This window comes from Populus alba, chromosome 5 (genome assembly GCF_005239225.2).
Source record: "Populus alba chromosome 5, ASM523922v2, whole genome shotgun sequence".
NCBI classification, from domain to species: Eukaryota; Viridiplantae; Streptophyta; class Magnoliopsida; order Malpighiales; family Salicaceae; genus Populus; species Populus alba.
In genome coordinates this window covers 17,714,186-17,858,364 of record NC_133288.1, presented here as the reverse complement: position 1 = coordinate 17,858,364, position 144,179 = coordinate 17,714,186, and the positions used below count along the sequence as shown (strand labels likewise).

The 144,179-nt window shown below is 32.0% G+C and overlaps 8 protein-coding genes and 1 non-coding gene across 14 annotated transcripts; 3 read left to right on the top strand and 6 right to left on the bottom strand.

The window, feature by feature from the left end:
• Window positions 1-3,708: 3,708 nt before the first annotated feature.
• Window positions 3,709-10,606, bottom strand: LOC118029199 (ACT domain-containing protein ACR3). Of its 5 annotated transcripts, none has more exons than XM_035033013.2 (10): window positions 10,284-10,606; window positions 10,010-10,076; window positions 8,501-8,646; window positions 8,098-8,213; window positions 7,924-7,969; window positions 7,311-7,425; window positions 6,974-7,041; window positions 6,222-6,833; window positions 5,394-5,498; window positions 3,709-4,243 (listed from the first exon to the last, which is right to left on the bottom strand). In XM_035033013.2, the coding sequence occupies exons 4-10, from the start codon at window positions 8,166-8,168 to the stop codon at window positions 3,923-3,925; spliced, it is 1,338 nt and encodes a 445-aa protein (XP_034888904.1). In that variant the 5' UTR covers window positions 8,169-8,213; window positions 8,501-8,646; window positions 10,010-10,076; window positions 10,284-10,606; the 3' UTR covers window positions 3,709-3,922. The 5 variants fall into 5 exon arrangements, with proteins under 5 accessions (XP_034888904.1, XP_034888905.1, XP_034888906.1 ...); XM_035033014.2 differs by having other exon boundaries at window positions 8,501-8,621; XM_035033015.2 differs by lacking the exon at window positions 8,501-8,646 and having other exon boundaries at window positions 10,000-10,076.
• A 7,718-nt stretch (window positions 10,607-18,324) lies between these two features.
• LOC118029186 (uncharacterized) lies at window positions 18,325-25,931 on the bottom strand. Its single transcript, XR_012169940.1, has 7 exons — window positions 25,884-25,931; window positions 25,523-25,736; window positions 25,087-25,249; window positions 24,672-24,775; window positions 23,986-24,098; window positions 19,477-19,558; window positions 18,325-18,433 (listed from the first exon to the last, which is right to left on the bottom strand). It is a non-coding gene; the product is annotated as an uncharacterized protein (transcript).
• Window positions 25,932-26,782: 851 nt separating this feature from the next.
• Window positions 26,783-31,313, bottom strand: LOC118029198 (2-oxoisovalerate dehydrogenase subunit alpha 1, mitochondrial). The gene is made up of 9 exons (XM_035033010.2): window positions 30,783-31,313; window positions 28,918-29,055; window positions 28,625-28,807; window positions 28,361-28,518; window positions 28,145-28,244; window positions 27,939-28,050; window positions 27,551-27,690; window positions 27,239-27,424; window positions 26,783-27,146 (listed from the first exon to the last, which is right to left on the bottom strand). The coding sequence occupies exons 1-9, from the start codon at window positions 31,077-31,079 to the stop codon at window positions 26,979-26,981; spliced, it is 1,482 nt and encodes a 493-aa protein (XP_034888901.1). The 5' UTR covers window positions 31,080-31,313; the 3' UTR covers window positions 26,783-26,978.
• A 9,094-nt stretch (window positions 31,314-40,407) lies between these two features.
• On the bottom strand, window positions 40,408-45,217 carry LOC118029197 (pentatricopeptide repeat-containing protein At1g43980, mitochondrial). Its single transcript, XM_073409250.1, has 2 exons — window positions 42,894-45,217; window positions 40,408-41,877 (listed from the first exon to the last, which is right to left on the bottom strand). The coding sequence occupies exon 1, from the start codon at window positions 44,924-44,926 to the stop codon at window positions 43,016-43,018; it is 1,911 nt and encodes a 636-aa protein (XP_073265351.1). The 5' UTR covers window positions 44,927-45,217; the 3' UTR covers window positions 40,408-41,877; window positions 42,894-43,015.
• A 7,298-nt stretch (window positions 45,218-52,515) lies between these two features.
• Window positions 52,516-54,521, top strand: LOC118029195 (uncharacterized). The gene is made up of 2 exons (XM_035033008.2): window positions 52,516-53,514; window positions 54,207-54,521. The coding sequence occupies exons 1-2, from the start codon at window positions 52,673-52,675 to the stop codon at window positions 54,265-54,267; spliced, it is 903 nt and encodes a 300-aa protein (XP_034888899.1). The 5' UTR covers window positions 52,516-52,672; the 3' UTR covers window positions 54,268-54,521.
• Window positions 54,522-62,409: 7,888 nt separating this feature from the next.
• On the bottom strand, window positions 62,410-65,603 carry LOC118029194 (2-oxoglutarate-dependent dioxygenase 19). Its single transcript, XM_035033007.2, has 4 exons — window positions 65,321-65,603; window positions 64,816-65,039; window positions 64,349-64,679; window positions 62,410-62,876 (listed from the first exon to the last, which is right to left on the bottom strand). The coding sequence occupies exons 1-4, from the start codon at window positions 65,540-65,542 to the stop codon at window positions 62,631-62,633; spliced, it is 1,023 nt and encodes a 340-aa protein (XP_034888898.1). The 5' UTR covers window positions 65,543-65,603; the 3' UTR covers window positions 62,410-62,630.
• Window positions 65,604-89,441: 23,838 nt separating this feature from the next.
• LOC118029227 (TOM1-like protein 3) lies at window positions 89,442-95,048 on the top strand. Of its 2 annotated transcripts, none has more exons than XM_035033058.2 (10): window positions 89,442-89,597; window positions 90,119-90,284; window positions 90,595-90,673; window positions 90,882-90,980; window positions 91,065-91,178; window positions 91,612-91,757; window positions 92,298-92,379; window positions 93,293-93,378; window positions 93,453-93,644; window positions 94,150-95,048. In XM_035033058.2, the coding sequence occupies exons 2-10, from the start codon at window positions 90,175-90,177 to the stop codon at window positions 94,793-94,795; spliced, it is 1,554 nt and encodes a 517-aa protein (XP_034888949.1). In that variant the 5' UTR covers window positions 89,442-89,597; window positions 90,119-90,174; the 3' UTR covers window positions 94,796-95,048. The 2 variants fall into 2 exon arrangements, with proteins under 2 accessions (XP_034888949.1, XP_034888950.1); XM_035033059.2 differs by lacking the exon at window positions 89,442-89,597 and adding an exon at window positions 89,664-89,683.
• A 15,641-nt stretch (window positions 95,049-110,689) lies between these two features.
• LOC118029299 (magnesium dechelatase SGRL, chloroplastic) lies at window positions 110,690-112,927 on the bottom strand. Its single transcript, XM_035033158.2, has 5 exons — window positions 112,617-112,927; window positions 111,950-112,126; window positions 111,662-111,820; window positions 111,396-111,542; window positions 110,690-111,097 (listed from the first exon to the last, which is right to left on the bottom strand). The coding sequence occupies exons 1-5, from the start codon at window positions 112,785-112,787 to the stop codon at window positions 110,999-111,001; spliced, it is 753 nt and encodes a 250-aa protein (XP_034889049.1). The 5' UTR covers window positions 112,788-112,927; the 3' UTR covers window positions 110,690-110,998.
• Window positions 112,928-124,770: 11,843 nt separating this feature from the next.
• On the top strand, window positions 124,771-129,879 carry LOC118029297 (probable methyltransferase PMT25). The gene is made up of 10 exons (XM_035033156.2): window positions 124,771-124,884; window positions 124,992-125,064; window positions 126,017-127,131; window positions 127,212-127,361; window positions 127,534-127,804; window positions 127,890-128,000; window positions 128,086-128,260; window positions 128,443-128,712; window positions 129,080-129,274; window positions 129,363-129,879. Exons 3-10 carry the CDS (start codon window positions 126,052-126,054, stop codon window positions 129,589-129,591), a joined length of 2,481 nt encoding a protein of 826 aa, XP_034889047.1. The 5' UTR covers window positions 124,771-124,884; window positions 124,992-125,064; window positions 126,017-126,051; the 3' UTR covers window positions 129,592-129,879.
• Window positions 129,880-144,179: the final 14,300 nt, after the last annotated feature.

Sequence of the window (144,179 nt, the reverse complement as noted above, 5' to 3'; positions counted from 1 at the left end):
GTTTTATTATATTTCTCTGCACAAAATACTATTTATTAGAATAGTATTTTGCTTTGTCTTTTTTTTTTTTAATTAATTTTTTTGTTTAATTTTATTCTTTAATATTAATTTTTTTTATTTAATTATTACACTCTTATAACACAAATTTCAAGTTTGACAGGTTAACTTTATTTGACGGGTTAACCCAGTTGACTCAGATTTTTTTTTAATTAGTTTTTTTATATATAATTTCATTCTTTAATATTTATTTGGTTGAGAATTAAACTTCATAATTTGTTTATTTTTTATTTTTTATTAGATTATTCTAATCTTGTGACATGAGAGTAATGTTTAATGGATTAACTCGAGTTAACTCGGGTTGTTTTTTATGTCTTTTATTTATTTAATTATTTTTAAATTTTATCATTTGACATTGAATTGGTTGAGAATTTAGTTTTATAATCTATTTTAATTTGCTTTTTAAGAGAATATCTTAGTTTTAAGATCAAGGTCGCGAGTTTTGACATTTTAACCCTAGTTAAATCATGTCGGTTTTTTTTTTTCTTTCTAGGAGGCTATATTTGTATCATTACCTAGGTCACGAGTCTTTTAACATTGAACTTGTTTTTTATTGGGTTGTCCCTGTCTCATTGCCCGGGTTGTGGATTAACCTAATTGACTTATTTTTTCTCTTTTTTTAATGGATTTTTTTTCCAATTTCATCAATTAATATTATATTTAATTGAGAATTAGGCTTCATAATTTGTTTTGGTTTGTTTTTCATTAGGCTATCATGGTCCCATGACTCGGTAATAGTGATTAACAATTTTAAATTGACTTATTTTTTTATGTCATTTTTTAATTAAGATTTTTACAATTTTTATTGTTCAACGTTAGGTTTGACAGGGACGATTAAGAATCAAGTTTTATAATTTATTTTGACTTTTACTTTTTAGAGTTATCTCAGTCTCAAGACCAAGGTCATGAATTTGACAGGTTAATCTAGGTTAAATCAGGTTATTTTTTTTATTTTTTTTCTATAAGGATATCTCAGTTTAATAACTCGAATAATGAGTTTGGTGGATTGACTTAGGTTGTTTTTTATGTTCTTTTTTTTAATTGATTTCTATTTTTTTTTAACCTTATCTTTCAATATTAGGTTTGTTAGGGATTAAAATTTGTAATTTGTTTTGATTTGTTTTTCATGGGGTTATCACGGTCTTATAACTTGGATTACAAGTTTGACATGTTAGCTCGAGTTGATTTTTAGATTATTTTTTAATTGATTTTTTTTTTAATTTCACCATTAAATATTGGGTTGATTGAAAATTAGGCTTAATAATTTATTTTGATTTTCTTTTTATAAGGTTGTCATAATTTTATAACTTGAATCATGAATTTGATACGTTAACCCGGGTTGTTCAAAATCAATCCAATATGTTGTTATTTTAATATTAACAAAAGATATCACTTTTAAATTTTCTTTGGTCAAAATTTGTTTTCACAGGTTGTATGAGTTGTTTTTAAACTAATAAAGTCAACTGAATTACATTAAATAAATTCTCATACATTTTAATTTTTTTCTCATTAGAAAAAAAACATTAATAATATTTGAATATTTTTTTGTATTAAAAAATATTTGACTTACAGTGTAACGTGTGTCGATCATCTAGTGACTTCCTAAATAATTTTGGCTCCCCAATTGCAGTCTTCAAACATGGGTTCTTTACTGTCACGACTTGAGGACACTTCTATTTTGATGGCCAATCCTTCATCAATCAAAAAGGAAAGAAAAGAAAGTTACATGGAGAACTATTCTCCGATTAATATCTCTTATATAGTGCTGACCGGCAACGGTGGCGCCGATGATGTTCTGCGAGCACCGACAGCTTGACAAAAGCCAGTTCATATTGAAGAGTTGCTTATGAAATGAGCACAGATCAATTTGAAGGTCATCTTGAACACGTCAATGCTTAGGCACTGTGACTTCCTTCATAGGCTTTACTTGCGTTCTACATCGATACTCAGAGAAATGTGTTTATTAACTTCCATTCCTGTTGGATCACATGTTTTTTAACCAAGAAAACACGCCAGAACCCTCTTCACTTGTTCTTCCTTTATCCTCTTACACGCCTCTTGTTTATTATGCATATTTTAAAAAAATAAAAAACAAAACGGAGACTCATGATGATTTCAATGTGCATCTACACATAAGGACTAATTTACCCTAAAAAAACAAGATTATTATTAATTATCATTTTATCATTTCAGAAAAATCAATGAACTTTTTGCTAGTATATTTTTAGGGTCTATTAGTAATTATGAAATTAATTAAGGATAATTTAATCTTTTTATTTTTTAAATATATAGTGTAATGACTAATTTACCTTAAAAAACAAGATTTTTTTAGAAGTTTAAATAGAAGCAATTCGATCTTTTTATGTTTTCAAAATATAATATGAAAACTATATTACTTTTTTTTAAATTTTTTATTAAAAAAATAAATGCTAGCATGTGCATCATTTTTTTACATTGGTGTTGTGAGTGTACATGACATGGTGGTTGAGTTTCGATGAATTTTTTTACTCTCGTCTATCTTCTCTATTTTTTCTTTGTCAAAATATAAAGGTGTTATTCTTTTGATTGTTGTTGTTTTTTTTTCTTTTATTATTTTTCTTATTGAATTTTGTTTCGTCCATCATCATTTGATTTCAAATTATTTTTATATCAAATTTATTTTTTATTTTTTTAATTGTTATTTTTGTTTTGTTTTGGATCCTTTTATTTTTAATTTTTTTAATAATTTCATCCCTTAATATTTTAATGGTTTAGAATTTTGTTTTGTTATTTTTTAGGATTTTTATTTTATGGGATTAGTTCCAAACTCATAACCAAGGTCAGAGGTTTTGAAGTTTAACATATATTGACTTTTTATATATATATATATATATATATAAAATTGATTTTTTTTTAATTTTATCATTTAACATTTGATTTATTGAAAATTTGTTTTCATGCCTTTTTTTTTTTTAATTCTCTTTCTATGAAGCTATTCCAATCCTATGTCCATGATTCAAGGTTAGCATGTTATTGTGAGTTGACTCAAATCTTTTTTGTTGTTTTTTTAATTATTTTTTTAATTTTGCCCTTCAATATTAAATTTTTTGATAATTGAGTTTTATAATTTTATTCCGTATGCTTTCAACCGAGTTACCCTGATGTTACAACCATGTTTCAGAATTCAGCATGCTAACTCAAATAGACTCGAGTTTTGTTTTTTAAAATTTTTATATTATCATTTTTTTGTCAATTTATTTATTTATTTATTATGATTACATTTTTTATTTATATTATTTAAAATTATCTAAGCTTATTAAATAAAATCAAAAGTGTCAAGTTTTTTTTAATTTTTTTTAGAAGCATTTGCATCGCTTTAATATCTTTATTTTAATCCAAATGTAATGCGGCCTCCTAATTAATACTGGGCTAAGCAACTAACTTGGTGGGTTAACCCTGTTTATTTTTGCATTTCAAAAGTGTTTTTTAAAAAATTAAATTTTTTTTAATTTTTTATTTACATCAAATTAATATGTTTTTAATGTTTTCAAATCATTTTGATATGTTGATATCAAAAATAATTTTTTAAAAATAAAAAAAACATCATTAACATGTATTTTAACACGAATAATTATTTAAAAAGCAACCATAACCATACTGTCAAACAAAAAATAAGATAGTAAACCACCATCAGATTCCGAAAGTCGCAGAAATAAGAAAAAGGAAAGGAGAAATAGAGTAGTGTTCATAAGTTCAAACTTCATGAACTTCCAAGATTTATTCCATGGACAAAAAGTATATTTCAAGCCCTGTCCATACTTTGTACTGAACAGGTTTATTGTCCTGTACAGTTCATTGTTTCTGTCACTGCAATACAGAAATGTTCTCATGCCAAGAACCTTTCCAGCAAGTTCCCAAAGAAGAAACTTGTTTTGGCCCATCCTCTAGCTTCGGGTTCTCTGGAACTAACCGGTGGTTTCTTCACATTAAGCATCATGGTGTGCCCGATTTCTCTACGAAGGGCTTCAATGATCTTCATATCCACTGGGTTCCCAGAAGCATCTCTGACATAGAAAACATTCATCGCCTGCTCTCCTATTGTCATGACACCTGCTCTTGAAACGGATAATCCATTCTCTCGCAGAATTCTTGTAACTTCAGAAAGCAAGCCTACTCTATCCTTTGCACAGAGCTCAAGGCTCAAACCCTGATATCATGGTGAAAAAACTAAGTGGCAGCAAGTTGCGGGAAAATAAATATATGTAATCTGAGCAAGGAATGCGCTCTGATAGAAAAAATTACATGAAATGCGTCACTGCAGGCACTATCATCTGTTTGGCTTAAATGAAATGAGATGAATCCTAACTAGCGTAAAAAGAGAAAGAGGAAGGAGAAAATGCTATGCCCTTCTTAGCCATTGCAAAAATTTGTTAACTTTACAAAGTGATTCAGAAAATATGTTCTCTTCATTTGAATTAACCCCTCATGCTTTTAAAAGCAAAGAACTTGTCAAATTCCATAATAATATCAAACAGACCTAAGGTCTTATGATGCCCGCTATACATTTCTGCATATTGAATATAATTCCAATCCCTTTTATTCTCTTACTTCCACCTTAAGAGTGGACCTAATATCCATAGCAATTCGCATCTCTCAACTCTTGCATGTTTCTTCGTTGATTAGCAAAGCTGATCTCTGATTCATCAAAGAGAAGAAAGAAAGAAAACGAAAATAAAAGGCTGACAAGACTTTGGCAAGCTGCAAGTACTTTGTGTAGTGATAGAGGTCAGGTTGCAAAAGATTACAAACGAGGTTGACATCTATTATTGATGCTATACTGTTGCTACGAATTATTAGATGCCATCTTCATGCTGTTTTCATTCCCAACTAAGTGAGCCTAATTGACATGGTTAGGAAGCAAAAGTGATCTCAGAAATGGTTATAGACGAATGTTTAAATTAACCATGAAGTAAAGTATCATGTGAGAATCCCAGTTATAGACTTTCATAAGCTTTGAGCATAAACTATTGCTATATCTTCTTGCTGTTGTCTCTGTTCCATTGAATTCTGCTACTAGCCCGTAGCTGAAACATGTTTTTTGTTTTATGTTATCATAAAGGATTCTGTCATGAAACTTTTTCAAGGACAACAACTCAAAGATTCTGTTATTTTAGCTTAGCGTTAAAGACAGAGTACAGCATCACCTGGAATATACAAGATTTTTTCTAGACTATCCAAGGGGGGAAAAAAGAAGAAAAATTATAAATCACTGATTTTAGCTGAACTATGAAAGACAAACCACAATGTTAGACCGCAAAGCACAGAGAAGTTTACTACAAGGTAGAAGGTTTACTCACCTCGCTCACTCTTCTTCTAATCGCAGCTTCAAGGCATTTGATAACCCTGTCCTTCTCCCCTTCAGTATCAAGCACGCAGCCATCCATATGACGAATATAGTACTCCTACAAGTTCGTATAAAGGCCAGATGCTTCAATAAAATCCAACAGAGGCAATGAGATTTACCATAACTGTTGATAAGGTAGTCATTTCAATTATTTGAGTCAACAAATGAGCTAACAAGAGAATAATATAAATAATATCTTGTATCTCACCAAACACCTTCATTTTTGGGGTTGAGATAGTTTTTTATCATGGTATCAACTTTGTTGACCAAGCAGTCACGAGTTCAAATTTCATCATCCCATTCTATTTAATAAAATTAAGAAGAGAACAGAGGTTTTTACTTGAGGAGATATGTTAAATAATAATATAAATTATATCTTGAAACCTTATTTAACAACTTTAACTCAGAGTTAAGATGATTTATTTAACAAGAAGCAAATGAAGTGAATTTTTTTTATTTCATTATTTAAAAATCTGCAAAACACAAGCATAACGTTGCTTTTAATAAGATAAAAAGAAGATGAATGAAGTAAAAAGCTGTATAAGCTAGATAGATAGCTCTAATGATCAAAGCAGTCCAGTAAGACATCATCGAAAGATTCATGAGCTTCCTAATCTTAAATGTGAGCCTACACACGCAAACAGACTCTCTAGAGTCATAATGCATGCCTCACATGATCATAGCTAGAAGATGATGCCTTTCAGGAAAGGAGAAACGTTTCTTTATTTTTCTTTAAGTTGTTAGTTAACATGTCGTGTTCCTTCTGTGGGGAAAAAGGTACCTGTGATGCATTGGGGGCATCGGATGAGATTGTAGCATGAAAAACTACATATTGCATATCTGTGAGAGTGCACACTATGTCAAACATCAACTTGGCACGGTCTTTGCATCTAACAGTGACGACGGAGTATCCTTTTTCCTCACAATGCTCAACTGTGATCTTTGGCTTGAAGGAAGGAGGATCATGAATCTCAGTTGCCACTATTCCACCTTCATAATCCCTATCAGCAAACAGCATTTGGTGCAGCCTCCGGTCAACATGAGTGAACCCCATGGAGAAACTAGTACGACCCACCTTCTCATCATCATCACACCCACGTAGAATGTTCTTGAGCTGGTCCTCCATTGCAGACAATCTAGTTGGGTCATCTACAGCGCGGGATGTGGTGTCATCATTGACATAGACAACACATGCTATCCGCCTATTGTGGGTCCAAACTTCAGCAGCAACCACGTTGAAGTGAAGGTTGGCAAGGACAGCTGAGATTTCAGATAAGAGACCAGGGCGATCCCTGCCAGTGAGTTCGATGGCGGTGTGATCACCAACAGAGTGCACTCCAACCGGTTTGCCTGACCAAGTAGTCACTTCTTCTTGGCCCTTAGGTCCTAGAGCCTATTGTATTGAAAATACTATCAGTTAACACAGGCGCCAATATGGTTCAACTCTTTTCCAATCAGTACTGAACATCCTATATTGATTATTTAAAGCACGGCAAAGCTCTTAAGAGGAAAACAAATTTAGGAATTGCATACCTTCTCTATGTAGTCAATGGTTTTAAGATCTGTAATCTTCTTTCCTTGTTGGTCAGTGACATGAAATACTGTGGATCAGAAATACCAACTTGTTCAGCGTGACCAAGGGAGAGATAATTCAGCAGAAGGCTATAGTATTATGGTGCCTTGTTTTGACCACTTGTTTTAGAGCCTATTATTTAGACTTTTAAAATCAAAATATGGGATATAGTAAATTCGGAATTAGGTGAAACATGAACTGATTACAGAAAGGATCTTAGTAAGCATATGAAGACTGGCCTTGCATAGTCATTAAGCATGAAGCCAACAAGGGAAGTCAATAGGAGCATACACATACCGTCCATGAACCAACCACCATCTGAGGAGATATAAGCTTTGGTGATAATGAGGTCAAGATCGGTTAGGATTTGCACAACTTCCAGGAGAATTCCAGGTTTGTTCATGCTGTCAACCTAATACATCACATTCCATGCATTTTAGTTTACCATTGCTGTGTGATTATCCAAGAGAAAGTTATAGCAAGCATAATAATTTTTTTTGTAATTAATAAATTAGAGCACATGTAAGGAATTAGAGCACACAAGCATGGAGGGAAATTTGAGAGCAAAAATCATTTCAGTAGAGGCCCCTCAAGCATTAAAATACTAGAGAAGAGGGGACACATTCTTATAGTTGGATAATCAGCAATTTGACATGCTCACCCCCACCATTCATGCATCAAAATGACTCCCGCAAACCTATGGTGAAATTTTACCCACCCATACATTATAGGTTCCGTTTTAATTTCTATCAAAGATTTATGCCTACAACACCTGAAGCTCCAATTAGTATTCAAACTTCAACCGGCATTGTTATTGGACTGAACAACTAAAAAAAGACTAAGTAGGACTTGGCTCTAAGCAGAGTATTACTGACCTTGATGACCATGCAATAACAGCAAAAAAGATTACCTTAATAAGAGTACTGTCACTGCAACTAGTGTTGTCCACAGATACCCTGACCAAAACAAAAAAAGAAAGGAAGAAAAGAAAAGACAAAAGGGAGTTAAATAATGTGGGAATGTACAAAGAAAAAAACGAAGCCGAATCTTGGATTGATTTTATTTAATTAATTCTGTTAAGTACCTTGGAGGATTAATCCTAGTGCTCAAGTTCTCATACTCAGGATCAAAGTATGGCCAACAAACTTTAGCCATTTAAGCAGTAATTACTTTCTCCAATCAATGAGAAAGCCTCGCCTCCTGTCACAGCAGGATTAACTATTAACATTTGATAAGTTAAATGGCACACATCCTCTTACCAGTAGCCATGCCATGTCTTTTTCAACAGACAGCACTAATTTCATTAACAGTTAATACTGTCATACAGTGTCTGTAGGTAGGACTTTGCGAATTGAATAGCATGGAACAATAATGATTTCAAGTTTATAGTGTAATTGAATTGCAAGACAAGCCACTTGCAGGCTGATGGAGCTAAATACCAAGGACTTTTCACCAAATCATTACAAGGAAATATTTAAGAGCAATACCCTGTCTGAGGCTGGCAAGAAAAGGTTTCTTGATGATTTCGCAAGCTAAGCCCTCGAGTCAGTGCAGTTCACCAATCCCTTTTCTTGTTGACAAAACATGCTTACATGGTAGCACTAATATCTACGAAGAAGTGAACGATCCAACACTATGAACACGTAGTAGCACAAACCATTTAGCAGAACTCTCAGGCAAATCTACAAAGAAACCCCATGTCTAAATGATAGTTCACATCACAAGAACGCCTTATTTTCATTGATTAGTCAACCTCACGCTTGTAAGGCTTGAATCCCACGAGATTTTAGTTTTTGGCAAGGGAATTTAGTTTTCTGGTTACAATTTACAAATCAACAAATATTATAACATGCCTTACAAGTAGGATTTGAATCTTGACCTCTAAATCTTAAGTCACCATTTGAGATTTGAGAAGCCGTCTTCCACCGAATCAAGGCATGGCATGTTGCTAAGGTTGCTATTATTTAACTATTAAAGGTTAACATGTAAGAATGTGGAAAACCCTACCGACAGCTAATTTCTGAATGCCTAGTTGGTTTGGTTTTATTCTCTACTTTATCTTTCATCTTTTTTTGTTTGCTCTCCTTTTGAGATTTTATTATTATTTCTTTTTTGTTTCATAGCTGAGAATTTTCATTCAGACAAGCCTAGAACACCCAGTCCCATCCAATAAGTTTTCAATTACATTACCCCAGTGAAATCTTTTTATTTTATTTTTGCTACAAGAGTTAAGCTCTATCATTACTCTCTTGAAACCTAAACTTTAAAGTGCTAATTTGATCTAAAATATCCTGTATTAGTAAAGCTTAAACAATTTTTTTCTTTTTTTCAAGGTGCGCATGATGATAATTCAAGCAGCCCCAGTTCCCAAACTGTTGTGTGTGTGAAAAGAATATAGTAGAAATCAAGATTTAAGTTTTAAGAATACAAGGATTGATGTTTAGCTGAACAAAACAAGAGGGACCAGAGAAATATCATAAAACTAAAGAAGTCGGACCCACGGCAGTGGTTGCCATTGCAATCGAAGCTGAGCTTGGGCAACAAAACAAAAGGTTTGTTACCAAGATTAACTCCATTGGTTCGTGAACCAGCCAAGCAGATTCAGCAGAACAAAAATCTATTTCTTTGACACAAAATAAAAGGGAAAGAATTAGATTCGCCAACTTTAGCTACCATCATCGGTACCCTTATTCTCCATTTGACCACCCAAAGCTCCCTCCACTTTATGTATTAGTTTGATGCATAAATCTTATTGTCAAAATGAACAATATCTTACCAACTGCTGAAGCAGAAATTAGCATCTTTTTTATCTTTTTTTTTTTTGTGAAATTAATTCCCGTTAAAACAGAAATTTGCTGCCGTTGATGCAGTGAAAAGTTTCCACACTTTCAGTTGGTCTCAATTACGACTCTGCCGCCATGAACTATTGGTCTAAAGACTCATTAAAATTCTATAGAACTAGAAGAGAAGATTTATGTATACATACAAGAACGTACCAAAGAGGAGCAGATTTGTTGAAACTTGATGAGTGGTGTCCAGATGAGAGAAATTTGGAACTGGAACCTGCCAATTTCCAGGTGGAGCCCACTTAGCACAGAAAGTGCATAACATATCGAGAGTTTTCTTTGAATGAAGAAACGTATTCTTTCAAGAAAACTTAAAAATTCTGGAGCTTTGGGGGATTTCGAAGTCGAAACAGAGAACTAATTTCTATATCAAAGACCCGAAAATAGAACTGAAAGAATTTCCAGGTTGTCGGTTACCACTAACCTTTGAGGTTCCTTCCTTCCAAAATTCCAACGCTAGAAAAAAGAAAAAAAGAAAAAGCAGAGAGCCACTTCACATCCTCAAAACCCAGAAAAGGAAGAGGAAGAGAGAGGGGATATTAAAGAAACAGAGGAAGTGACTAAAAAGCGTTGTTTTGTAGTGTTCTTAACTCTCTGCTTTCGATGTTGGAATAGCACTTGCACACTAATTTTGAGCTATTCCTCTCCTCTCCCTCCAATGAATGGTGGAAGTGGGAAGTGAAATTCTTTCTTTCTGAGGAGGAGGAGGAGGAGGAACTGAATCAGACAGCCACTTAGATATAGCGTGGCATTAAAGGTCTTAACCCTTTAAATATTAATTAATTACAATTAACAATTCATTTGCTATTCAGACATGACGCGGCGACCGAACACCTTTCCTCGAATTTGGATTTTTCGTAGGTAGGACCAAATATTTGTCACATCCTTCTCTAGGAGCGTTAATATAAGATCCAGTTAGTTTTGCAATCATGCCCCAGTTTGTTTTTCTTTTCAAGGAAAACTCAACTGAATTTAAGGGTTTTTTTTTTTTTAATGGATTACGAGAACCTTCAATATTTAAGTTAACATTATAATAGAGAGAGAGAGAAAAAAAAGCTTACAGGCTATGTTGTGGTTTCTACGAAGGTGTAATGAAAGAGAAGATTAGGAATTGAAGAATAGAATGTGTGGTGAGAGATAAAAAAAATTCCATAGGACAAACACCTTATTTAGTGCTTTATAGGGGCTTTTATACTCATGAAATATATTAACTTGCATGTAGAGATGGTAGAGATGGTAAGACACTATTTTAACTAACTTGGAAATAATTATTTAGGATAATAGCTTTTAATGTCCGATAATAATATTGTTGATTGAGAAAGAGACATGATATGTGGGTCATGTTTTGTTATAGATACGCCTTAAAGCTGTTCTATGGACCTCACAATGGTTAAAAAAGTTATATTAGTGTCGGTTAGCATTTAATATGAAATACTTATTGTTTAAAGAAGTAGGCAAGGAATGGACCCAAGCATTATATACCTGGGGAAGATATCTTGTGGACTTGAGATCTTTCATTTGGCAAAACCCTCAACCATCACTTAAGCTTCTTGGGCTTATAGGTTTCTTTAAGGGTCATATAAGTTATGCTACTTAATCTACTTTGAAGGTTGTGCTAATTAGGCTAATTAGGCCAATTAGGCTTTACAATGCTCAATTTAAAAGGTAGGTAACTCTATCCGTGTATAAGATGCCTGCATATAACAATGGATCTACCAGGTCATGGGCTATTGTTTTCATATCCTTGTATCGTATCTTGTGATAAAACAAAGTAACACAGCTAAGAGAGAGGCATAACAAGGTTTGTTACAGGTAAAAACTTTTAAAGACTAAGAATAACATAATTATGAAAAGATGTTTAAAATATTTAAACTTTATTCATTCAAGTTTACACTTGCTGAAAGGTTATTACAATCTTTTATATAGAAAAGATTAGATAGCTATAATAAAACTAAATAAGAGAAATAAACTCCATAAACTATTTCTTTCAAAAAGAAAAAGAAAAAAGTAATAATATAGAATAGGGAAACAAAAATAGAAAAAAAAATTAACTAAGAAAAATATCTATTTCCCTAAAAAAGCTTCCACATTAATGTCCCATATTGAAAGGATCTTGTTCTCGAGTTCAAACTTCATTAAAAAATCACAATCCTCCACAAATATTCTTTTATATGTGGTCCATCCCATCATGAATCTCCAACACTTTTATGTGGGCTACCTCATTATGGATCCTTAACACAACACTTTTATGTGGGCTACCTCATTATGGATCTCTAATACAATATCTTTGTGCAAATTGCTCTATCATAGATCCTACTATTAGGAATAAAATTGATATAAATAGAAAAACCACACTAATTTTGAGATAATTTTTTAGGAAGAACCTCTTTATCCTATTCGATATAAGCACGTCTAATTCTACAACCTCTTTTGACCATGGTTATTCAACATAACATAATAACTAATCACCAAGAATTATTGAGTTCTGATACACGTTCTTAATGTCCTCCAACCAAAACCACAAGGAATTGTTGGGCTATGATACCATCTAATACAGCCGGGAGTAAAACATAACAGAGTTTGTTATATGTCAAAATCCTCAAAGACAAAGAACAACATAACTATAAAAAGATAACTAAAATATTCAATTTTTATTCATCCATGTCTCCACTTGTCAAAGGAAAAAATAAACTAGGAAAAATATTCCTTTTAAATAGAAAAAAAAAACAAGAAAAGCATAATAATATAGAATAGAAAAATAACAATAGGAAAACATAAGATCTTTCTAGAAAAATATCTATTTTCTCAAAAAAGCTCATACATCATTAAGTGACAAGGAAAGACTTTAACTTGTATCTAGGTGTGAACCCCTAACCCCAAACACAAACATGTTATTTCATCTTTTGCGAAGTCATTATGACATGATCATATAGGTGAATCCCTAAGGTCAACATATATATGTGTAGAGATAGACAAAAAGATTGATGATTTTTAAATTTTGAAACTAGATAGGGTATCACCACATGTCTTAATGATAAGTCTACTACTACCCTCATTCCTGTTATTTTTTAAAATATTAAATTACCATTTTTTTCTTTTTCTAAAATAAAAAGATTTCAAGAGAGAGTTAGAGAGTGATCACTATAAGGGGATAAAAAAACCCATTGAACCACCATGAATACCACCAAATCATGCCAAGATAGTCACGTGAATTTACCTTGTTATGTTATTGACCTTCCTAAAAGAGTTTTAGTTATGTTTTATTAGAATTCAATGTTTGTTAAGGTTAGTCCAATTTTTCTTTACTTCTGTTTAAACGTAGTTGATTTATTTTAAGTAAAATATAGGTTAGAAGCTACCCAAAGTGGGGAGACCTTTAAACCATCTGGATCTAGGGCTAAGGAACCTTTAGAAAGGGATATAAGACCCTCAATAAAGACATAGGCTCTTTTTAAGATTATCAAATGACCTAAATACTAGTTAGAGGATATCTACCCTAGCATTACCACTTAGAACAAATAGGAGACATTACTAGGGTGCATAACTAGGATATCTTTATATAAAAAGAGGACAAGTAGATAGCCTAAAAGGCTTGTTTAGGGAAAATAAAGTTCATTATACTCTTTTATAAGTTTAGATATGGGTATGTGTTCCTCTTATTCAAGTTTTCTTAGAACGTGTTTTTTTTTATTATAACTTTTATATAAGCTAGTTGCACTTAAATGAATGGGTCATCATGGTTATCTTTGATGTGTACATGAGGCAGCTTAGTGAGGAGCCATTACAAATAGTGTTTAGACACTGCTATTTGTTATTAAGATCCATTAATAGAAGGTGTGAACTAACCTAGTTCCATATTTCTTCTTTCTAAGCTAAGGGTCCTATGTTTAGGATGTTCTAAAGAAAAATACATTATATAAAAGAATATAAAGGAGAATGATATATTATGAAGTATAGAGAAAAAGTCTTTACATGAGGGACCTAAGAGGCGTGAGGGCGCCCCATATTTTGAAGATCCTATAAGATCTCTATAATTTGAAATTAGGCCTATCAAAGATAGAGAGGCTTTTATATGAAAATTTATTCTAATTTATGTTTGAATATAAGTCAATCTCTTGGTGATGGGATTGTCACTAGAGAACAATTTAGTTAGTAAATGTGTCATTAGAAAACCCATTATCTATTTTATTTTCCACTAATTTCTCATGTATTATCTCTTTATTGGTGTAGATGGACCCAAACATAGAGGTTAACCAAAAAGACAGACAATTGACACTTTAAAGAAGGAAAAGAAGGATATGAAAAAAAAGAAAAAAAGAATTAAGCTTTTGGTCCACCTAAAAGGTGATAATAGAATTTAAGGCCTATATGACCTAAAACCAACCTTATAGGATAGTTGAGAGAATATAAGCAAGATTAGGAAGCAAGATAACTTTTAGAGGTGTAGTAAAGAGGTTAGCAATAAAAAGCACAAGAGGGTAAATAAAGATGTTCCTTCTTACTCTTCAACTATAAAGCATAAGATTTCTCCTACTCTAACTATATTATCTAACACTCATCTTGAGAGCAGAATCATGACACTCTCTCCTCCTTAACCTACCCTTGCTATGGTGACTCAGCCTAAACCCATCACCTCAATCGGGAGGTTATGAGTGGAGTTAATTTCTCTAAAACCAAAAATATTAACTAAAGAGGGCTTATGTCACTCTTTTTGAGCAAAATCCTTCTCTTTAAAGGGTTTTTTTTTTTTAGTTACCTAACATCCACGTAATTATTTGTTTGCTTTAATTCCTTGGGGACACTTTTAAATGGATGAACATTAAGCTTACTAGTTATATACACCTCTCTACTCTGCTTATGTTTAATGCAAGTCCTAAAACTTTTTGAGTTATGGTTCCTTTTTTAATTCTTCTATATTTGCATTTAAGACTCTTTGTTTTTCAAGCCTTTTAAATATAAGTATATAATACCCACTGCTAGGAAGCTCGGGGTGATCATATGTTCACACCATATTATTGTACTTAAATAGAAATGAGACTCTGAAATAAAATGAAAAAAATATATTGAAAATTAGAGTCACCACTTAGTAATTACAGAGAATATATATTTGGACATGAAGAATGGTAGGGTAAGAAAAGAAGACAATGTTATATAAGGTTTAAAAATCATATATAATATTGGAATCATTATGTAATAAATTAAATTTTATATTCAATATGATTAAAACAATAGTGTTAAATTTTCTTAATATTTTTCTCCATGTCACATTCCAAAGAAATTAATTCTCAAGTGGGTCCTATAAATTTAATGGTTGATTTTTTTCATCAATAAGAATTACTCTACTTAAAAAAAAAAAAAAAAACCTTTCATATAAACTAAAACAAAGTTTTCTAACTTCAAAATAGTGTTAGTAATAACTAAACTAAAAAAAAGGATAGCACTAAAAGTTTTATATAAATACATATAAAATAGGAGATTCTAATGTACCATAACATTGTTTAATTTTAATTAAAAAGATAAATGTTAAAAAAATATAAATGAAATAAGATAGTGAGAAATACTCATATTTGAGTTAATATAAGTAATTCTAAAAAATATAGAAAAAACATTATAGCAATTCACAGTAAAAGAACTTTTTTGCCCTTATAAAAAAATCAAATAATTAGCTATTAGGGGTAATATGATCTTTTACATGTAGGTTCATCAGTCAATACCATATTGATGGGGATAGATCAATCTTTTCACATTTATTATGCATAGTTTTAAAAAATTGATTCCCAGGGGTATTTTTGTATTTTTAATATTTTAAGTATAGTAAAATAACATAAATACCTTTAAATTATTATTTTTTAACTTATATGCATGAGTATTTTTATCATTTTATTTTTATATTATCATATTGATAGAAGGATAGTTTTGTAATTTTAAAAATAAATGTTATTACAAAAAGAGTCGTTAACGCATGCAGTGCAAGCGTTAATGCACGAATAACATCTACAGAGTCGTCTAGTGACTAAACACCATCTTCCACAGCGACATTGAAATTGTCTTGGTGTACCCTTTATGATGAAGCATAAAATACCTCGGGAAAGAGACCATTCGAGCAACTTCTATAGAGAAGAAGATGAACAGACAACCTTAAAACAATGCTGTTTTGGCAAAGTTCATTTTAGTGCTTTGATTCTTGATTTCTCTCAATTATACCTCTGACTAGTTTTAAATTTTTAATTTCTTTCATGTTTTCCCCTGAAAAACTTTAATTTGAGCCCTAGATTTCAACACCTTTTTCATTTTGATTTTTGGTTTTGGATTTTTTCAATTTAACCCCTAATTAACCATTAAACTTTCAAATCTCTTTAATTTCACCCTTGATTTTAGCCAATTGGATCCCAAGAGTTTGATGCCCTTTCTAAAATAGTCATTGGCTGCAACTTTCTTCAATTTAGCTTTTAATTGACGCAAAAAACTTTGATTTTCTTGCAATTTTATCCCTGATTTCAAATAATTGATTTGGTAAAAATTAAATTTGCTCTCCTAAAATTTCAATCTTCTTAATTAAGACCAAATTGGGCTTCCAAACTTAATTTCTAACCAATTGGCCATATTTGTTTTTGCGTTTAAAAAAGGCTTTTAAAAAAATTTGAAAATTTTTATTTTTTTTATTGCTTCAAATTAATTTTTTTTGGTGTTTTTAGATTATTTTGATGCGCTGACATCATAAATAATTTTTAAAAAATAAAAAAAATACTATTTTAATACTTTTTTGAGTGGAAAGCACTTTGAAAAACAACCGCAACCATACTCCCAAACTAGCTTGTTAATAAAATTAATTTGACCAATTTAAAGTATAATAAAGTTCTTGCACCTAATTAAATCCTTCAATTGGACCCAAATTAATTCTCAAACATAATTAAACTTTAATTTGGCTCGTGATTAAATCAAATTGGCATATTAAAAATCTAATTATATTCATAGGCTTAAGTTTTATGCAGATTCATCTAATAATCATATAACTTGACCTTAAATTTGTATTGTCTCTCCAATTTTAGGTAAAATAAGGTACAATTAGATTTTTGATTCAATCCAAAATTACAACTTTATTTTTTCTACATATGAAATCATCAGTTTATTTTTGCTATATTGCTAGTCTTTAAATTTATTTTTTTTTTGAAAAAAAGGGATGAATTTGGAAAATAACTCAGAAATGAGTTATGACAATTAATATTGTCCATACAAGGATTTGAACAAGAACATTTGGATTTTTTAGAGTAAAATCACAAACTATCCAGTTTTACACTATTATGCATGAGTCTTAACCCAACCGTTGGATCATGCTAATATTTTATTAGAATGTTTCTAATACATTTTTTTTTTCATGTTAACGTTTAGAGTAATTAGAGTTCAAGAATGTCATACAAGATTGTCAACAGTCAGATAAAAAATAGAATTTTAGACTTATTAATGGCATTTTTATAATAAGTGGATAAAATAGAAATTTCCATCTCCTTCCTTCCCTTATAATAGATGGTTCTTCTAAAAAGAAATATGCAAAATTAGACATAAAATCTACTAATACCACTATCAATGACAAACGGATAAGTTCCTTCTGTATTCACCCTAAATTAACATTTTACATGAAGTGTTTTTTTGTATTTCTCTATTTGCATGGCATCCATATGCTCGATAAACAAGTCATGAAAACTCATATTTGGAGGAAAACGACAAGAACTACAAACATAGATAATAGGATGTGGCATAAAATGTCCCCATTGGAACAAATTCATGTGTGAGAAGTAGTAAGTTTATGTTTAGATCAGTATTGTGAAGAAGAAAAGTCATTCGAAGAACTAATAAAGATTGAAATAAACGATTTAATTTGGGCTTTTAGGGTAAATAATGACTCACCAAATAAATGCCAATATAAGGACTTGTTGCAAATATACTCGTAAACCAAAATGTTAAGGTTCTCCTTGCAGCAAAAACCCAATAGCATTATAATGTTCTTGTGACAGGCGAAATTTAACACATATACCTCAGATTGAAATTCTGTAAATCCTTGCGTGCTTGCTTCTTTGCGTACCTTCGTTGCAATTTGCTGGCCATCCTGTAGTTTACCTTTATATATATGGCCATATCCTCGTTCTCCTAACAAGTTATCCTTCGAAAAATCATCTGTTGCCAACTGAATCTCAGAAAAATTGAATCTCATTGAATCCTTGATATACAGTTCAGTCCTTGCTCCACAGCCAAAACAAAGAACCGGCGCTTTTGAGGCTTTATATCGTGAGACATTTTTCAGGTGCTTTGGGATAGTTATATTAGAAGCAGATGGAGCTGAAAGGCATTATAACAAGATTCATTATATATTTTTCTGGAGAACTAACTATGAATTAAAGCACACTTGTGTCAATAGGCAGCCCTAACCACCAATACTTCCTTGGGAATGGGGAAAAGTAAACTATCCATCAAGCATCACAAATATTTTCCCGATCGCTGCCTATACTTCTCACCTCTCCAGATGCATGAGCTATGACCGAGTGAACACAGACATCATACAAATCGTTGCTGCAATAGCTGCGTGGATATAAACTTTTTTGGAATAACATAAGTCAGTTCCACTCCAGTAACTAACATATTAAACTTAACACAGCCCCTTCAAATGCAACTGAATGATTTTTCTGTTTGTTGCAAGGAGTTTGGTTTGATCTGGTATTTCTAGTCTACCCAAATAATTATGGTTCCATACATTTGTCTCATATTTTCAAACTAGTGACCATATGTTGTTACTTATTCACCATTAGAATCATATCCAAGCGCCATTCTTGTTTGTTTCTAGTGAACATGTTTGATTTTCAAGATGTTTCAGAAAGCACACTGCCTGGCTGTCCAGTACATTTGGGGAGGCAGAAACAATGAAGGATCTATTAAAAACAGATCACAGCCTTCAGCATGCTACACATATTAAACATAATACAAAAAAAAAATACCTCTAAAGATTTCGCTCTCTATCAGTTTTCTGAGATATCGGGGAGCTTCTATGTCACTCCAGTGATATTTTAATTGCTATCACCTTTGTTTCAAATGAGATTAATGCAATGATAAATTAGTATAAAAATATACTAGAGATAAGTATGTTAAAGAAGCAATCTAACTCAATAACTTAAAAAAACCTAGTTAATGAAATCCATTCACAAATAGTTACTATATGAAAGATCTAAATCTAACACCAAGTAGAAATAATGAAAAGTCCAAAATGTATGCATTAACATTCCTGTAGCCTAGACGAAGAATAATAGAAAACTACTGTACAAAAGAAGAGTTATGGAGCATATCAGATTTCAAAGATGGGGACAGCATTGCATGGCATAAAAAATGGTTGCATTGCACATTGAAGGCACAGGTGCAAACATGGATTCAAAATGTTTAGTCATGTATGAGAGTGAAAGTTTAATTGGCGTGCTAAACTGAATTTTCTTGGTTAGCAGAAGAGCCAAAAATCAAGAGAATTTTTGTGCTCATGTGATTTATATGAAGAAGAAGGTAGCAAGCTGGCCGGCAAATCGGAGCTTTCAAGTGAATTGAAAAATAATGGAAAGCTTCTGCTAGAGATTACTGACTGCTTGTAGCTTTCGTTGGTTGGAGAATTCAAAACTGGAACGGGTTTGGACATGGAATAGAACAACTTTTGCTCTAAAGCATCTGTTTCAGTTGTATGTAGGGAATTCCGACCGGTGATGTACTGATCTTTGCTCTCGGGAGGGCAAGCACACTGACACAATATTTAACGTGGTTCGGCAAACCGCCTACATCCACGGGAGAAGCCATTTGATTATATAGGGAGAGAACAAGATTTACAACAATAGAGAAGCAGGAATTATTTCCTCTTTAGCAACTCTCAACCTCACTCTATTTCTCTCTTCTTAGTGCTGCAATGGCAGCTACTGCTGGCTGCCTTGGCAGCCCACTCTCTCTTACATTTCTCTCATATTTGGCTCTACTTTCACTCAACTCTCTCATTTTGCTCTCTAAGGTCATGCCTCTTTTATAGGCATCAATGACAGCTCCTCTTGCTCCTTTGTCATTAATGGTGGCTGCCAAACTCATCTTTTCTTCAACAAAGGCTGCTGCCAACTTCTTCTCTTCTTCAACAATGGTGGCTACTAAAGTCAATGGTTGTAGCCACCATTTGTTGCACATGTAATGACAACATACCTAACAATCACCCCCTTTGCCATTCATGTGGGGCAATTGTCCTCTTGCTTCAGCACGTGCTTGCATCTTGCAGCTCTTCCAAGCTTACCATTCTGAGAGCGTCTGTGGCCAAGTTTACAGGTACTTGCCAAACCTTTCAATCACCAGAGTTAAATAAGCACCCCTTTGCTCACTCCAAAGGATCACTTCAACCAGATGGTTTGTCATATCTCATCTGAAGAGTGTTTAACGTTTGTCTCTGGAACAACATTCCCCTTCAAGCATATCAACCATGCTTGGCCCGGAATGATTTATCAAGCCTTACATCAAGGCTTACAACACCCCCTCAAACTGATATTCCCAAGTGCGACAGTCATTGAGTATTTTAATGTGATCACGAGCTCACCACTCTTTCAAGAGTCTACTCATCCAGGAGTTGCGTCTGCCCTCTGTTCCACCTTAGGAACCACGCCTTACTTCTCCATGAGTCTCTCACTCTTAGTCTCAAGAGTTCGGGTAGCTATCCACCTTTACTTATGGGGGCAGCCCATTACAGGTTGATCCATATCAATCTTCATACTCTGAGTATTACAATGTCATCTCCGAGCTCACCACCTTGACAAAAGTCAACTTGTTCCCGGAACCTGCGCATGCCCTCTGCTCATTCATAGCAGTCGCGTCTTAATGCTCCACAAGTTACCCACTTATTGTTCAAGGCAAATGTCTTCTAGCTCATTGATCTTTAGCATGGGGGCAATATCCATGAAAGTCAATCCTGCATTTGTCTTCATACTCATCGTAGCCACTTCATTGGCTATACACTTGTCCACTCATATCTAGCCATCACATCGGCTCTGGGGTGTTCTGAATTGGGGCTTCTATCCTGGCCCTCACACCTTCTCCTCAGGTGTCTCCGCTCGTTGTCATGTGGCGGTCTAAATCTGGGGCTCCTATTATGGCCCACACACCTTCTTCTGAGGTGTCTCCGCTCGTCGTCATGCGGCAGTTTGAATTTGGGCTCACATCGTGGCCCACACCTTCCTCTGAGGTGTCTCCGCCCGTTGTTATGCGGCGGTCTGAAATGGGCTCACATTATGGCCCTCACACCATTTTATCCGAGGTGTTTCTGCTCGTCATGAGACGGCCTGAACATGGACTCATATCAAGTTCCTCACACCTTTCATCTGAGGTGTCTCCACCTGTCATCATGAGACGACCTGATCTTGGACTCATATCATGGTCCTCACACCTTCTGTCTAAGATGTCTTCACCTGTTGTCATGAGACGATCTGAACATGGACTCATATCATGGTCCTCACACCTTTCATCTGAGGTGTCTCTGCCTGTCATCATGAGACGACCTGATCTTGGACTCATATCATGGTCCTCACACCTTTTGTCTAAGGTGTCTCCGCCTGTCGTCATGAAACGACCTGAACATGGACTTATACCATGATCCTCACACCTTCCGTCTGAGGTGTCTCTGCCTGTCGTCATGGGGCAGTCTGAACCAAGTCTCTAATCTTGGCTCACACACCTTCCATCTGAGGTGTCTATACTTGTCATTATGAGACGGCCACATCCTCCTTCATAGGGATGTCTCTAGTGGCTCCAAGATTCTCTACCACCATGTGGACTTGGGAGAGATCACTACCACTGATCACATAGAAAGAGAAAGTTGTGGTGCACTCTTCACAGTTTTCCATCTCATTTTCTATGTTTGGAGCTTCTATCCCTTTCTGCTTGATAGCTCCACCCACACCAACTCTCTTTGGTGTCTTCGCCTTTCATCATAGGCGGTCGCACCCCCTTAATTCGGTGCTTCTGCAACAGCTCATTTTTCCATCCTTGCATGCATTGGAAAGGTCCTCACTTGTTGCCTTTATCAAGAGCACAAGAGACTTTTTGTTGTACAACTTTTTCACACAGTCTCTGCTCTGAGGTTCATCTGGAAACTCTTATTCTCCTTGCACCTATTGTCTCATTACAATACCTCGTTGGATCCTACGGGTACTCCTGCACAATCTTCGTGTGCTCTCGTGCAATTCCGGTTCTCCAGATTTCTCCCTATTCTTTGCTTTTATGTTTGACAGCAGCTCATCCTGTCACAACATTTATCCAAGTCAAAATAGGGTGCCAATCTTTATCCCCTTGCTATATTTCTTTTCCATTATCAGGGTCTTCATCAATTCTCCCTTCGAGAAATCACAGTCACCAAATCTAACTTCTTTGGAGAAATCACCACTCCATCAGATCCTTGAACATATGGAACCCAATTGTTCCTTTAAGCTGTCATCTTGCTAGTCTTCAACAGTTTCATTACAAACTGTTACATATACAAAAATAGTACTGTGTGGATGATCCTTCAACTAAGCAAGTTCCCAGGGAAGATTTGGAGGGGTCACACTGGTCCCGCTTAAAACTCAATCTCCTAGACAGAACTTCTTAAAACGTATCTATCCATCGTACTGCCTTTTTGTATATACAACCATTTGCTAGCTTTGTTGCGGCTTTCCTTTACAAGTGATCTGGGGTATCCCGGTTTTATACCTGATTTCTCAACATCTGGCGAGACTACCATGCTTAGATTCGCTAAGATTGGTCTTCATCAATTTCCACTTTCCACCTCAACTTGTCCACATAACCGGGTGTCCAGAGTGTCCCAATTTTGCCTTCCTTCGAGGCATTAAATTCTTCACTTAACAGTTCAGCACATGTAATTGGGTAAACATGTGCACCTTCTTCTTCTTCATCTCCATCGACCTCAATCCAGACCCTCAGATGCCTCTTGATCGGGCAATCTCTCTTTAATAATTCACCACTGCCATTTTCGGTCTCGAATCTCAATGATCGGACCATACCATTGCATCCGGAATGATCAAATTAGTTGGAAACATGTCTTGAATCGTCCAAATCGCACATCAGACGGCTACGATTTAATCAAAACAATTCTGGCCTGATCAACGGCTCAGATTCAATCTCAGATCCGATTGCACATAGACTCTGCTGCACAGAATCCTATCCCTCGGCTCGCGGCTCGGCTTCAACTCGACTCAGCTCGGCTCGCGGCTGATGACATGGCAGGTGGGTCCCACTATGCTGACATATCTGTTGAGTAGTCAATGGCTTGCCTGTTCATGATACCGTCACTGTTCATGTCTACTGTTCACATGGGTCGGGTCAATTGGTATTCGGTTCGGGTCAACTCATCCGGGTGAAGAAGACGCGTGGCGCACGTCTATGCGCGTGGGCAGACGCTTTGCCGGAGAGTGATGGAGAGTGCGGCCATGTCCGACGTTCGATTTTGACGCCGTTTTCACCAGTGGCTTCGTCTCGTCCTCCTCTACACAGTGGGATGGTCAAAACATCATTTTGACAACTTTCATTTTTAAGAAAAAAATCAAACACCACTTAAACCATATGCTCTGATACCAATTGTAGGGAATTCCGACCGGTGATGTACTGATCTTTGCTCTCGGGAGGGCAAGTATACCGACACAATATTTAACGTGGTTCGGCAAACCGCCTACATCTACGGGAGAAGCCATTTGATTATATAGGGAGAGAACAAGATTTACAACAATAGAGAAAGAGGAATTATTCCCTCTTTAGCAACTCTCAACCTCACTTTATTTCTCTCTTCTTAGTGTTGCAATGGCAGCTACTGCTGGCTGCCTTGGTAGCCCGCTCTCTCCTATATTTCTCTCATATTTGGCTCTACTTTCACTCAACTCTCTCATTTTGCTCTCTAAGGTCATGCCTCTTTTATAGGCATCAATGACAGCTCCTCTTGCTCCTTTGTCATCAATGGTGGCTGCCAAACTCATCTTTTCTTCAACAAAAGCTGCTGTCAACTTCTTCTCTTCTTCAACAATGGTGGCTACCAAAGTCAATGGTTGTAGCCACCATTTGTTGCACATGTAATGGCAACATACCTAACACTGTAGTACTGTGAGGTTTCTCAATTACCACCGATAAGTTATCTTGAATCAGTGCAACCTTGCAGGGAATCTGTTTAAGGTAGAACCTCAACTCTTTTCTAAGATGCCTGTACTCCAGGTATGCAATTTACTACTGAAGTTAATGAGGAAAAAGAAAAACAAAAAATTGAATAATTCAAGCAACTGATAATAGCATACATCTACTGTGTGAAAATTATACATAAACATCGAGGGATTTATTAGAAGATGATGAAGAAATAAAAAGTGAAGTAAATTCCTTAGAACATGAGTTCAAGGAACTCCTTGATGATTAGTTCTGCAGTTTTCATGAAAGTAAATTATCATGAGTTGGAAAAAAAAACACAAAAAAATGAGTAGAAATGAAAGTGAATTATCATTGATCGGATTAATCTTTGGTTATTTAGAGGATATTATAAAATATCTGTTGATGTCATTTATTGCTTCTATCTGAAATGTTTCTGACTAAAGTTGAAGTGATTATTGTAAGTTACAATATAACAACTGAGTTTGGTATAAGAATTTTATATATATATATATACATATATATAACTTTCAATTCCTTTATCATTAATTGCAAGGCAAAGCACGAGGGAATTAAAACAGGAAAACACTGGAGAAGGCATTAAGAGCTGAACGCAACAGTAAAAGAGAATAACTACCTGTCAAGCACAACCCATGTTGCATTACACGCTACAGTTCTTGCACAACAACCTGCTTTCTGGGAGTCCCAGCAGAAATTTTAACTTCGATGCTGACCTGTTTGAGGAGGGAAAACAAGTATTCATCCCTAGAAATGAGGAAAATAAGAATTGAAACTGAGTGCCTCTCCATAAGGAAATCAGTCCCATATCAGGAACGCTTACAAATACATACATAAGAATAACTGAGTGAAGCCCTAATAGGTCCTCCGAATAGTAAAGTTGCAGTTTATGTAACTTTATGGTTGATAACGATGCAATAAGCGAGAAACTCAAGATTTAGAAGATTTGTTGAAAGCATTAATTGGTAGCGCTCTTACGAGGAGAATCACTCAGATCGCTCCTTTATAAATTAACATCATATCTATGCTAAAGATATATAAAAGTACATGTATTAATTACCCCTTCATCTTCACAAACTTCAGCACTTTGCAGGAGCATGTTGACATACGCATCAAGTTTCCTTTTGATTTCCTCTTCTATGTGCCGTTTGCTTGCTCCAGCAAAAGAATCAGGACATACTTTGAGTTGATAACCCACTATGCCAACACAAAATGGAAAACAAAAATGGAAGGTAAATCAAAACAAAATCCGTTCTCCCTTCTCATAATAGCAAAAGATTTTGCAAACAACAGCAGCATTCTGCCAGGCATTTTTCTATTATGAGTAACGCAATACCAGAGAAAGGAACTGCTAGCTATATGAAAACCTTTCCCAATTCAGTAAAGTAAACCTCATTTACAAACAGTGAAAGGAATTGAAAAGCCAATGAGTAATATAACACCAACCGAGACAGAAAATCAAACACTTACATGGATGAAGCACTCTATGAAGAACTCCAAGAACAACAAGGGTATCACCTCCACGAAGAATGTCACCTCTCATTCTCACTGCATCAATAGTGAGCTTAAGCTCGTGGACTCCACGATCCTTAGTAGCATCATATGCTATAATCACAACATGAGAGGGCGAAAGAGGACTCTCCATGTATAGAAAAAGCCAGGTTAAACTCCCAAGTTGAATTTTCTTTTAAACCTCACCCAGTATTTAAGGCACTTGGTGATGTGTATGGCCTTGAAAGACTGGTATAATAAAAGGGTTCGTCAAAAAAATGTCAAAACACATGGTTTTGACATGGAGATTAAGATTGGTGAGCCAATGATGTTTTGTTACGTTTCTGAGAGTTTGTGATCTGTGCGAAACTGTTTGTGTTTGATTCATCGGAGAATCGAAAAGATTCCTGGGAATATTCCACAAAAATGCTTCGGATATCCAAAAATGCGCGGGAGATGTGTAATTTTGCCGTCGAAGACAGTTACAAAGAGAAGATTGCGAGGCAGTGAAAGACAAAAACTTGTTTCGTTTGCTTTGTCACCACTCGGTCTTTCTACTTGGTTTCTCCGAACTCTCTGTTTTGTTTTTATTTTTTGAATTCTGACTGCTAGACATGGTCTTCTTATGGGATTTTATTTTTCTTCTTTTTTCTTCTTTAAATTTCATTTCGAGGCCATTAGAGCTTGGAGGACCTCCGGGTACAAATTTAAGGAGAGAATGCTGATTTGCACTTAGCATATTTTAGGGCTGACATGTGAACATTTTAGTAGAGGAGTTAAAAAGATCATAATTGAAAATTTGGAGGATCACCCAATGTTATTGGCCCTTGATTTAGATAAACCTGGTCCATGAAAAATCATCATTCTATGACTCAATTGAGATTTAATTACTAATCTATAATCTTTCTATATTATTATTTGCTTGATTGTGATTTTCTTCAGCGTGGTTTTTGGTTATTTTTGTTTGCAATTTCATTAGAAGTGGCTTTCTCTTCATAAAAATGATCAGGTCGCACTCCTTCGTTTGTTTTCACGTATTATTTCATTAGTTTTCCCAATTGAGATTGACAGAAGCACTTAATTGAAGTTCTTTCAGATGTTTGGTTTTTGTTTGATAAACTATCTTAGCTGCTGGCTGCATTAAGCTTAACTGTTATTAAGCAGCCCATCAGGCTTCGTTTCTTGTAATGTGATAGATTCTTCTTTCTTTCTTTATTGTGATTAACAAAGCAAAAACACTAGTTAAAATGGAGAAATTACTTATATTATCATGAACATTACAGTTCGAAACCTTACAGCTGCATCACCCTCTCTTTATTTTCTTATTTTCTGTTTACGTGAGATGTTGATTAGATGTTGCTTGTTACAGACTTACTATTTCATTGCTGTGAATATTGACGAAACTCTCTTATCTTCTTAGCATGTCTCAGATGTTCTACAGTGGGACATCAGAGGGATAGTCCTGAGGATGTGCATAGATGGTTTCTCTGAGTTGTTTCTCTTGCTCGCAAAGATTTGGTGGTGGAATATCATAGACATCAGAGAACAAGTACTTGAGTGGAGGTTTCTCTGTTTTCTCTGCCACTTGAATCACTTGCAGAAGCTGCGGGAAGGTTAAGGAAAACTTGAACTGTGACCTACTAAAATATGTTGAACAATGAAGATGCTTATATGGAAAATTCTGTCAACTTTCACCTGCTTCTTGATGCTGCTTCTGAGCTCTGATTCTTTCTCCTCACTCCACCAGCCATTTCTTTCCACCCATTTTCTGAATCTATTTACAGGATTCCGTTCCTTTTTCCAGTAGTCGATTTCATCAACAGGCCGATACTTCGTGGAATCATCAGATGTGGAGTGGTGTCCTGCTCTGTATGAAAGGGCCTGAAGGTTTACGTGCTTGTTAATTTTCAGGATGATATAAAAAGGTATTTTGGAAATTGTGAGTTTCAGAAGGGATCAATGTCTCGGATGCTGGCAAGAAAATCCTACAATGAAGTTCAATCTCACCTCAACTAATACAGGCCTTTGCATACTTATGGCCATTTCGCGAGCTGCATGAATTGCACTGTAGACAGCTAGAGCATCGTTTCCGTCCACCCGGATGCTTCGGATTCCATAAGCTCGACCCCTAACAACAATGCCATCGCCTGCAAAACATAGGCTATATAAGCAAACATGAGAGGTAAACTACTTAAACAAAGAAGAAACTGGTATGCACACTCAGTTTACATAGACAAATAAAAAAAAAAGGAATGGTTCGTGTACTCAGGTCCAGATAATGTGATCGGTTTGGTCTACATGGACCTGTAGAAGTTACTTGTAAGCTGTAACAAAGGAGATCTTGTACTTGAAAATAAAACTGGAAGCGGAAGAAGAGAAGTGATCAAAATAGTACTTCGAAATTGTTCTGATATATGGGTACTAATGGCCCAGCCATTGTTGCGACAGATGAAGACCACAGGAGCTTCTGTCACTGCTGCAAAGTTCAAAGCAGCATGAAAATCTCCCTGACAAATTAGTTACCGATTAGAAATTGGTCTGCAAAATCACAAAATCCTAGAGGAAGAAGTAAAAAGGCTAAAGAACTTGTTGTGTTATTACCTCGCTGGTACCACCATCTCCAGTGTATGTGACAACACATGAATCCTTTTTGTCCATTTTAAGAGAATAAGCAATACCTACAGCTTGAGGAAGTTGAGTTCTGACAAGCAGCAGAAATAGTAATCAAGAACATTTGATTATATTACGAGCGTCATTTGACATTAAGAGATCATATGAGAAAGTCATTTGCAATTGCTTATGGGATGGATTTATTACGCTATAGGTGACGAAACTGTGACGAAATTGTGCTTCTTAGACCCATAATGTATGGGCATCTGCCTCCCTTTCCCATAATCATCCTTGTTTCCAAAGCATTGGTTGGCAAATTCTTGAATTGTGAAACCACGCCATAATAGAATCCCAGGCTCTCGGTACTGACAGTGCATCAGATGGATCAATGCCTTGCTTAATACTATATATTGACGTGACAATTTGGTCTGAAACTGGGAATTTAAGCATCTAATGTAACAAATGCTGTACCTGAGGCAAGATAATATCATCTGTACTTAGTGCAGCTGCTGATGCAATGTTTATTGCTTCTTCACCAGTTGAGGTCAGGTAGAAGGAAATTCTCCCTTGGCGCTGTGCCTCATAGAACACGGTATCCATCATTTGAAGGCTGACCATGTTACTATAAATCTTGACGGCAAATTCCTCGCTCAACTAATAAAACGTCATACACAAGCAGCAAACATCAAACAACTCGTGTTGCTGTGTACTTGTTGCTAGATTTAACGGTCGTGGATTATTTCTCTTAAATGGAAAAATTATACCTGTTCATAATCACTGCCTCTGATTATTTCTCCATTGTCATCAAGAACACGATAACAGGGTACTCTCTTCCCGTTGGACTCCGATAAGAATCTCATTTCAGGTATGTACGTGACCTTCCCGCCAGGAAAATCCAAGGCCTGAACCAGAAAGATATCTTTTCAATTTTGAAGTCATTGGAACATCATGAGTTGAATTTTCAAAATCCATAAAGGTCTCACATGAACTAATAGGAGAGACAAGGAAATACTTGATTAAATAACCATCCATTTGGCACACACTCTAAAAACTAAAAAGAGAAGAAAGTTGTGAGTTTACAATAAGGTATGTGTCTGCACAAGAAGTTCATTTAAATCCATAAAATATGCTAAAAAACCAAATTAATCAACTCAAGCGGCTCCTCAATCTAGTTTTAGCGAGAGTACTAATAGGGCACAGCGTTTTGGACCAAGATGAGCTTAAACTGTACGAAACTTGAGTCAGAGAGTCATAGGCCAGGACCAATAAGATGAACTTCAATTAGGGGTATCCATACGACAGACTAAAGCCCAGGCCTAAATTAGCTGGAAGTCGGGAACTCTATTACAACTAATATTTTGCTTTTGCCTTTGCTGGTCCAAGCTCCAAATAAATAGGTGTAAAAATACAAAAGGGTCTCTTTTTCTGACAGTGATGCGAGTTTGTGATCTTAGATATGTGCTCAGCCAGTCAATTATTTCTTAAGAGATCGAGTCCCAATTGGTCAACGTCAATGGAAACAGAGAGTTTGGATAACGATATGAGAGTGAGGCTATGCCGTATAGTTTTTGTACAACGTACCAAGATGTTTTTGGTAAGAGATCACTAACAGCTCGAACTATGTCTTTTAGAAGAAGACATTAACATGATTGTTCTTCAATTAAAAAACAGAAAAAAACGACGAGGACAATAAATCATGTCTTGCTGGCACTGATAACAATGTTAATCTACATTGAAGAGAGAAAAACAAGAACGTCTAGTCTTCACCTTATCATCTCTCTGTCTTTTTTTCTTTTTTTTTTTAAATTTTCGAGTGCTAAATATTTTATTTCAAAAGTAGAACGCCGAAATATAGGATTGGAACCTATATTTGGATAAGGATTAGGTATAGATAGGAGTGGATGATTATACAAAGAGAGAAGGAACCTCTATCTTCGTATCCATATCCTGCAGCTTTATTAAGAAAAAAGGTTCTTTTCATGATTTCTGTATCAGGATTAATTTATTTTAATTAAGAAGAGAGGAGGGAGGATTGGTTTTTGTCTTTTTAGATAATCGGAGATGGGATTCTTTTTTCTTTTTTTGATAATATAAAAATATTGAAAAACATGCTAAGCTCGCTCGTCCGAGCATCTCTCTCTCTCTCTCTCTCTAGAAGACTAAAAATGATATTTTCGCAAATCTTACATTATATTGATTTAGTTCATCTTAAAAATTAACATCGATCTTTGTTCTTAGAGTAAATTAATATGTGGCAGTATAAAATTTGCAGAACATTTTAAAACTCCAAAGATGGTGTGACAATCCGTAAAGCAACGTAAGAATTTCGTCAACAATTTCTGGATTTGAAATGATACTAGATTCTTAACTTCAAATTTGCACATAATATATATCTATATATATAGCTCTCCCTCTCTCTCCTTTTATCAAAGGTAAGATATTAGGTGAGAAGTTTTTCCCAATATTGCACATAATCACATGCTAGCGGGCCATGATGTTTGTGAACCAAAATTGTCTTATATGCTCAACACTCGATAATCGGGTAAAATGAAGCAATTCATGATCAAAAGAAGAGAAGAACATAAATAAACAGGCCCACTAGAGAATACGGGTTGGATATTAGATTTACCTGGCTAGTATCATGATCGTCATCATCCGTAGAGTAGAGCTGTTCAAGTTGGCTTGCAGCTTTGGTGGATTTGAATCGCCGGAGGGAGAAACGGGTGGTGATTGATGAGTTGAATGGAAATACATGTGGAGTTGGATGATCCTCATGAATCCCTGCCGGGATAACTATTGATGATAAAGAACTTGGGTGCCTGGAACAAGAAGAAGTCCAAAACTTGTGGTGGAGAATTCCCATGAAACCCACCTTTCTGTTCAAGTGATGGGAAATGGCTCTAGATTTTGCGAACCAGACAGGCATGGTAACAGAAGGGATGAAACATATATGTTCTTGGGTTTTCTTTTTTCTTTTTTCTTTTTTCTTCGGTGAACAAAAATGCTGAAGATCACAAAAACAGAAGAGAGAAGGGAATGCAATGAGTGATGATTTGCAGACAGATATCCATCGATCCTTGCTGAGATGGAGAAGTGCTTGTCTGTGCCTGTCTCAGTCTCACATTAACATGGCCAGAAATTGTCAGTCCCCTTAGGATAGGAAGATATGAACTCTACGTCTTTACTCTGCTGGATGTGACAGATCACCAGTCCCAATCCTCCGGGTCATAGCAGCCTACCATCTCTCTCTTTTCTTTTCTTATCCTAAAAACCATCTTCAGTTGTAAATGCAATATATCATATGATTCATTACATTTTTATGTTTAATTATGTAATTTTTTTCAAACTATGACTCATTACATTGAAAATATATGTAATGGACCGTTACATAACTAAGAATAATCACTTGGACTTAATTGTAAAATTTTTATCATAAAACTAAATTGTAAAAATTTAAAAATATATGAGCCGAATATTTTTAAAATAAAGATTAAATTGTAAATAAAAATAAAACATAGGGACTAAAATAATTTTTTTAAAAAATCTAAGAATTAAATAAAACTTTATAAAAAGCCTTGGCTACTTTACTGGTATTTGTAACCGAAAAAAAAAATTGTAATATATCAACATATTCCATTACATTACCTTTTTATTGTATTTTATAATTGATTACATTTCATAATATTATACGAAATATATCATTAAATCTTAGCTTCCGATAACACTAGTTTTTGTTTTTATTTTTGTAGAGAGAGACTAGATGACTGCCGCAGGACGCTGGGTTGCAATCTATGTAACTATAGCTTTAATAAAAAGGAAAGTTGAAGTTACCAAAATAAAAACATTTTGATAGTGTTATTAAATATGCTATAGAAGTTAATTTTGAAAATTGTTTTTATTCAATTTCATGTTTTTCATGTGCTTTAAATTAAATAATTTATGAGTTTCTTCAATGTAACTAAAATAACTTGGATGATAGGTATAAAGATAATTAAAAATTTTAAATGATATTTTTAAAAAGTATTGAAACAACTACTCATTGGACCACCTGAATTTCATGGTTTATCCCACCAAACTTACAACTCAAGTCATGAATTATACTGGGTTTTATAATTTTTTTTGTAAATTATTTTTTTCATTTAATTCTATAATTAAAAAAATAAATGTTTTCAAAATTAATTATTAATCCAATATTGGGATGGTTGTTTAAGATCATGATAAATTTACATAAATAAATTAAAATAAATTATCAAACTCAATTAAAAATCAATAATAAATAATAAAATTAAAAAAAAACCAATAAAAAAAAAAGCATAAAAACTCCTATGGACAAAAAACTCACGCATCTGACCTTAATATAAAAGCCTAGGCTCGTGCTTGGTTTTTATTTTTTTTTGTCTCTTGAGCAGACGACACAATGTTCGCTCCTATTTTTCTTTTAAGTATTTACCTTATGAGCAAATGACACATTGAGTTTTTTCTGTTTTATAAATGAACGACAAGTCCTGTGGGTTCTCTTTCTTTTTTAAAGGGTTCTCTTAGTCCTCTTGGTTCTTGGCTTTGCTCAAATGCTTTTTGTGTTTCATTTATTGCTGCAATAATGGGTGCTTTATTTGGTTGGAGCTGCCGTGAGGGACTGAAAAATACATTTCCCTACCATCGGACCCAAGTTATAATTGACCTGGAATTCATGAAAGCAATTGTTTATTCCACGATCGTTAGAGCATAATTTTCAGATCGAGTTCGTGGCCAGTTCGGATCAAAACTCATCTTCCGGATTTTAATCAGGTTATCAAGTTATGACCGAATTGTCCGAGTCAATTTTTTTTTTTTTAAATGATGTCGTTTTAGTAAAAATAAAATAAAAATCAACAGGTTGCAACCGTGTTTATGACCAGATCTTGCCAGGTCAACTAGATCGCACTGGATTTTTTCTTGTCCTATTTTTCCTTCAACCTGGCTCGATTCTAGCCTTGGGTCAGCCGGCTTCTAGATCAAACCCCCGAGTCGAACCAGATTTCAAAACTATAAGTTATAGTGCTATAATCAACCAACCCAACAAATAATAGAAAATTAGTCTCTTCTTTATATAGGTGGCAACTTGGAATTCATGAACATTTTAAACAAAAGATATCATAAGCATTGAACGAGTAATTGAATGATGATTTTGATTTCATAATTAATCACGATTTATTTTTATATTTTAAAAGTATTTTATTTTAAATTCATTTTTTTTATTTTTTTGTACTTTAAATTAATATGCTTTTTATATTTTTCAATCATTTTAATACGCTGATATCAAAAATAATTTTTTTTTTAAAAAAAATCATTATAATATATTTCTAAATAAAAATTAATTTAAAAAGCAATGATATAGAACTGTCGAACACACTCTTTAAGAGTGTGTTTGTTTTAGCTTTTGTGGTTGAGATTGTGGTTAAGTACAATCCATTTATACTTAAAACTCAACTATAAAAAGCTAATTTTTCTTTATTTTTATAATTTTTTTAGTGATTCTTACACCCAAAACCTCAATCTTCCCCTCTAATACAAACACACACTTCATCTCTTATATATTCTCTGCAAACACATGCAACACAACCTCAAAATCTTCCCTCTTGTATTTATGCGTATTTAAGTATTGGAGGGTACTTCAAACTGAAGAAAACTTATTTTCCAACCACTATGGAGCGCTATTCTAGCAGTTTCAATCTCCTAATCCCTCATCAGCCTTGTAAAAACTGTGGTCTTTTGAGGTTTTCTTCAAGCCTTGACAGAGAAACTGCTGCATCCGATTTCTTGGTATCAATTATGCTTTTTAGTATTCATACTAATTTTAAACGATTGAAGAATCATAGTAGGATATATGTTTTTTTTAACTAATTTTCAACTTTACATTTTCTTAAGAACTTCGAAGACACACATAAGAAGAGAACAAATCAAAATATGGGACAAGATAAAGAGGAAGAACACAGAATATAGAAACTAGAGTTTTCGAAGGGAAGATATGAAAAGGACAAGAGTGACGAAACAACCACTTGTACTGGTTAGAACACGGCACATGATCCTGCAAGACCTTTTCTCCATCACTTAAAACTCTCCACATATCAACTACCACCCATCCTCCTGTTAATGCTGATTCGGGTTGTCCCACCATATACCATCATGAACATGAAGTGTTTGCAAATGGCAAAATGGGTTGGATATTGGTGGTCCAAAAATGAAAGCATGCTTGTGGATCTTGGTGTATAACAAGCTATGGTTAATCTCTTTGCATGGGTGGCAACTTGAAAGTCGTTATAGCATTAGTTGGACTGTGATTTACAAATGACATGGACTTTGCTTTATTTCGTTACAACATCTAGCTAGTAAGGTTTGAGCGAATGATCCATAGCTAGCCAAGTGGCACTGGTCCATGAATAGTTCATCGTCTGTTACTGTATATTGACACGTTATGTTGGTATAATTTATAGTTCCAATAGAAAAGGTAATTTATAAGAAAGTGGAAATAAATCCGAAAATACATTCACAAATAAAACAAGAAAAAAAGCCTTGGAGGAAAAATAAATAAATTAGGTGGGACTGGTATCTTCCAGTCACATAAAAGAGAGGAGTTCAACAGGCTATTTTGGCTGGAGATGAACTTTTTGGCATCCAAAAATTAAATTTTTAATCAGTGCAATATTAAAAAAATTAAATTGACAAAGACAATTTTAGAAGAAAAAAAACACCCAATAAAAAGAGAAAACAAATCATGTTGGAAATATTGTAGCAATTTATAGTGTTTTATGATTTAGTGTTATTTGTAATAACTTGTAATTGTAATTCTCAACAATGTTTTGTGAGGAAAGATACAGTGCTTTCCCCACATTATTAAGCTTTATTACAAAGTTAAATTCTAACCAACTTACTACTAAAAAAAATCAAAAAAGATAATTTTGGGAAAAAATATTACAAAAAAAGAAAACACAAAAGAAACTGGAAAAAAACCATATGAGAAAAAACTATATCAATCCATAGTGTTTTGCGAGGAAAAACTTGTATTTACTTATAATTGTAATTCTTAACCAGCTTAATATTTAAAAAATAAAATTGAGAAAGAAAATTTTAGAGAAAAACATAACAAAATAGAAAAAAATCATGTGAGAAAAAACACTATAGTAATCCACAGTAATTTGCGAGGAAAGTTACAGTGCTTTCCTCATATAGTATAACTGTAATTTTTAACCAGCTCAATATTAAAAAATAAAATAATAAAAAAGGTAATTCAAAGAAAATCATAAAAAAAAAAAAACCATGCGGAGAAACACTATAGCAATCAACAATGTTTTAAAAAAGATTACAAAATAAAATTCTCAATCAGCTCAATATAAAAAAAAATTGACAAATATAATTTTAAAAAATAAAAAAATATATAGAATAGAAAACTATGTGGAAAAACACCATAGCAATCCACAGTATTTTAAAAGAAAAAAATTACAAAGCAAAATTTTTAATCAGCTCAATTTTAAAAAAGTAAAATCAACAAAGAAAATTTTGATAAAGAAAAGAACAACAAAAAGGAAAAAGAGGAAATTTGGAAAAAACATGAAAAAAAGAAGGAAAAAAGAGAAAGTTGGCAAAAGAAGAAGAAGAAGAAGAGAGGAATACACTATGGATTACTGTTGTATTCCATAGTGCATTTAGGTGTGGGGAAATAGTGATTTCCCCACACCTTTTTAGTTTTATGTATAATTGGAAAAGATGGTTATTGTTAAATTTCAAAAACAATATATTTATGGATGATCTAGAAATTTGTGTGTATGTGCGGATTTATCTTCTATACAGAAATGAACTATGTTTTCATTCTAGCCCTAAAATTGTATAATTAAGTATGATTAAATTAATTATGTGTTTTTATTTTTTTTAGAATTTTTTTGGGAGCATTAAAAGGCCCATATACAGCTATAACAACACTGAACAATGATAAATCTAAATATAGAACAAGGAGAGGCCATCTTGCCACTCATATATTAGGAGTTTCACAACTAGAAAATTGATAAATATAAAACGAAATATCGAGGGAATGTTTTCGTCGGTACATTTCTCATGGATTTTACTGACGGATATATTCTCTCGGTATATAAAGGTTGTTTATTTTCATTGTAAAGCACTTTCAATTTGCATAATAAACTTTCTCTTATAGAACTTTATTCTCTGGCTCGTGGAATCGAGTGTTTCTTGTGTTTGCAGATTCGAACAATTATTGTTTTTCGAAGCAGACGGTGACCTGCTTTTTCAAGAGCTTTTCGTTACACCTGAGGGAAACCTGAGGGAAAATTTATGGTTGTGTACTTTAACTATATATTAATTTATAGCCAAACCAAATCTGACCATGTTGCACACCTGAGGGAAGTACTTAAAATCTTGCAGCAAAATAAGTTGTACGTTAATCTGAAGAAGTGCAGCTTTATGACTAGTAGCTTTTGTTTTTTTGGGATTCATAATAAGTGCAGATGGAATCAAGGTGGATGAAGAAAAAATTTGTGCCATTAGAGAGTGGCCAACTCCAAAAACTGTAAGTGAGGTCCACAGTTTTCATGGCCTGGCAACGTTTTACAGGCGATTCGTGAGGGAATTTAATCGGATTATCGTACCCATTACTAAATGCATGAAGAAAAAGAAATTCCATTGGGGAAAAGAAGTAGAATAGAGTTTCACGCTGATTAAGGTTAAACTATCCTCCACCCTAGTCTTGGTACTACCAGATTTTGATAAACTGTTCCAGGTAGAGTGCGATGCTTCTATTGTTAGCATTGACGATGTGCTATCTCAAGACAGCATGCCAATCGTATTTTACAATGAAAAACTTAGTGAACTCGCTGAAAATGGTCTACCTGCGAGCTGGAATTATATGTTGTGTTTCACACCTTGAAGGTCTGGGAACAACATCTAATGCAATGGGAATTTGTATTATTCAGCGACCATCAAGCATTGAAATTTCTCAACAGCCAGAACAATGTCAACTGGATGCATGCTCGCTGGATTTCCTTTATACAACGCTTTAGCTTCTCCTATAAACATAAGGCAGATCGCTTGAATCGGGCAGCTGATGCCCTAAGCTAGAGAGCATTACTGCTTGTCACACTGCAAACTAAAGTAACAGGATTTGACTGCCTCAAAAAATTATATGCAGCCGATGAAGACTTTCAGGATATTTAGGCAAAGTGTCAAGTAGGGTTCTCTATAGATAGGTTACATATTCAGGAGGGATATCTCTTTCATGGCAACCAATTGTACATCCCAAGGAGCTCATTACGAGCTCAGATAATCCACGAGTTACATGGTGCAGGCTTAAGTGGACACTTGGGATGTGATAAAACCATAACTCTTGTTGAGGAAATGTATTATTGGCCACAATTGAAACGTGATATTGGCAGTCATGTTAAAAGATGCCCCATTTGTCAAGCTGCCAAAGGCCAGTCTCAAAATACCAGTTTATGCATTCCTCTTCCCATTCCAGCAGCACCGTGGGAGGATCTTTCCAAGGACTTTGTCTTAGGCCTCCCGCATACCCAACTCGGATTTGATTCTGTATTCATGGTAGTTGATTAGTATTCTAAAATGGCCCACTTTATTGCTTGCAAAAAGACTGCGGATGCAATTTATGTTGCAAATTTGTTTTTCAAAGAGATTGTTCATTTACATGGGGTTCCCAAATCCATCATTCCGACAGGGACACCAAATTCTTAAGCCATTTTTGCCAAACTTTATGGTGATTTGAAACATCCCTAAACTTCAGCAACACTAGTCATCCTCAATTCGATGGCCAAACAGAAGTAGTAAACTGCACTATTAGGAATTTAATTCGCTGTCTTTCTGGTACAAAACCAAAATAGTGGGATATTACTCTTGCACAAGCTGAATTTGCCTATATTAACATGCTCAACCGGTCTATAGGGAAGACACCATTCCATATAGTTTATTGTTGTCCATCACGCCATGCTTTAGACTTGGTTCTTCTGCCTAAACTACCTAGTTTAAGTATTGCAACAGATAATATGGCATAGCGAATAACAATTATTCAAGACCAAGTGCAGCAAAATCTAGAGACATCCAACGCCAAATATAAAGCTAAAGTTGATAAGAAGAGAAGGGTTCATATATTTCAAGCTGATGATCGCGTAATGGTTTACTTGCACAAGGGACGACTGCCTGTAGATATATACAACAAGTTGAAAGACAAGAAATATAGACCTTTCTAGATTCTATGAAAAATCAATAACAATGCATATATCATCAACCTTCCTACCGATGTGGCCATTTCTCCTACTTTCACTGTCACACATTTGTATGAATATCATCCCCTTGATGTGGCGTCTTCAAATATAACTCACTTGAGGTCGAGTTCTTTTCACGCAAGGGAGACTGATGTAGAACCAGTTGCAAGGAGAATAACAGATTGCATAAGGAAGAGCTAACTGCAGAAGAACGAGCAAACAACTTATTATAGAGACAATCTCAAAGAGACAAATCAGGAGTTGCAGTTGGCTTTCTCCAATCTATTTTAGGACGTTTTGATTTATGCTTTAATATCAGAATTTATTTACCTTCAGGACTCTAGTATTATTTTCCTATTTCAGTTATTTCTTTCCTAAAAAATTTAGTCCTGGTTGAACTAGGATGTGCAACTTATATAAAGGCTGTTTATTTTCATTGCAAGGCACTTTTAATTTGCATAATAAACTTTCTCTTAGAGAACTTTATTCTCTGGCTCATGAAATTGAGCATTTCTTGTGTTCGCAGATTCAAACAATTATTGTTTTTCAAAGCAGACGGTGACCTGCTTCTTCAACAGCTTTCCGTTACGTCACAATATATGTGCACTTAGAAATCATGAAGAGTACTTCAATCAAGCTTGAAATGTTATTAAAAGATGCTTTTTCCTTTTCAAAAGTGATGGGGTATCTTAAGAAGTCGATTATTTTATCTAATTAAAATATAGGGTTAGGTGATAATGGTTTGTTGTTTACTTCACAACTTTATTAGAATATACATGCCTGTAGACCCACAGAAATTCATTCTAATGTCACTTGAGCATATGCCCATAAAAAAACATCAACATGGTGATAATATTTCAACTATGGAGTCATGTAAAGAATGGACAAAATGAAGAGATAGCTTAGCTAAACAAACGTTTGATCAATGTAGAGCTTGCCAAAGATTATTCGATTATAAAGCTAGGCTTAGAATGTCTGCTTTTGTTATGATCTCTACTAGTGTTTTATTAGTTCATAAGAGAACCAATTTTGTGTTGTGTTGTTAGTAAAGTTATAATTAACTATAGATGTTTTGGTTCTCGTTAAATGTTATTTTTCCTATTCCTTTCTGTCATACAATCTATGTCTAAGTTATAATCAATTTCTCAAAGAATTTTTCTTTTCTTAATAAGCATAATTAAAATTTTTGGATGTTGCTAGCAGTGGCAGGACACCTTTAACCATAAACATAGCTTGTATGTATTGAACAATATAATAAACAATCTAACGAGTTAGAGAAGTTTACATAAAATATTAGGAGTAAAAACATAAATCAAATATAAATCAAACATAAAATTCAAGTCATACATTTAGCTCACATATTATATAAGATAAAAAGTCATTAATGACCCCAATATATAGATACTTTCATTCCTTCAGTATTTGAACTATTACTATAAATTATCTGAAATGTGTTGGGTTTCTTCAATTAGCAGTTTGTTGATGATTAAAACAATATAGACCATGGAGAATTGAATTCTCTAGATGAGTTCTAATAATATATCTTCTAGAAAAAACTGAAGACATTTTCAAAGATTACTGGGTGTTATTTGGCAAAGCAAGATAACACCCAGTTATCATCAAAAGTTACTTGAGATTTTTTGATGTTTTTAGAATATAGGTAAAGTTCTCATGATTTTAATAAACTTGTTATTAAATCTAGTATACACGCAAAATAAAATAAAAACTATTTTTTTGTGATTTTTTAGTATTCTAAATTATGGAAATATTATTTATTTTTGAGATACTTTGCTATATGCAAATTAATATATATATATATATATATATATATATATTAAAGAAATATTTTTATTGTTTTTATGAAAGGAAACTAATTTATTTAATACTAAAAATACCTCACGCAGGTCATAATTTTAAATATTAAATATAAGATGGTAAAATATAAGAAACAAAAAAATTGCAAATAAGTCATTTAAGAGCATAAAAATTAATTAATTAAAAAATAAGAATTGTATTTGGCAAACACTAAAAAAAAATACAAACCTTGAAATTTTTCTAAAAGCACTTTTACCAAACAAATCTTAAAAACTCAAACAAATGCATTTTTCTTAGATAGATTTTAACTTTGTCAAATACAGTCTTAGGCCTTAAAAAGCTTAGCCTAATCACGTGGACTAAAAATCAAATCCACCTAAAGCAAACCTAAGCCCACGATGAACGCAGGCTTTGTTCAGCGTTGATGTTGCTCTGCTGCTGGAAGTCCATCAACGCAGAGAAGCTATGTGCTGGTGCAAAGGATAGCTAAAGATGCTGGAAAGGGAAACTTCTACTGTTGCTTTCGGTTGACACAAGACTGCTACTGTGGGCTGAAGAAGTTGCTACCGGTTGACTGGTTGAAGCTTTGTTGGTATTGAAGCTCTGTGGATGAAGAAAATCTTCTACTTCTGCTCACGGTGGAATCAGCTGTTGGTAATTGCTGATGAAGCAAATCCTCTGCTGCTAGTTTTTTGCTACTCACGGTGGCCTTGGACAGCGGAGGAACTGCAGGTCTACTACTACTCATGTTGCTGACCTTGGACAGCAGAGGATCTACTGAAGTTTGCTGCTGCTCACGGTGACTTTGGACAGCGGAGGAACTACTGCTCACGATGCAGATAGCTTGCAACTTAATTCATTCTTTCATTTTTTTTGCCTAATTGACTTTCAAACTTAATTTTTGCTTCAATTAAATTCTTAAATAAGTCAATTAAATTAGTTAGAAATTTAAATAAGTTCTTAAACTTGATCAAATCTTCTAGTTTTGGTCATGTTTAGATCTCAACCTCAATTTTCTTTCTTTCTTCATCTCATTTTGTTGAATAATAAAAAAAATATATATAAATAATTTTAGAACATTATTCAAAACTAGGTTATGACATAACTTATAGTTGTACATTTGAGACCATCATACTGTTATATTTTCTACTCCCAAAACCACTTGGAAAGAACAAAACAAAAAACCAAGTACTCCGCTAATATCAATAACTCATGGTCAAATATGAATTATGGAATATTTTAAGAAATCCAATTAGTTATTTAGATAAATATAATAATTATATACATTTTAATATAAGTAGAATGTTGTGGGAGTAGAGAACTTTTAAATTTAGAAGATGAGGATTTCTAAGCATCAAAAGGTAAAACAATAAAGCCAAGGAAATGTTGAAATTAAAAGTCCAGAACCTCCCTAATAATGAGTTCAAATAAAAAATAAGGAGAACTTAAAAATATTAAAAAGTTCAGAGTTTCCTAGTATCATAGTTGATACAACAATGATAAAAATAAAAATAAAAAACTATGAAATTAAACCTAGAGAATACACCTTGTTACGGATGCATAAGACTATAGAAAAGCTAAAGCAAATTGAGTTTATAAAAAATAACCACACACACCACCTGCTCTTACAAAAGACGTTTCAAAATAATCCTGCAAGGAGTAACATAACTGGTTAGGCATCAAGTTTGCTCCCTAAAAGTCGCCCGTTTGAGTCTCACAAATTTCAAGGCCACTAAAAGCTTACATGATCATTAACTTCAAGATTTGTGGAATTAGTCGAGGTATATGCAAGCTGACCCGAACACCCATATTATTAATAATAAAAAAATATCACAACAATGAGAAAAGATCAATCATTTAGAATGAGGGAAGCCCTTAAATTTAATCAGAAAAAATAAGTTAAAACATCATGACACCATAAAGACTTATTTTTCCTTTTCATATTCGAACACCAAAAGGGCATTACAAAACACACAATCAAAGCGAAAAAATAAAGCCAAATTGAAGTTCAAATGTAGCGAGAAGGAAAATACCTTATTAAAAAGTAGTAAAAAAAAACTACAATAAAAAAACTCGAACAGAGTATCCAAAGCAATTGAAAGAGAACAAAATACAACAATTTGCATATTCCAAACAAATAAGTGAAAACAAAGTTAAAGGGTAAAACAAAAGATAACTTGATAACTAAAATGTAAACAACCTACCTAAATGCCTGGCAATGCCTTGTGAAAGTGATAAAAATCAGAGTGTCAAATCTCTCATGTCACGCCCATTGAAAAGTAAAGGAAGATAGTGAAGTTTTCACCAAAACCCCTATAATTGTTTAATCTAATATTTAGAAAAACAAAAAACATAAATTGGAAGAAATTTGATTGATGTAGAAAAAATGATGAAAAGCTGTTATTTTAACTTCATTCGTTAAAGTTTTGGTCGCTCAGAACAAGCTAATTCATGGAAATAAATGGCAGTATCTGTGTGTTGACGAAATAGTGTAACCAGTTGAGAAGATACATGGTTAGTTGATCCCATTACATCAGGTAAGCTACATTTGAGACCAGGAGTTCAATAGCCCTTCAGGGAACGCATTTTTTCCATGTAGTTGTTTTACTTTCTTCAAAGAAAAAGAGCACTTGATAAGTACACTTTTAGTACGAAGTTAACCATACCAGAATCTTGACGAATCGGTGTCAGGTGAGCATATATGGGTTTAAGACAGAGACATCCACAAGTATAACCGTACTTGAGAATCTCAGAATTCTAACGTGGTGTCTCCGTGGAAGAGAGCTCCTCATCTCATCTTATCATGGTACTGCAAATAACATTTAGCTTCCATCTCCCAATTCAGTAATCTCAGTACCAAGTAAATCTCTTTGCCTCTATGATGCTGTAATTGGTCTGCCGTAAAAGTACATACTTGGTTTTTTACTCCAATCCAACTGCATCCAATCACCTTCTCCACCTTTCCCCTTTTCATGGCTTTCTTAACTCGAACCACACCTTCCCATTGACCCCTTATTTCAAATATCCGAGCCAGTACCAAATAAGGTAGAGATGACTGCGGTTCCAGTTCCATCAACCTCTCGGCTACTCTTTCAGAGAGTTTTAGGTCTCCATGAATCAAACAGGCATGAAGTATTGATTCCCAGATTAAAGAAACAGGCTCATAAGGCATTGATTCTGCAACATATAATGCTTCATCAAGCCTACCAGCTTGACACAACAAGTCCACAAAGCAAGCATAATGCTCATTGCTAGGTTTAACCCCGTACCTTTCCTCCATGGATGAAAATATGGTCATTCCTTCACTGATAAAACCCCCAAAGCTGCAGGCTAACAGAACTCCAGCTAGTGTTATTCGATCTGGTGGCAGACCTCTCCTAAGTAGTTCCTTGAAGGTTTGCAGGGCCTCGAACGCCCTACCATTGTGAGTCAAACCCATAATCATGGTATTCCAGGCTATCAAATCTCTCACAATCATCTCATTAAAGATTTTTATAGAACAGTCAATGAAACCAAATTTGCTGTACATCTCCACCAGCGAGCTGGCAACAATAGCATCCAACTCCAAACCTGATTTCACAGCCAAGGAATGGAACTGAGTTCCTTGCTCCAACTTAAGAATGGAAGTGGAGTGTAGAACACTGCTTAGTGTGAACTCAGTAGGCCTAATATCCTTCTTCAAGGTTAGCACAAAAAGTCGGAGACCATCCTCCCGAAACCCACACCGTGCATAGCTTGAAATCATGGAATTGCAAACTGCAGAATCCCATTGATCTTGCTCTTCAAAAAGCCGAACTGAATCCTTCAATCTGTTGCATTTGGAAAACAGGTCAATTGTGGCACTTGATATAATGGTATTACAAAGAAATCCCACTTTGACACACAGAGCAAAAATCTGCTTACCCTTCTCCAAATTTCGCAAATTCAAACAGGAAGTGATCACTACAGAAACTGAAAACTCATCAGGTGCATACCCTAAGGATCTCATTATACAAAACTTATCCAATGCCAGCTCTGGATATCCTGATTTACAACATACCGAAATCAACGAATTCCAAGAGATAACATCTAACTCTTCCATTGTCAAAAACACACCAAGAGCATAATCTAAAGAACTAAACTTCCCATACATGTCAATTAAAGAATTTCCGAGCACCACATTCAATGCACCCAAACCACTCCGAACAATGCTAGCATGAATTTCCTTTCCATGTCGAACCCCAAACACCACAGACATTAGAATTGAGTACGTGAACTCACTTGGTCTCACACCCAACTTTTGCATTTCCGAAAAAGTTTCCAATGCACAATCAAAATACCCACGTGAAGCATAGCCTGAAATCATAGAATTCCAACTAACAACATCTCGTTCAGGCATATCATCGAACACGGAACATGCCAAACTCAAATGATCAAACTTCAACAACCCCTTCAAGCAAATATTCCAGGATACAATATTCTTGCTACTTATATCATCAAGCACTTTCAAAGCATCATTAACATTGCCAAACTGAGAGTACAAATCAAGGCACCGATTACCTAGAAAAGTATGTCTATTCAACCCAACTTTTATCAACTGGGCATGAGTAATTCTTGCAAAACTCAAAGACTTCAATGAGAAACAGTGGTCTATGAGGTAGGAGTAATAAGAAAGTGAGGTTCTTGAAACTCTATGACATTGCTTTATTAAAGGGTACATACAAATGCTGGGTGTGGTGAAACATCAAGTGTGTAATTTCTTGCTCCTATTATATAATTTAAAGATAAAATATAATAATTAAATTATAAATAAGGTTTTGTGACTGCTTCTCTTCTCTTCTCTCATCTTCGCTGTCTTCTCTTCTCCTCTCCTTCTTGTACTAATTACAAAACTTCTAAAAAATGCAGCAAAAATATTGTACATCCAAACACAAAAAATATTCATTGCCGCAATGAAATTATTTTTTTTCCCTGCAAAGAAAAAATATCTTACCTAGGGTAATTTGATCTTTTGTTATGGTTTATTTATAATTAAAAGATTGTTAGGGATATATATATTTCAAAATTTTAAAATAATAAAATCACAAAATTACTCTTCAATATAAAAAATTAAAGTTGTAACTTAGACTATTTTTATCTTTTTTTTTTCTTTTAAAATTACAATAAACAAGCTTTTTTACTCCTAGATTCAATAAAAAAATAAGATATGCATCAAGTGGTAGTTTTGTTGTCATTTCATATTTGTTTTTTGTTCATTCTAAAACACATGAAGGACAATTTGGTCTTTTTCACTTAATTAACTAATATTTAAATTTAAAAAATTATTGACATGTGTTGTATACGTGTCAGTGCGTGGGAGACACACACACTCTTTAGATGGTACGTTCGATGTCTCCAAGTAACAAAACATGCTTATTAGCCATATTGTTGGAAGTGTCATTGTGTTCTCGTATTGCAACGCAAGTCAATGATAGTAAGACAGTTTGTCATCAGACAACTTTTATTTTTTTTCCTTCTTTTATCTCTCCTCCCTAGAAAATTATAGATTAACCCTCTTTATTTTTAATATTTTAATTTCAATTATTATTCTTTTTATTTTTAATTTTGATTTTTGGTCTTTTTATAAAATTTTTATTATTTTCAATTTAGTCCTCCAATTCTTCTTTTTTTTTTTTTTTTAATTTATTCCTTATTCTTTTTATTTCTTTTTTGTCCCTACATCTTTTATAAAAAAAATTATTGGTTTTCAATTTTATCCTTCAATCCAAGTTTTTGGTGTATTACTTTATCTGATTTGGTCCTCGTTCTTTTGATTTTTTTTTTATTAAAGTTATTTTTATTTTCAATTTAATCCTCCAATTGAAAATTTGTTGTTTCCATTTAATTTTTTTTTTATTTTCACCCTCATTCTTTTAATTATCATTTTCTATTTCAGATCCTTTTTGTAAATGATTATTTTTCTTGATTTTTTCCTTCAACGTTTTATTTGCTAGGAATTTGGCTTTTTGGTTTTTTTCATGTATGGTGTTTCTCATCTAATAATCCAGGTTACAAGTTTGAAATGTTAATGCGAGGTGACATTTTTTTTTTGGATTTTTTTTTTCAATTTCATTATTTAACATATATTTTTTTTAAGATTGGCTTTATGGTTTTCTTCGACAAAAAATTAGGTTATTCCAATCTCATCACCTAGGCGATGGGTTCTTTGGGTTAAACCGGGTTGGCCAACCCCTTATTATCTAGGTTATGTGTTTATCATGTTATCTCAAGTTGACTTGAGCCGATTCTTTTCGTCATTTTTTTAATCCAGTTTTATAATTTTTAAGGTTTATTTTCCAAGTTATCATTATTATATATATATATATATATATATATATATATATATATATATTATTTCATTAAAATAAAATCAATTTATTAAACTTGATTGATGCTATAACCCAAGTCACTTGTTTTTTATTTCTTCAAAACTTATAGCACCTAGACTATTGTTGCCTTTTTTTTTCTTGTTTTTCTTATTCTAGTTTTAGTTTTTATTTTAGTTTATACCTTCTTTTAATATCTTCTTTTAAATATTTTTTATTTATATTTTAATTAATATCCCTCTTCTATTATTTTTTATTTTTTTATTTAGCTTTTTTTAATATATATATTTTTTAATATTTTATATGTTTTTAATTTTTAAAGATATTATTTTGATTCATTTATAAATTCTTTTAATGTTTTATATAGATGAACTTTATTCTTAAAAATAAAAATATTTATTTTTAAATAAAAGTTTCTAATATATGTAGGCTTGCTTAATATTTTTTTTTTCTTTTATTTTATTCAATTAATTTCATGTATGTGTTTATTTTTATTATTATTTGATTGAATGGAAATTTAATTTTAATAAATAAATTTATTAAACACAACTAGATAAATAATTTATGTTGTGAGATCAAATATCAATTTTTCTAGTTTTGTTTTTAGTTATAGTCAATGAACTTTTTTTATTCAGATAAATAATTTTAATTTATTTAATTAGATGTATATATAAACCTTTTAATTTACATTTAGAATTTTTTTATACTAAAAAAGCTTATATATTTAATTTTTTATTAAAAAAAATATATTAAACGTAACGAAAAAGGGGTCAAATAGCTATCTCTTAAACCCAGCGAGCAAGGATGAGAGGGGCAGAGGTGTGGGGTTCAACGCGGAGACCATGAGCGTTTTAAGCGATAATTTCCCTCCACTGCAAGCAAAGCATGCTTTTGTTGTCTTAGGTGTAACTTGTAAGGGTAAATTAACCAATATATTTTCACCACGTCAATCTCAGAAGTGTATTGTTAATAATTACTCCTTATATTAATATTAGCTTTTGGTGTTAACAAAAGCCTAGAATAACTCACAATATGAATACCATGGATTGTAACATGTAATAATATTCTTACTTTTCTCAACAAAAATCAATGAATTTGATATTGACAGTAATATTTTTTATTGGTTACATGTAGAACAAGGCAGGATGTCCTTATTAAAAATTTCATTCGCAACTAGCTATAACTCTGAAGAACCATTCAGAAAGTCAAATTAATGACTAAATTTTCCTTTTAAAAACTGGAGCTAGGGATATTTTTTATATTTTCATATTGGTATTTTAGTTATAATGGGGAAATTTAGCATTTTAATAAATATAAAATATAATTTAAAAAACAAAAGGGATTGGCATATGCAATATAAGTTTTTTTTCCCAGTTGTTTGGGCAAAGCTCAAATAATTGAAATTCTCACCCAAAACTTTATCTAGACCCGGTGGTGATCTAGTCTAGCAAGTCCTACATGACATGCTCTTCTATGCATTTCTTGGTTTTTCCCGAGTCACTCACACAAACGTTTCTTACATGCAACTTTTCTATGCACACACAAAGTTTTTTTTTAGAAAAGCATATATCATTTTCTATATTAATAATATTGCTCACCACCAATATTTTCACTAATAGCGTGCATGACACAACACCCATCAAATAACACATAAACCAACGAGCAACAATGGCTAGCTAACGGATGACCAACTTAAGTGCCAATTTCTCCACTCATGATACAATGGCAAACAAGCTAGAACACGACTACACCTAAAAGCTAATAAGAAATTTCTAGCAAGACATGTAAATCATAAAATCCAATAAATGCCTTAAAAGCAAGCCAAAGATCATGAAAACTAGAGCAAACAATTGAAAGTCTAGCCAAACCAGGGCCAACCATGTAATTTTTAGGCCAGATATGCATTTCTTAACCTTTAATTTATTTTTTTTCTTATTGTATTTTTTTTCCTCTTTATACACATACTAACTTAAACATGGAACTTATTTTCTTCATGTGAATCACACAGCCATCAAATAAGCTTATCAGCCTAGCCATGAAAACCTTGATTTGTGTGTAAAGTTTTTTCATGACTTTATCAAACGTTATTATATTTGATAATTTTTTTTTTTTTTAATGAGTAAAAGTAGCATTACTTTGATATTATATAAACATATTTGTTGCATTTATTCTTGTTCTTATATGCTCCGATATGGTAATGAAGATCTCATCATAATTTATTAGCATGTAATAATAACATGTACTAATAGTTCTCCTCACTACTAGTAAGTATTAGATTTGTGAGTGTCAAGAAGATTGAGAATTGATTGGTATAGGGATGTTTAAGAGAGAAATAAATAAATTATGTTTTTTTTTCCTTTTGTAAGTACTATTCTACATTATTATATTATAGAATACACTAAAAGATGTGGATAAATTATTGTAGATTAACAATGGTCATACACTCACAAAAAGTTGTGGACTTACTATTTATTTTCAAATAATTCATTTTATTTCTTAATTTTTTTATGATTTGATCTTAATTTAAGTCCAATTGCTTTTGATTTCTTAGGAAATAATGAAATTGGAAGATGAGGGACCAAGATGAAAAAAGGCGAGAAACATCAGTGGCGTGCTAAAGATTTTGCAAAAAATACACCTAGGTCCTCAATTTTAAAAAATAACATAATTTATACAATTTAGGTTCCTTTAAACTTGCAAAATTCACTTTTGGTATATAAGTTCATTTGTATTATTTTTCAATCATTAGTTAGAAAAAAGAGAAAGATGGTTGCTAGATTCCAGTGATGTGAGAGAAAATTACCATTCACACTATTTTCCAACAATGAGAGGAGATTGCTGGTAGTGTTTTAAAGCCTCAATGTTACCTAAAAAAGTAGATATAAGCCGAGGAAGCCAAAACTAACCCGGTTTGATTTTGGATTTGTTGACTTTTTTTTTTGTTTGGTATTTTAGGTTGATGATTTTGTTGTAGGTGTTTTAAAGGTGTTGGTGATGTTATTATTATTATTATTATTATTATTATTTGAAATGACTTAAAATTGGGTTTTATAAGCAAAATAAACATTGGTTTGATTTTCCAGCCATCATAGTGGTGGCTAGAATTTGAGCCTGTAGATAACACATTATTTGTCTTTGCAAGTGATGTGTCACTTTCCTTTTTTAAAAAATATAAGGGTTGTCCACCTCTTTAAAAAGTACAACCAAGCTTAAGGCTAAGGCCCAGGTTTAGAGTTCTACCCACCCATGTGTACTCTTTATTATAGTGGTCAAACCAAGCTTTGGGCTCTTTTTTTAGTCTTTTTAAAAATAAAATATAAATTTAAGTTAAATAAAATTTTTAACTCAATTGAGTTTATACCCTGAATCATTAGTTTAACGAGTTAAGCCACAACATTCGGGCTATTGTTTTTTTTCTTCTAATATTTATTTTTTTAATTTGATATTTTTTAAATTTATTTTTAAATAATTTTTAAATTTATATTTCAATTAGTATCCCTCCTTTATCATTTTTTCTTCTTATTTGATCTTTTTTGGATCCATATCTCTCTCTCAATATTTTCAATAATGTATTTATTTACCGTTAATGATTTTTTATTATTTATTTACACAAATAATTATTGATTTATTTAATTAGATACATGCATAATTTTTTATATATATTTAGAAAATATTCTTTTTAAAAAAAATACGTTGACAAGATATTCATGTTCAATATTTTTATTAAAAAAAATAAAATAAAACGCAAATCAAATGACTAGTTTTAACGTGAAAAAAAAAAAAAAAAAGTGTATTGAGTATAGCAGAAGATTTGAAGTGTATCTATTACCTAACAACCCTGGAACGGTAACAAGTGATGGATTTTGCGTGTTTGAGCACCAGTAATTGATTAGGCTCCCTTTACACTAGAGTGAAGAGAAAGGCATGACAGGAAGAAGCCGGTTTTTTCCTTAAAAAGAATACACACAGAGAATTAAAAAAACCGGACATGATCAACCTTTGCTTCATCTTATCACATGATCAGTTCTTGTTAATGTCTGCAAACGACACAGAAAGATGTCGGGTTGGTAAGGAGCTGCCTGAAGGAAACCATGAGGGTGCATGGGAGCCTAAGACTACAAATTCTATACATGTCTAATTCAAATATATTTCTTGGCTCAGAATTGCTTGGCTGTAATGACAGAGTCATCCATCGAACTCAGCTACGAAACGTCAGGTTCTTGCTGGGATTCTCGAAGGAAAATTAAGCGCCCGATGGTTGTCGTTTTTGTTGAAGTTTTTTTCCAATCCAACCACCAATTTAATTATATAATCTAGAAGAAAAGAATCTTCAGCTATCTTGACTTAGATATATCCCGTTGGAGCTCTGGCAACTCCAAAATTCCAACCCTAAGTCTTGAGCTGATAACAACAGAGAAAGCTTGAACGCCAAGTCTTGAGCTGATGGCAATAGAGAAAGCTTGGCAACTCCAAAATTCCAATCCCAAGTCTTTGAATACACACTGGTGATTTTCCTTTCGAAGATGCGGAGAAGACCAATAAATTACCATGGCCGTTGAAGAGAAGGTATCCATAATTGCCAAGTATTTATCAATATTAAATGGTAGCACGAGGGCATGCTCATCTATTAAAATATGGTGCCAACTAACACTAACGCATTCAATATATCTCCTTGGGTGTGTAGATTTTCTCTCTCGATCTCACAGGTGTGTGGTTGATCTCTAACCAAACCGCAAATCCAAAGTTAAATCAAAATTTAATTCTAATACTTACGTACACTAAAAATCAGTTTACAGTATAGTTTTTATTTTATTTTATTTAAGCGCTATATCTGGAAGTCCATCGAACCCCTACTAATCTGGTTGAGCTAGGTGTTCCTATAAAAAAATAAAACTCTCTTAGTGATTATTCACTAGACTCGAAATTAGTTCAAACTTAAAATCTTGTTTTAAAAAATAATTACCGAACCACTTGAAGTGCTCAAGATTGATTTTCGGCTCGAACTCAAAATTTTATTTTAAAAAACAATTACCGAACCACTTGAAGTATCCAAGATTGATTTCTAGTAGGATATTGATGAAGGAACTTTAGTAAGGCGTAAAAGAGATATAAAAGCAAAGGAAAGTGAGTATATAAAAGTGAGATTAAAGATAACGAGGGACACTATAAAATAAGAGAGTGATACCTCCAAACTTGCAAACGGTCGAGACCCACTCAGACATTATCATTGCAGAAGGGAGCGCATGTGCTTTTTGCTGTTGTCTCTTTAGCTTTTCTTTCATTTTTTTCTTAGCTTTCAGAAAGATATGATACAATAAACAACAAATCATCAACAACGATAACCCTGCTCGCAATCACACTCCCCTTTCTTTTTGTCTCCATTATTTTACTTAATGTGCAAACCAAGACTATATGATAAATAATGGACATTAAAAGATAAGGTCAAATTACATGAGAAAAAGGCTACCCAGTACATTAATGGACTTTCCCTTTTCCCTCCCCCCACAAAAATCAAAGTTGAGGTTCTTGGAGAACAAAAATAATATAAAAATATTTCACAGTTTCAGGGTTATTAAATCTTATATGATTGTTAATTTCAAAATTTGTAAAATTAGTAAAGATATACACAAAAATTAATAAAAATATATACAAGCTAACCTAGATATCCATATTAATAAAACTTATATGATTGTTAATTTCAAAACCTGTAAAATTAATAAAGGTATATCCAAACTGACTCAAATATCTATATTAATAATAATAAAAATGGTAAAAATAAGAGAGTAATAATAATGATAAAAATAAGAGAGGGAATGGACCGTGCTAATCTATCATCTAGAAAACATTGACTTTTGTGAGCCTTAAACCGTAACCAGTTAACACATACATACCCTCATGAATCACCCACTTGTTAATTAAAACTTGGCTGGAAAGAAAATGACATCTTGACTATCAAGGCTCGGTGATGATATTAGCCCCCATACCCAACTCCCTTCAGCCAAACAAACCACAATCACACCCTTTCCTCTCCTCTCTTCCGTTCAATTTCTCCCTAACAACAACAGCAACAACAAAAAAAAAAAACAAAAAAAACAAAAATCATGCTAGACCCTGGCACAAAATCGCCCGATGACCAAGTCCATTCAGGTGACAGATATAATAGCAATGGTATCCTAAGTTATGGTGTTTTTTCAAGAAAAACAGCAGATAACTATGGCAACTACCAGGGTTGGAATAGCATGGGGATATTTGGAGCTCAAAGAAAGGATGTACAAGCTGAGGAGTCTGGGGTTTGCTCACCTCCCTTATGGAGGACTAGTCCACCGAGAAGCCCCCAACATCGCCAAAATCATTACCGGAGTCTTTCTCCATCATCAAGAACTCAAGCTATTGCTAGAGGCCAAAAGGAGCTCATGGAGATGGTGAGTAGAATGCCTGAGGGATGTTATGAGCTATCTTTAAGAGATATTGTGGAGCAGCCAATGGTGGTTACTGATGTTAAAGAAGAAAGTTTTAGCGAAGATAGGAGCATAATCAATCAAGAAGATAGGCATATATTAAGAAGGGAACACGAGAAGAACAAGAAGAAGAAGAAGATTGAAAAAAAAGTGCAAATGAATAGAAGTGGAAGCTCAATTAATGAAGGGTTTCTTCTGAAGATGGTATTTCCAATTTCTTTTGGTTCAAGAAAGAAGAAAAAAAATAATAATAGCAATCCTCCGATCATCAATAACAGTTTAAAAGACGGAAGGGTTTCTCCGAGGCCTTTGCTATATGATAATGGATCTGAAAAAAGCGCCGATGAAGATTGGTGGAACAATAAATTCCCAGAATCTAGGGACAGCGAGAGTGTTACTGCATTGAGTAGCAGTAATAGTGGAAGTTCAAAAAGCAGTGGTAGCAGCAGCGGCAGCAGTAGAAGTAGCAGCAGAAACAGCAGCAGGTATATTGCCATGGATGAATTTTTTGTTTAATTGCTTATTTCGTTAAAAACCTTATTGCAAAGTGATAAAGGTACACAATTTTCCTGATTTTACCCAAGGGAAGGGAGTCTAATCTAAAGATGGTGTTTTTTAGCAGTAAAAAGGCCAGACTCAACTAAATTTGATCTGCTATTTCCTTTGTTAAATAAAATGAAGATCATATTTCCAATTCTAACACACTTAAATCCTAGATCAAACGCTAGGGGTATTTTTCTGGAGAACTAGGAGGATGCTAGGAGAACTTGAATGTAACTACTCTGACACGAAACAGGGGAATCATGGCAGGAACAGAGCCATATATAGAGCTGTCCCTTAATAAACAAAGTAATTAATCAATGGTTTTGAAATCAGTTCGTGCAATATAAAGTAAAATTTTGTATAGAATTCTTCTTGTGTCATCTAACAAAAAAGCAACAGCCCACCGGTCAAAAGTCATCGCTGAGGAAACACAATGATGACAAATAGAAAAATGAACCACACAAGATTTCCATGTAACTTTCTGTTCTGTCCAAACCCTTCAACTCAGCAAGGGCTAGGAATTTAAGATTGGGAGTTTCTTTTTGCAGCTGTAGATAAAGAGAAAGCAATTAATTTTGAGTCTATGATGTCCAAATGTTTTGCTTGTGACTTGGTGTTCTTGATTGCAATGCAGGCACGGAAGAGGAGGTTGCTGGTCTTTCTTTTTTGCCAAGAAAGGCAAAGCAGCAAAATGAATATATGATCCGTCTTGTGTAAATTAGACTGGGTGTTGCACGTAATGTTTTTGCTCTCCCTCTGCAAATAATGTTGAAATATCTGGCAGGATATAAAAGATTCTAATGGCAGCTAAGATTTCCAGCAATGCATATCCTTGCTTGCTGATGCTTCAAGTATCTGCTACGAATTTTATTTATTTTTTAATTTCAGTTTCTATACCGACTTGCATACCATGTTTGAGTGTGGGTAATGAAATCTATGTATTTTTCAATATTGTGTGTTTTTTTTTCCCTATAGTTTAGGTGAATAAGAGTTTGAAAATATATATATATAATACTTTTATTTCGTCATTTTCATGGTAGATTTTGAAACCAAAATTAATTATCTTAATTAACTGTCATAAAAGAAATAAAAAAACAAAAACAAACATTTTTTTTCTTCTTTAAAAACCTTAATTTAACATATTTGTTTTATGTGATGAGATAAGATTATAAAAAATATTTTTTTATGAGTCAAAAAATTATTTTATAATAAACTCAAATTTAACATAAACTAATTGAGAAGGAGAATTCATTCTTCCCCTCCTTACAAAGCATTGTTTACTTGAACATTTTTTTTTTATGGCTTAGTTTTTTTTTTTCAATTTCATTCTTCAATAGGTTTGTTTATCCCGGTTTCATGATCCAGATTATAAATTTAACGGGTTAACTTAGATTTCTTTTGTTATTTTTTTAGTTAAATTATTTTCTCAATTTCATTCTTGAACATTTAGTTGATTTAAAATTAGATTTCAAAATTGTTTTTTATTTATTTTTTATCTTGATCTTAATACTTGGATCATGGGTTAACCCAAATTAACTCGGATATTTTTTTATATATATCTTCTATTTAATTGATTATTTTTTTCAATTTTATTCTTCAATATTAGGTTGATTAAAAATTGAGTTTCGTAATTTGTTTTGATTTGCTTTCTTTAGATTTATTTTACTTGCATAACTTGGGTTTTAGCCTTGCGGATTTAGTAACTTAATCCTAGTTGACTCGAGTTGCTTGTTTTTTGGGGTTTTTTTGGTTTTTTTTTAATTTCATCCTTCAACATTGGGTTAATTGAGAATTGAGTTTTATAATTTATTTCGATTTGTTTTCTATAGAGTTATACAGGTCCCACGATCCGGGTCATAAATTTGACAAGTTAACTAAGTCGATCAAATATGTTTTCATCTCAATATTTATTTTCTAATGGTCTTCCGACTTGTTTTTGGACCAATTACGTTGACCAGGTCATGTAAGATTAACATTCACAAGGTTTAGTTTTTTTTCTGCTAGAAAACATGATAGCACCTTGATTTTATTTTTTTCTGTTAAAAAATTTATTTGACTACCAAAACAGCACATGCTAATGATTTTGTTCAAGTAAAAAATAGGTTGGCAAAAACCAAATCCAAGCCTTATCCTGAGGTGAGTGCACGAGTGTGGATTATTCCCAAATTATTTAAACTTATTTATGACTCCTTAACTTTACACTATATGAACTACAAAATGATCTTGTATTTTTTTTTTAACCTAGGATATATAGTTTTGGGTTTCACAAAACTATACCAATAATAGATTCTTGAGATCAATTTCTCATTGACATATAATTTGTTTTAATTATACTAATGTTCCATATCAAAGAACTTTTGTTGAAGAATAATTTTAAACAAAGTTTCAATCCTAGAAATGTGTGAAACTTACTTTTAATTTAACCTCAAATATTCTAATTAACCATGGTTTAAAAAAAAAATTCTAGCATTAACAAAAACTAAAATGTGTGGGGTTTTTACTATTGCCCCACACCCTGTACACACAAATACAAACTCAGGGCATTGTGGATTCGCACAATGCTCTGTTTTTTTTTTTAATTTTAATTCTTGAACTTTTTTTCTCTTCAATTACAATCTTTAGTGTTCAAATTAATGACTAATTTCTTATATTTTGTTATAGAAAAACACAATTAAAATATTGAAGACCAAAGTGTGAAGCACGACCAAATGATGTGACCAATCTAAAATTTGCACCAAAAAGTTCTTTTCTATCCCCTTATTTTCTTTTTCCTTTTTTATCGTAGTCCCTTTAGTTTTTGAGAGTTTTGTTTTGGTCCAAAACTTTATATTCTCTTTTTTGAGTTGTTGGTTAGAGAAAGAGAGAAATTGAATGGAAAATAGTGGGAAAAAAAGAGAATCAATGGTTCGTCACATTCCATCTATAAAAAAATTCATTCTTGGTGTCAATAAGTTTTATTCGACGAGAGAAGCTATCTTAAGCTATTTTCCTCTTTGATATTGTTGGAAAAGGTAGATCAGGGTTGGAAGATATTTTTATTGTATTTTTAGATGAATTTAAGGTTATTTTAAATTGATTTATTAATTCATTCACATTAGAAGGATGCTTAGGTGAAAATAATGAAAAATAAAACTTTTGGTAAAGAAATCCCCCGCCCTGATTTTTTAACCACTCTCTGGTGGTCAGAAATTGGACAATCAAACAACATCACCTATTTCTTTAGAGAAATAAATAAAAATAAAGAAAAGAAAATGCTAGTTGTGCGTGGCTTTTTCTTTAATAGGCTTGATGAACCCCAACCACATGACTTTTTGTTTTTACTTTTTTTTTATTTGAATTAATTAAAATAAATAAATTAAATGTGTGTGAGAGTTACTCAACCCATCAGGTAATCAATTTCTATTGAGATTAATTAAAACAAAAAAAGTTAAAAAATGTAATAGTTTTAAAAAAATATTATTTAATTTTTATTTTGTTTTTAAAAATTTTCTAATAAGATTATAACATGATATTTTCTTCATGAATTTTATTCAATTGCTTTCATGTCCATGTTTATTTTTATTATTTAATTAAATAAAAAATTAATTTTAAAAAATAAAATTATTAAATACAATCAGACCCATAGTTTATGTTGCAAGATTATATATATATATATATATATATATATATATATATATATAACTTTTTAATTTAATTTTTAGCTAGTATATTTTATCAATATAATTTCTGATCCATTTATTTAATTAAATGTATGAAACCAGTTTGAATTTTTTTTTATGTCAAAAAAACACAATTGAAAATGCTAGCACGTTCATTTTTCTTTGTCCAACCACAATGAAATGCGACCAGCTTACTAGTTATGTCCTATAAATTGTGTTTATTTAAGACGTGGCTATTGGCTCAGACCAGTAAAATAAATAATAAAAATGACTTTTATTTTTTTTATTTTATTGTCAAGGTTGCCTTAGCTAAGAGTTTGCCTCATCATAATTGTTAGTCACATTTCAGCATAATTTGAGTTTCTCACTTTTCTAACATTATTAAAATAAAGCATTTGTAGAAAAAAAAAGTCATAATTAGCTGCATGACGTTGGTGATAGTGTTTTGAATTGAACATTCTAGAAAGTTGTACACTTGTGCCATTCCAAAAATCAGGAAACCATTTTTTTTTTTTATTCCCATTCTTTAATCTTTAATTTTTTGTTTCTAAGAAACTGGGTTTGGGACTCAATATATTTAATGAGAAAATAATTTTGTTGCTGCTAGTAGGGCAAATGAAAAAAAAAAATCTGAGCCAACCTGAGTTATTTTGACAAATATGCAATTTAGATCATTAGGATAACTTTATATAAAGCAAATTAAAAAAATTATGAAGTACAATTCCCAACAAACTCATTGATAAAAAATAAAATTAAAAAAAAATCAATCTATAAAAAAATACAATAAAACGACCTAAGTCAACTCAAGCTAACTTTTAAACTCATAGTAATGAGACCGTAATAACTTAATATAAAGTAAACAAAGTAAATTATGAAACCTAATTTTAAATAAACTTGATGTTGAAGAATAAAATTAAAAAGAAAATAACAGTTAAAAAAAATAAAATCAACCGAGTTAACCTGCTAAACCTGCAACTTGAATCATGATTTTGAAATACCATGTAGAAAACAAACTGTAACAAATCATGAAACTCAATCTCTAATAAATTAAAAATTCAAGAATAAAAAAACATACATTCTAGAAAAAAAACAAAAAAAAAAACTAAGAATAGTATTTTGTGAAATGATGCTTAGTGGAAGCATCTTTTAGTTTTTATTAATTATAATAATAATAAAAAAATAAAAGTATTGATTTATAAAATGGAATGAAAATTTAGGAATGTGTACATCAAACAGTAGGATAAGTAGGAAGATATTTTTCTACAAAAAAAAAAAACAGAACAAATTTTCTTGTCATGTAGCAGTTGTATCTATTAGATGTCGGCTATGATTTGTTAGCAAAGGCTCTTCGTTTAGGTACGAGGATTTTCGTTTTGGATTAATTTTTATTTTAAAAAATAATTAAATTAATTTTTTAAAATTCAAAATAAAAATTAGTTTAAACCAGCTTAGTTTTAATTTAAGTTGGTTTGATTATTTAGTTACAAACTAACAAAAAAAAAACTTCTATTATTTATCTCACTGGATTGAATCTAAAAATAAAGAACTCATATAATGTATTTTGAAATGTGTTTCCAGTTACTTTTTAAAATGTTTGTTATTTGAAAATATATTAAAATAATTTTATTTTTATTTTTTTTAAAATTATATTTGACATCAACATATCAAAATAATCTAAAATACCAAAAAAATATTAATTAAAAGTAAAGAAAAAAAATAAAAAAATAATTAAATTTTTTTCAAAAATATTTTTAAAACATAAAAACAAACAAAACTTTAAAATAAATACCTTAAGGCTATTACAATCACATCTACATCCCTCAACAAAATGCTATTTAAAATCCTAAACAATATCTAGTCATGAAAAAGAGAAACAAAGAACAACACTTGAGGTGTTGGCCCAGCGGTTGAAGGGACTTGTTCCCTTCCTCTGCATCCTGAATTCAAACCTCACCGTGCACGCCTGTCATCCCCGCGGTGCCTTATATGTTCACTGGGTTTGCAGGATGTTCAGTGAACCGTGAGATTAGTCGTGGTGCTGGCTCGGACACCAACGTAAATAAATAAATAAAAAACAAAGAACATGATTAAAAAAAAAAGAATTTATGACATTTACATAATTCCAAACTTTGTCAGCTAGATCTACAATCATTTACGCCAACTATATAACTCATGGTTGATGAGATGCTCATAATTTACCAACCCTCACGACTCTGCAATTGTTTACCGTTTTCTACTTGTACATTAACGACCCAGATCTTGACATGGCAATAAAACAAAATATATTTAAGGGAGATAGAGAGAGAGAAAGTGATGGAAGAGATGAGAAACGATAGAAAGCTTGTGGCTACTACTTTTCCGTTTGGCTTGTGGCTACTACTTTTCCGTTTGACTTGTGGCTAGGATTTCAGAGAGATGAGAGGCAGAAAAGGCTCAGAAAAGTACATGTCTGTTTTTTTAAAAAGAAATTTAAATTAAATTAATATAATTTTAATATTTTCAAACTTTGATATGCTATACTAGTATCAAAATTAATTTTTTAAAAAAATAAAAAAATATTATTAGCATATATTTTAATATAAAAAATTATTTAAAAAATAAATATAATTACATTATCAAACAAACTCTAAGAATGTATTAGTATTTTTTTATTAATATATTTTTATTTTTACAGTCTAAGTGGTTTTTTTTTTTTTTTTTTTTTATGGACCCAACTCTCCGTTTTTCTGCAAAATAAGACAGTTGAGTTGAAAATCATGGGAGTTTATATTCAAGCACGTGTAAAGAGAGGGTAATACTTGTGGAGATTGGCTAGCTATATTGCAAACTGATTTGGAGCGTGGCAAGATCCTTTTAGAAACTGTACCGTTAGGGCTTACGCCTCTTTTGTGGGCTGAGTAGTGATTACATGAGATACTCAATTTCTTAGAGTGTCTGATGTGTGGCTTGGGCCTTTGGGCTTGAAAGAGATACTTGGACTCAATAAATGAATTTCTTTAACTCCCCCTCTCAATTCCAGACTCCAACTTCTAACATCCCACGCAATCACTGAGCTAATTTTAATTTCATTAGTATAGTCCAATCACTGAGCTAATTTCTTCTAACTAGGATGCAAGCCAATTAAGTGGTTTATACAGGAGTTGGCATATGAAAATATGCCTAGGCATTGTCCACAATTTATCATGGGGACAGGCCCAAACAATGTAACAGATAACTTGGTTGTCCATTGTTTGTTGTTAGGCTCATTGAAACCCGGCCTGCCTTGGTAGATCAACCCCGGACCCGGCTGATTTGTGGCTGAAACCGAATCAGGTTTAAAAAAATAAGGAAAGGCAAAACCCGGGGTGACCCGGCTGACTCGACAGGTTGAACCGGCAACACCTAGTCAAAAACCCAATTGCAACCCGTTGATTTGTTTTTTTTTTTGCTAAAATGATGTCATTTTAGTTTTTTTAAAATGAATTGACCCGAGACCCTGTGACTCGGTCAAAACTTGAAACCTAGACCTTGAACCGGGCCGGGTTTGATACTCAAACAATATAGTGGACAACTTGGCCATCCGCTATTTGTTATCGGGTCACACCAAGATAAGATGTCAAGGTATGACTTGGTTCTATACCTTCCATCATCATTTTAATAGCCTCTTGGAGGAAATATTCCATGAGAAATTGGATTCTATCTAAGGATGGAAAGGAAAATGGATCATCATTAAGTATACTAGATCCATTTTACTATCTTGTAACATGAGAAGTGGGGGAACTTTGTGTTGTGGAAAGTTCTAAGAGGAGAGTACAATGTGGCGCTCTCATTGATTAGCAGAGGGATACTTTTTGAAATGAAATGAATGAGGTATGAAGGTATTTTTGTTCTTGTTTGCTTTTTCATTACCAAATGAAGATTGAGATTCTGTTTTGTCTTTGTAATTATAGGTGTCTCCAATTCTATCAAACAAGCTCTAAGAAGAGGATAAAATAGGAAAGGAGATAGAAAAAAAGTAGATTAAAGAGGAGACAAAAAAATCTTCTAAATAGAAGATGGGAAGAAGAGATTTAGGATTTGCAGTTGTGAGGCTAGCTACTCCTCATGTCAATAGTTCATTCTACATTCATAAAGTTTACACATTAATTTAGAAACCCCCCAAGTATTACCAATAATTTTTAATTCGTCAATAATTCTATATGTAATATTTAATTTAAATTTTTTATTTAGTCAAAAAATTTTAGAAACCCTCAAATATCACTAATGACTTTTCAATATATTAGTGATTCGATTTATAAAGAAAAATAATTAACAATGCAATTGAGAAGTGAACAATTCTAGATCTATCTGGAAAATACCAACGGAATTAATCCATCGATGATCTTGTATGTAATTGACAATATGAACAATGCAATTGAGAAGTGAACAGCTTCAGAGCTCTCTAAAATATACTAAAGGAATTAATTCGTCGGTGATACCTTCTATAATTAACATAATGAACAGTACCAGGAAAAACATAATAGTTTACCAACAGGTTTATAGATAGATTTTACCAACGATATTAATCTATCAGTAATATCGTCTGTGTAAATGATATGTCACCATATTTTTTAGTTTTTTTTTTAATTTCTTCTTTTTCTAATGTAATTCTCTTGGTATATACCAAGAAAATATTTTCTTCGATATTTACCAAGAAATATTGCAAAAAAATATTCTATTGATAAAATTCACTCCAATCTATCTTGAACCCAATAATGAATTCATCAAGTAAATGTTGTGTTGTTTAATCTTAATCGATGTGTGAATTCATCAAGTAATAGGTCATGTTTAATTAGAACATCATTAAGAAACAAATTAAGGAGACGCTTTTTATATTTTTTTTCCTGAATCATTAAGGAGATCTTGTTTCATCTTAATTAATATGTTGTTTTATATAGTAATTACTCATGTTTAATTATATTGTCATCGTTAAAATAAAAATAAAATCTAGGAGATGTCTTTTCTTTTTCTTGAACCATTGTGATTCCTTAAAAGATTATGTTGTTTTATCTTAATCGATTTTTTATTTCACAAGTTTTATTAATTAGGAATAAAATTAAAATCAAGAAGAAAAAAATTACTCAATTAATTTTTCTAAATATTAAAAGTAATATACATATCTTGCGTACACAACACAGAACACACATCTAGCTAGTTTACATAGAAAAAGAAAAAAGAAAACAAACCCAATTACATCTTATAAATCAATTTCGCGATCAACACCATTTTATCACATGAATGGTGCAACTGGTATGTTTATTTAGGATGACAATAATAAAGAAAGAAAGAAAGAAACCATAACATGAGTAAAAGCACACAGAGACCAGCTGCACGACGGTCACCTCCTCACCGGAGCTAGGAGTAAATAACTATCTGTTCGTTCATAGCCTAAGTTGTTCAAGGCATGATTGAACTTCAATCTCGTGATGGCCATTAGCCTCCAAGGATTCCTTGTAAGTCATCCCTCGGTAGCCCAGTGGGTGAAAATGATCCACAAACTTTGTCGCCGGAATCACAAGGGTGTCTAGAGATGGTCCATGAAGTGTGGCAAGAGAGATTCTTCTAACCTTGTTGTTGTCCACCACTACCTGATGAATATGACTCTTATACTTGCCATTGGTTAGAATCTGCAGTAAGAACACAGCATTAATTTACGGCCAACCATGAGAAAATTAGATTAGGGTTAGCAAGAGTGATTTTGAATGCTTGAATTTATTTGATTTTCATAATTAAGTGAGTGTCTGATTTTTAATTTTGTTCAAATAGTTGTTGAGTCTTTTTATATTGTATAATGAAGAGTCTAAGTGGATGTCTATTAACTAAAATATTTATGTGTTCATTAAAATATCAAGATAATTACCTTTAACAAATAAGCATTAGAAATAAGATTTTTTTTTTTTTTTTTGCTTTCAGACTTTAATTTTTTCCTCTATAAAAATAAAATATAAAATAACTCAATTTCTTTTATTTGACTTTGACCGATTCATGATATTGACCTCTTTTTTATTATTATTATTATAACTGTCTTATTCTAAAAACAGTTTTGCTACAAATTAACGTACATTAATAAGTTTAAAATAATTGACATCCATAGGATACAAATATATCTAAAATCATTTCACATTTCGCGCTTTTTAAACCAGATACTTATTTAAACAAAATTAAAAATCAGACGTCCAATTATGAACATCAAATAACTTTCACTCACTCAAAATCATGTTATATTAATTAGATTTTAATTGATCGTTCTGTCCAAATAATTGAACATGTATAATTTTGGGGAATATATTTTTTCTAATCAATTGTTTATTTTTTCTTATCAGGATTTATAAATTTCTAAACTTTCTAAGAAAATTCTCAGATCCCAGTCATTAGCATCCCCTTAAAAATTCTAATTATATAAGTTTACGCGGCTATTACAAGTATTTGTGCAATAAAAACATAAAATAATGAAAAAAATTTAGTATGTAATATATATTGATGAGTTTATAATACAAGTTTGAATTATATATGATTTTTTTATCCTGCTGCAGATTTGTTTAAAACAAACAAAGTATTAGCTAGATATATGTGTTATTTTGAGAATAATATAAATTATACCCCTCACCTAACAGTTTAATCTATTGAGTTGAGATGATATCAGAGCCTTAATGATCAAGCAGTTACGAGCTTAAATCTTATTATTCTCATTTATATGATAAAAATTAAGCACAAAGTAGTGTGAGTCCATGCAAGTTTCTAGTTCAAAAAACTTTCATTTGAGGGGGTGTGTTAGAAAATAATATAAATCACATTCTGAAATGATAGGACCTCATCTAACAGTTTAAACTATTAGATTGAGATGATTATTTGATATTCTTAAACGGAACACCAAACCGTTGAGAATTTGATATTTAGAAGTTTCAAATCTCATATTTTGGAAGTGATGGAATAAAAATTTAGAGATGGAGGGAACATGTCGCTATATCCCCATCCTATAGCACAAAATCTATTGAACCTCCTCGGCAGTGGACCAAGATAATAATTAATGATTTTAAGGTTATATCGCGACTAGCTACTAAGAGGGGGGAAAGATTGTGTCGCAGAGGACTTCAGTTACCTCCAGATGATCTCCGATTTGAATTAGGAAGGCGTTACGAGGTATATATACGTTGATCCACTTCCCTTTGTGCGACAGCACTTGGAGACCGCCATTCACATCTTGTATGAGAGAAACAAAGAAGCCAGGGTCGGTATGCGAAGGCACTCCGATAGAACCTTTGGACTGGAAATTGGGTGGATAGACATTCATGGCAGATACATCAAATCCTGACTTCAGATTGAAGAACTTCTCGATGTAAAACTCTTCAAGTCCCAAGATCTTGGATATCGCCCTCGCCAACCCAATTTTAACATCTTGAAATCTCTTGAAGTACTCTTCTAGGGCCTCACTGTAATTTATTAACAGAAAATCAAGGGCCTAGCGTTAGGGCACGTATAGATAGAGTCCTGAGAGCAAGAAGCAAAATTGCATGTTTTGTGCTTAATTTTCATTGCTTAAAGAAATGGCCACCGGTCTGTCTGTACCTGAGGTTAGCTGGTTTAGCGGGGCAATGGAATTGTGGATGCGCTACCACCTTGAGATATTCCCTATTTTCCCCGGCGTGGGAATTTAAACCCCACATGATCCTATCTGATGGGCTACTTTTCACGTACTCCTTCCTCTCCTCCTCCTTCGTCACTTCAAAGAAATCAGCAATTCCCTCCAGTGCACCTTCAATCACACTATCGGGGACGCCATGATTTACCAGCTACAAAGATCACTAAAGATTAATCGATAACCATGCATGGCACGTTTTTATATATAGATATTATAGCTATTCGTCAAAAAGATGACAGGGTCACCATGATGCATGTGCAGTCACTGCACATCGTATAGTTAATTAGTTATTGGTTTTACGTAGAAAAAGTTTCTAGGTCGTGAATTAATTATTTTCACACACGTGCATATAATATTGGAGCTCTTTTTCACTCCTTAATTTTGTCAATTATTGCAAATTGATCGGGAAAATAGAGTTTTGAGGGTACATACATAGAAGAATCCGTACTCGTCACAGGCGTTGCTTAGATTGTCGAGGGCCTTGGATTGTTGGATGGGATCATCGGAGAAAAGCATGAGGAAGTCGACGGTTGGGATTTCTTCATCGACTGCCAAAACGGAGTCCATGGGAATATTGATGTTGGAGGAGGGGACAGAGGTTATGTTGGTGTGTTCAGAGGTCTCTTGGGTATGCACCGGAGATGTTTGAGCCATATGATTCTGAATATGTGTGTGTTTGTGGAGATAGTGGGATGCCAACTAGGGATTAAATGAAGCAAGGAAGGCCTAGTCTGTTTATGTGCATGGATAACAACTTCCACATTTATAGACGGCCTTGTAAAGCCACTTGAATTAATATATAATAAACAAAAAGAGAACATAGCTACCTAATTAAATTAATAAACTACAATATCCTTCGAAAAATTATCTGTATAACTAGAACAACCGAGGTTTTTCCCAGCTCCTCAGTGAAGGAACTGCCCCTTGTCCTTTTCTTTACTTTTCCTTATTTTTAGAATTTTTTTTCTTTTCATTTAATCCTTTTTATAGCCTAATTAGATGAGACTAAATTTTGAAATTATAATAGAAACATCAAATTAAGAGATAAAGAACTAAAATATAAAACACAAAGAGATAATACATCATCAATCATAAATTCGTGATAATTTTTATTTTGATGTAAAAACTAATTTTGTTTATTTTTTGTTTTTAGAATTTGTGAGAGAAGATGAAATTGCTAAAAAAACAATAAAGTAAGAGAAAGTTGTTATTTGTCATAATTTCAACAATCAAAATAATAAAATTTGATGTTAACGAGTTCCATTCAATAAAAGAAGCTTGATTGTGATGGTTTCTAGCTTTTATCTTGCCAAAAAAAAAGAGTAAAGAATTCCATTAAATTTATATTTTTTAGATTTAATTTATTTTTATGTTTTTGAATAACCTTGGAATGTCTTAGAGTTGGTAGGTGATTTATAAAAGTTCTTATGGTGTTTTTAATATTTTTCAAGTAAAAATGATTTTAAAATTAGATTTATATGATAAACTCGTTCGTAATAATGATTTTTCAACTAATAATTGTTGCTCCATGTATGACAGACATACATGGAGATAGTTTATTATTCCATTTGACCAGACTAACTTTGGCTGGTTCCTTGATCAATGTGACTCGATTTGGTCGAATTCTTCCCATGCGTGAATAAATTTTATCCAGGGAACAGGCGGTTCCTTTTAATCTAATTTAAGACTATAAAAGTTCTGCTGACATTAGAATTAAATAGTTTCATGAGCAAATATGGCTAAGCCGTCGTTAGGTGAAGATGATTGATGAGAACTTTCCCTCTTCTTGCTTCTTAGATTTTGCTTCCTTTGTTTATTACTATTTGCAATATATTTTTATAGATGTTTCAGCGACCGTAAAACAAGAGTTAATGTGTTGAGTCTTTTAAAACAGTTTCCAGTGGAAGGATGCTGCACCTGGTCCATGTATGGCAACCTTCATTAAATTGGTCTCGGTCTCTTTGATATTAAAATGGAAGGGAACGAGGATTGTATTATTTATTCTTTATATTATGTCAACATGATGTTGGAGCCATAGATTCTGAATTATTATGTAAATTAGCTCGTGCTATGTTACAGGATTGTATTATTTATTCTTTATAAAAAATAATATTTTCTATACATCGCAAGTATGTTTTAAAGTAAGAAAAAATACTTCTATTTGGGTTATAGTATGGAATGCGTCAAATAATTAAGTTAGTTTTATTTAAATCAGATAATAAAAAAAAATTAGCAATAATAATAAAAGAACTTAAAGTTAAATAACGATCATGATAAATTAGAAAAAAAAAAATCTTTTCTCAAAAATAGAAAGATAATATAGTTCAATTTTCATCCAATTAAATATAGAACGATAAAATTACATAAAAAAAAACATAAATTAGCCAGAGTGAACTCAAGTTTGTAAGATAAATATGTAATTTGGATAATAAAGGGTTAGTCAACCCGGGATAACCTATCAAAACCTACAGTTTTGGTCATGAGATCGAAATAACCCAATAGAAAATAAATTAAAGAGAACCACAAAGTGTATTTAAAAATAAAAAACTAATGTTGAATGATGAAATAAAAAAAAAATAAGTGAAAAGAAGAAGATATCAACTCACATTAATTTTTCAAACTCGTGACCCGGATTATTATACTAGAAGTACCATACACAGAAAAACTGTGAAACCCAATCTTTAACCAATCAAATATTAAAAAATAAAATTGAGAAAAAGAAAATCAATTATACAAAAATATCCAAAATAAAAAATAATAATTAAAAGAATGAAGATCAAAATTGAAATAAAACATAAATTAGAGGACTATAAAAGTGAAATTGAATACAAAAATTACTGTAACAAAAGAATAAAAAAACAAGGATCAAATTGAAAAAAAATAATATATCATAAATTTGGATTAAAGGATGAAATAGGAAACAAATAAAAATTGTATAAAAGAGTCAAGAAAAAAAATCAAAAGAATAAGAAAAAAACATAAAGAATAAGGATCAAATTAGAAAAAAAATAAAATATTATGAATTGGGATTGAAGGATTTAATTGAAAAAACAAATAAAACTTTTACAATAAGGCTAAGAATAAAAATAAAAAATAAAAAAAATAAGGACCGAAGTTAATATATCAATAACATAAATTATTTATTAACTATGTAGTTCGAAAATTTTTCAATATAAACTAAAAAGAAACTCCTCATAAAGCACTATTCATTTGAATAATGCTTTATATTTGTTTTTTAATTTTATTTTTTAAAATTTTAGCCTTTAGTATTTTATTTATTGGTGATTGAGCTTTATAATTTATTTTAATTTGCTTTCAATAAGTTTATCCTTATCTTATGTACTGCATTGTAGGTGTTGCACATGTGCGGTGTCATGACGATCATTCTTCTAAATCAGGATAGTCAAGAATGGTGTTGGAGGAAATGATAAGAAATTCTTGTCTTATATATATATATATATATATATATATATATATATATAATAAGAGTCATTACCTAGTATTTTAGTCACTAGGAACTTAATTGGTCTCAGAGTTCTGATAAGGGGATTGATTGCGTAAATGAAATGTATTAACACCCCTAATACATCTTACATTGAGTAAGCTGCATTGTTTATTTGTCTGAAATAAACTAAAAAAATATTATGTTTTCTAATTGTTGTTATATTTAAAGTTAAAAAGAAGCCCTCCTTACTCCTTTTCAGTAAGGAGGTTTATCTTATTAGATTTTGATATTTTATTTTGAATTTGTGCATTTCAATCCTTAATTGACCAACAAACTTTTAATTATTTTAATTTGGCTCCTGATTTGATCAATTTCAACCTTTACATTCACATGTCTTTTTCAGTTTGGTCATTGGTTTTGGATTTCTTCAATTAAACCCTTAATTACCCATCGAACTTTAATATTATTCAATTTAGCCTTTAATTTGACTAAATTAACTCTTAAAAATTACAATTTGACCTATAGAATTTAATTTATTCCAATTAAAGCCTAAATTGACTTTAAAAATCATTTGTTCTTGCAATTAAGCCTTCAATAAGTTCAATTAAACCTTGAAAAATTCCAATTGAGTCCTTTAATATTCATTTTTGAATTTTATTTGTCAAGAGAGCCTTCATCAATTGAAAATACACTGTTAGATTTTTCAATCTTATATATTTTGATCTTTCTCAACCAATCTTTGGCAATTTTCTCAGCATTCTGGTATGTTTTTCTCACTTATATTTTTTTTATTTTCTTCCAAAAAATTTTTAATTTTTTTTTGCATTTTTTCTTTTCTTTTTTTAATTTGTTTTTTGTTTATATAAACCCCAAAATAGATAATAACAACTATTTGCAATATTTTTTTATAGATGTTTCAGCGACTGTTAAGCAAGAGCTTGTTGCCGTCAGCGAAAGGATGCTAACCATGGTCCATGGCAACCGTGAACCGTCGTTAAATTGGTCTTCGTCTCTTTGATATTAAAATGGAAGGGGACGATGACTTTATATTATGTCAGCATGATATATGTATTTAATTACGGTGAGAGAGACCATGTGTTTTCCTGGCTAGATTTTCACGAGAGATTGCCCCGTATTGCTGGGTCATGTCTGAATACTGAATTATTTATAATCATTATAAGATCACCACTTCAAATATTGAACTTTATATCATTTTTATGATTCAACAATTAGTTTTTCAAATATTTTTGCATAATTAATATTTATTGTATTAAAATTTGTTTCTGTTTAATAAGAACTACTGGTGTCATTTTCTTTTCATATATTTATCATCTGAACACATTATTTAGGATCTTTGAATTTTTTATATAGTATAAGAATTAAATATTTAGAATTAAAACCTTTGAAATGAATAAAAGATATATAAAAAAACTCCTACTGGTGGCATAATTGGTTCTTACCTAAAGCCAGCTGGTTTAGCGGGGCAATGGAACTGGGCATGTGCGTCCACTTCGAGATATTCCCCGTTTTCCCCGGCATGGAAAATTGCTTTGTCAGTTCAATGAATCAGCTATTCCCTTCGGTGCACCATCAATTTGAATACCGAATGGCGTAAAAAAAACGGAGCTCCGTTCAGGCATGTGCCTGAATAAAAATATCCATGATAGGTCTCTACATCTTCAAATAAATCTCCATAAAAATCTTCATGGTGAGATTTCCATATGTCTATGTTGTTTACATGAAAATCTTCATTCGAGGTCTCCATATCTCTAAATATATCTCTATAAAAATCTCCATACCATGTCTAGCCAGTCAGTTTAACCTGGAATGCTTGCGAACGGCATAATCATGAATAAGAAGAGCAACCGGTAAACTAGTATGAGTGTGAACGTTACGAAGCGAGTTTTTCTATCTCGACCATATCTCCAAATATCTTTTTTGAATCTCCATATATGTTTTCAATGTTTCCAAAGGGATCAAGATTCCTTTTTTATAAACATTGACAAAAGTTTACACAAAGAAAACTCTTATACGGATATTTTGCAAGACATAAAAATGATCAACATTCAAATGCCTAACCGCGATAACATTCTAGTTGCCACAAGAAGTAAAATTTATACTTTTAAGTATTTTCCCCCCATCTATACTAGCAAAGTCTTTCAAATATGTATGTTTAAAAGACTTTAAAGAAAATGATAGTGTAAGAAAATAGCATGTTGTTTGGGTCATGGCCCAAACAGAGTGGCAGAAGCCATCTTACATTGTCTATGTCATGGCCAAACACCATGGCCGCCGCCACCCCCACATTGTTTATGGCCATTAACCATGCCAGGTTTCTTAGACCAGGCCTAAACAACCAAATGTTTCCCTCCTCATCTCACTGTTTCGAAACACATTATTCAATATGAACACATTGAATATTTTTTTAGCTACAAGAATATTTTTACAAGTGCATCACCAAGCACACCATGTTTCACTAAAATCAATTGGTAACCTTGTATTATTTTAAAATCAAGTAAAAATATTATAGTTATTCGTTAAGAAAAATGGAATATTGCATATACTTATAGTGTTATAGTTGCACATCAAATAATCTATAAAATACATGTTAACTAACATAATTAAAAAAGCAATTAGTTGTTTCATGATTAAAAAACGATGCAAACCCTTTGTACATAAAGATCTAGAAACTCATAGTCAAATCGATTATTTTCATTTATGTTACGATAATTTATACTAAGGCACCAAAACTATACAAGTCAAACTCCTACCTAATGCCTATAAAAATATGCTAACGAGAAATATAGAAGACACCATGAAGCTTGATTAATTATTTGATAAGCCAGAGTAACTCCATGAGAAACCAAGAGTGAGAATAAACTCTCACAAATAAATTTTATTTCTAAATAATCGATCCATCTCTTATAAATTTTTTTAAAAAGCCTCAATACAAGCTAAATAATCCAACTTATATTAGGCAAAACATCCTAAATAATTCTGGAAAAATAATAAAGGAGTTATAAGTAAAATAAAAAAATAAATCATAAATCAATTAGAAAACTAATATAATTCATACATAGCAGTTTCTGAACCTTATCACAAGACTTTCTTGTTGTCCAATTAACATAAGATTTAACCTAATACAATATAAGGCCTCTAAAATCTTATAATAGAATTTCATCATGATTTAACTATTGGATCAAAATTTTGTTTACTAGCATAAAACTATATGTTAGAAAAAATAGCCCAAAACCACCTTAAGTGTCCTTAAATGATAAGGAAACCTTGCTAATGAAAAAAATCTATAAAACAAAAGGAAACACAAGTTGCTGATATGAAAACCCTTGCTAAAATAATCTCAATTGTTGCCACCTATGTTTTTCTTGTAGAAAATGAATCCTTGCTAAATAATAAGTTAACAAATTATAAGGAAACAAATAACAAAATTCATAACCACTTCTAATATTAAACATATTGTTCTCTCTCATCTACATGAAAATCTTGAAATGTTTAGTTAAGATTCCACTTAGAATCGAAGTAAGATTCCACTTATAATTCCATATATGTCAAAAATAGTACAAAAAGATCTAATTTGACATATTTGCAACTTGTTAACCTAAATATTTAAAATTATCCTAATCAATTTCTCTTGGATCCTTTTAGTTTCTAACCTTATAACAAGCTCAATTGGTACCTATAATGGATTATTTGGTGATGATCATTGATTCACATGAAAAACTTAATTTATTAAGAGGCCTTTATTATATGTAGAAAATATATTGACTAGGTGGTTGATTACTTTCATATATATGTAGGCTTATTTCACATCATTTATCAATTACTCAATGCAAAAATATATATAATTACAAGGGGTTAATACAGAGAAGAATACATAATCGTCACTAAAATAGATAAAATATTATAAGAAAGACAACAATAACAATCAACATAAGATTTTGTCAAATAGATTCACTACAAAAAATTATACTTTCAAATTTTATTACTCAATATTTTCTCTAACCAAAACTCAACATTATAGCTATTTTAGGTTGTTTTATATATTAGGAAAAATATCATAAATAAAGATAGAAAAAATAATAAAAGAATTCTAACCTGAATAAAAAAAATTATATATCTAAGGAAGGAAAGAGAAAATAGAAAAGAGATAGAAAAAAAAGCAAAAGGTTATCAGCAGCACATCATCATATAAAAGACAACACACATTTCTCCCCGCATAGAAGGAGATGATTTGCTCCTTTCAATTTTAAAAAAAATCATAAATCAAGGGGAGGAGAGAAAAAAAAAAAAAAGTTATCAGCAATACATCATCATATAAAAGACGACACGCATTTCTCCCCAAATAGAAGGAGATGCTTTGCTGCTTTCATCATCATTGTAAAAGCTATTGTTTGGATACTAGAAGACGTTGTGCGTGCCACTAAAAGATTATAAACGTCTCACATCCGTTGATAATTGTGTTGTACACACCGGTCAATTTTAGTTTTTAAATTATATTTAATATTTATTAAAATATTAAATTGTCTCTCAATCAATTTTATAATCTAAAAAAACTAGAATGAAAATAAAATAAACCCTTAGATATTAGTTAAATAAGTTTTTTTGTAAGAATAATTTAATCATTTCAGTATATTTAATTAATTAATAGCATATTGAACTGATGTAGCGAGTGAAACTTGTTGTTTGGCAACGAACTTTGTAGTGAGCGATTTGTCGCTTTCCCTTGGCTTAGAAGTCTTCGGTGGTTTCTTGTTGAGAAAACTCTCAAAGCTTCTGTGGCGAAAAATAAAAACTCTCGAAGCTACTTGTCAATCGCTATTGTTTAGCAGGAAACTCTCCCTGAGTTGTGAACAATCCGATGAACTTAAAAATGAAGCCCAGTTGAACCCCTAAAGTTAGCAGAAATCAAATTGAACGAAGAGGCGTTGGCCTTCTTTCTAGCCAGTCCGATTTCGGCCCATTTAAAGTCATTCTAAATGGGCTGTAAGGATCCATTGGACCATGCCCTTTGCATGTTTTATACGCCTTAGCCCATAACATAAAGTAGTTGTTGTCGTAGCGATATTTGTTCAGCTGTCCGTCATCTGATCACTAAAGCTTTATATATATATATATATATATATATATATATATATAGAGAGAGAGAGAGAGAGAGAGTAATTTTTAATTTTTAATTTATCCCCTAATGTTTTGGGGCGAATCCAATTCATCCCCGATGTATTGATTGTTTCAACGTCCATCAAAAAATTTCAATTAGATATCCATATCCTCATTCAGCTTGTATGCTGCATTGTGGTTATTATTCTTCTAAATCAAGATTTTTAGATGTAAATAAAAAAAATAAGAATTTTTTTTTTTTGGTTAGTAAGGATTGGAGTCATTACTTAGTATTTTAGTCATTAAGTACTATAATTGATCTTCAAAGTCTAGATAAAATAATTAGTTCTGTATAAAAAAGACAATATATCTTCAATTACACCTTACTTAAGATAAACTACATTGTTTATTTGTTTTATTACTAAGGTATTATTGTGTTTTTTTTAATTATTGATCTATCTATTGATTAAAAATCGATCCACTCAATAGTGTGGACCATGACTTTATAGGTCAAACTTAGCTATTCTAAAGTCCAAACATAGTTTTGCATTTTGTTTCTTTTAATGCCAAGAATACATATTATATATAAGTTTTTAATTTTTGATATTGAAATAAAAATTAATTAATTTTTTTAGTATTTTTAAAATGTAGGTCAACTTCTCATAGATTTAATAAACTTGTTATTAAATCCAAAGATGCATGTAAAGATATAAACAAAACTATTTTGCTTGAATTTTTTGTATTTAAAAAAATATTAAATCTTGCCTTGTATTTATTTTTTATTTTTTTATGCAAATATATTTTTTATTTGAGAGACATGGCCATATGCAATAAAAATATTTAATGTATTTTTGAAAGAAATATTTTTGTTATATTTTTTCTTAGAAAACCAATTTTTTAATATTGGAAAAGCACCTCATATGTAAATCACAATCTCAAATGTTAAATAATAAGGAACAAAATATAAGAAACATAAAACAATTATCGCAAATAGGTCCCTTATAAGTATAAAATTGAATTAATTAAAAAAAAAGATTTTGTTTGGCGAAAACTAAAAAAAAAAAAAAACAACACTACTAAAAATATCAATAAAGCGTGTTTGCCAAACACGTCTTTAGTTAAAAGTCAGAAGCTTAGCTTAAAATTACTTTAATACTACATTTGGCAGATATTTTTTTAAAAAAAAAAAAAAATTATTTTTCCTTTTGAAAACTTCTGATCAATGAAATACATTTTTAATTTTAATGGACTTAGCCCAATCATATGAGTTAGGCTTGCCTAAATTCAAAAGCTCAAAAACCAAACTCATATGCAGAAAAGAAATAATGAAGAAAAATAAAATATTTTTATTTGAATATATTCAAAAGTAAGAAGAACAAAGTGAAGAACCCACGAATTGAAACGTAGCTATTGGCCAAATTTCAATAAAATCAAGGATGCAGGGAGATGTAATATGAGAGATTAAAGCAGCATGATGTAACAAATAAGAAAAACAAATCAAGAATGGCTTGAAATTGAATCTGATAACTAAGAACATGAACCCAGGCATTCATACTTTCAAGGATTGATTAATCCAAGATAAGCAAATAATGGACATTCAAGAGGAACCTATAAAAACCCAAAATTTGCTCAAAACCTAGAAATTGGCTTCAACCACATAAGCAAAGCATAAACCTACCAAAATTAGATTATGACACAGCTTATAAAAACCAGAAAAACAAATTCAGTTTCTAAGAGTTATTGAATTTGATCAAATAGATAGCAATTAAAAGGTCCAAAACATTACTATATATGTCATTTATAAAATAAAATTTGTCTCTCTTTTAACATGGTTTCCATATATATATATAAACTAAAAGTCAAATGTCCAAGGATAAACAACTTTTGAGTTCTTATATTGTTGCAAGGATATAATTATCAACTAACAAAACGATAATATATCTGATAAAATCGATTAATGTTGGCCCTGAAACGTGATGCAATATTTGACTTATCAGTTAAAACATGCAAAAAAAGTTTTTTTATAAGCTCTATATAGTTTAAAATTCCTTTTTATCTATAATTTGTACTCCACTCAAATCAAATAGAAATTAAAAATGAATATTTTGAATTTAATTTCTAAATTTTAAATTAAATTCTTAGGAATTTAGGTTAGAATTTAAAAACTTAATTTAGTAATTGAATTCAGTTTAAATATAAATAATTCAATTTAAATATTCTTGCATAATAATTTATAAAAGAATTGAGAAAGTCTCATTTCTCAACCACACCTACCTTTTTTTTTCTTTGTCAAGTACCTTCGATCTGCTTCCAATAAAGACAAAACTTTGCACGTCCAACTACTCATTAACCTCTCTCGCGGGACACGTTCCATTCAATAGGCCTTTAAAGTTTCTATTTTGTGCCTTGAGTCAAGTCTTTCTAGATGTTCTTAATTTTCTCATCTCTTAAACCTAGTTACAAAAATGGAAAGACCATTCCCTAAATTTGTTATGGTTGTGGTACACGTATAAATTCAATAAAAGTCCTTGAAATGCAAAAAAAAAAAAAAAAACACATAAAATGGTCAAACCTTCTTAAAATTTAATTTTGGAATGAAAACAAATGTAAAATTAAATGTAGTTTGATAAAGCAATTATATTCAAGATAATCATTCATTATGGTATAAATAGTTATAATTATATGTTGTGCCATCATGAAAGAGGTAAATTAAGATTGCTTGAGCAACTCACACAATCGTTGATCTCTGACAATTCATTCTAAGTAGTTGTATTAAAATTCGAAGCAATTATTAAGGGTTTAAATCTTTCTATCTTTTGTTATTGGTAAATCTTTTTATATTTTTAATGATTTTTTCAATTCAAAATTATAAAGCTAAATGACTAACCTAGGTTGGATAGTCAAGCCAAAATTCAATCAATTATATCCAAATATAAACGAGTTGAAAAGAAAGGAAAAACGTTCGACTTTATAAGTATGTGTCGCAAGGGCCGCGATGTCGTTTGGCGACAACAGAGGCTCTTTGTCGTGCCTCATGTGGTGAGGTGTGGTGTGTTGGGAATGGTTTTTTGATTTAATCATAAAATTATGATTAATGTTTAGGAGTCGCCACCTAGTATTATGGTCACTAGGAACTTATGGTCTGCGAGAATCTGAGTAAGGGACTGGTTGTGCAAGGGGAAAACATGTCACACTCAGTGCACCCTACCTAAGGTAAGTTGCATTGTTGTTTGATTGTTTTTTGTTGGTCTTTTCTAAAGTTTAAGGCAGATCTCTTTTCATAAGAGAGTCTCTACCTTATCGGGTTAAATCCTAACCATTTTAAAGTTTGAACTTTAGCATCGTAATTTTACACTTTGTATCTTTAATACTTGAGGGTGTATTTTATCATATAATTTTACACCCCACAAATATTAAAGTCTACATTTGGACCCCAAAAAAGATTGGAAAAAGATTTTTGACATGTTGGCCAAATCCTAATGGATAATTGTAAACTAGTTACGATATCCATTTTTGGAATTTTTTCTATTTAAACATGAAAAATATGCAATTTTTTTTTTATGAAAAATATGCTTGGAAAAATTTTAGGATTTGGCCGTAATGCAACAAAATATATATTTTTTTTCTTTTTTTAAATGTTTTGAATTTTTTAAAAAAAAAATTTGAAATATTTTGAAAACCAGTATTTTAATACCGAATTTGTATTTTTCAGTGTAAATATATAACCCGATATTATGCAAAATTGGTTGAAAAATACTCGAAAAAATCACAATTTTTTTGAAAGGATTTTTGGATTTTTTTTGAAAATTTTCGTTTTTTTAAATATAATATTATATATTATGATAAATATATATATATATATATATAGTAAATATACATGGGCCGGGTCGGCCCAGCTGACTGGGCCGCACTCAACCTAGAAATAGGATGGGCCGATATCGGCCTAAAAAGTGTTGGACCAATCTCGGCCCACTGTAATCCCTTTTCTTTTGGAGTGGGCTGGACACGGTTTGGCCCATCCTATAGGATGGGCCAAATTAGGTCCGGCCCACCATTTCAATTAATTAATTGCAGAACGTGAACAATTACTGTTCACGTTCTGCATGCAGCGGAATACTTGCAGAAGCTGGAGACAGCGAAGGAGAAGGCTACCAGGCGCGGTGGTCACGGACGTGATCAAGAGGTTGAGCTAATGGTTTCTATGGCGTCGCTGGGAGAAACGGTGACCGTAGTCGATCACGGGGGAAGGAAGAAGGATTCTGTAGAGGTGAGAGAGAGGAAGAAGCGGTGACAGTTTCAGGCGTGGCGAGTGGCAGACTTGTGGTTGGGATGGATACCTGTGGTGGAGCTGGTGGTGGAGAAGCTGTTTGTGGCTTTGTTTGGTGGCTGGAACGGCGGAGAGCGAGAGGGAGAGAGAAACTGCAAAAACAGGGTAGTAGAGGGCTGGTTTTTTGTCAACTTTGGACCCGATTTTCTCCTCCCTCGGGCCATCAACTCCGCCTCTATTTATAGGCGGTGGAAGAGGGTGATCTCGTCTTCACCGGGGTAAAATTTGAGCCCTTGATTATCTTGGGAAGGATCCTAATCGTTGGTTCAAAGTAGCCTCCCAGAGTTGTCAAATATGCAGGAAAAGGCTGCCTGAGTTGACCTCTTCACGCCATCCCTGGCGTCGCCGTGCTGTCACTCATTCTGAACCGTTCACATGGGGTTGTAAAGGAACTGCAGGGGATCTGTTTCATGCAAGTTTTGTTTGATTTGATGGAGAAATCAAGCATTAAATGCATATGCAAAGTAGGCTCCCATGCTGTTTCTTTCAGGTAAAACGGGGAAGACAATGAACAGTGACCACACGACGCGTCATCTAGTCCTCTTTTTTTTTTTTTTTTTTTTTTCTTTAAGTAAAACAACGTCGTTTTGGATTGAATTAGGGATTTTTACTGAATTTCAATTTAGTCCTCTGGCTTTCAATTTGTTTTAATTGAACCCATAATTGACCCTAAATGTTTGATTTAATGCAATTAAGCCCCTGATGAACATCAATTGCAGCCCCATATTTACACGCCTTTTGCAATATGATCATTGGTCTCGGATTTTGCCAATTTAACCCCTAATTGACCATTAAACTTTTAATTTCTTCAATTTAGCCCCCGTTTTTTGTCAATTAAGCCCCTAGAGTGTGGCGTCTCTTGCAATATGGTCCTTGGTCTCGGATTTTGTCAATTTAACACCTAATGGACCCCAAAACTTTATTTTTCTTGCAATTTTGCCCCTGATTTCAATCAATTAACTTGATAAAAATTAAATTTGGTCTCTTAAAATTCCAATCTTCTCAATTAAGCCCAAATTAAGCTCCCAAACTTAATTTTTCACCAATTAAGCCTCAAATAAAATTAATTTGACCCATTTAAAGTATAATTAAGTCCTTGCACTTAATTAAATTCTTCAATTGGACCCAAATTAATTCTTAAACATAATTAAAAATTTAATTTGGCCCATGATTAAATCAAATTGGCCTATTAAAAATTTAATTATGTTCTTAGACTTAATTTTTCACTAATTAAGCCCCAAATAAAATTAATTTGACCTATTTAAAGTATAATTAAGTCCTTGCACTTAATTAAATCCTTTAATTGAATCAAAATTAATTCTCAAACATAATTAAAATTCAATTTGGCCCATGATTAAATCAAATTAGCCTATTATAAATTTAATTATGCCATTGGACTTAATTTTTATGCAAATTTGTCCAATGATCATTTAATTTGACCTTAAATTTGCATTTCCCCCCCTCCATTTTTGGGTATAATGAGGTACAATTAAGCCTTGAATTTCCTTCAAAAAATTACAGTTTGATTCCCCAGCCTACTTTCTCCATATTGTCAGCCTTTATTTTATTTTTTGATTTTTATTTTGAAAAACAAGTTAATTTTGAGGAATAACCTAGAATTAAGTTATGGCAGTATGAATGTTCTATTATTTTATATAATTAGTTTTATTTATATTTTAAAATATAAGTAATATATGTGGTATCATTTGAATCTTTTAATTGAAGGTAGAAGATTTTATATTGTCGAATTATTTATAAAAGGTTATATTTAATCAATCTTCAAAAGTTCATGGTTTCAAAAGAATTTGTTAGTTAATTGGGGGAGAGCATTGAAGCAATCAAAATCTTAGGGGGAAGAAACTGGATTTGTTCCAAACCTCAAGGGTAAATTGAAATTAACCCCCTATAAATATATGCTAGAATAAAAGAGTAGGAATGTCACCAAATGCATTTTCTTAGGAATAACTATAAAAATACCCCTTAATGGGTGTTATCAATTTGGTACTTCAATTGATTTTATTGGTTGACTTTTAATTTGGTCCGTCCAACTTGTTTGGAATCCTTGGCCTAATTTGCTGACAAAGTTTGACTTGGAAAGGCTAGTTACTTAGGTTGGGTTGCATTTATTTGATTAAATTTTATATGATTTAATTTAAACCAGTTTTTTGGAAATATTATTTGGTCATGGACACATATGAGCATAATTTTTATACCCGCCAGGATTACACTAAAATTTTTTTTTATTTTTTTTTAACCCGACCCGGTTTCAGTCTCAAGTCAGCTAGATCCCAAGTTGATCTTTCAAGTCAGACTGAGTTTCAAAACTATACATATGACATAACCCTAGTGGCAGCATAAAATGGAGTATAATGTTATATTTTTGTTTTTTAGATTTGAATTTTGGGTTACCAATCGTAAGAATTTATTAAATTAGTTTTAATATATTATACCGACAGAAAATGTGGTTTTCAGATTGCTTGATATGAAAATTAACTTTACTGTAAAATATAAAAAGAAAATTGACGGGCTTCTTGGTCAAGTCCTTCCGATAGGAAGATTAGCGCAACATTAAAGTTTCGTTGTGCATGAACAACGGGAGAGGTTATATAAACAATTGGGTAGGTAAGAAGCTACGCAGACAACGGGCAATTTCCCCTTCACTCCTCATTTCTCCTGTACAAAAAAAAAAAAAAGAAACAAATTGATGCCACGGTAATCACAAACGCGCCATGGTAAAATTAGATACTTCTCAGGGTAATATTAATTACTCGTGAGTCAGATATTTTTTAAAATAAAAAAAAAAATTTATATAATTTTTTAATATATTTTTATAATTAAAAAATTTTTAAGTAAAAATTAAAGAATTTATGCATCCATGTAATTAAATAAATAAAAAAACCCATAAACAATAACTAAAAAAACAATTATGAGATAAATATAAATTAATATATTTAATCTCGCAAGTTAGGATATTTACTCAATTGTTTTTGCTAAATTTATTTATTAAAATATTTTTTATTAAAGCAAACGATAATAAAAATAGAAACACAAATTAAATTGAATGAATATAATAAATGGAGAAAAAACACTATGAAAGACTGCATATATTAGAAATATTATTCAAAAATAATTTTTTTAATATTCAAAAATAAAATTCATTTATACAAAAGATTAAAAAGTTTATAGAAAAATCAGGAAAAAAAAATCTTCAAAATTTAAATGTATATAAAAAATAATTATCATTTAAGAGAGGCTCTCTAAACAAAATGGAAAAGAGAATGGGTATTAATCTAAATTTAAATTAAAAAACAGGGAAGAAAACCATATAAAAAAGCATTAATTTTAAAACAAAGGATACGCGTTGCTAGGTTTGGCAAGATAGGCCAGCCCATCTAGCCCATTCCATTAAGGCCCGTACAACTAGGCTCTTATTTTTTTAATTGCAACTTGAGTAGATAATATGTTGTCCACTCCAAATTTTTTTAAAATAAAAAAAATATTGAGTTTTATGTTTTTTTTACTCAAAAACCTGTTTTCAACCTATTTTTATCCCAAAACACTTAAAACAACAACTCAGAAATCATGATAAACATATCCATGACCTCAAAATAACCAAAAAACCATCTCAAAAACCAAAATGGACTTGAAATAAAAAATCAAACCAAGCTCATTTCAGTATTTTCATGAACTTTAAAGATAAAAAAAAAAAAAAAAACATATAATATGAACTCTCCTCATAAAATAGAACCATTTGATACAAACATTGACCGTTGTGGTGGCTTAAATTGGTGTCAATGATATTTTTCTCTCTCTACTACTGGAATCCAATGACTTCTCTCTCTCCTCTCTCAACTAGAGACTAAAATATAACAAAAATAAATTTTCATTTATTTATAACTTGTGTTATTTTTTTAATTAAAGGACCAAATTGTAACTTTATCAAAACTCCTAGTACGCCACCCATGTTTGATACCTTTTTATTTTTTTCCATATTCTTCCAATTTCACCATTGCCTAAGAAATTAAAATCAATTGGCCTTCAATCATGATCAAATCGTCCAAAATAAAACTTTGAGAACCAAAATGAATTTTCAAAAAACAAATAAGGCCATCCGTAAGGGGTGAACAATGTTGGCTACATAGTGTTCACCCCACACATTTTAGTTTTGAAGTAACAACTAATTAGCTTACATGTGTTTAGTATTGTAGTAAGAGGTGTTTTTAAAAGTATGTTTTTTAAATAATAATATATTAAAATAATATTTTATTATTATTATTAACATCAATACATTAAAAAAATACTTAATAAAATATCAATTTGATATTTTTCAAGAAAAAAATAATTTGAAAAATAATAGCAAATACAATGCCAAACAAGCTTAAAGCTCAATATAAATTCTTTCTCACGGTTTATAATAATATAGTTATCTATTATTTTTTTGGTTTAAATGTCCAAGTGCTTTTGGAAAAGAAAAAAAATATAAATTTTCTTTTTTTTTAGTTTTATGCACATTATTAGATTAGATCATATTCGATACTACACTAACACTCTTAGATAAAATATTGTAGTTTTGTTTTTATCCATCCTCAAACCTTTTTTTTTTTTAATTCCATTCTTCTAAGTCCAAAATTAATAAACAATTTATAGAAATCTATAAAGGATGAGAAAAATTAAAAATTAGAGGGTCAAAGTGTAATACACAGAGAAAACCCATATCCAATTTAAAATTCAAAGAAAAAGTTCTTTTTCATCCTCATATTTTCATTTCTCTTACTTTATACTCCTTAAATGTTTTGTAATTTTAATTTTATTGTAAAAGTTTATTTTCCTTACATTTTAGTCTCTAAGTTTGAGATATGAGTTACAAAGTCATGGGAGCACTTAAGATCAACATAATACAAGTACTAACAATAAATAAGAGAACACCTATGAACTTTTTAACTGCAATTCAAGGGCTAACACTTCAAGTAGTTTGAACTTTGAAGATTGTTGATTCTTGAATTGTATAAGTGACTTATTCCCCTATACTAATAATACATAAAGGGTGCATGAACAAACTTACATAAATGACTTATCAAGTGGTATTTTGCTGCTTAGTAAGACAAGAAGACAATGGTTGCCTGTTATGAAATTTCTAAAGATTCAACCTTTAGAGACTAGCTAGCCTTCATTGGCTTGGGTGGATTGCTTTGGATTTGGATAGAGATATTTTCTCTAGTTCATTGAGTTAGTTCAACAAGCTAAAACACAGTGAAGGTTTAGTTGTTTTTTCAAGGAAGGAAGCTGAATTTTGATTAGTCATCTTATCATAATAAAATGAATTGGGTTGAGTTTTTTTAAACCCATTTTGAGTTATTTAATTTCATCATAAGGTTTAATTAGGTCTCAAAATTTTTTTTTAAGGTTTTGTTGTCAAAATGGTTGAGAATTCAATTTTTGGATTCAAAAATCATCGAAGCTTATAAATGATGTATCATCTATTTTTTTTTTTTTTAAAAAAAAAAAACAATGGTTTTGGTTATGATAAAATTGGGATTTAAAGATCAAGAAGCATTTGTGAGTTCTAAGAGTTTAAAGTGTTAAACTAAAGTTTATTGAGCTTCCACCAAGCGAGTTTGACTCCTGTTATCAACTTTTTTCTAAATGTCTTTCTCATGGTTAGTATAATTATTATCTATTGTAATTTTTCGAAAAATATAAACAAGGTTACAAATCTTTTACTTAAAAAAATTCATAATCACCAATAAAAATAAATAACTTTCATTATCTTTAACAATGTTTTTTATTTGGAAATTAAAGAATTTTTGTCTTAAAATTGAGATGAAAATTATTTTTGTACTAAGATTTTTTAGCTTAAGAATCTTTCTTCATTAAAAAACAACAAACTATTTTACTCAAATTAAAACCACTTTCCTTTTCTGGGTTCTTTTATTTATTTATTTCATCCTTCAAAGTTGGGTTTTTGTTAATTTGTTTTTCAATTTTATCCTTTAGCATTTAGTTTATTTTGAATTGGTCTTCGTGATATATTTTTCTTTGGTTTCTATAGGATTAATACTTCTAATTTACTTTTTATAAGGTATCATGATCTCATAACTTAGGTAGCAGGTTCGACGAGTTAATCTAGATCAATCCAATATGTTTCTATTTTAATATATATATTTTTAAAAATGTAATAGTGAGTTTTGTTTTAAATCCAAACCATATTATTACTACTCGTATAGGTTGTCTTTGAACACATGCCTTTTCTTTTGTTTTGGGTTCTTTTATTTATTTATTTGGTCATCTAGGTTTTGTTTTTTGTCCTTTGATTTTGATTTTTGATTTGTTCTTTCCAAAAGGGTTCTAGTTCGACCAATAATATAATGTGAGGTAACAACCTAGTATTGTGCTAAAACACCTAGGTAAAACATAATAGTGGTGATTTTTTTATCCCTACACTATTCTTTTTTAATTGCTTCCTTTTATGCCAAAAAATAATGGCTAATGTTGTTACCCATTTTAGGCCCCATAAAAATATACAAAAAAATCAGTAAAGAAAAAAACCAAAAAAATCAGGAAAAGGAAATACAAAAAAAATAAAAAATTTGAAAATAAAATAAAAAAACAAACATATCAATGGAGAGAACATGAATAATACTTGAAAATTGCCAAATACTAGTTAGAGATAATCAAAATATACAAGGTTAAAAAATTTACAATCCAATATGGATTGGTGAAGGCCTTTTGAATTGGAAAATTGAATTTGGGAAGGAAAATTCAAAATTAGATGTTTAAAGACTCAATTGGAATTTTTTATGGTATAATTAAATTTAGTGAGGACTTAATTGCAAGAAAAATTAGTTTTTTTTTTTACTATAATTTAGGATTCAATTGAAAGAAATTAAAGTTTAGAGGTTAAATCTTATTTCTAAAAAGTTAACTTGGTCAAATCAGAAGCTTAATTGCATTAATATTGAACTTTAATGGGCAATTAGAGACTTGATTGAAGAAATTCAAAATCAAGGACTAATTTGTAAAAGGCCCGAAACTTCAGGAACTAAAATCGATAGAATCACGGGCCAAATTAAAAAAAAAAAAACTTGAAAGATGAATGGTCAATTGAGGGTCAAAATGCACAAATTAGAAACCAATGATGAAAATGAAAAAAAACATGCTAAACTATAGAGGTGGTAATTGAATTTGGCAAGGACAAAATCATATAAAATTAAAAGTTAAAAGGTAATTAAGGATATATTAAAAAAGATTTAAGAGTTTAGGGACTAAATTGAATTTTGGCCAAATACCAAATTAAAAACCCTAATTTCTTGGTGGCTAACCTAGATGACACGTTGTCTAGTTCATGTTCAAAACACATTGTCTAGAATAAAGGGTAAACAACATGTTATCTTCCCATTATTTATCTTTTTCTTTAGGCAATTCTGGACTGATCGATTTTGCATCTTCAAACTAATGAATATGAAGTTACATACCTCTAAATTGAACAAGGTTGGATTTAAATGAGATGTGTGAACCTTTTATATTAATTTCAGGTGGTCTTCGATGATATTTACATTATAATTGCTTTAGCGAAGCCTTAAAAGTAATCAACTCAATCAACCTCAACTGTGATACCCATTGTGCAAAACCACTTATTGTTTTTCATGTGTTCACACTTCAAACCTTTTTAATAGATTTTTATCAAGGGCTGAACATGTTTCTCTCACTCTTTGATCTCCAAGTTTACCAAAACCACCAAAACCAAGTTTATTGCGAAACTAGCAAGGTACAAAGCTTTGAGCTATTAAAACATACATAAAACCCTTCCATTTTAATCAAAGGTTAAAGCATTGACCGATCATGATCAAACCTTGATCAAAAACCCTTACAAGAGCCTATAAATACCCCTTGAAAAATCAAGGGGAGAGGGGAAGGAGGAAAAAAAAATGGAAGAAAGGGAAGGAAAGTGTTGATAAGAAAACAAAGTGTGAAGGTTCAAGAGCTTGCATAAGGATTTCTTAAGCTTTGAGTGTGGTAAAACTAAACTTTGCAAAAGAAAAGCATAAAGGGGGAACAATTATTAGTGAAGCTTTGAAGGTATAAAATTCTTCTAACCTAGGACGTGATGTCAATGAGGCACACCCTATCTCTCCCTTGCATGTTTTAATGATATTTTGGGTTTGTTTTGGTGTTATATTATGTTGAGCTTGAATTTTGATTAATACATAAAAATATTGTTTTTCTTGACTTAATCCTGTTTTGAGTTGGTTGTTAATGCTTGCTAAATATTTAGAGAATTTTTGGAATGATAGTTTTTTTTTTTTAAATGGAATATTTTTGGAATCTTTCAAAGATAGTAGTAGCATTTTGATGTTTTGTTTTGATGTATGTTCTTGGTTTCTAGAATTGTGGGAGTCATATTAAATGTTAAAATTCTAGTTTTGAACACAAAATTGTTGAATATGTTTGTTGTTTTAATTTGATAGTTTTAGAATTTAGGATATTAAACATGATTATGATGATTTAGTGTTGCTAGTTGTTCATGTTAGTTCAATTATATGTAACAATGATAATATGGTTTGTATGAACTAAAAAGGCTTGGTTTTGGGGCTTGAAATGCATATTCTGGGTTTCGGAGCAACTAGGAATTTTCTAGGTTTTATGGATCTTTGTTATTCATGTTCTTAGAAAGAACATTGTATTGGTTTCATGATTTGGACTAGTTTTGGTACAATTCTTTGCACTGACAACTTCATGAGGTTTGATTAATAAATAATCAAGGGTTAATTTGTATCAATAATCATGATTTTTTAAGTTTTAATTCCAGAGTTTTGTTTTTGCATCAAAACCTATTTTGATCAAATCATGATTATTGGTTGATAATCGTTAATGTTTGATGCTTGATTATTTTTCAGTGATTGATTTCCAACATGCCTATGTTTTTTTTTTTGTTTATATTTGGTCTGAATCTTAATTTTTGTTGTTGGACATGTTCTTTATGTTCTTGAGTTTTTCTGGGTTTTGATGCCTTTTTGACAAAACTTTTAATGGTTTTGCAAGTTTGATATGATTTCAGTTTTGATTTAGTTTTTGGTTCAAATCATTGCTTTTTTATTCAATTTATAGTCGAACCAAAGATTTTGAGTCAAATTTAAGTAAGATGTGTAAGGCCTTGTTTGATTTTCAACCTTTTTTATTAAGGAATTTTTGACTAAGGACATGTTTGGTAAACATGCTCTTAAGTCTATTTTGACAGTTTTATTTAAAGAAAAAAAAAAGGTTTTGCTAAACAAATCTTTATTAGATTAATTCTAACCATTCTAAGACCTAGATTTAGCATTACATTTATTTCTTAGATATAGTCAATTCCTAACATTTCAAATAATAAACTAATTGTTATGAGATTTTTGTTATTTTGATCAAACCTTAATGGATAATCATAAACCAATAATGATATTCATTTCTTGCATATTAAAAAAACATGATAAAAATATAATTTTATTTAAAAAAACATATGAAAAACAATTAGGATTTGATCATATGCATGAAACATTTAATATATATATATATATATATATATATATATATAAATAAATAAATCTTGATTAGAAACTTAAATATCTAATAAAATTAAATTTTTTAAAAAAAGTTATTTTAAACACACACACACACACACATATATATATATATATATATATATGTGTGTGTGTGTGTTTAAAATAACTTTTTTTTTTAAAATTTAATTTTATTAGATATTTAAGTTTCTAATCAAGATTTATTTATTTTTATCGTAAAAAAATATTTATAACAAAGTACGCAATCTAATAAATACATGCAACCAAAATAATAATTAAAGATATTTCTAAATTATTAAAATATAATTATTTTTTGTAAAAACAATGTTAAAATATAGTAATCAATATATTCACCACGTAAAATGCATAAGTAAACCATGAAGACATTATTTAATTAATTTAATTATCATCATTTAAGAATTTCAATGAATTATAAAAATTAAATTATAAATAACTTTGACATCCTATTTGTATAATTTATTCTGAAATTTAATGAATAATTAATTTTATTTTTTTAACAATTTTAGTCTTGAATATTTAATTTTTATGGATTTGTTTTTCAAACTTCATCAATTTTAAATATTATTAAACTTAATGAAATTTAAAATTCAAAATAGAAATTTGACGATTAACCGACTTAATTTAATATATCTCCATTTATATGTAAAAAAAATAAATCATGTTATAATTTTTTTATTTCAAAATTTTTTGGTATAGTATAGTGAGAGAAGTAACCTAGTTTATATTTAAACAATCCCCAATCATTAAATTCGATTTCAAGCTGAAAACAAACTCTAACCAAACATAAAAAAACAGCATTAATTTTTTCCACAGACAATTTTCAGATGTAACCCCCCGACCTGTAAGTAAATGACAGCATCATTTTGCAACAGAACCCTTCTTCTCCAGATGGATCACCAATATCCAATCCAGTAATGACAGATGGGCATAGAAAATGGAATGGTCAAACCTTAATTTAGAAAGGATGATGATGCACGGTATTTGACCCAGACCAGCGGTTTTGGACTTGTATTATGTCCCTGCTTGTGTTATCCTTCTCCTTCGGGCTAGGAACCAGTCAACAAGCATGACGAGCTCAGGTCCCACCACGGATTCATTGACTTTTCATTTTGCGAAATATGCCGGCTCCTTCTATTCACACTCCATTTAGTGGGGTCCAAAACCCATAGTCTAGATAGAAAAACGCGTTTATTTTTACATACTGAACTTAAAAATAAAATTTTAAAATATATTTTAAAAAAAGTTATTTTAAAAAGCAATAAATTAAAGTTAAAATTGAATGACTGGAAATTTACTTTTTTTTTTTTCATTAGATTATTTATACCTACCACATAAAGCATGCTAATTAGGCGTTAAAGCTTCTCATTTACCAAATCTATCACTTTTCTTCCAATTTCAATTACTAGCAAAACACTAATCAAATCTGTTTGAATATATTTAGTGTTAATTGACATGAAAATTGGCTTAAAAACATCTTTAAAAAGACCAAAATGATAAAAATAACTTTATTTGTTAAACTCCCTAATCATATGGTGAGAATCTATACACAGTTAAATAAAAATTCATGGTCTATTTTCTATTCTTGAAGTGCATCATTATATATATATATATATATATATATATATATATTTTATGAAAATATTGAATTTTTATTTTATTATTTTAAGATGTAAGTCAGCTTTGTCATTACAATTTAACTATATTTTTGAAAAAATTTAAATTTTTATAGCTTTAATTTTTTTATATTGTTTTGATATTCTAATATCAAAAATAAATTTTTAAAAAATAAAAAATATTTAAAAAAAAACTTTTACAATATTTTCAATCACAATCCCATATCAAAATATTGCTTGTAATTTTTTTTCCCCTTGGGTTAATCCCCTTTCATCTACTAAAAGAACATATTGTCCTAATCTTAATGTACTTTTTTATTTTATTTTTAATAATAATAATAATATATTCGTTAAAATACTATCATTCTAATATTTGACTCTGTTTTTTTTCTTCTTCTTCTAGAAATGTAGGAAAAAATACGACTAATAAATGGGAAACCAAAAGTTGATCGCAAAGGCAAAAGGCTGGCTGACCCACCCAAGGAAAGCAATGGTTAGTACCATACCCCACCAACACAAACAAAACAATCTCTCCTCTCCCTCACAAAACTTCATTTCTCTCTTACACTCCATCACAAATTTGCTACCTTTCTTACATTTCTTATTCTCTCTCCACCACTCTGTCCTTTGACAGGTACGCCTCAAGATCTTCACCCTCCTCCATATAGCTTCTCTTCTGTTTCTGACATCTTGTCCTTTTTTTTTCTTGCTTTTTATTAGGTGGGGTTTTCGCATTTTCTCTTTTATTGTCTTAAATTTGGATAGTCAGGGCTTGTTTTTAATGATTCTTACTGTTCTCTTGTTGGGTTTTGAGTTTGATATGGGGTTTTATACACCTGTATACAATTCAGTTGTTGTTGGTTCCTTTTGCTTTAATCCATTTGGGTCGAATTTGTTTTTGTTTGATGATTTTTATACACTATGAATATGAATATGATCGTGTTGAAGTTTCTGTGAGATTTTTTGTATTCTCTTTGAATTTTAATGGGTTTTGATGGAGAATCAAGTCTTAGCTGCTCTATTGGTGATAATTTGCTTCTTCATATTTGATCATGAGTTTATCTATGTTCCAAGTCATTTGTATCACTTCAATTTTGTACAGTTTCAAGATTGGATTTTGTAATATATCACGTGGCTGATTGTTTTGCTTTGTAGGATAATAAGGGATACCGAGCTTAAACTAAGGAACCATCTTGTGATTCTCTATAATCATGGCTAATACTGCTGCGGCTTGTGCGGAGAGGGCAACCAATGATATGCTGATTGCCCCAGACTGGGCTGTAAACATTGAGCTATGTGATATCATCAACATGGATCCTAGGTATATACGATTTTCTTTTCTTTTCTAATTTCTTGTTTTGGTAAAGTTCGTGTGCAAACTTTTCGCTTTGAGTAGTGCTTATTTTGCATTTCGAATATGTACTATTGTTAGTATTGTTCAGTACTTCATTTAAATAGAGTGTTTAGGTAGTGTGTGTTGTGGGGTTGGTCAGAGCTGGAATGAATATATTAATTTTGCCAAAGATCTTTATGTTAGAGCACTGAAATTTATCCTTAAGTCTGTACATTTTGATTTCTGCTCTTAAATTATGCTGATCTTGATTTTTCTCTGAATTGGATTTGTCTTGCAGGCAAGCAAAGGATGCCTTAAAAATACTCAAGAAGCGACTAGGCAGCAAAAATCCTAAAATCCAACTCCTAGCTCTTTTCGTTAGTATTTTCAAACTTTCTACTAGACTTGGCTCATGCTTTTTTATAATTTTATATCACAAGCTGTACACATCACAATTTTTATACATAATTGCTCTATCTTTCTTTAAATTTTGTTCAGATATGTTGAACATTTCTGAAATTGTGGTTGTGCATGGATGTTGAGCTGAATGTCTTTGGGCCTCTCTTTATATGTTGAATGATACAGGCATTGGAGACTCTCAGCAAAAATTGTGGTGACAGTGTGTTTCAGCAAATCATTGAACGTGATATCTTACATGATATGGTTAAAATAGTAAAAAAGAAGGTGCTGCTTTCTATTTTTTCCAGTGCTTTGAATCTCTGTTCTCCTGTTCCCTATCTCAATTTTTCTTGCTGTGAAATTGAGCAGCCAGATTTGAATGTGCGAGAAAAGATACTTATTCTGATAGATACATGGCAAGAAGCTTTTGGGGGACAAAGAGGAAGGTATCCTCAATATTATGCTGCGTATAATGAACTGAGGGTAATTGGTTTCTCCACCTATTTTCGTTCATATCAATTTCCTTTTATTTTGGAGCCAGCAGTTCTACTGAGAATTGTTGTATATGGCATTCCATGAGTCTTATACCTGTTGGTTCATGCTTCCTTCTTAAATCAATACATGCCAGTTAATGATTTTAGAATGATGGTTATAACTTACAGTCTATTGACTGGAAAAGTTAAAGGATCATTCTCAATTGCCATTGTGTCAATGCCTGAGTAATTTCATTATTGTTACTTGTAATTCCATAAGTCACAGTGTCTGAGATTTGCCATCGATTTTAAACTCTATTCCTTTTGAAGCTGATCAGCTTTAGGTGGCTCCTTTAATATCAGAAATCACAATATTGACCTTTACTTTCATTATGTCTTCATGAAGCCCTATTTCATGAGATTAAATGTTGGATAACTGACAGGCTTCAGGAGTTGAATTTCCGCCACAAGCAGAGAACAGCGTACCATTCTTTACTCCTCCCCAAACACAGCCTATAGCTGATGCCCCTTCAGCATATGAAGATGCTGCTATTCAAGCCTCTCTGCAGGTTGATGCTTCTGGCCTCAGGTAATACTTGGACTGTTCTGGCTTTTGTTTGTTCAATGCATTCCCCAGCTTAGGGTTAAAAGGTATACTACAAAGAGGTACATATGTTTTCCATTTATTTGTTCCATAAATAGGTGTGCGAAGTACATTAGTATTCTTGCATAATGTTGATTGACTACTGCATCAGCTATCATATTCTTTCCCAATCTACCTTTCTAGCTTGCTCATGTATTCCTAGTTTTAAATGAAAATACTATAACTCAGTTGGAATTTACTTTGTAATCAATCTTGTATGTAGCTAGAATAGATTGTAAGTGTGCTTGCATGACCAATACATCAGTCATAGATACAAGTGGCGGTGATCATAAAAGAACTAATTAAAACTGCTTTGTATTAGGGTGCTTCTGATTATGCAATTCAGTACTAAATAATAAAAGTCTCATTTTGTCATCAGCGTTTTGCTTTCTATCTTTCATTATTCTAACTGATCTTTCTTGTGCTGGGGATTAACGATTGATTACTGCTAGATCTTTTTACATTAAAAATTTGTTTATTTTGCAGCTTGCTTGAGATTCAAAGTGCTCATGGAATAGCAGATGTGTTAATGGAAATCCTTAGTGCCTTGGATCCTAAGAACCCTGAGGTAAAATTTGGTTTTTGTCCCGTGGGAATTTTCTCTCATTGTTCTAGCAAAGCATGTGGCTAAGATCAGCAGTTATGTGCTTGTGGAAATTTCCCTGATTCATAACATGAGCGGGGTCTCTGTGCCATGTCAGCTCTTCATGGATAGATATATTAGACCTTATTGCTCACTACTATATATGGGGTTCTGGATTGAAAGAAAGGGGACGGAAAAAAAAACTGTATAATTATCAACATAGGAAGAACACACTTTCAATACTCAATAAGCAATAGCGAAGTATAAGAATAATTCATGGTCCCCCTGGTATTAAAATTTGGTAAAATCAAAACCCTTTCCCTCCAATTTATCAATGACTGTAACCCTTTGCTGATTTATATGTTTGCGCATAGCAACATGTGGCTGTCATCTAATAGGCACGAGTTGGATGAGGAGCTTAATTCATTGTAAATTGAAAGCTGTTTAATTTGACCAAACATAAAATAGAGGGTTGATTTGATCAAAAGTTGAAATATGAGCGTCCATGCATGGTTTTAATTTAACTTTCAAAGCTGCAATCAAATGGAGTATGCAACATATAAAACACTAATAAAATCCCAAAACAAATGCGGATGGAGATTTATAAGTAGGTTAGGACACAAAACTACATTGTTAACAAGAGTTACTTTTGACAACTAAACTAATAGGATAACTCCAATTTTTTAAAATAATAAAATTAAATTAAACGCTGATCAATCAAATAAAAGTAAATAATCAAACAATAGACGTAGGAAGTCTTGTCTGGTTTAGTTCTCTGTCATGTTCTCTGTTTGAGGCAGAACTTGCACATATCAAGGCTGCAACTTCTTGTCTGGATAGCATTCAAGAAGAAAATGTAATCTGTGCAATGTACTTATATTATTGGATACCATGGCAGGGTGTTAAGCAAGAAGTTATTGTTGACCTTGTTGACCAATGCCGTTCTTACCAAAAGCGTGTCAGGCTTCTTGTTAACAATACAGTGTAAGAATTAGACCTCTCATATATTTTTCCAATTTCTGCTATTGACATATCTGACAAATATAGTGCTCTATCAGAGATGAGGAGCTTCTATGTCAGGGATTAGCATTGAATGATAACCTGCAGCGTGTGCTTCGTCAGCATGATGATATTGCAAAAGGAACCCCTATTGTGGGAGAAAGGGAAATGGAAACATCACTTGTGCCTCTTGCTAGTATTAACCATGAGGATGATGAGTCAGAAGATGATTTTGCCCAGCTGTCGCACAGGTAACCATACTAAAGACTTGTGCCATAGTTTTCCCCTCTCTCCCTTGCATTTACTGTATTCACTTATGTTATGCTCTCATTGTTCTGTGTGGTGTGAGGGGGGATTCTTACTGGATTTACCCATGGAGCATGCATTAGCAAATTTAAGATGCAAGTCCTCACCATTGGATGGTCAAAACATTTCAGCAAGGGAATGTTCTGGTGAAACAAAAAAGTCGTGGGGATGCGCTTTTTCATATGGGAATGCCAACTCCTCGAACCTTTTTTCTTTTCATATATGCCACTGCCTTGCTTTATTCTGCAATTAAAAAGCTTTGGAAAACTGACTATCATGTTGTTTCGTGATGTATTTGATCTTTCTCATTTTGGTTGGGAACTTTATTTGGGGGATAGTTGGCATAAATCATATAATTGAACCATCAGATTTCTGATCTTAAAACATGGTACTTTCAAAAGAAAGGAGGGAAAAGACCCATTCTAACTAGGTTTAATCATGCTACCACAGGTCATCAAGAGATAATTCACAAGGACTAAGCCGGAAACCAGTCAGTGTCAGGACTCAACCAAGACGAGTTAGCCCATTTATTCCTCCTCCTCCCTCATCAAAGAAGTCAGTTAGTGCGGACTCAGGCATGATTGATTATCTCAGTGGTGATCTGTACAAGTCAGAAGGACCACCCCAAACATCAGAACCCACATCCTTAAAAGTCCCAAATGTTAGCTCTTCACCACCATATTCTCCAACAGTACCAGCCTCTGCCCCTCCCTCCAATGCCATGAACTCCTCTCCTGTGCTAACTGGACTGCCGGTGTATGACGAACCAGCTCCATTAAGCCAATCTGGTGATCGGCTGCCCCCAGCACCTTGGGATGTGCAGTCTCCTGGATTTCTTCCACCACCACCTTCCAGGTATAATCAAAGACAGCAGTTCTTTGGCCAGCATCACAGTGTACCGGGCGGTGCTTCTAATTCAAGCAGCGGCTCTGGTTCCTCTTATGACAGCTTAGTTGGTCAAACCCAAAGTCTTTCCCTTAATCCGTCCACCCCTCCCAAACAAGCAAGAAAAGAAGATGCGCTCTTCAAAGATCTAGTTGATTTTGCAAGATCCAAGTCATCGTCACCTTCCAAACCCAACAACAGGTCATTTTGAGGGACTGAGTAGTTGGTGTAGTTCATCCGTGTTGGTACAGCTTCTTATTCCTTGTAGGTTATCAGGTTTTGCATCAGACCATGGGATTGATTGCCTGTTACAGAATAAAAGTCGGTTTAAACGTTGGGTTATGTCATCTATGCTGTTTAGCAGAGGCTTATGTCGAAAGGAGATCATGAACTACTAATTGAATTAATTTCAGTACATAAATATTTAGAATGTGGTTGTATAATATTGTTGCCCTCACATCCCAGCAGCTTGTGTATTTTTTTTTTAATGATTATTATTATTATTATTTTAAAAAAATTACCCCCTGTCTTGTAATTTTTCCTTTTCTTTTCTCTTCTATTCCGAGTTTCAGCCCATATACTTCTCACGTAATATAAGCACTCGGCGGTTTTCCATGTGCAGCATTGTTAAAATCCATCTGCGGGAGGGGTGGGTGGTCCTGTGCGGTGGTTGTGTGACTTGTGTTGACCGTAGCCGTAGCCATGCTCCTGTGTCTTTTATCCCCCACACAAATGAACCAGAAGTCAGCAAGCAGAGCAGCGCCCTATTCCGACTCTTCTTGGCTGCTTTTCGTTCTCTGTCTATTTCTTATTATGGTGTTCTTGACGGTGTTTTTTTTTTTTTTTTTTTTTTTTTTGGGTTTTGAACTGGAATCATACACTGTATACTAATAATTACTTGATTGTTGAAGATTTTTCATAAGATACCATCACCGAGCTTTTCATTATTGCTTATCCATATAAATCGCCCGTCAACTCCCCCAACATGCAGTAGAATTCAGACAATAGAACTAAAGCCATGCAAGTCACCAATAAGCCTCGAGCCCCTCCAGCATTTATGTTTCCTTTTCTCAACAGGTTTTTCGTTTTGTCTTTGGTCATGCATTCGATATATGCTTTTACTAAAGTGTTTTACATATCAAAACCATTCAAAATTACGAGAAAAAAGATTTAAATTAATTAAATTGATGCTTCTTCTATCCAAAAACATTTGCATGCCAAAACAATGAAAACGCGTGTCACCAGAACAAGCTAGCCTCTCCCTTACTTTAACGAAAGTTTCTTGGGTGCATTCATGAACATGACAATATAAAATATTGATTATATGGAGAGTAACCTAGCTGCTGTAAAAATTAGATTTGAAAAAAAAAAATGTTATTATTCGATAAATTAATTATATATTTTACATTAAATTCATATAGGTTTTATATATATATATATATATATATATATATATATATATATATATATATATATATATATAATAGAATAAAAAAATTATATAAAATATTGATCAAGTATATTTATGTTGATTATTTTGATTATTTTTTTAACTTGCCTCTATACTTTAAATGTTTATGAGTTTGATATCCATTAACACTACTATTGCCATGAAACCTCATCTATTAATAAAACTGGTCATCATCAATAAATGATCTTAATTGATTAATAATTAGGTTGAGCTTATCGCATGCTTACAACCACAAAAACATAACGTAAATGTATCATGAATCAAATTCCAAGTTAAACTTTTATGTTTATTAATTAGATATAACAATAAACAAGAAGTAAATACTTTGAAATAGAAAAAAAAAATCTTAAAAGGCTTGATGATGGTTTTTATAACATTGTCGGTGATAGTTTGACCTATTTGAACAATAAAGATTTAAAGAAAGATGAATTAACCTATTTGAACAACAAAGATTTAAAGAAAGATGAATTAATGTATCATTGAAAAAGATAATAAATAAAATATTTGAAAGCTTAAGAAACATTTCAATCTAAAAGTTTAAGTTGTCAGATAATGATTTAAGATATTATTTATATTATTCTTTAGCATATCTTTTTTAAATGAATTAGAATTGGATGATGTGATTCAAACTCGTTAGTAATTAAGACTTTGATAGCATATAAAAATTTAAAATAGAAAAGAATGATATTGTTCGATAAACAGATTATATGCTTTACATTAAACTCATGTAAAGTTTATATAGTCTTGCAACAAGACATATAAGGAAATAAAATAAAGAAAATTATACAAAATGCTTGATCATATTTTTTTATTAGATGATAAAAATAATTTTTTTGATTGTTTTGATTTATTCAATTCCTTGATTTCTTTCTTTTATTAATTAAAAAATAATAAAAAATATTTATCTTGATTATTTTCTTCATAGTTGCACCAAATTAGGTTAAAATGTATCAAATAATCATCTCAACCTAAAAGTTTAAGTTGTTAGATGAGACTCTACGATATAATTTATATTTCTTTTAAGTGAGTTTTTTGGAATTGAAACTTGTATATGACAACTACCTTGTGCTATTAATTATATTTTATTTAGATATTTGTCTTGATTATTTTCTTAACAGACTTAAACTTATATGAGATTCCAAATATATAATTTATATTATTATTTAACACATTCTCTCAAGTGAAAGCTATTTAAACTTGAAATTTGTACAAATCTACTACATTGTGCTTTTAATTATATTTTGAATCATCTCAACATAAAATCTTAAGTTATTATATGAGACTTCAAAATATAATTTATATTATTCTTTAACATATCTTCTCAAGTAAAATCTATTTGAGTGTGAAACTTGTATAGGCCTTTACTTTGTGCTATTAATGATATTTATTTGGTCACTAAAACTTTGACATTTTATCAAATAACTATTTTAAATTAAAAATTTAAATTATTAAGTAAAATTTTAAAATATAATATATATTATTCTTTAACACGGGATATTACAAAGCAAACCTGTAGATAGGATTGGGAAGTATTGCTATCATTTCTTACATGGACACATATATCATAAGAAACCACTGCCGGGGCCTTTTCCCTTTCCCGGTGTCTCTTTGAACTCTTTGTTCATGAACATGTCGTGCTTCTTGACCAACTCTCTGATCAAAAGAGAACTGTTATGATAGTTCCAACTTAACCTGCAAGGGCAAAAGGTACAGCGTAGATTGGCAAGAAACCCTAGATTTAAAATATACATACACGGACACAAATTTGTAGATTTATGTCAAATACATTTATGGGATTATATGAGAGCAATATCCAAATTAAAACAATTAATTAAGCAATCAAGGACTAGCTGCTGATCAAATTAATAAATCAACATAGCTATATAAGATCATATTTTAACCAACTTATTTTCTTTATAGTTTTCCTTCTTTTATATATAAACACATCAATCTTTTTCTCTAGTTCATGGTCATATATATCGGTCGAGACATGCGTTAATTAAATTAATCCACAGAGAAATTTTATTACAAATTAAAGGACAAATTTTAGGCTTTGTTATGTTATTTTTCTTACTTTGGCATGTAGGTTGGTGTTGATTAATTGGGAGGGTTTTCGTCCATGATGATGAAGGGTACTTTCTTGGTTCATTATCACGTACGCAGATCAATAAATCTTCCTTTGCTTATGCATGAAAAGGAAAAAGAAATCAGCTGGGAAGGTCTGTATATAGATTTCTTTGATGGAATGTAGCATCATATCACTATAATACCAGCAGCAGAAAGAAAAGATTTTTGGAGGTGATAAGAACAAATCTCCCAATTGAGGTCTCCACAGAAATCTAGACGACCTCCCTTCATGATACATGCTCAAACATAAGCATAAACGTGTGAGATTCAGGTATTTATGTAATTAGATGCGGCTTCAATATTTCTTGGAGTAGTAAGAAACTCAGAGATTCATCAAGTTAATGTTTTAAAGGAAGAAATTAATTAAAGTAATTGACTCGATCCTTCTCTTAATCAATCATTCATCCACTGCATACTGAAATTGATCATAAAACCCTTCGTTTTTACATCATAATTTCACCGAGGAAGAAGCAATAAATATCAAGATTTTTAAGAAAAGAAACAATGAAACATTACGGAAATGAAAGATGCAGGGCTAACTCTGGCTGCAGGTCTTGATCAGAAGATAAGGTGGAGGCATTATGGCCTGCAAGCTTCAGTTTTTTGTAAACAAGGCTAAAAATCTTGCGTTTAATGCTTCCTCTGACTGGCGGCGAGTGGATCCTCTTCTTATCATTCCTTCTCATGGCAACTACTGCTTTTTGGGATAGATTTTGTAATCCCACGATATCTTTTATTATGATCCTTTTATCCATTATTTTGAGAGGGAGGGAGGGAGAGGGAGAGGGAGAGGCTGCATGAGCTATTCAGTGCTCTTCACAGCCTTGGGAGGCAATATGCAACCCGTTAAATGCTAGCTTTAGGAGGAACCTTCCTGCCTCTTTCACACTTTAACTTCATAAACAGTTTAAAACACTGTTTTGTGATTATTATTTGGTACGGATGATGTGTCTAATTTTAAGGCTGCAAAAGAAGCTAGGAGGCGATTCTCGTATTGGAAGATGTCGATCGTCTTGTAGTATGGTCTCGTGCATTTCGTAAGCACTTCTCAAGCTCCACGAACAAAATCGATTTTAGGACCTCGTAACCATCCACAACATGCATGGTCTGATACGAGCAATGAGGTTTCGTAAAACTTCTATATGGATAAACATACTTGTAATTTCCATCACTCATCTCTTACTTCGAAGTTGTTTCTCTTGATTCAAAATATGGGCAACAAATTAATTAAGCATACACGCGAACCATAAGATAAGAGGCAAATTAAACTAATTATATTTTTATATGAACACCAAGAGCAGTGGCTCACGCAAACATATAGGAATGGACTTCAAGTAATTCGAAAGGACTGTATATAGTATTCTGGAAACAAATTAATTAGGGATATACAATTCCATAAACAATAAGGATTGATGAATAGGTGGAGAGGAGATCAGAAGTTCGCTAAATCCTTTTTATGGTGCCATGGAGTTGGACAATTCTAAGGCATATGTCACCAAGACAAAACCAAACTTGTTTTGCAAGGAGCTTAGAGGCTCTGTTATGCATCATGCTGCCATCACAGATTCATAACGACTAGCAAGAACCCTATCCAATACATTTACAAACAAGACGACGACTTATCTCTCTAGCTGTAACTTTAAGGCCATGAAAGAGACTTCTAAAAATCTTCCGCTTTACGCGTCCTCTTGCAGGTGGGAGTAGGACCCTGTTTCTCTCTGTGTCACTCCCTCTGGCTCTGAGCTCTACATTAATAATATTGCACTCTATCATCGTGTTATGTCTCTCCGGTTCAGTTTTAGATATATGGGTGCCAAAACTGACTGTAAAGCAGATATGCCGGGGAGAACTATTGTCGGAGGAGCATTCCCGTATTTATATTGTCTTCGTATAATGTCTTATTTCTTGTATCTGTGATGTTTTTCTGCCTATTGTATATATTTAATGAATACAAGTTGTTAATGGAGGAGGGTCTCCATCAATGTCATGACGCGTGCATATCATAACCATCATTCATGACCATAACCTGTATATATTTATATAAATAGGCATAATCTAATTGTGTAGATGATAGATTTATTTAGTGTGGATTAGTTTTAAGTTTAAAATATGATTTCAATTTATTTGATTATTATATATATAAAGAATTATTAGAATCCTATTACACAGTTGAGAATAATGGAATGTGTTGGGTTGTGCCTTAGCCAACCTTTCTATTTATATAGAGGCAGCAGAACACTGCAGTAACTGTAATGATTACAGCATCCTATATTAGAATCTTATTCTATAATATGCCCCCTCAAGCTGAGGGTGGGGGATCAACTCGAAGCTTGAATCAAAAAGCAGTAAAGGATGTAACAGGAAGCGGTTTAGTGAAGACATCAGCAAGTTGATCCCGAGAGGGAACAAAACGAATCTGAATTTCTTTCTTGGCAACACGGTCACAGACAAAGTGATAATCCACTTCAACATGTTTAGTACGAGCATGGAAGATAGAATTTGTTGAGAGATAGGTAGCACCAAGATTATCACATCAAATGGTAGGGGCAGAGACTGAGGGAACTTGCAAATATGTTAACAAGTATTGAAGCTAAATGACTTTAGCGGTACCATCAGTAAGGGCTTTATACTCAGCCTCAATAGAGGAGCGAGCAACAGTGCGTTACTTGCCGGATTTCCAAGAAATCAGCGTCTGACCAAAAAATACAAGATAGCCGCCCGTAGACTTGCGATCATCAATACTACCAGCCCAATCTACATCTGTAAAGCCATGTAGAGCAAAAGAGGAGCCTCGAGTGATATGGAAACCATAAGATGTCGTATCTTTAAGATATCGTAAAATACGTTTGACAGCGGCCCAATGAGAATCTGTAGGAGCATGCATAAACTGACAGACTCTGTTAACACTAAAGCATATATCTGGACGGGTGAAGGTAAGATATTGAAGAGCACCCACAATTTGACAAAATCATGTAGGATCAGAGAATGAATGATCTGGTAATAAAATGAATTTTGAAGGGGAGACTGGAGTATCAACTGGTTTGCAGGAAGTCATACCAGCTCGGGTGAGGATGTCAAGAATATATTTATGTTGACGCAACATTAAACCCATATCGGTAGACTGAACTTCAATACCTAGAAAGTAGTGAACAACACCTAAGTCACGAAGCTTGAACTCAGAGCTGAGTAACTGTATAAGGTGATGGAGCATAGCAGAGTTGCTACCCATGAGCAGAATATCATCAACATACACCAGGAGATAAAAGATATTTTCAAAGAATCATCTCAACCCAATAGCTTAAACTGTTAGGTGAGGTTCTAGGATATGATTTATATTATTCTATAACACCCCCTCAAATGAAAGCCCTTTGGGCTTGAAACTTGCACAGGCCCACATTACCTTGTGCTTAATTTTTATCAAATAAATAGGAATGGTGAGATTTGAACTTGAGACCGCTTGGTCATCAAGGCTCCGATACCATGTCAAAGAATCATCTTAACCCAATAGCTTAAACTGTTAGGTGAGGTTCCAGAATATGATTTATATTATTCTCTAACAAGAATTGTTGAAGGAGATTCGATATAAATGGAACAGGAAGAGACTAGTAATCTAAAACCCAATAATCTTGCTCATGAAGAAAATAAGAAAAATAGAGTAAACATTGCTTTTCCTTTTTTTTCCATTCTTTTGTAACCTATAGATCTTTATCGAAAATGTATTTCTAGCAGAACAAAACCATCTCTGCTTCTGCCAAATCATGTGTAAACCATAGTTTTTAAACCACCTTTCCCCTGAATGATTCTCAAACAAATCATGTGTAAACCATAGTTTTTAAACCCGGACCGGCCCGGCGGGCCGACCTAGGCCTGGGACCGGTCCAGGTCTAAGTAAAAACCCATCAGCGAATTGGCTCGGCAAAACCCGGTCGACTCGGTGGGTTGACCCGGAACCCGATTGAGACCCGACATGTTTTTTTATACATATACACGCACGCACGTGAAACGATGTTGTTTTTTCCCTTTACCATTAAAAGTAGCTTCTGGTAGTGTTACTATTGGGAGATGGAGAAGGACCTTGTTGTTGTTCTGTTAGATATGGGGTTGCATCATATTCATAAGATTTGAAGAAAAGAGCTTGAACAGTTTATTAGATCTAAACCTCCTCCTCCCCATATTATTTTCCCACCTTCTTGTTGTTGTTGAAGTGGATTACCAGGTAAAGCCATTATTAAGCAACAAGAAGAAGTGACAGTGACTGGAAACAATCAGTTAAATTAATAACGAAAGAACGAAAGAAAGAGATAAGAAAAAGCTTACAGAGCGGAGGAATTCTTGGACCCGTTCAAGTTGAAATATTTTTTCAGATCAGAAAAAAAAAAAAAAAAAAAAACACTTTTCTTTCTCCAGCTCTCTTCTCTCTTTGTTCTGTCGTCCCAAATTAAGGTAGCGGTAAAGTGAGAATTTGAAGAAGAAAGAGAGGGATTGAAGGGGAAAAAACAAGTCTTTTTTTATGTTACTTTGCTCAGAATGTGTAGATTGACGCCAATGAACAGCACAAACATAGCAAATGGAGAGTGGAAAATATGGAAAGAGAAAAACCTTTCAAAAAGCAGAGTTTTTTTTTTTTTTTTTGGGTTGACCCGGGCTGACCCGGGTCACCCATCTGACCTGTGACCCGCTTATTATACCGGGTTAACCACCGGGTTGGGTTTAAAAACTATGGTGTAAACTAACACAATTTCCATTTAATTAATCATCAATATTCTTCACTCAAGTTCTTTTCATTTGAGTTTTAGATGATATAGATCACTTATTCATACTTAAATTGGTGTATTATGGAAAGAAATCAGAATTTTTATTACATTCAGGCGTCTAAAATCATCCCCTAGCACCATCCTTTTCTATGATTTCATGGATTTTGGCACTCCCATAACCAAGGAAAAAAGATTTTTTTTAAAAAGCCGGAAATAGAAATGTTCTCTATCACTGACCACCATATTACTATGATATATTTTATTGATTCGCAATAGATCCATTTTCCAACTTTGGTTTCACCAAATTTGTGTGACTTCACATTATAAGAAGATTCCAAAACTTGAATCTATTTTGCCAACGGGAACACTACAAAATCGTAAATCCTTTTCTTTCCATCTAAATTGATTTTGGATGTACCGATCAATTAAATTAATCGAAAAAGAATGAACAGTATCATAACAAGAAAGAAAGATGGGAAGTGAGTTAATGCAGATAACATATACTATTTATTCCAGGGTCCATAGGGTCACAATCTCTGTCGGCGACAACATTTCTGTTATTCCATTTTTCATCCATGCACATCAATCAAAACAAATTAACAACAAAATGGCTTTTGTTTACTTAATGTTCATTGATAGGTGTCCTTCAAGGAATTTTATTTTTTAACCTTATGGTTTCGGTTAATACTTCAAAATTAATTAATGATCAGCTGGCAATTCCCAACATCTACAAGGAATTTCATGGAAAAAACAAAAACAGTTATGCTAGCTGACCACTAGAATGGGTTTGATCAATTTTCACCATCCCTACAACCAAATTTATATATGATTAGACAATTTATGTTTAACCTGTTGAAATCATGATTCATATCTCGTTTTGAATTGAAGTTGTGGTTTTTCTTAATGGGTTGAGGTTACACCGTAACTTCATCCTTAAATAGAGCCTTAAAAAATGTTTAGGAGTGTGGTAATATTTGTTTTTTAAAGTATTTTCTACTTAGAAATATATTAAAATAATGCTTTATTTATTTTTTTTAAAAAAATTATTTTTTGATATCAGTACATCAAAACAATATCTAAAAAACACTCAAAAAAATTAATTTAAAGCAAAAAAATAAAAAATTTTAATGTTTTTTCAAAAGTGCAAAAACAAACTAATTTAGGCGGGGCTATGACCCAACTTAAAGTTTTCAAGAAATTATTATTTTTGCCTTAGTCTTAAGGCTCATTTTCAAATAGCGACTCAAAATGTTATGATTTTTAATGTATTTTTAGAAAGAGTATCCAAAAATCTATCTTACTTTGGTTTTGTTCCCCTCTTATTTTATTCTGGTTTTCATTTATATCCTACATCTCATTTTAAGTCGATCCCTCAAGGACTGCATTGTAGGTAAATTTAGTTATGAAGAATTTACTAGAGAAGTGAGATGAACAGAAGGAAAAAATGACTATTACCATCAAAACACACCATGTTAAGCTCATGTCTTGCCTTTACTTATATGCACTGTTTTAATATATTGTAATTCTCATTACTGAGAAGGTTGTCGAAGCCAGCACCATCTTCTGCTTTGCCTACATATACTGGCAATTGGGCAATTGTAATAGAATGCCACACATAAAAATGAATGAGGATAATTGTTAATTCCTTTTGTGGATTCCTTTTCTCTCTCTTTCTTTCTCTTCTTCTCTCTCTCGCCTCAGTCAGCCTCTCTTTCCTAATTTATTTTTCTCCTCAGTAAACCAGATACTAGAGAAATCACTCCATTGAGTTTAATACATATTAAAGGATTCTTAATCAGGTTGTTACCTATAGATAGTGGTCTTATACTTGCTTCAAGTGGTATCAAAGCTTCTTATCTTTAGACCAAAAAATGGCTCCTAATATTGGATCTCAAGATCTAAAGAAATTAAAAGACGTTATGGAAACCTCTAACAAACAGCAGACATAGTGGAATGATAAGATGACGAGGTTATTGGAACAAGAAGAGCAATAACATTTAGCTAGCGACATAAGATTAATGAGGTTGAAGGAGTTGATCACTAGCATTTCTCATCAACAAAATACCTTGTTATAAAAGTTGCAGGTATCTACAAGAGAGTCAAGTAATAACCGATAACAACTACACATCTCTTAAGAAGGGTTGGCCGTGAAGAGTGATTGGCATTATAGATGGCATTACAAATTCCATAAACCTAGGCATGACTTTCCATCTTTTGAAGGGGAAAAAGACATTTACAAATGGTTGTATAAATACAACCAATACTTTGAGATATAAGATATTCAGGAACTAGAAAAACATTAACTATGATCCTACTATTTGGATGGTATGTCACTGTATTGGCATCACAAATTCATGTGGAGTAGTGGTGGTAGAGTGGTGACATGAAATGTATATGTAGAAGTAATATGTGGAAGGTTTGGTGGTTAGAAGGATCCCTTAAAAAAGCTAAAGGATTTGAAACAAGGAGGCGACTTATTAAAGACTTCGATATACTATGGAATCATGCAGAGATAAAATGAAAGGTATGCCTTGGTTTTCTTTTTAGGTGGGCTAGAGATAGAGATAAAGAATTTGGTTAAGATGTTTGAACCAAAATCTCTTTAAACAAGCTCTAACCTGTCTCATTTTATAAGAAAATATTATCATATACAAGAGATCCAAAACACCATATCAAACACCCAGCACACTTGTATGCATCATTAACTAGCACAAAACACCCCAACATCAAACCCTATACCTACATAAATCTTTCCCCAAAGACTTCTAAACTCTTAGGCTTACTACCTAGCCCTTAACCTCATTTCCCTATCAAACCTAATATGAGACCCATTAGAACTATCAATAACATATAAATGGAAGAGAAAAAGGCTAAAGGCTTGTGTTTTTGGTGTGGTGAAAAATTCACTCTGGGTCACAAATGCAAAACAAAAAGACTATACTCTAAATGCATAGTGGAAGATGAAGAAAAGGAGGAAAATGTTGAAATAGAGACTGTAAGGGAAAGGGATAATCTAGAAATCACTAACCCTCACATCTCTATGAATGCATTGGAAGGAGTCCTTAGCTGCCTTGAAGTGACTGTGAATAAGCTGCCTATCTTCATCATAATCGACTCTGGTATCACACACAATTTCATGAATACACGGGTGGCTAACAAGTTACAATGTGCATTGACACTTATAAACTTTGTAATAGTTAATGATGTTAATGGGGGGAAAATGTTATGCACTTTAATCTATAAGGAATTTAGGTGGAAAATACAAGGAATATACTATATGGTTGATGTGTTTATGATGGAGTTGGATGCTTGCAATATGATCTTAGACATTCATTGGTCGGCCACTTTAGGGGACATTATATGTAATTATGGGAGTATATGGATGAGTTTCAACTAGCAATGACAAAGAATAACACTAAAAGGGGAATAACCTGTGAAGTTGTAATCAATTTTGTTTGGATAGATGAGTGGGTTACTGGATAGAAATGAAAGCTTAGTAGATATCAATGAATATAACTTGATGATGATTCCTAATACAGGTGCTGAGATGAATACGTTACCAGTGGGAAAAAAATCTAAAAGAAGAGGAAAAAGAAGATATCTAAAAACTACTTCACACTTACCATGATGTGTTCACCCTTCTAGTAGGTTTACCCCTTTTAAACTTGAAGACCATACTATTCCCTTAAAAGAGGGAGCTTAGCCTATTAATCTTAGGCCATATAAGTATTCTAATTTGTAGAAAGATAAAGTGGAAAAAATTATCTCTAAAATATTTGATTCCAATATAGTTTAACCAAGTACTAGTGGTAATGTAAAGGGAAAAAAAAAAAACCTCTCTTAAAGGTTGTGTGTTGATTATAGGGCTTTCAACAAGTTAACAATTAAAAACAAGTTCCTTATACCCTTAATAGATGAGCTATTAGAAGAGTTAACAGGGGTTGTTGTATTCTAAAAAACTGATTTAAGGTCTTACTATCACCAGATTATGATGAGCCCCAGGGATATCTATAAGACAACATTCATAACACACAATGGACTTTACAAATTTCTAGTGATGCCATTTAGTCTTACCAATGCTCTAGCTACCTTTTAAAGCTTAATGAATAACTTGTTTAGAGCTCAATTTAGGAGGTTTTTTCTAGTGTTTTTTTATGACATTTTGATTTACAATAGAAGCTTCAAGAAGCACCTAGAGCATCTACAGGTTGTTTTGGAATTACTCAGGTTAAACAAGTTGGTGACGAAGGAAAGTAAATGTGTTTTCGATAATGACAAGATTGAGTACTTGGGCCATATTATCTCTAAGGTAGGGGTGGCTACATATGCTAAAAAGATACAAGCTATAAGGGATTGGTTGTTATCATAGAACATCAAGCAGTTGTGTGAGTTTTTAGGACTCACTGGTTACTACAAGAAGTTTGTGAGGAGCTATGAGACTATATGCAGACCTTTAACTAAGCTCCTAAAAAAGGATACATTTAGTTGGGACTAGGACACTACTTCTACATTTGAATCATTTGAGGTAATGGTTAATCCTCCAGTCCTATCCTTACTTGATTTGAACAAACCATTCATAGTTGAGACTGACGCATCATATTATAGCATTGATACAATGTTAATGCAGGAGAGACAACTTATAGCCTACGTCAACAAAGCTTTGGGTCTAGGAAGCAATTGTTGTCCACTTACGAGAGAGAGATGTTGGATATCTTATAGGCAGTAACCAAGTGGAGACAATATTTATGGGGAAGACCTTTCAAGATCAAAATCGACCATGTCACCTTTAAATACCTACTGGATCAGAAAATAACCTCCCCTTCCCAATACTTGTGGCTGATTAAACTATTAGGCTTTGATTACATAATTGAATTTTTAAAGGTAAAAAAGAATGTAGCAGTTAATGCTCTCTTTAGAATAGTCAAGAGTGAACTCAATGCATTAGTTTTATCCTTACTTTTCTCTAGATTATTGTCAGACATCAAGAGATCTTAGGAGGTTGATAGCCAGGTTAAGTCAATCATCTAGGATTTAATTAAAGCCCCTGCTACACATCCTCATTATAAGTGGAGTGATGGTCATCTTTTTAGGAAGTGAAAAATGATAGTGGGAAATGACATGACACAACAAAATTATCTAATAGCCATTTATCATGATACAACATTAGAGGAACAAAAGCAAAAACCTTTGTTTTATAGTCACAGTAACGAGGGTTGGCATTGTATTTTATTGGAAGAAGCAACAAAAGCAAGCGAGACAATACATAAGGGGATGTTTAAAGATATAAGTTAGAGAATATGGTTAGTCCAAGATTATTACAACCTTTGCCTATTCCAACAACACCCTTTACAAACAACAATATGGACTTCATGATAAGTTTGCCTAAATATAAGGGAAAAGAAGTGATATTCTTACTGGTTGATAAGTTTAGCAGGTATACACATTTTATAACACTTTCACACCCCTATACTACTAGATCAATAGCAAAAACCTTCATGGACTTAGTCTACATATTATATGGTCTTCTGACCACCATAGTTAGTGATCAAGACTCTGTTTTCCTAAGTTAGTTTTGGACAGAATTGTTCAATCTACAAAGGGTCAACCTACACAACTCTACTGCTTATCATCCTCAATCAGAAGGGCAAACTACGATCATCAACAAATGTTTGGAGAACTATCTCAGGTGCATCATAGGAGATGCCCCTTCATAATGGTGTAAATGGTTGTTATTGAGTGAGTAGTGGTATAATACAAACTTTCACATAGCCACTAAATCAACTTCTTACAAAATACTATATGATTTTTCTCCACCTATCTACAATTCGTTGGAGGCAGTAGACCATTACCTTAATAAAAAGAAGCATATGCTACAGATAATCAAATAAAATTTGATCAAGTCACAAAATAGAATGAGGCAGTTAGCCAACAAGAGAAGAAGTGACAGAGTTCTTAAAGTAGGTGATTCGGTTTACTTAAAACTACAGCCTTACAAACAGAAATCAGTTCTTCATCACCACCACCACAAGCTAGCAGCCAAATATTATGGTCCTTATACCGTGATTGAGAAGATTGAAGAAGTTGCCTACAATTAGTTAAATCTTCCCCTCTCTTCAACAATCCATCTTGTTTTCCATATCTCCCAGCTAAAGAGGAGTGTGGTGAACAAAATGGTGCACGATGATTTACATGATGGACCCAAAGAACCTACTTTACAACCCCAAACAATCCTAGATCGAAGGCTGATAAAAAAGGGTCAACAAGCTGCAACGCAAATCTTAGACTTAGAGTGTGTTTGGTATTGCGGTAGCTGTTTTGGTTGTGGTTTAAAAAAAATTATTTTATAAAAAATACTTTTAGTTGAGGTTGGTTTTAAAAATTTATGTTTGGTTAAAACTGTGGTTGAAATTAAAGTTGAAGAAAAAGTAGTTTAATGTGTTTGGTTAAAAGTGCTTTTAAAAATTGAGGTTATAAAATAATTTTAAAAATATATATTAATACTGATGATTTTTAATTTAAATATTGTGGATTTAATTATTGATATTATATCATGAAATAAATCATACTTTATATAAAATATTTTTTATTATTCCATTAAAACCATTTATAATTCCATTACGTACGAAATACATTCGACAAAAAACTACAGTTTTCATAATATTTTTAGCATGTAATAAAATTAGATAAAATATTATCAGGTATAAAATTCATTTTAAACTAGTTTTTTAAAAAAAATATTAAAAAAATAACACACTAAAAAAAACAAGAAGAAGAAGTTCCCGCAGGCAAGTGAATAGTGCAAGAGAATTGCACTGTTCACTATTTTAAGTGAACAGTGCAATTTCTTGTACTGTTCACATGAACAGTGTACACAATGCAATGTTAATTGCACTGTTCATTGAACAGTGCAATTAACATGAACAGTGGAAAAAAAAATAAAAAATGACTGCTTTTCTTTTCCTGCATTTATAACGCAGAAATTAAGTGGGGTTCAGTGAACAGTAAATTGATTTTTTTCTTAACCAAATAGCTACGCACTGCATTTTAAATAAAACGCTTCCGCATCCGCAGAGTCAAAAGTTGCTCTTAGACCACTAGCAAGGGTTGTCTCTAGCTGAAGTAACAGGGGAATTCATTGACGAACTGAAACTCAAATTTCCCTCACTCAACCTTGAGGACAAGGTGGTTATGAAGGGAGGAGATTCGTTACAGGTAAATTCAATTATGAAGAATTTATCAGAGGAGTTAGACAAACAGAAGAAAGAAATGATCGTTACCATCAAAACACCATGTTAAGCTAGTGTCTTGCCTTTACTCATACGCACCGTTTCAATAATTTGTAATTCTCGTAAGTCATAACTGAGAAGGTTGTCGAAACCAGCACCATCGCCATCTTCTGCTCTGCCTATATATATTGGTTGTTGTAACATAGCGACACGCAAAAATAAATGAGGACAATTGTTAAATCCTTCTGTGGATTCCTTCTTTCTCTAGTTCTTTCTCTCCTTCTCTCTCTCGCCTCAATCAGCCCCATTTTCCTAATATCTTCTTCCGCTCAATACAGATTGGAGGATTCTTAGTCGGGTTGTTGGCTATAGATAGTGATCTTATACCTGCTTCAGACTCGGGGCTAAAGATGTAATTAATTCTGCAACTGTCTATTTTAATCACACAAAACATGTAATCACTCATCTCCGACACTGTCCTAGAAATGCATGCAGGACCGAGACCCTTAATGGGAGAGAGTGCGAGAGAATAGAATAGGACTCCAACTTTAGTGTTTTAATTACATCAGCCAATAATCATATCCAAATGTTCTAAGTTGTACAAGAATTGGTAATCGATATTTCCAATGAAACAAATAAGTTAATTGCAAAAGAATTAACTGTCCCTCGAACAATCCTTGTTTTGCTGCAACTTCAACTTTGGGTGTTATTTTTCTTTTTTTTTTGGTCTTCTTACCATGGAGCTTTTTGGTGTTTGTGTTATGTAAGCAGAGTCCTTCTTCCAGCTCTGGCCATGAAAACTGGCCTTTGAGATTATGCGGCCTATTGGAAGCACATCAGAGAAGGAAGGCAAAAAGAGCTTGGAAAATGGACTTTGGTCCTCCCCACTTTCTCGACGGACAGGTAAAAGAACCTCGATGATCCCCTGGTCGCCCCTGATAAATCAATCAGTAAATCGTCACTTTCACTTATCATTTTCAATTCAAGCACAGACCATAATTCCCAATAGTTCTAAGAACCTTAGACCATCTGGTCCTAATTAAATTGTCTGGATTAAATCAAATGTGATTTTCAGCTTTTGGGGATTGCTGTTCAGAAAAGAAGGCCATGGCAGTAAGAGAATTCGTCGTTCTCAAACAGAATGAGGGCAACATTGGTCATTGATGTAAAGCAGCTCCTGTGTTAAGTGTGCCTACTTGTTATCAATCCATGGCTAGGTAGTATAGATTTTACCTGAGCAGCATCCTTGAGTGGCCCCCAACACTCCAACCGGTTGTACTTGGGTGAGCTAGAATGAAAATACACCCAAACTAAAGAATCCTTTAGCTCAGGATGCTCTGTGAAAAGTGCCGAATCTCCATGCAACACAGCTTCAAGCACCTGGCTTGCATCAAATCAAAACTCTGAGCATGACTACACAAATGGTGGGGAGTACTAGTGTATGCAACAGCCCAAAGATTTATCCTCAAGTACATGGAATCGCACAGGAGAACACTTACCAAAGGCATTTCCTTGGAGAATATGTGGTATCTAAACTCAGCAGCAAGGTCTAGTACGAGATTGGGTCCGCTCACATAGCAATGGACAAGTAGAGCTAATTGTCCTTCTAGCTTTTTCCATTCAGCAACCACATCATCCTTGATATACCAACCTCTTAGCTGCATATACATTATGCACAGCCCATAATCATAGGAACGAGTAACAAATACATTTTTTCCCAAGACCGAGAGCAGAGCGAGGAAAGAAAGAGAAGAAAGGGAAAGGAAAGTTAAATCATAGGAACACACCTGATCTAGGTTGATGACATTGGAGATTGTTAAGGTTAGGTCTGCTGTGAAGTCACAATGAGACAGGATGTAAGTTCGAGGGATAATTGCTGAGTATTGATTCATCTCTTCGCCCATTAAGACTACTTTCAGCTTTGAAGCTTCAAATTTTGCCGGAGGACCCAAAAGTCTAACTGCCTAGTGACACCAAACAGGCAGCTAGTCAACACCATTGATAGGTAGAATGAGCCATTGTAACCTCTTGCAGAAAGTTACATTGGCTCGGAAACAGAGAGCGCAAACATGACTTGAAATGAAATGAAGTGACTGTTGTCTAGACTCAATCTAGGCAGACCAAACCAATCAACTATATACACATACTGTTGTCTAGACTCGTCCTTCGTGCTTCACCAAATTATCATTTTTTCTGTGGAAATTAATCGCTTCACGCTCTTCACTAGCAGTAATAAAGATGCAAATACAGCAAAAACTTGAAAAATTTGCAAATGCATCATGTTAGAATTCCAAGTGTATGCGAGTCTTAATTGCAAGCATGTTTTACCCTATTCTAGTATTCCTTTAAACCATGCCCAACGCCTAACATTTGCAAGTTTCATAATTAATGATACAATAAATGACAATGCCACTGCACAGAGGCCTGGTGAAGAGATAAAGGCGAGGAGAATACCTCAGAGACTAACGTATTACAGGAAGCCCTGCTATCGCCAAAGGAGGAAAGAACAGCAGGCTTGGAACCTTTAAATGATAACTTGGTGCTGTTATTGCTGTTGTTGATGGATAAAGATTGCCTGTGCGGTGGTGACGGTGAAAATGAGTAGTGAGCACAATGACAGGCCATGGGAAATGCATAACAAGGTCTTTCTTTTCTTCATCTTTCACATCTCACCATTGTCTTCTCTCCGAACTTAGCTCGACAGAGAGAAAGAGAGAGAGAGAGTGATGAAGTATGTGGAGTTTTGAGGTTCACAGTTTTGGTCCTGTGGACTGTGATTCTCACCTCAGACCCCACATGTCCAAAAATCTTTATCAAGCATTCCCTCCACACATTTTTTTTTTATATATAAAAAATTGAATTTAATATTTCTCGATTGAAAAAACAAAAAAGAACTAGTAATTTGAATTTTTTTAATGAATGGTAAATAGTATTATTGGGGCTTCTCAATTAAATAAATGAATTAAAAAGAAATGGTGATTGGTTATGGAAATGGATGTTGTGACAGGTCATCATTGCTGATTGAATATTTGATAAGATGCTGTGGATAATGCGATGACGTGGCAAACCTCGGACCGGCACTCATTATCTCAAATATAATTTTTTTATATGGTTTATTTTTGTGTTATAAAAGAATTTTAAAAATAAATTAATTATTTTTTTATATTTTCAGATTTTTTTTTTATGTACTAATATTAAAAATAAATTTTAAATAATAATAAAAATAGTATTCCAATAAATTTCCTAGTAAAAAAATATTTTAAAAGGCAACCGCTACCATAATATCAAACAATTCTTTAGTCCATTAGGTTTCTTATGAATTTCAGCCCCGTTTGTTTATTAGAAAATATAGTTTTTAAGTGATTTTTTATGGAAAAGAGATTCCGAAAGAATAAATTATTTTATAATATTTAGTAATTTATTAGAAATAAGTTGAAAAACACTTTTCAGTATTTGACTATGTCATGAAAAGTGAGTTCAAAATTAACTTATCAATGTTGTATTTTTTTTTTCAAGTTTATTAAAAGAATGAGGATCAAATCTGATAGATAAAAAATTTGAAGGATGATGAAATTGAAAAAAAATCTGGTTTTATAAATTATTTCAAATAAAACAAATAGTAATCAAAATAATGGAAACCAAATCTAATAGAAAAAAAAAAGTTAAAAAATGATAAAAAGAATACGAGAAAAGAAATAAAAATAAAAAGAATAGGGACCAAATTGATATAAAAATTAAATAAAATCAAATTCTAAGGGATGAAATTGAAGAAAAAAAATAATATATATATATATATAGCAATTAAAAGATGGAGGGCCAAATTTTATATAATCAATAAATAATAAGATATTTTTTTTATTTTTTCACAACTTCTGAAAAAGTATTTTGCTTTCAAAATAAAAGAACAACACATTTATAAAAACCAAGTCAATTTTTGTTTTGATTAGAAAGTATTTTCTACTGATCAATTTTTCTAATGGTAAATAAACACATGAAACTTTGAAAAATGATCACTTTTCTTGAAACAAATGGGCCTTAAAAAGTGTCTTAGAGTGTAGTAATTGTTGTTTTTTCTCCCAAACATAAATTATACTTGTTTGCTTATATATATAAAAAAAAATGTGGTTTAAAGGGTGGGTCCTATCTTAAATTGAAGTGTAACCTCAGTTTCATGTGAAACAAGTTAGAGATGCTTTTATTGAGGTTGGACCTTAATTTATATGTTTAGGTGAATCTTTTACCAATAAGAAAAGAGAGAAAGAATAGTTGAAAATAATCAAACCAAAAAAATCCTCATCTTCTCATTAGATATGTTTTGCATTACTCAAGCTATCGAGCTTTTTTCTTCAAATTTCTAGTATGAATACAAACTAAACCTTTCAATTGCTAATTATCTTACAGATCTTGGTAACTAAACATGATGATTAGCACATGGGTTTTCTTTATTTTAAATGTTTTATTCTTGTTTTGATAACTAAAATCACCACCGTTTTATTCTATATTTTCAAAACCAAACATAAAGAGTTGTTATATTTTTTGGTTTTTCTCACATCTGCACGTGTGTTAGCTATTCTGAATTTTATCTTTATAATTTTATTTTCTGTTATTGCATAAATGAAAGCAGCTCCATATTGTTTTTTTTTTTTTGTACAAGAAGAAAAAGACCTGCCTTAAAATTATATAGAAACAACAAATAAGGTGTTGATAAGCTAGTAATTTATTTCTTAGCTAAAGAAATCATTAACTTCCAATAAAAATTTGATTGAATTGAAACATGGATTATTGTTGCTTGATTCATTTACTTTAGATTTTAGGGTTTTAGGGTAGATCTTTTATATATAATTCCTTGCAAATAACTATTGGTCTTGGTTCTTGTTGTTTGATTTGATAGTAAATAAGATCTTGAATATTTAGGTAGGTTTTAGTTAAAGATGTCTTAAGGTTTGTCTCTATATTATTGTTGTTGTGTTATTAATTTTTTTTTTTTTAACTATCTTAAAATGGATCCACAAACAGACTACTTTACCTTTTCTTTTGGTATAACATTAATATTTATGAGCTTGGATCAATTAATGTTACCAAATGTGCAAATATTTATAGATTGATTCAAACATATTCATTCATACGTTTTTTATATTTAAAAGTTACTTGAATGGATGTTTAAGCATGATTTTTTTGGTGTAATACTACACATTCACTCCTCTAATGCATCATATAATTAGATTCTAGTGAATAAATCTTTCATAGCAAATAATTTCATGTTTGTAGTGTAATACTATTTTAGCTGTGGTGTGGAATTTGTATTTTGGTGGACTCTTGTTGGCTTTTTTTATTCATAGAATGTTATACTTTAGTAATGCTTTATTTATTAACTCATGCTTGTAAAGTGTAGTTTCATAGTATGCTAGTAATTGAATGGAAAATACTTTTAAAGGTGAAGTAATTATTTGTATGTCATGCTTCTATTAATGCATCTCAAATATATAGGAAGAACATTTGGACAGAATTAGAGATCAAAGTTAAACAATGATTTTGAACTATTTTTATGATATAATCTACATACTACTTTTACAATTGGGTTACTTGTGGAATGTTTTGAGTTCATCAAGTCTATTTTTTCATAACTTGTCATTGTTTTTTTCTATTCTTATATATTTTTATTTATATTTGATATTTTTCTTGAGGCAAGTCAATTTTACAATTTGTATATTGTCGCAAATGTTTAATCTTTTTTTAATTACTCTAACATACTTATGTCCATAATTGTTTTTTTTTTTAATCTAGTTATCAAATAAAGCAATGGAAGATTCTGAAAGTCAGGATAAACTTTCTTGAACTAAGGAAATGTTGCATACTTTTCATGATATTTGCATCAAAGTTATTAAGATGGGAATGAGACCAAATATTTATTTTAATAAAGATGGTTAGAGATTTGTGATGACTATCTTCAAACAATAGACTAGTCATGCTTTCACCAATGCACAATTGAAGAACAAAAACGATGATGCAAAAAAAAAAAAATTGTAGGACATGGAAAAAAAATTGATTTATGAAACTGGTGTTGGTCGAAGTAGTGAATTAAAAACTATTTCGGCAACTGATGAGTAGTGGAAAGCAAAAATCCAGGTTAGTTGTTAAGAACTTTATCTTTTCACTTTTATTTATCTTATTTATGTAGTTGATGAATTCATTAAGTTTCATAAATTACATTCAATTTGTTTTATATAGAAAATTAGAGGATTAAAAAATTTTAGGCATGCTGGTATTGAGCCATCTTTTATAAAAAAATATGATTTAATATTCAGTAATGCAGTGGTTACAAGACAGTATGATTGGGCTTCCTTTTCAAAAGTGTTGTATGATAAGGATAAGGATAATAGCATGAGGAATGCTAATGATGATGATGATGATGTTAATCTAGAGAAAGAAAGTGGTGATTCAAATAAGGATGTCATTCTTAATTTTATAGATGATGTGAGTAACATGGTAGTTTGATTCAATATGGCAAACAACAATAGCACATATAGTTATGGTATAAGGAAAGCTAGACAATATTCTACCTCAAGGTGGAAAAAATACGAAGGGGTTCTAGAATAGAAACTCAATTATTTTCATATTTGGATTGACTTATTGATAGTGTTTTGACAAAGAGTGATTACATCTCTAGTTCTAAAGATAATAAAAGGTGTAACATTGAAGGGGTGATGAAAAGCTTTATTCCGTAGATGAAAATAACTTTAGTGATGACTTGCATACTTTCTCGACTTAGCTATTTTGTTTAAGGAGCAAGAGGGTGAGTGTAATAAGAGATATTTATAGAAAGTTTAACTGGCTAAAAAAGAATGTTTGATCGAAGTTTAAAGATTTAGAACTAAAGGTGTGTTTTATTCTTTTAAATTACTTATGTCATTGTGTTTTGCTTAAAAAATATGATAATTGACTACTATTTTTTAACTATGACAATGGATTTTGCTATTTGTGCAATGAATAATTATAATGTCTTTTCTATAATGATAAAATGATGTTTTTAAATGAATATTGTCGAATTGTAAAGAGTTTGTTGTATATTTAATAGATTGCTACTTTTGTTTTTGTTTAATATGCATGGTGAACCATGCCTTAATATTAAATTTTCTTTTTGTTTTAAAAATAGTTTGGATGATATATGATGTTGTTGTCTACTGAATACTTTTGATAAGAGAGCCACAGTTTGAGTGAATTATAATGATTTTATTGAACTGTGATTGTATTATGCCTTATCATTATTTTTTTTTTCTTCTAGTTATGCCTATCTTCTATTTTGTGCATTATAGTTTGAATTTTTTTTTATTATGTTATTGCAAGAGACATGTAATAGCCCTACTGTTATTATGATTATATGGATGCTTTCTAAGTTTGTAGTACAACTTGTTTACCTAACAGTCTAATGGTTACTGATATTTAACTTGTATTATTATTGTCATTGAGGAAATTTGGAAAAGACCTTTAGGTTAAAATCATAACTTTTAAAAGTTTATTGGCCAACTTTAATAACTTTAATTCAATTTGTACCGTTATGACATTTGAGAAATTTGGATGAGACCTTTAGATAAAAATAATAAATTTTGAAAGTTAGTTGGACAATTTCAATAACTAATGTTTAACATTTAAAATATGAAAAACACATGTAACTAAAAGTTAATTGTAGTACAATATTGTTTGGTCATATATATATATATGACCAAACAATATTGTACTACAATTAACTATATATATTCACTCCACTTGGTGAGTCCAAAAAAAATTTGCTACTTGAAAATGATCCAGTTATAAACATGATGATTGGAAATATAGACAAAAACAAAATGAAATGTAATCCTACAAACAAAGGTTTTCTTGTAATCTGTAATATAGAAATTTGAAACATATGATTTGTGACAAAGAAAAAGGAAAAATATGATGAATTCATAAACATTTGTGTGTGTGTAGTCAAATTATAAAATTAGAGAAAGAAATCTTGAAAAATCAAGTGGAAAATGGTACATCTATAAGAGAGAAAAAACTAAATTATAAAAGAGTTATTGGTTTATATAGATTGTATGAAAATTTAATTGATAAATACAAAGAAAATACATAGAATATAAAGAAGATATATTGATGACATTTTATTTGTCTAAGAAAGGTGAATGTTTTTAGTTTAAAGGGTCAAAGGTAACATGAAGTAAAGTATGATTGAATGCTAAATAAAAAGCAAAAATCACACCTTTTTTTCTAGTTAAACTACATTTAACTTGTGCAAGAAAGGGAAGTGAACATTAAGGCTAAAAACAAATCATAATATAACCTCATATTTTCAAGTAAAGGTTTTAAGTTTATAACATGTGATTAGAAATGAAGAAAAAGGGAAAATATAATGAATGCATAGGCATCTATTCGTGTGTATATTCAAATTATATAATTAGAGAAAGAAGGTTGGAAACATCAAATGAAAAGTGGTACATTTATGGGAAAAAAAACTAAATTATAAAAGAGTTATTGATTTATATGGATTGTAAGAAAATTAAATATGAGAATTTAATTGATAAATACAAAGAAAACATATGGGATATAAATAAGAGATTTTGATGAAATTTATTTGTCGATCAAAGGTGATATTTTTTTAGTTTGAAGAGTTAAAGCTAACATGATGAAAGGTATAATTGAATGGTAAGTAAAAGAAAAAAATTACACTTCTTTTTCTAGTTAAATTATGTTTAACTTGTACAAGAAAAGGCAAGGGAACAACAAGGCCAAAAAAAGTCATAATATAACTTAATATTTTCATGAACATAAGCATATAAAGCTAAGAGGGGAAAAAAAAAATTTGCATCATTACCATATCTAGGAGATAACAGATGAGCCATGTAAAACATGACATTTGATGCAATTTGATGATCTCTTATAATTTATTATACTCCTGATTACTAAATATTTTATGTCATCATAAATATGGACGTTGAGTGATTTAATGCTCAAAGATATTTTTTATGAGAATTGTGATAATGTAATGAATCATATTATTGATTATGTTAATAATGGTAGTTATGATGATAATGATAATAGTGATGATAATGATGACAATAATGATGATTACAATAATACTAGTGATAAGAAAGGTGAATCATTTTTTAGGAGAGAGTTTGGTTGTCGTAAACTAATATTAATTATACATGGCCAAGGCTCTCTCCATATATATATATATATATATATATATATATATATATATATATATATATATATATGATTTCATACAGCATAAATAAGGCATATCACTTGAATTTGATTATTTTTTTTCCTTTCCTTTCCTTTATTTCCTTTTTTTAAAAAAAGAAAAAAAAAGAAAAAACATTTTCAAGGGTCGAAAGGCTTGGGTATTCAGATGCTATCAGCTAAGGCATAGTTTCAACAGGGGAAGACTACCTTGTTCCAAATTAAGGCGAAACCTCACATGGGGCTAAACTTTACAAATTCTCAAAACTTAAAGTTTCTTGACATTAAATTTAGTTTCCACATTTTTATCTTAACTTTTACTTGCACTCCTCGTAACATTAACAGTTTGGCCACCTTTCACGACACAAGGAACTTACAATCAGCCCTTAAACAAAGAGCAAGAAGGAACTTTTTTTTTTTTTTTTTTTTACCAATGTTACAAGAACAATATATAACAATGATTCTTGTTGATGTCATACATTTAAAAGTTACTCAAACATGAAATTATTTCTCTAGCTAGACATCCTTTGCCTTCAAAGGAACAGTCATTAAACCTGCATCGAGGTGATCCAAAGTCGTAGACTTGTCGACGTTTTCATGGTTATATAACTTACAATAAAGTAGGTCATCATTTGAATAACAAGCTCAAACAAAAAAAGATATTCTGACATATAATTGTTTTTTAAATAATTTTTTATATTAAAATACATGTTAATAATATTTTTTTATATTTAAAAAATTATTTTTAACATCATTATATTAAAATAATTTAAAAACATTAAAAATATTATAAGCAACGGTACAGCAAACAACTGCATCAGTTGATAGAGGAGAGAAAAGGAGAACGAAAGTGATGGATGCAACCTTGAGAAACAAAGAGCGTGTTTGGCAGTGTGGTAGCGATTGCTTTTCAAATAACTTTTCGTGCTGAAATACATGTAAATGATGCTTTTTTATTTTTAAAAAATTATTTTTTATATTAGCACATCAAAACGATCTAAAAAGTACAAACCACACTTAATTTTAATAAAAAAAACATTTAAAATTTAATGAAACACAGGTTAGAACACAGAGCCAAACAGGCTCAAAAGTTGGGTCCATCCAGCGGAGTTGGGAAGACATAGTTCGATTTGTTCTGCGGACCCGCTTGCGGTTGCATCCGAGGCAGTTGTCCTACTTCAATGATTTTTGCAAATAGAGCATTTGATACCTTCATGAATTTTCGTATTGAGAATTTGACATGTTTGTCCATCAACTATTTGCTAGTCTCGCACCATAACGACATGGAATCTTTTTTATTTTGTTTAATTTGAATTGTAATACGAGTATATGCTACATGGACGACATGTATTATCGCCTCCTCTCTAGCTAATTCCACCCAACTCCTTGAAAAGTAATGTTGTTAGAAGCCGTGTAGCAGCTAGAAATTAATCAAATCTCGAGCCTTGATCAGTTTTATAAAAACATGTAGATCTCTTCTTTACCAAGTCTCTCTTGTACATTTAATATCTATTTATAAAAAATAAAAGATACAGCTACTTTAAAGCATTTTATTTAAAATAAGCTGTTTTGTTATTTGATTTTTATTTTTAATAATTGTTGTGTCTAATCTACTGATATTCTATCTATATGGGTAATTATAAGTTTATTGCACTGAGTTTTTTATGCTGTGAGGGGGGAAGGTTTTATATTAAAAAAAAAATTGCTATTTAATATTATAATTACTAAAAAACACTAACTAATATAAAAAGCTTTAAAATAAGGGACTGATATGTTAAAGGAAAGATATAATCATCCTATAATATTCTATCTAAAATAAATTATATTGCTCATTTTTTTATCCTATGTTGGTAGGAATGAAGACAGAAGTGGCTTAGATAACAAATTACAGTGAACATGTGGTTTTTGAGTTTGAATTGTAATTTCATGGATTGTAATGAGAATATAAGAGAGTAATTATTACGAATTTAAAGAAACGAAAAAAAAATGAGAAATTGAATTTATTAATTAAGGACTAAATTACAAAGTAAAAGAACTTAATTGAAATAAAATAGAAAATTTCTGGGCAGGTTAGAGATATCCCCGGTCTTTTAAGAGCTAAGAGTATTGTCTTAAAACATTTCTCGTAAATCTTCCTGCTAACAATTATTTAATTTATATACAAGAATAAGAATTTGAAATTTAAATTGAATTTTGAGAATAGATTTCAAAGATCCTGGTCTAACTGACTGGAGTGGAGAGCAATTCTTTTCAAAACAATGCAACGTCGTTTCCATGTCTTCAAAATGCCACCGTTTCCTTAACAACGTCACAGTTTTCATTGTATAAACATTTACCAGGGCACGTGTGAACCCGTTGTCGCCGTCAACGCGGTCTCCATATTTCCCAGGCTTTGTATCTATCGTCCGATCAAGCAACTCTCTCTCCATCTTGCAGCTTCCCAATACCGACAGTTCATTGTCCAAACAAGCAGCGAAGATTTTAGGGTTAAAGATCCATCTGCGTCAGAAATTCCCAGGTCCGTCACCATGTTTACCAGCAGAGGTGGATAATCCGGCCAGGCTCGGCCATGGACCGTAGCTGAATTGAAGGGCCCAGTTGCACCTTGGAAGTGCAGGCGAACACACATATTTTGTCGTTTACATGTCACGTTGGAAGGGATGAAATGATTAATAATAATGTGCTTAGAGGACTTGTAAGTTGCAAGGGCTTTTCAGATTTATTTATTGCGGGACCTATCGTGCAGAGTAACCATTTATGATTTCATTCAATACAGATTTTTAGGAAATGTTCGTGATTATTTTTAAAAATATTTTTATTTTAAATATATTAAAATAATATATTTTTTATTTTTAAAATTTATTTTTGATATGATTTTGTTAAAATAATTTAAAAATATTACAAAAAATTAATTTTAAAAAATAAAATAAAAAAACAAACTATGTGGATCTAATTAAGACCATGTTTTCTTTGCTTTAGTTAATAAGTAAAAGGGAGAATAAGGACTGTCGGTGCATACGTGTAATGCATGGGAACATCGCTGTCGCCTGATCCAGCCATCTAGCCCATGCCCTCCCTCTGCCCTCCATTTGTATCTTTACTAGGCTTTAAATAGTTGTATTAGTAGTTGATGAGTCAACTTTTTAATAAGATTTTTATTTTGTTTAGAAATCTTTTTAAAACATATGGATCTGGCTAAGAGGCCAGATCCATAAATCTAAATTTGACCGTCAGTAATATAAAATAAGGTGGATTTAGCATGCTTCCTAGATTTAAGTAATATAGGTTTTATATATTTACTAGATTTAAAATGTTTGGATTTAGTGGATAATTAAGTCTAAAGTGTACAAACTTAGCTAATTACATGTAATATCGGTCTAATGTGTTTACGATATTTAAAACACCTACATTTGATGAACAATCGAGTTTAAAATGCACGGACTTGGCTGCCAGCAAAGTTCATATAACGTGGTTCTAATGTATTTGCTAAACATAAAGCTTTTGAACTTGGTGGACAACAAAATCCACTGTGCACGGACTTGGCAGTCTACCAAATCCATGTAACGTGAGTTTGACATATTTGTCAAACCCTAAATTTCACGAACAGTTAAGTCCAAAGTGTGTGGACTTGGTAGTAACCAAGTTCAAAATACATGGAAATCAAGTCCTTATGACGTGACCCTAACTTGTTTGGCTACAATTTTATCAATTTTTAAGCTTTTATGTGTAATCCTAAGCGATTATTTATACTATAAATGGTAAATGGATGATAAAACACCATAAGATAATGATTTTTTTATGCTTATAAATGTGTATAAACTCTTTTAAAAAAACTTTCTATATTTGCTGTCTCATTAATAATATGTATATGTAAGAAGATTTTTTATCCTTGAAATTGTATTTTTATTGCTTTAAGTCATTTAATATTTTTCTAAAAAAAAACAATCCTTACCTTACCATAAAAAGATCTTCAAATCTCTCAATTAAAAATATTTTATTATAAGTATTCAAGACTTTTTTAGTAAATTGAGAGTTATCTCAATAAAAAAAAATCTAATTTCTTTTATAAATTGATTAATTTCTATTCCAAATACTAAATAATTTTTTATTCATGTTATTAGATTTTTGAACTTCAGCGGTGGTAAGTAAAATTGTCATGACTCAAGGAGCTGCAGTAGTTAACATTAAGCACTCATCCACATCCCACAGCCGACACTAGTGTCCAAAACTGGCCAGGTTAATCACGGAATTCCCAACACAATCAAGGTACGGTTTGTTTCCTACAAAGTAGGTTTTTTTTAAATTTAGATTTTGAAAACTAAATTTTAAGAAATTAAATTCATTTTTAATATTTAATAATATAATAAAAAATAAATTGTAAATACTTTTACGTAATGAAAAATGAGTTGGAAGATAATTTATTAATGTTTTATAATTTTTAATTTTATTAAATAAAAGAAACAAATTTATAAATTAAAAAGTTGAAAAATAAAATTGAAAAAAAAATTATAATTTCATAAATTATCTTAAAAAAATAAATAATAATCAAAATCATAAAAATTAAATCTAACAAATAAAAAAAATTAAAATAATAACAATTACCATTTCATAAATTATTTCAAATAAAATAAGTAACAATCAAAAGAATAAGGATCAAACTTTAATAGAGAAAAAATTTCAATTAAAAAATGATAAGAAAAAAAAAATAATAATTATATAAATATGGACCAAAGTTAATATAAAAATTAAATTCTAAGAGATGAAATTAAAATAAAAATTAAAACAAAATATATTTATTAACCAAAATGTTTGAGGATCAAATTTGATATAATCAGCAAATAATATGATATTTTTAAATTTTTCATAACTTCTAAAAAGTATTTTCTGTTTAAAATAAAAGGAAAATATTTTTCTGAAAACTAAACTAATTTTTTTTTTAACTGAAAAGTATGTAATGTTAATTAACTATGCCAAATAAATATAAAATATTTTAAAAAATAATTTATGAATCGAGGGTCGAATGTCAAATGTCATGCTGTTTGCACTTGCAATTTGTTGGGATTGCCGACTTGTGTGACCTGTGAGCTAAGAGCCATAAGGCCCCTAACCTTTCAGCAGCATCACACGCATATCCCTGTTTAACTCTTCCTGTTACTATCGTCCAAGTGCTAACATGTGGCCCAGGGACTTCGGTGGAAAATGAGTCCATCACTCGGTACAAGATGCTGTCAATGGAGGTAATCAATGGAGTAAAAGCCCCCACCGTCAGTTTTTCTACTTCGAATGACACGCTTGTGGTCAGTGCTTTCCAGTTGGAGTTGCTAATTTTGATTTTGACTTCAGTACTGTTTTTCACGTCGTTCTTTTATTGACCATCAGCCCTCCATCTAAGGAAAGAAGGGACACTCTTATTAAAGCTCCCCACTTGGCTGTCTGCTTTAAAAGCTCTCCTCTTCTCCTTCGTTCTTCACAAAATAAAGAGGAGATCCAAGAGGTTGTTGCTTTGCCTTTCATTTGTTTTTTGGGTTTTCCATTTCAGATCCAAACACGGCAACTTCGTTTCTGACAACCCGCTTCTAATCTCTGCTTCTTGCAAAACAGAAATTCAAGATTTATACAATGTTGTGTTAGAAAAATACATGATCAAATCCTTGACAGGATCCGGCATTTTCTTGTAAGTTAATCATTTCCTCACTTTCTGAATGTGGGCTTTAAGCTGAGCGCTGATCTTACCTCTTATGTCCCTGATAATTTAGTTCTAGATAATGACGCGTTTCTATGTGATAATGGCGTGTTTCTATGTGTGTGGTAGATGCGTTGCTTGTCTGCTTTTTACTATGGCATGTATCAGGACTTGTAATCAATCGAGTGCTTGAGAGTTGAGATTGTTTAGTCGTTTCATTCTTCTTCATTTAATACTTTTAAGTTTGTTATTGAGCTTCTATTGCAAAAAGAGTTTTTTTTCCTACTTAAACTAATGGAGTGGATCTAGTTCTCTTTCTGTAACCAGCACCAAAAAAATAAAAAAGTTTCTTAAAAGTTCTGATCTATTTGTGATTTGTGACTTTTTAGCTGTTTAAATCAGTCATTAGTAATAGGTGGTTTAATGTATCTCTAGTTTTTGGAAAATTAGATTAAAGAGATGCGTGAAAAGGATAAAAGAATACTCTCGCTGTACTGTACCTATCTCCCTCCCTCACGCACGAAACAGTTCTTTATTATAGTAGTATGCAAGCAGACAAGGTGTTTCAAATAAAATCCTCGCCGAAGAAAAGGAATATAAAAAGAGAACGAAACTAAAGATGTAATTCGAGTCCAGAAAGGATGACTTTTTTTCCAAAATTTAAGTTTAAAGGGAAAGTGGACTTGAGTCCTGGAACATAATTTATAAGAGAAGAAAAGCAGACCACCCTGAAATTAAGGTAGTAAGGTGCTTGATCATAAGATATCAAAATAGATAAAAAGGATTGTCAAAAAGGGAGCACATAGCCAATTGTTGTGCAGGTTTCATACTTTATCTTTCTTTTCCCTAACCGTTACCCATTAGTGTTTTCGTGATAAGGTTAATTTTAATTTAAGGCGTTGGGGTTTGTAGTGCAGCTGATTTTTGTTATTTTACATTGCAGGTGTATATAACAAGCGTCATAATATTAAAGCAGGCATGGCTATGGGAAAATATTCCCGTGTTGATGGGAAGAAGTCGTCCAACTATTGTTCTACAATCACTGTGGTTGTGTTTGTTGCTTTGTGTTTAGTTGGGGCTTGGATGTTTATGTCATCATCTGCTTCAGTTCAAAATTCAGACTCGTCTTCCCAAGAGAAAGTGAATGATGTGAAACGAGTGGCTGGTGAAAATAATTCTAAGCAATTTGAAGACAGTCCTGGTGATTTACCGGATGATGCAACCAAAGAAGATGGGAACACTGTTGATTCTCAAAGTGATAGCCAATCTGATGTCCATGAAGACCAAAATGTGACTGAAAAAGAGAGTGAAGGTACAGTTGAGGATAACAAGGATGAGAAGACTGAGTCTAGGAATATGGTTGAAGAAAACCAGGATGAGAAGACTGAGTCTAAGAATATGGTTGAAGAAAACCAGGATGAGAAAACTGAATCTCAAGAGGAACCAAAGACAGAGACTGAAAAGGATGGAAAAACAGAGGATAGAGAGTCAAATTCAGGAGATGGAGAATCAAATTTAGAAGCTGGAGAGATGCCAGCTGAAGGTGATGAAACAAATAAAAGTGAGCAAACAGAATCAGAGGAGAGCTCAGGTGAAAATAAATCCGAGTTAGACGAGGGGGAGAAAAACTCGGACTCAGGAGGGAGTGCAGATGAAAATAACCAGGAAGGTGCTACTGAGAATAACGTGGATAGTCAAGAGAATGATCAAACTTCCATTGAGATTTTACCTGCCGGTGCACAATCAGAACTTCTAAATGAAACCAATACTCAAAATGGGGCTTGGTCAACTCAAGTGGTGGAATCACAGAAAGAGAAGATATCACAACAATCTTCAATATCTAAGGATCAAAATGGTCATGCATGGAAACTTTGTAATGTCACTGCTGGACCAGATTACGTCCCTTGCCTTGATAATTGGTATGTTATAAGAAGGCTTTCAAGCACAAAGCACTATGAACATCGAGAGAGGCACTGCCCTCAAGAAGCCCCCACTTGTCTGGTATCCATACCTGAAGGATATCGACGCTCAATTAAGTGGCCTAAAAGCAAGGATAAGGTAAACACTGATCCACTTGATTGATGAAAAAACTTTCGTGTTTACTTCGGCTGAAATTTTTATTTCGGCTCACATTGCAGATATGGTACTATAATGTTCCCCACACCAAGCTCGCTGAGGTTAAGGGACATCAGAATTGGGTTAAAGTTACTGGTGAATATCTGACTTTTCCTGGTGGCGGAACTCAGTTCAAGCACGGTGCTCTTCATTATATTGATTTCATCCAGGATGTGAGTTTCTTTATTGCACTTGTTATCTGCAGTTCTTGTCCTTTATTTTGTACAAACACTAAGTCAACAGGTTGAGCATGAGACACTGATTTAACTGATCTAGGTTGTGTGTAAATATGATTGTGTATGCTGAAGAGTATAATGCGATCAATTTTTTCTATGAATGATGCAGTCACATCCTGATATTGCATGGGGAAAAAGAACCAGAGTGATATTGGATGTTGGGTGTGGGGTGGCAAGCTTTGGAGGTTATCTTTTTGAAAGAGATGTTCTTGCAATGTCATTTGCTCCCAAGGATGAACATGAAGCTCAGGTTCAATTTGCACTTGAAAGGGGAATCCCTGCAATGTTGGCTGTTATGGGCACCAAGAGATTACCCCTTCCTAGTTCTGTTTTTGATGTTGTTCACTGCGCGCGCTGTAGGGTTCCTTGGCATGTTGAAGGTGATGTTTGTGTCTATTCTACTCAAGTAAAAATTTCTGTCTTCTTGTTTTTCTTGTTTCAGAGATATATTTTGAGTCCTTGCAGGTGGTAAACTTCTTTTGGAGCTGAATCGAGTTTTGCGACCTGGTGGTTACTTTGTCTGGTCTGCCACCCCAGTTTATCAAAAGCTTCCAGAAGATGTGGGCATTTGGAAAGGTAGATATTTTCTAACATTTGCATTCCTTTCTAGAGGATACTATATGGCTTGCCTTGATATAACCTTTTCTTTTTTTGATGGCAGCCATGTCCAAACTAACAAAGTCAATGTGCTGGGATCTGGTGGTGATTAAAAAGGACAAACTAAATGGTGTTGGTGCTGCAATATTTAGAAAGCCAACTTCCAATGACTGTTATAATGATAGACCCCAAAATAAGCCTCCACTGTGCAAAGAATCTGATGATCCAAATGCAGCATGGTACATTCTTTTTTGTCCCATGGTTTTAGAATTGCCTCTTTCTTCTTCCACAAGTACTCATCCTGATTTTTCATAATAACTTGCATAGATAATTGAAGTGATGCAAACATGCTGCCACCTTTGTTATAAGCTTTGAATTGAGGAAACTTGAAATTACTATAATTATGGATGTTTGTCTTCAGGAATGTCCCACTTGAGGCATGCATGCATAAAGTGCCTGAAGATGCATCAGTGCGCGGGTCTCGTTGGCCTGAGCAATGGCCACAAAGGCTGGAGAAACCACCATACTGGCTGAATTCTCAGGTTGGAGTTTATGGTAAAGCTGCGCCAGAGGATTTTACTGCTGACTATGGCCATTGGAAAAATGTTGTTTCCCAATCTTATTTGAATGGAATGGGAATCAACTGGTCTTCTGTGAGAAATATCATGGACATGAGAGCTGTATACGGAGGGTAAGCAATTTGACAATTTTATCTTATGCTAGTTATTTAAGTAGACTTTTGTATGTTATGTATGGTAAAGACACTGTGTTTCTCTTGTCTGTTTGTTATCCTGTCGAAAGTATGTTTTATATATATATATATATATATCTGATTGGGGTATAGACTTGAGCTACATTTCTTTGATTTGTTCTGTTGGTTAAAGGAGTGGATCATGTCTTTTGGTTTATCCCTGTGCGTTGATGGGATTGCATGTTATTCGTCTTTAGTGATTGATGGGGATTTCCCCAAGTAGGTCACTGTCATTGTTAATATGTTTTCCATTTTGCATGGTAAGACACATATAGTAGTTTCTTACACTTTTCTGTAATTGTGTTAGGTTCGCTGCGGCACTGAAAGATTTGAAAGTGTGGGTTATGAATGTAGTCCCAATTGACTCTGCAGACACGCTTCCAATAATTTACGAGCGTGGTTTATTTGGAATGTATCATGATTGGTGCGAATCATTCAACACCTATCCTAGAACTTACGATCTTCTCCATGCTGATCATCTCTTTTCCAGTCTCACAAAGAGGTTTGTTCATAACATCGCCGTGTTCTAAAGAAAAAAGAGCTCCCTATAATTCCTGTGACTTGATGTTCTGTTGTTTTCCTGGCCACAGGTGCAACTTAGTGGCAGTAATAGCAGAAGTTGACAGGATACTGAGGCCAGAAGGAAATCTGATCGTGCGTGACAATGTTGAAATCATTGGTGAGATTGAGAGCCTGGCCAAATCTCTGAACTGGGATATCCGGATGATTTACTCAAAAGACAATGAGGGACTGCTTTGTGTTCACAAGACAATGTGGCGTCCTACAGAGCCAGAAACAATAACGTCAGCCATTATATAAATCTGAAGCTTCAGCTTGTACCTTCCATTTGAGGGTGCCTAGCTGCTTGTGTTGATGTCGTCCAGGTATTTTTCTGCCATCTTTAGGCATTCGAGGGTTAGTATCAATTAGCTGTATTTCTCCACGAGCAATTGTAAAATTATAGTTAATTAGTTTGTTATTCTTAAAATTCTCCTCGTGATCGTTAATGTTGTTTTAATCATCCCTCGCTAATTCTTTTGCTAAGGATGTTGGCTGTATACTTGTCATGGATATTTTTTTCCAAATCAATCAAATTGCTTAATGGTAGATGCTTGTTGTACCCTATGAATTTGTACAAGAGGACTCCTCCTTTTGCTTTATTGCTTTATTAATAATGCTGTAGGTGCTCCTTTTTTCCAGCTAATGTTGCTGTTTAAGATTTTTTGGAAAATCTCAAATTAGTCCTCAAACTATTTTGTGGATTTTAATTGAGATGTAAAAGATTGTTTTCTCAATCAAACCCTAAAAAATTCTCAGTTCTATTTTCTACGATTATCACAAATTTATTACCAGAAACTTCCAACTCCCTGTATAATCATTCTTTGTCTACGAATGGTTACTATATATCCTTTAAATGATGTTGCTCTGAGTTAAAAGAGTTCCAAACAAGATATTACAATTGATTCTACAATTGAAGCTGGCATTGTTGATTCAGTAATGTTGTACCAGATATCAATGGAACCATTGCATAAGTAAAGGAACCAAGGTCTTATTAAAGTTCTAAACGTGTACTTAAGCAAATTATAAAAAAATGATATAAAGATAAAATGATTACTCACTAAAAAGAATCTGCATATCATTTTACCAAGGCATTTTAGTAAGGCATTGTCCTAACATAGCTTTAGTGCAAGTAGAAGATTATTAGTGAATATATCAAACAACTCATTGGTTGGTTACATATAACATTGGTTTTATTTATGTAAAATATATTTATTATTAATAAATGATTTATTTATCTTTAATAATTATTTATAATTGATTTAATGAATCTAATATTTATTTAATAAATATAGAGTAAAGATAAAATCCATTGAAAAAAAATACTTTGTAAATGAAATTATAAAGTTATTATAATTATAAGATTCCTATTGTATCAATACATTGTCCCTAAATGTTTCCGGTCAATGTTTTATTAAGACTGTATATTAATTAGAGTTGTTGAGACCAATACATATCATGTTTTTTTTCCTTTTATCAAAGGAAATAATAGCTCTCACAAACTAAGGTACACGAGATACTTGGAACTAATATGTAGATGCTTGTTAGATAAAATATGCACAAAACTAACTCGTACGAGAATTTCATATGAATAGATCACCAATATCCATGAAAAAGCTCACATGATAGTGTGTAAATGATCTTTAGACTTGAGATCACTACATTATTTTATATAGGGATTGTTATGCTTTGGTTTTGACAACACGATGTTCTAATCAAGGGTAATATATGGGTAGATATTGTGTATAACATAAACTATATGAAAATTTTTAAGTAATCAAGTGATGATCTATCACCTTAGGTGAAGTAGAAAAAAATATTTCATTCATTTTCAAATATATTGATTGAGAAATCCATGGTTCAATGTGGAATGAGTATTAAAAAGAGTTTAAAAAAATTTTTATTCAAAAAATCAATGACTATAATGTTGAGAATTAACATGATTTAACAAAATAAATATATTCCATGATATAATATCTAAATAGAAACATTCTTGATGAAGGGATAATAATTATATTGAAAAAATAGTCACTAAAAGGTTAATTCAAACCACTTATGAATTTCTTAATATTTAGGGATCATGACAAGTTACTAGATATTGTACTTGATTTTCAAATATAAGTTAATCAAATATAAGTTAATCGATTGTTGGATTGAAAGTAAATTAAATCATTTAATTATTCAATCTTATTTTATTTAGAATTGTAATTTATTTTTGGACCAACTTATTAAGGAACCTAATTAGTTACACACAAAATAGAATCATTGATCATGCATTAAAATAAGATGATTAATCAAGTGTGACTTGATTATAAATAAATTTTAGAATTTGTGGATTAAAATATAATTAATATAGAGTATTATAATTCTAGACTTAGAAACAATCAAGTAAGGACTTGATATAATAAATTTCTAAAATTAGTCTAAAATACATAAACACTTAAAACACAAAAGAAAAAAGTTATTACTCTAAAATATAACAATCCTCTTCTTTTAAAAGAATTAATTAATTTTTTTTTAATAATAATTCATATATATTATCATCAAATAACTCTTGAATTGCATCAAATTAAGATCTATCTCCTTTGCATAACTCGACGTTTGTCAAGACCTCTCATGCACCTATGTTATAGGCACACTGCCCATTGAATGCACCGAAGAGTTCAGCACTAGAGAGAGTCATTAAATTAATCCTCTACACATTCTCTGCGGCACTGGAAGTTTATATATGTGTATTGGATGCTAAAAACTATTCAAAACCAACAATATATGGTCACCAACACACACTGACACAGATCACAGCTAGTAACATCCGACCCTACCACTCGGAGAGGGGCGCACCCCTCCTCCGTCCACCTCCTCTTGTCACAGATAAGCCTGCACAAACATAGGATATCCGACATTGTTTCAGCTTCCTGCTATAGTTTAATTCCAAGCTAAATTCTTGATACAATGGGCACCTCTTCCTTTTTGCAAGGGCAGAGAAATTAATGGCTCAACTTGCCCTTTTGCTAGCACAGCGTCGTATCAATGCCCCGGCTGGGAGGAGCAGGAAATTTCCCTTTCCGTCTTTATGCTAGCTGGATGTTGAGAGGCTTGCTCAATTCATTCCAAGACATGGAGTTCTGTGATCACTGGACTTTTGACAGAAGATAATTTGGTTTCTTACAGACAATCCGTATTTTATATTATTACAACTTACCTTTGTTGGGAAAGCAGCGTACAAAAGTGTCCGAACACTTTTGAAATTTATATTAGCTGGATGTTGAGATGCTTCTTTGGACTCCTTTTGAAATTTTCTCAGTGAACTTTCTTTGATTAGGTGGGCTTAATGTTTGCCTCTTGAGCTATCCGAAAATAATGAAAAGAGCACTATCCTCTTGATTGAATGATTGAAATTGAAGAATAATTATAACCCTACTTCTGTTTAGGTGGCTCTTTTCAACCGTAGACCCAAGGCAATAGCCATTTTCTTATCAACAACACATGCTTCAATATTAGGTTTAATAAGTAGATATATTTTAATCAGAATTTGCTTTTATGTAGTTGTATGATCCCATGCTCACCCCAACTAATGAGTGGTCCCTGATGAATACTAAAATCCCTCAAATTCCTTACTCATACACTCAGATTCTATTTCCTATTAGACAATGAGAGCAACAACATGAACTGCTTAACAGTTTAGTATTATCAAATTATCCATTGTCTGCCATTGACGCATCTCTCCTCAAACAATGAAGTTGGCAGTTCCCTTACATTACTCAACTTGTCTGCTGGCACAAACTCTCTAAAGCTGCTGCTTTGGAATGTTAAAGGAGGGCTCTCAAGGCATCTCCTGACGGTAGTATTCAACATGTTAGTTTCTTGGAGGCAAAAGTGCTTGCTATTTACTCTTCTTGCTTTCGTTGTTCTCTCATCAGACGCATCAAGATTGCCTAAGGCTTACTGGGAACAAATGTTGCCCAAGAAGCTGCCTACTCCTTCCTCATCCCCCTCTAAAGGCACCAATTCAGTCTCCAGATCATATTCTACAACGGTAAAATCTGATAGCAATCTTTCTTCGTCGGATGGAAAGGTCTAGTTGCGGTTTCAAGAACTCTAATCTCCTATTTCTAACAGTAGCACATGCAGTCTTGAAATTCGCACTGATCCCAAAGAAAGAAGATGTCGGGTTTTGTAAATTAGTCTACACATGATGATGTGTGTATATATATACATGCTTTAAAGAGAAGCAAACTCTTGTGGATTTTCTCGACTTGGTCTGCGAAAACACTGTAAAGGTGATTGAGCAGAGATATTGACAATGAATCAGCAGGATGAAATAATCAATACTAAGCTCAAGATGGAAAGACTCTTCTTAGGAGTTTGGATTTCACAACCGAGCTTGGTTTTGTTACCAGAGAAACATTGATCATGTTAATGCAGAGAAAAAACTTACTATAGCATTTTTTTGTAGATTTTCTTTCATGTAACTAATCTCTCTTGTAATTTGGATGTTTCCTTCAGCATAATCACAACTCAAAACTTTACGAAGCAAATATATCTTCAAATTCTGTGAGCAGATGCATTATTCTTGAAAATAAAGTTTCTCACGAATTTTATTAACAGACTGTAGAATTAGTTCTATTTGTTGTTTTTCATTTGATTGTCTTCTCTCAGGCCAGTATAATGTCATTTACATTGATCCTTTTCTATACTTAGTTATCTATTTTTGGATGCATCTGACTGTGATTAGAAGGGATGTCGGTCATAAAGGACACAGAGCTAACTGTAGATAACTGTTTCTGAAGCCATCGCAATTCCAACTTTTCCAAGCGATGGAACAATCCTGCACCGTGTGTGGCTTTTCAAACTCTACAGCCTAAAATGAGTCCAATAAATTATGTTACATAATCGCAAAATTCTCTGGATGCAAAAAACTTGATACAGAACAGGAAGAACAAATTATCAGCAGATTGAAGTGGTAGTCATGTGTTTCCAGATGTTAAAATTTCTACGACATCATTCCCTAACTATAGGCTTGTGTCAATTAATAAGCATGTTCTTGGTAGAAATCTCCCGCAGGGCTTGTTTTTGCTAATCAAGCTATGTGAGCCTTTCAGAGCATTCTGTCATTAGCAATGCTCAAAGAATCTAACAGTAGACAATGATGCGGGACAAAGGAAAAATTGAAAAGAAGTAAGAGAGGAGAAAGATAAAGCCAAGAAGAGAAAAAAAGGAGCTGGCGAAGAGAAAAAAAGGAGTTGATGAACAGAGGAGAAAATTAAGGGAGGAAAATCAAAATTCTGTTACGTTTTATCAATTCATCACAAACTATCATAATGTTAAAAATAAACGGTAAAACTCTAATCAAAATTAATTTTTAGCTTTAAAACCCACAAAATAATAAAAAACTAACAAAAAAAAAATTAAAATTCAATAATAAAACTAAATAAAATTCAATAATTTGAATTTGGATGTGCCCAATCTTCAACCTAAAAAAGATTGGATCCATGCAAATGAATGGACTTTGCATCAGATATTGTTACTATGGAATAGAAATAGGTTTGAAGTTATGCATCCATGTAATAAACCCATTTACTACTTATGTAAATTATTTAGAAGCATAATTTTATATTGGGAAATGGAGTACAATTAGAGTTGAATCTAATATAGTTACAACTCATTTTTTTTTGTCTAATATACAACTACTTGAATCTAATATACAACTAGTATAGGGCAACCACTTTTGTCTCTCATTTTTTCCTACAAAAATTATACATGTATGGTCATTGAAACTTTATTTCTTTTTAAATTTATCCTCATACATTACATTGACATGGCTTAATTTTTTTTATATGTTTTTCAATTTGTTTGTTTTGAGATATTCACAATGGAGAGAAATTTATGTGTTTTGAGATATTCGTAATTGGATTCAAGTACTAAAGTTTACATATTTTATCTAAAATTCATTACAAACCCATAAGAGAAAAATATGCCTAGTCTATATGGACACGGGTAGATAAAACAGATCTATTATGATCAGGAAGATGAAGGCCTTGAAAGAAAAACATAACAACATTATAAAACTATATATAATTTTATATGTGTTTTCACATTCAAATTTATTATATTCCATTGATACGCAACTACAATTTACATGTTTCAACATATCTTCCGCATCATCGTCTTATTATTACTTTCTCTCTCTTCCTTTTTTTTTTTGTTTGCTTCTCGGATAGCTATTCATTATCATCTTTTATTTCTTACAAGGATTTTACAATCAATATTATTTGAAAATATATGAAATATTATTCACTTAGGATAATTTCCTTTTGAAAAGTGGTTTCCATGAAAAATGAATTGCTAGAAAGTAAATTATTTTATGATATTTGATAGTGTCACAAAAAATAAGTTGGAAAACACTTTCCAGTAATTGGTTATATTATGAAAATGAATTGAAAAATAACTTATTAATGTTTTGATTTTTTTAAGTTTATTAAAAGAATGGAGACCAAATTTGACCCAAAAAAAGATTGAAAGATGATGAAATTGAAAAACAAATCAAAATTTATAATTTATTTCAAGTAAAACAAATAGCAATAAAAGAATAGAGAAAATCTAACATTAAAAAGTTGAAAGATGATGAATTTTTTTAAAAAACATCAATTTCATAAATTATTTTAAATAAAATTAATAGCAATGAAAAGAATAGGGATCAAATCTAATAGATAAACAAAATCAATTAAGAAAAGGATAAGAGAAAAATAAACAAAAATAAAAAATAAGGACTAAAATTAATATGAAAATCAACTTAAATCAAATTTTAAGGGATGTGATTGAAAAAAATATATAAAAAAATTCAAAACAAAATATATAGCAATCAAAGGATTGAGAATTAAATTTGATATAACCAACAAATAACAAGATTTTTTGTTGAATTTTTTTGTAACTTCTGGAAAGTATTTTTAGTCCAACAAATAAAGAAGACACTTTTCTAGAAACCAAGTTAAATTTTTTTTTTTTTTACTAAAAAATATTTTCATTGACCAACTTTTTCAATGGTAAACAAATATGAACAAGTTTGGAAAGCGATTTTTTAGGAAATCACTTTCCATGAAACAAACAAGGTCTTGATCAGTCAAATACTTGCATATATTTTATGTTATACTAATTATCAACCCATTTGTTACCTTGATTAGGATTATGTATAGTTAGGATCAAAGAATAACATTCACTATATAAGATAACATAGTAATATAAAATCAAAGAACCACTTATACAACTATTACGTTAATATTTTTATAGACACTTGTGATCTCTCCATATATAATCTTTATGTTGGTTAGTTTATTGTACACATCATTTGACAATCACTTATATGCTAGTTTCAGATATCTCTCATTCTCAACTTATGATAATATTTGCTTCCTTTCATAAATAAAATAATATAGTATGTATCAATTTTAATGATTCTAATTAATATCCAGTCTTAATAGAGTATCAATTAGGAATATTTAAGAACAATTTTTTATGCAATATAATCTCTTAATTATAACAATTTTATAATTTTTTTACAAAGTATTTTTGTCCTTATAACTTTACTTTTTCTCTCATAAATGAATATTAAAAATAAAAAATATCTTCATTAATAATATTTTTTATTTGAGCAAAATCAATGACATATATAATCAAACCAATTGATTAGAGAGTATATATATGTACTAACTCTAAAATATATAAACAAATAGTAGATTTTTCAATCTTTTAGTTTATTTGTTAATGTTAATATTAATATTAATTTTATATTCACTACAAGATTTTACAGTTTTACCAACGCACATATTCTGTTGGTAATTTTTTTTACCGACGGCATTACCAATAGAAACCGTCCGTCAGCTTTCCTTTTTTCGGTAATACCTCATTCCATCGCTAACTCGATTGGTAAAAAAAAACATTGCCGATGGTTTTACAGATAGAAATTGCATGAAAAAAAAAGTTCCTGCTTGAAATATATCGATGGATTTATTTTGTCAGTGAGTGTATGAAATATCGACAGACTGTTTTCAGCGGTAACCTCGTCGGTGATTGTGAAGTTTGGACCAAGCTAAGTTTGGACCAAGCTATTGTGAAATGCTGACGGATTGATTCCGTTAGTAAATTCTTCGCTAAGATTGACATTTCCTCGCTTTCTATCAAATGCCAGCAGATACATTCCATTGGTAAAAACCTCAGTGAGTATTTTTAAATATTTTAAAAAATATTATTTAGAAGACGTAATATAAAATTATATAAATTAATAGTAAAAAAACCAATTATGCAAATAAAATTTTTATTAAACATAAAAAAAGCTAAATAATATTCATTACAAACTGAATGTGTTTTTTAAAAAATATTAAGTTAACTATTAAAATTAAATAATATTCATTACAAATTAACATGATGGTGGAGCTAGAGGAGGTTGGTTGTTATATGGCTGAAAAGGAGGAGGCACACATGGATCACCACTCTATGATGCCATGTTTATGACTATTTGGCGAAGATATTTATGATTCGCTTTGAGTTCTGTATACTCCGCTGATAGGTGGTTGTATTTTTCGGTGAGCTGAGTCATGTATTGCTTTAAGGCCACGAACTTCTTAGATTGAGTGCTCGATACTGATTAGGAGCTCCTAATAGTTGAGACACTATAGGCTGCCTACAAGTTATCGGTCGTATTGTTGGAGATCCCATAAACTTGATTTTTATTGGGTCCATCGGACGATCAAACCTCCATCAACAAATCCAAATCAAATTTCGGATGGGTTGAAGGTTCGTCCCCATATCTTTCCCTCAACCAGCTATTATAGGTTTCCTGAAAATGAAAAAAAGTAATCATCATATTCAATTCAATAAAAATAATAACTTACAAAATAAAATGGTTGAACAAACATACCACAAAGTCTTGAGCATAGTTGTCAATGAACTGTTGTGCCCCCTTTTAGCGGTCTTGACTCCGCACACGAGTCTTAACAAACAGCTCTATCGAGTTTGGCTCACGTCCAAGAAACGTAGCCTATAATGAAAAAAATTAATTAACAACAAATTAATTTAACAATATATTTCATTTAAATTAATCTTACCATTTGTTTAGTATGTGCAGCAAACAGAACAGAGTTGTCGGTGTGCATTGTCTCCGAGCCATGAATTGGCTAATTCCGGTTGCTAGCACAAGACTGTGAGCATCATGTGAACTGCTCAGACGTCATGTGCTCAAGATAGAGCGGCCATAGATCTGCCAAGATGCATATTGGTTTGAAATCCCTCCAAACTGCCACGTTGTTCTAGCCTTGAAGACCATTATCTCTTGCGGGTTTTTTTGCCTTTTTTTGTGCTTCATACCAAAAATCATGCAACCTACTTCCATAGCGAGAAATTAGATTTTGAAACATAAATTATTTTCCAAAAAAATATTGCATTGTTTTTTATGGTACCTAGTTGCCGCGCGTGATTTTCCCACACCCTCCTCACAACAGTGTCATGCGCACTGCCCCAGTCAAATTTGTCCTGTGTATAAATAATTAATTTTAAATAAAAATAATATTTTATTTACAATTATATTAATAATTTATTAGAAATAAGCTGGAAATTATAAATTAACACCAACCTCAAATCTCTTAAACCATGCATTGATTTGAGGTATCCATTCAGGATGTCTAGATATTTGACTCCATTGAAATAATGGAATCTCCATCGATGATTTAAATGCCGATGATATTACTTTGGCGGCCTTAATTTTTGTGAAACTAAAAATAAAATAAATTAATGAAATATTGATTAGTTGTTCATAAACTATGTTATAATGGTAAAAAAAAACCTAAAACCTTAACAAACTTACATTGAAAGGTTGTCCTTTCATTGTGCCTCGTACTTGTGGGTGAATAGTTTTCACTGTGAAGGCACGCCACCTTTGCGCTGTGAAACAGCGCTGGAAAAGGCAACATAGATTGACGACGTAGGTCGTGTAGATGCCTCTTCTTGAGAGGCACCTGAGGATATATCATCCTCGCTGCTAGAAGAACTAGCTGCGACCATACATGAGCGACGAGCTGTGGATTTTGTTCTACGCATCTACATAATTTTATATGAATAATTATATAATTAAATTTGAATGTAAAAAAAAATTCGACAGCATCTCTCATTTACTGGATACTACCTAAATCCACAAACCTGCAAATATTGACAATAGCCACAACCAATTGACCCAATCTATACTAATGATGTATATAACATAACATCTATACAAATAACATCCATACTAATTACAAGGTAAATTCAACATTAACAATTACAATTCAACAAATTATTCAATTATTATGGAAATACAAATAATAAAATATATTCAATAAATTAAAAAAAAAACTCTAGACTAACAATTAAAATCAATGGAAATAATTAAACACAAATCATGCAATAATAGAGTAAAATTACTAATTATTCCAACATATTCAATTACTAATTAAAAGGTAAATTTAACATTAACAATTACAATTCAACAAATTATTCAATTATTATGAAATAAAACAATAAAATATATTAAATAATGATTAAAAAAAAACTATAGACTTTAGGAATGAAATATGCTTACCTTAATAATGTGTTTATTTCAAGACTTTATCTACATTATAAAAAATACACCAAAAAAAAAAAAAACATAACAAAAAAAAAAATAGCTAAAAAAAAAAAAATCCTTAAAGTAAAATGAAATAGAGGAAACACATAGCTTTTAATTTGATGAAGATTCAGAAGAAAACTTGTTAAAGATTGCAAGTAAAAAGCCTTGAAGAAATGAAGGAAAAAAATTCAAAACTGAAAGGTGAAGAATGGAGGAGATGAAAAAAATAAACTGAAGGGGCGATCGCTGAGATTTATAGTGCACTTTTACCGACAGATTCACCAACAAAAATAGAAAAAAAAATATTATTTTAATTTATTCTGTCGGTGAAGTTTTGAAAATTTGTTGGTAACTTTTGAATTTCACACCAACATTTTTAATTACTCTCCATATTTTTTGCAGTTCGTCGATAATTCGGTCGGCAACCTGACACTATCAAAGATACATTTAATGCACTGCCTTTTGGAATTCGCACCATCCGTCGGTGATTTTGTTGGTAATATTGACCTGCTGACAACGTATTGATGGACTGGATTTTGTTTGGAACGTGTTGGTGATTGTGGCATTTACGGTGATTATTGTTCAACTCTCTGTGAAATGCCGCCGGAATGTTGCCATCAGTAATGTTGTCGGTAATTGTGTCATTTGCGGTGATAATTTGTCAACTCTCTGTGAAATGCCAAAGGACAGTAGTTCATCTGCAAAGTCGTCGATAATTGTGGCGTTTCAAGTAATTATTTTTTAACTCTCTGTGAAATGCTGACGAACTTTAGTTCAACGATATGGACGTCGGTGATAGTGCATTGTACAAGAAAGATTATATTTGTATTGCCTATGTACCTTCTTACAAACACTTAAATAATAAACTGTCCATTGCACAAAACAATAACAACAATGCTTAAACAATATATAAACTTATAAAATAAATATTCCATGTTACAAAATATATCATCCATAATATATGTTACATGAATTTTTTTTTTACACATGGCTTCATTCTGATAGTTAGCCAAAATTTTTTTCTTCTTTGTTGTTAATTGAATAGTCATCATCTTCATCGCAATCTTCAATATAGATATCATCATCTTCATCGACATTTGTTTGTCCGCTAGAGCTCAAAACAACATTCAACTCCTCTGCGTCAACATAAACAAGACTATCATTGAAAACACAAAAATTTGAATTTTCTTCCAAGTCAATCGAAGGAGCAACTCGATATGGTTCAACCAACTCACTAACTTAAAAGACTTCGTTCTCATCCTAAACAAGCTCGACATGGCCCTGGGTTTTGTTTTTAAAATGGACAACTAATCCACTCTTAATCGATCCTTTCTAAATGAAGGGGTGTATATGTAATAAACTTGTTGACATTGCTTTGCGAAAATAAAGACATCTTTTACGTTTCGGAGTCTAGCTTTTGAGTTGATTTCAACCAGACCATAATGTGGATCAACTCTGATTTCTCTGTTAGTCGTGTCATACCAATAGCATTTGAATACAAACACTCTATTCTCCTCGTTATGATATTGCAGTTCAATGACCTCTTCTAATCTACCATAATAGTCAACTTCTAACTCATTACTAGTCGATCCTTTAACACAAACACCGATGTTGTATGTCTTTCTTCCATGCCCTTATTCTTCAGTATGAAAAACATATCCATTAATAAAATACCCATTGTAGCACTTAACTTTTATTTCAAGGCCCAGATGCAATGAAGACAATGACTTGGTAGCACTCGTACCCATTTGATAAACCTTGTATGTAATGTACATCAATGAACAGTAAACGAGAATCTCGTAATGACATGCATACAATAATTTTGCAAGTGAGAATGAGTTTGTGATAGTGCTTACATGTGTTCTGAACCACATGGCAAATTATTCATCTTGTAATTGAAAGATCTAGGATTCAGTCAGTTGTGAGTTATTGGATATCAAATATTGTCGATGTTGCCTGCAAGTGATAATGAGTGTATGATATTACAATATATAATTAACATTATATTATTGATAAAGTTTAATTAGTATTACACATTTATAAACTTACTGAATAAAAGGTCTCAGCTCATCACAGTTAAATAGAACATAATTATGTGCTTGTTTGAACTCTATTTCCGATAAAAATCTTCTTCTACGACATTTTTAGGTGTGGGTCATCCAGGATTGAAGAATATTGACAAGTTTCCACTAGAAGACACTTCACCGCCTTCATCATGTCGTGGAATGGGATTGATTCTCGTTCTTAAATGAGTTTTGAAATAGTATGAGATAAATGTTAAGATCTCCTCAACAATATAGGCCTCACATATCGAAGCCTTAACATGCGCCTTGTTCTTAACCTTTTTCTTAAGATTGAACAAGTACTTACATTGAATTAATCAAATATTTTCAATTAAGAAAAACAAAGAAAATAATTTTATATATGAATTACATTGCAACTGTAATATCTAACCATTTGAATGGGTACATCCATCTATACTGGATCGGTCCTCTAACTTCTGCCTTGAACGGTAGTATATGTATGAGGAGATGCTCCATCGAGTCAAAAAATAATGGAGGGAATATCATCTCAAGTTTGCATAGTGTCTCGACAATATTTGTTTCAAGCCTTTCAATATGATCAACATTCAACTTGCTGGAGCATATATCTCTAAAGAAATGACTAATATTCGTGAGTGCATGTCATATCCTCTTTAACAACAAATCACGAAAAGCTAATGGGATGAGTATTTACATAAACATATGGCAGTCATGACTTTTCATTCTATACAATCTACATTCCTCTTTATTAACTAGCCTTGATATGTTCGAGGCATGTTCATCCAGAAAACGCAGACTCTTAAGCCATTTGTAGACTAGTAGTTGTGCATTTTTCTCTAACACGAAGCTTGCTCTTGATTTTATGACCCGTGACTCATCACAAACCAACTCCATATTTTTATGGTTACAGAACAAAGCTATATCCAATCTAACCTTAATGTTGTCCTTTGTCTTCCCCTTCACATCCATGATAGTGTTGAAAATATTCTCAAACACATTCTTTTCAATATGCATGACGTTAAGGTTATGACGGGGCAAATTAATCTTCCAATAAGGAAGCTCCTAAAAGATACTTCGCTCTACCCAATTATGGGTCAAACCAAAACTAGAAAACTTTTGCTTACCTGATTGAAGACTAAACACAATGTCACTATACTTTGATACAACATCATGCAATTCTTCACCAGAAAGATGCGGGAATGTAACATCCTTTTCAACTCTGCCAACAAAGAAATCTTTTCTGTTCTTTCTGTACCTGTGATTATGTGGCAAGAAACGACGGTGACAATAAAAAAAAAAGAAGCTTTACCTCTGTTTGTTAACGTGAATGCCTTGTTATTTTCCATGTAGTATGGACATGGTAGTTTTCCATTTATGCTCCAACCAGAAAGCATTCCATAAGTTGGAAAATCATTGATAGTTCATATCAAAGCCACCATCATAAGAAAATTTTGTTTCCTTGATATATCATAAGTCAAAGCTCTGAAGGACCACAACTGCGCCAACTCATCAATCAACGGTCAAAGACAAACACTATATTCCGGTCTAGGCTGCTTGGACAGGGTATGATAGTAGATATTAACATGAACTTCGCCCTCATACACATTCCCAATAACAAGTTATAAACCGTGAGTATGACCGGCCAACAAGAATAAGGAGCAGCAAATGACCCGAATGGGTTGAATCTATCTGTACACAACTCAAGACACATATTCCTTGATTCAGTTGAAGAGTGAGGATGCACACTGTTAAAGTGTTTCCACGCTTTGCAGTCAGAAAGATGTACCATCACTCCATCAACCGCATCATGTGATTGGTGCCATGTCATGTGTTCAACAGTTTTTTTTGACATGAATAACCGATGCAGTCTAGGTGTGTTTGGAAAGTGTCTAAGTTTTTTATATGCCATTAGAATCTTTCCCCTGCCAGTTCTGGGTTTGTAAAAGGAATGCCCGCATGTCATGCACTCGGTCATCTTAGCATTTTCAAGGTAGTATAACATGCAGAAGTTAAGGCACATGTCAATTTTTTGGTATCCTAAACCGAGGGGTTTCATCATAGACTTCGCAGTATAAAAGTTCTTTTTCAGCTTGTTCTCTTCAGGTAAAATGCTTCTCGCCTATTCAATAATTTTGTCATACCTGACATCACTTAACCCGTGATCTGATTTGATG

Excerpts from the sequence above, each read along its gene's own strand:
- LOC118029198 (XM_035033010.2), bottom strand. The coding sequence starts at position 31,079 with ATGCCTGTCTGGTTCGCAAAATCTAGAGCCATTTCCCATCACTTGAAC. Across the intron at positions 29,056-30,782 it reads ACGATCATGATACTAGCCAG|GCCTTGGATTTTCCTGGCGG; the intron begins GTAAATCTAATA and ends TTTCTGGTTCAG. Across the intron at positions 28,051-28,144 it reads GAGATGGTGGTACCAGCGAG|GGAGATTTTCATGCTGCTTT; the intron begins GTAATAACACAA and ends CTAATTTGTCAG.
- LOC118029195 (XM_035033008.2), top strand. The coding sequence starts at position 52,673 with ATGCTAGACCCTGGCACAAAATCGCCCGATGACCAAGTCCATTCAGGT. Across the intron at positions 53,515-54,206 it reads AGCAGCAGAAACAGCAGCAG|GCACGGAAGAGGAGGTTGCT; the intron begins GTATATTGCCAT and ends ATTGCAATGCAG.
- LOC118029199 (XM_035033015.2), bottom strand. The coding sequence starts at position 8,168 with ATGGCTAAAGTTTGTTGGCCATACTTTGATCCTGAGTATGAGAACTTG. Across the intron at positions 7,042-7,310 it reads TGGTGGTTGGTTCATGGACG|TATTTCATGTCACTGACCAA; the intron begins GTATGTGTATGC and ends TCTGATCCACAG. Across the intron at positions 4,244-5,393 it reads TTAGAAGAAGAGTGAGCGAG|GGTTTGAGCCTTGAGCTCTG; the intron begins GTGAGTAAACCT and ends CCATGATATCAG.
- LOC118029197 (XM_073409250.1), bottom strand. The coding sequence starts at position 44,926 with ATGTACCCTTTAATAAAGCAATGTCATAGAGTTTCAAGAACCTCACTT.
- LOC118029194 (XM_035033007.2), bottom strand. The coding sequence starts at position 65,542 with ATGGCTCAAACATCTCCGGTGCATACCCAAGAGACCTCTGAACACACC. Across the intron at positions 65,040-65,320 it reads ACGAGTACGGATTCTTCTAT|CTGGTAAATCATGGCGTCCC; the intron begins GTATGTACCCTC and ends TGATCTTTGTAG. Across the intron at positions 62,877-64,348 it reads AAATCGGAGATCATCTGGAG|ATTCTAACCAATGGCAAGTA; the intron begins GTAACTGAAGTC and ends TTCTTACTGCAG.
- LOC118029297 (XM_035033156.2), top strand. The coding sequence starts at position 126,052 with ATGGCTATGGGAAAATATTCCCGTGTTGATGGGAAGAAGTCGTCCAAC. Across the intron at positions 127,132-127,211 it reads GGCCTAAAAGCAAGGATAAG|ATATGGTACTATAATGTTCC; the intron begins GTAAACACTGAT and ends CTCACATTGCAG. Across the intron at positions 128,713-129,079 it reads ATGAGAGCTGTATACGGAGG|GTTCGCTGCGGCACTGAAAG; the intron begins GTAAGCAATTTG and ends TAATTGTGTTAG.
- LOC118029227 (XM_035033058.2), top strand. The coding sequence starts at position 90,175 with ATGGCTAATACTGCTGCGGCTTGTGCGGAGAGGGCAACCAATGATATG. Across the intron at positions 90,981-91,064 it reads TTAAAATAGTAAAAAAGAAG|CCAGATTTGAATGTGCGAGA; the intron begins GTGCTGCTTTCT and ends GAAATTGAGCAG. Across the intron at positions 92,380-93,292 it reads TGGATCCTAAGAACCCTGAG|GGTGTTAAGCAAGAAGTTAT; the intron begins GTAAAATTTGGT and ends ATACCATGGCAG.
- LOC118029299 (XM_035033158.2), bottom strand. The coding sequence starts at position 112,787 with ATGGCCTGTCATTGTGCTCACTACTCATTTTCACCGTCACCACCGCAC. Across the intron at positions 111,821-111,949 it reads ATGTCATCAACCTAGATCAG|CTAAGAGGTTGGTATATCAA; the intron begins GTGTGTTCCTAT and ends ATGTATATGCAG. Across the intron at positions 111,098-111,395 it reads CACTCAAGGATGCTGCTCAG|GGGCGACCAGGGGATCATCG; the intron begins GTAAAATCTATA and ends TTGATTTATCAG.